General features: G+C 36.8%; 4 protein-coding genes and 3 long non-coding RNA genes across 10 annotated transcripts; 5 read left to right on the plus strand and 2 right to left on the minus strand.

The window, feature by feature from the left end:
• Positions 1 to 22215: 22215 nt before the first annotated feature.
• Positions 22216 to 24231, plus strand: LOC127241504 (uncharacterized). The gene is made up of 3 exons (XR_007836550.1): positions 22216 to 22331; positions 22411 to 22521; positions 24209 to 24231. It is a non-coding gene; the product is annotated as an uncharacterized LOC127241504 (long non-coding RNA).
• A 2971-nt stretch (positions 24232 to 27202) lies between these two features.
• Positions 27203 to 37714, minus strand: LOC127241254 (uncharacterized). Its single transcript, XM_051260182.1, has 3 exons — positions 37535 to 37714; positions 28700 to 28777; positions 27203 to 27338 (listed from the first exon to the last, which is right to left on the minus strand). Exons 1-3 carry the CDS (start codon positions 37712 to 37714, stop codon positions 27285 to 27287), a joined length of 312 nt encoding a protein of 103 aa, XP_051116139.1. The 3' UTR covers positions 27203 to 27284.
• An 807-nt stretch (positions 37715 to 38521) lies between these two features.
• Positions 38522 to 42715, plus strand: LOC127241501 (uncharacterized). 2 transcript variants are annotated; one of them, XR_007836547.1, is made up of 6 exons: positions 38522 to 38639; positions 38772 to 38838; positions 39445 to 39499; positions 42102 to 42200; positions 42299 to 42561; positions 42652 to 42715. It is a non-coding gene; the product is annotated as an uncharacterized LOC127241501 (long non-coding RNA). The 2 variants fall into 2 exon arrangements; XR_007836546.1 differs by having other exon boundaries at positions 42299 to 42709.
• A 134-nt stretch (positions 42716 to 42849) lies between these two features.
• On the plus strand, positions 42850 to 44046 carry LOC127241502 (uncharacterized). The gene is made up of 3 exons (XR_007836548.1): positions 42850 to 42900; positions 43701 to 43840; positions 43939 to 44046. It is a non-coding gene; the product is annotated as an uncharacterized LOC127241502 (long non-coding RNA).
• An 8315-nt stretch (positions 44047 to 52361) lies between these two features.
• On the plus strand, positions 52362 to 53357 carry LOC127241256 (uncharacterized mitochondrial protein AtMg00810-like). Its single transcript, XM_051260183.1, has one exon. It carries the CDS (start codon positions 52362 to 52364, stop codon positions 53355 to 53357), a length of 996 nt encoding a protein of 331 aa, XP_051116140.1.
• Positions 53358 to 61709: 8352 nt separating this feature from the next.
• On the minus strand, positions 61710 to 62966 carry LOC127241422 (uncharacterized). Of its 3 annotated transcripts, none has more exons than XM_051260461.1 (2): positions 62906 to 62966; positions 61710 to 62792 (listed from the first exon to the last, which is right to left on the minus strand). In XM_051260461.1, the coding sequence occupies exon 2, from the start codon at positions 62661 to 62663 to the stop codon at positions 61953 to 61955; it is 711 nt and encodes a 236-aa protein (XP_051116418.1). In that variant the 5' UTR covers positions 62664 to 62792; positions 62906 to 62966; the 3' UTR covers positions 61710 to 61952. The 3 variants fall into 3 exon arrangements, with proteins under 3 accessions (XP_051116418.1, XP_051116419.1, XP_051116421.1); XM_051260462.1 differs by having other exon boundaries at positions 61710 to 62785; positions 62852 to 62965; XM_051260464.1 differs by having other exon boundaries at positions 62901 to 62942.
• Positions 62967 to 99770: 36804 nt separating this feature from the next.
• Positions 99771 to 104099, plus strand: LOC127241446 (F-box protein SKIP14-like). Its single transcript, XM_051260498.1, has 2 exons — positions 99771 to 101602; positions 103364 to 104099. Exons 1-2 carry the CDS (start codon positions 100577 to 100579, stop codon positions 103844 to 103846), a joined length of 1509 nt encoding a protein of 502 aa, XP_051116455.1. The 5' UTR covers positions 99771 to 100576; the 3' UTR covers positions 103847 to 104099.
• Positions 104100 to 119634: the final 15535 nt, after the last annotated feature.

Here is a 119634-nt window from a genome sequence, read left to right on the forward strand (position 1 = left end):
TCAATGGAAATAAGTGTGCGATTGCGAAATTGCCCTTTGTTGTCCTCCGGCTTGTATTATGCCAAAATAAGTGTCATTGAACATTATGCGGTAGACCTGAAGTCTACACAATCAAATAATTTTTGCTTTGGCACGACCGTCTTGGGCATCCTGAAAATACCATAATGAGGTGAATAATTGAAAACTCCATTGGCCATTCACTGAAAGATCGAAAGATCTTGAATTCAAATGAATTCGCGTGTGCTGCATGCTCACAAGGCAAATTGATAATCAGGCTGTTACCAACCAAAGTTGGGACTGAATCCCCGACGTTCTTAGAAAGAATCCAGGGTGATATATGTGGACCTGTAGATCCACCATATGGGTCATTTAAATATTTTATGGTGCTCATTGATGAATCAATAAGGTGGTCATATGTGTGCTTGCTATCTATGTGTAATATAGCGTTTGCAAGGTTACTTGCACAGATAATTAAATTGTGAGCACAATTTCCTGATTACCCAATAAAGAAAATTCGTCTCGACAATGCTAGTGAATATTCGTCACAAGCATTCGACGATTATTGCATGACTTTGGGGATAACTATGGAACATCTCGTTCTTTATGTTCATACCCAAAATGGTCTGGCAGAATCCTTTATCAAGAGATTGCAATTAATTTCCAGACCATTAATGATGAAATCCAAACTCCCCGTTTTTGCCTCGGGACATGCAATATTACATGCAGCAGAACTTGTGCGAATAAGACCGACAAGCTATTAGAAATACTCCCCAACACAATTAGTGTTTGGAAAAGAGCCCAATATATCTCATCTGAGGATTTTTGGATGCGCAGTTTACGTGCCGATTGCACCACCTCAGCGTACAAAAATGGGCCCCCAACGCCGTTTGGGAATTTATGTCAGGTATGAATCACCGTCGATAATTAAATACCTCAATCCAATGACGGGTGATCTGTTTACTGTGATTCGCAGACTGTCATTTTGACGAAATAAATTTCCCGACATTAGGGGGAGAACAAAATCAACTGAAAAAGGAAATTTCTTGGAAAATATTAAAAAACTCAACTGAAAAAGGAAATTTATTGGAAAATACCTATGAATTTCCTGGATCCTCGTTCACGGCAGTGTGAATTAGAAGTACAAAGAATTATACACTTGCAACAAATTGCAAATCAATTACCGGATGCATTTAATGACTCCAGCAAAGGCACCAGGTCGTATATTCCTGCAGCAAATGCACCGGCAAAACTAAATGTCCCAGAAGGACAAATGAAAAGTGCTAATGAATCCTCTGTGCGCCTGAAGCGTGGCAGACCTGTAGGTTCCAAGGATAAAAATCCCCGAAAGAAAAAGATATTGAACAATGATTCAATCCCTCAAAAAATTTGTAGTGATATAGAACAAATACTTGAAGAGGATGCTCCTGAAAAGCGTACCTCAGAAGAAAATGAAGTTATTGAAAATTCAATTAACCTTACCACTACAAATAAGAGTTGGAACTGAAATGAAACAATAATTGATAATGCATTTGCATATAACGTGGCACTCGATATAATGGAAAATGAAGAGGATCCCGAGCCAACATCAGTTGATGCATGTCAGAAAAGAAACGATTGGCCAAAATGGAAAGATGCGATCCAGTCTGAATTAGACTTATTGGCCAAAAGAAATGTCTTTGGACCTATAATTCCAACACCGGAAGGTATTAAGCCAGTTGGGTGCAAATGGATATTTGTGAGAAGGAGAAATGAGGACAATAAAATTGTCTGATACAAAGCGAGACTTGTAGCCCAAGGATTCTCACAAAGACCTGCGATTGATTGTGATGAAACATATTCTCCAGTTATGGATGGTATCATATTGAGATACCTAGTAAGCTTAGCAGTGCACGGAAAACTTGATATGCGCTTTATGGACGTAGTCACTGCTTATCTGTACGGCTCATTGGAGAATGATATTTATATGAAAATCCCTGAACGATATGACATGCATGAAGCATGAAAATTAAATCCTAGAGAATTTTACTCCATCAAAGTACGAAAGTCTCTGTATGGACTTAAACAGTCTGGACGCATGCGGTATAACCGCCTCACTGAGTGTTTAACCAAAGAAGGTTACACGAACGACCCAATATGTCAATGTGTTTTCATAAAGAAAAATGGGTCACAGTTCGTGATCATTGTAGTGTATGTTGATGATCTCAATATTATTGGGACTCCTGAAGAGCTCCAATCAGCCGTGGAATATCTAAAAAAAGGAATTTGAAATCAAAGACTTTGGAAAGACAAAGTTCTGTCTTGGTCTGCAAATTGAATATGTGGATAATGGAATATTCATCCACCAAACTGCTTATACCCATAAGATATTAAAGCGATTTTATATGGATAAAGCACATTCATTGAGTACCCCAATGGTCGTTAGGTCACTTGATTTTAACAATGATCCATTTAGACCTAAAGAAGATGATGAAGAGATACTTGGTCCCGAAGTACCATATCTTAGTACATAGGTGCACTCATGTACCTAGCAAATAGCATAAGGCCAGATATTGCATTTGCAATAAATCTATTGACTATATTCAGTTCATCTCCTACTAAACGACATTGGAATGGGATTAAGCACGTTTTACGCTATCTTCAAGGGACGAGTGATCTCGGCCTATTCTATCTGAATAATTCTCGACATGATTTATTAGGCTATGCCGATGCTGGGTACTTGTGTGACCCGCATAAAGCAAAATCGCAAACCAGCTATATATTTACATGTGACGATACTGTGATCTCATGGAGATCCACGAAACAGACGATAACTGCCACATCATCAAATCATGCTGAAGTATTGGCTATTCATGAAGTCAGTCAAGAATGTGTTTGGTTGAGGTCAATGACCCATCACATTCGAAAGAATTGTGGGTTAATATCGGAAAGTGAAAATCCCCCAACAACTATATACGAAGACAATGCAGCTTGCATTGCTCAATTAAATGACGGATATATTAAAGGAGATAGGACAAAATATATTTCACCAAAATTTTTCTTTACCCATGACTTGCAAAAGAATGGTGAAATTGATGTGCATCAAATCCGATCATCTGATAATTTTGCAGATTTATTAACCAAAGCTCTACCGACAACAACATTCAACAAATTGGTGAAAGGAATTGGAATGCGTCGGCTTAAAGATCTCAAGTAAAGTCTAAATCAGGGGGAACAAATTAATACAAGAATGGTGTACTCTTTTCCCTTCACTATGATTTTTTCCCACAGGGTTTTTTTCATACTAAGGTTTTAACGAGACACATTCTTTATATAAAAGCATCCAAGGGGGAATTTTGTACAATACATAGACATAAAGTATACATATATATTACGTAGTATACTATGTGGATGGTACGTACATCACTATCATTTGCCTAATTAATGGTTGAATCCCATCCAAGCAATTAGGCGGTGTAAATCTCCTATATATATATGTGTTGATACCATAAATGAAAGACACGCCTTAACATTTACTTTATCATTCTCTCCCTGCATCTCTCCATCATTACTTCTTTTATTAATATTACAATATACATATACATATATATATAGCAACACCTAGCATACCTATACGTATTTATATATATATACACTTAAGTACGTATATACAATATCATACATATATTATAATACATTGATATATATATTTATATACAAAATAGTGATTAACAGTAGTGATAATTAATATTTCTATTTTTTATTCCTATAATATTAATATTTACAACACTTATTAAACTATTGAATAAATAGTTGGTTAAATTCGGTAAATCATCTATAGATACTAAAACCTTCTTCACAAAGTAAATTTCAAAACTTTTGATTAGTTGGAAATGGTCCCTCCCATATTCCATCCCATTTTGTTATAATAGAGAAAAACACAACCATATGATTAATATTACATTTGTAGGCCATTAAATTTGCAGGCCATTAAATACTGTTATGAGAAAACGAGAAAGAAAACAAATAAAGAACACAGATGTTTTATGTGGTTCGGTGACGGTGTGTCAACCTAGTCCACGGGCAGGAATCGGGGAGATTTTATTATACTAATTCAGAGAGTTACAATCATGTCATACGACTAGGAACCATAACTATCTATTTATAAGCACCCCAAAACACCCTAAACCCTAAGCCTATTTGTTATTAATTAGGATAAGCCCAAAAGGAACTCTGCCAATTGAAACAGCCTTTTCGCTTTGGTTTCGGGTTTGGTAGACTGCTAAATATAAGTCACGTTTCAACAATCTCCACCTTGACTTGGAGTTTCTTCAACCGCCAAAGGTTCGTCAGTATCTCTCAGTCGTCTCCTTCCTGCCAGATGCCCCGAGAGGACTTTACCTCTTGCGAATATTCACCAAGTTCAAGCAATGCTTGAACTTCTTCGTCGGTAGCGTCTTTGTCAATATATCAATTGGATTGTGTTCTGTAGCTATTTTCTGAATAGAAAACCCGTCTTCCTCCAAAACATCACGGATAAAATTCAACCTTACATCAATATGTTTGATTATCTCATGATACACCGGATTTTTAGCCGAACTCAAAGCACTTTGACTATCACAAAATAACACCGGAGTCTCCACCTTTAAACCCAAACTCTGCACGATACCATATAACCAGATACCCTCTTTAATATCTTCAGTTATTGACATGTATTCTGCCTCAGTCGTCGACAATGCAACCGTAGGTTGTAAAGTAGACTTCCAACTGACTGCACATCCAAACAAAGTGAAGATAAAGCAAGTCAGTTATCTTTGTTTCACCAAGTCACCCCCGTAATCAGAGTCTGCATAGCCAACCAAACCATCACCATGGCCTTTATCATCATATACCAGACAAATATCAGACGCTCCTTTCAAATATCGCAAGATCCACTTTACAACTCCCCAGTGAGTTTCACCCGGATTAGCCATAAACCTGCTCACCACATTAACCGCATAAATGAGATCCGGTCTCGTACATACCATCGCATACATAAGACTTCCAACTGCACTTGAATATAGAATCGTTTTCATGTAGCTAACCTCTTAATCTGTAGCCGATATAGTGCTTCGATCAAGTTTAAAGTGTGCCGCCAAAGGGGTACTTACCGGTTTGGACTGGTCAACAGAGAATGCCTGAAAAACTTTCTTAATATACTTTTCTTGAGAAACCCATAGCCGTCCTGCTTCTCTATCACACCAGATCTCTATACCCAGTATTTTTTTTGCCGCACCCAAATCATTCATCTCAAACTCGCTCTTTAGTAGAGCCTTCAAGTCATTAATTACAACCATATTTTTAGCTGCAATTAACATATCATTCGCATACAACAACAGATACACAAAGAAATTACTAGAAACTTTCTTCGAGTAAACACATTTATCAAACTGATTACGAGTATAGCCATTAGACATCATGAAAGAATCAAATCTCTTATACCACTGCCTCGGAGACTGTTTCAAGCCATATAGAGATTTCTTTAACAAGCATACCTGGTCCCCTTTAGAACTGTCGAACCCCTCTGGTTGAGACATGTAAATCCGTTCTTCTAGATTACCATGAAGGAATGTTGTTTTTACATCAAGCTGCTCCAGCTCCAGATCAAAAGTACCCACCATTGCCAAAAAAACTCGGATGGTTTTGTGTTTCATCACAAAAGAAAAGACTTCACGGTAATCGATTTTATCCTTTCGTGAGAACCCTTTTGCCACCAGTCTTGACTTAAACCTAGCAGGTTCAACACTAGGAATTCCCTCATTTCTTTTAAAGAGTCACTTGCATCCCACTGGCTTCACCCCTTTTGGTAGTGCAACAAGATCCCAAGTTATGTTCTTTTCAAGAGACTGCATTTCTTCATTCATTGCTATAATCCAAGTTTCTGCATCTTTACTCGCCACAACTTCTTTATATGTCTTTGGCTCATCAGATCCAAGATCATCACCAACCGCCAATGCATAAGCCACAGAATTCATGGCACATGTATTGACACATCCTTCAAACCTAGCTGGTTTCTGAATATTTCTCTTTCCCTTTCTTGCTACTATGGAATCTTCAACCCCAGTACCAACGTTATCAACTTCCTGCTCAACCGGTTTCCCTTGAGGTTTTGACTGATCTGGTTGATCGGATTGATCAATAGTATTATCCTGCTGCTCTTTCTCTATCATAATTCTGTCAGGAGTCTCAAACTCCACCCTCTGGTCAGCACCACAATCTTTTGTACCTGCAATACTTTCACAACCTCTACTCTGATCAAGCATAGCAGATTCATGAAAGGTTACATCTCTGCTAATAAGAAATTTACCGGGATTTTTACCTTCTGTACACCACAGTCGATAACCTTTAACTCTTGTTACATACCCTAGAAATATGCATTTTACCGCTCTCGGCTCCAACTTACCATCATTCACATGAGCGTATGCAGGGCATCCAAATATTCTTAGATTAGAGTAATCAGAGGGTTTACCGGACCATACCTCTTGAGGAGTCTTTAAGCCAATTGCAGTTGATGGATATCTATTAACCAGATACCTAGCAGTGTTAACTGCTTCAGCCCAGAATTGCTTAGATAAGCCAGCAAATATGCGCATACACCTAGCACGCGCCATGAGGGTTTGGTGTGCGTCGTACAATACGGTGCCTCACTATACCTTCTTTCTTACAGAAATCATAAAATGGAGCGTTGCAAAACTCCAACCCATTATCAGTTTTTAGAGTCTTGACCTGTTTACCCGTCCGTTTTTCAACCATGGTCTTCCACTCCTTGAACTTCTCAAACACCTCATCTTTAGTCTTCAGAAAGTACAACCAGACTTTTTTTGAATAATCATATATAAAAGTGACAAAGTAAGAACAACCGCCATGTGATTTCACCGGAGATGGACCCCGTAAATCTGAATGTACATACTTCAGAATTTCTTTTGAAGTGTGATGACCGGTACTAAACCTTACCCTGCATTGCTTCCCTTTTACACAAGCCTCACAGAATTAAATTTTATATGTCACATCCGAACCATATAAAATGCTTGCTCACCGTAGACAACCCCTACTCACTTATGTGACCCAATCAACGGTGCTACAAATTTGTCTTGTCATCATATTTATCTAATGACTGGGATACCGCCGTTGTTCCCATCACTGAACTGACCTGTAAAAAATAAATTCCATGCTGCAGTTTTCCCTTCATCATCACCAGAGCACATTTCAAGACATTTTTCATTTATTTATTTATTTATTTATTTTTTTATTTATTTTAGCACCTTTGAGGACTTTCACCCACTCACCTTCACCATGATATTTTAAACCATTCTTGGCTAAGGTGCCAAGAGAAATCAAACTCTTTCTGAGTTCAGGAATATACCAATAGTCAAATTTCCTGACAGTACCGTCATGCAATTTTATCTGCACTATCCCGCTCCCCTTTATGGCTAGAACGCCATCATCACCTAACTTCACCGTTCCATTCCACTCATTAAAAGAAGTGAGTAGATCACGAGAGAACGTCATATGGTGAGAAGCGCCGGTATCCATAATCCAGGAATCAGTAGTATTAGCACTACACGCTATCAGAACTTCACCAAAGTCTCCATCATCAGAACTGTCTTGTACCACAGCAGCACTACTGCCACTGTTACTGGAATAAACTTTTGTATTTCCCTTCTTATGTGGACAATCCTTTTTAATGTGCCCCTTCTTCTTGAAATGATAACACTTAACTTTGCTAGAGGATTTTGATTTTGAACGCGACCTCCCATTTCCAGTACCCCTCCCGTGTGGTCTTCCCCTACTTGCAAACAGACCTGAACTAGAACCCTCTTCCAGAGAAACCTTTCTTTTCAATTCTTTAGACATAAGGGCATCTTTCACATCATTGACAGAAATTGTAATTCTACCATATAACATAGTATCTACAAAATTCTAATATGAACCAGGTAGTGAACACAGTAAAATTAGGGCTTGATCTTTATCATCTATTTTAACCTCAACTCCTTGAAGATCAAGAATAATACAGTTAAAGGTATTAAGATGATCATTTACCTGAGTACTTTCGTGAGAGAGTTATTCTGGTACTTCTCACATTCCATAGCCCAAAAGCCGTCGTCTGATCTACAACCTCTTATAACACCTCATCAGTAACTGACAGCAAGATCGCGCAAGGAGCCCTTGCCAAAATCTCCGTATTTATCTCCTCATACGAGTATTTAGGAAACTTGTTTTCTCCCTCCAACGCAGCCGCATATCCTTGTTGAACTAGAAGTGCCCTCATCTTGACCTTCCAGATCATAAAATCATTCGACCCATTAAACTTCTTCAGATCAAACTTAGACGAGGACATCTTCAATCGATGAGATATGACTCTGATAGCACTTGTTATGAGAAAACGAGAAAGAAAGCAAATAAAGAATATAGATGTTTTACGTGGTTTGGTGACGGTGTGTCAACCTACGTTAACGGGCAGGAACCAGAGAGATTCTATTATACTGATTCAGAGAGTTACAATCATGTCATACGACTAGGAACCATAGCTATCTATTTATAAGCACCCCAAAACACCCTAAACCCTAAGCCTATTTGTTATTAATTAGGATAAGCCTAAAAGGAACCCTGCCAATTGAAAGAGTCTTTTCGCTTTAATTTCGGGTCGGATAGACCGCTAAATACAAGTCGCGGTTCAACAAATACATAATATTTGAAATTTCTAAAAGTCAATCACACTGGCTCTCAAAATTATATTCTTCATTATGTGTCGCAAGTAAAGAAAAACAGTGATAATATTGAAATTAATGTGTTGAATAATTGTAAAATAAATTCTCAGATTTGAATTTTTGAATTTAAAATCTTGAATTTGAAATTTTAAATTCAAATTAAAAATTTAATAATATGGTTATGAGGCTTTAATACGTGTCAGTTACGAACTTATGTAATCAATATTTAGACCTCAAATCTTTAGTGTAATTATTGATTTTTCGCATCATCTTGTTTAATAATAAAATTCATTCCATTATAATAAAAAAAAAATCTACAATAATCTTGCAAACCCATTTCCACAAAGCCCATTTCATAGGCTTGAAATACCAACAACCTTCTGAAACTCCGGTGCTATGAGCATTCTCAATCATAGTCATATAGAATAGATAATGTGAACCCCACGTTAGCCCAAACTCACAATATATATGATTCCTGGACAATTTTTTAATTTTAATAATTACAAAATTTATATTTTTGTTTGTAGATTACTTTTTTGAATTTCTGTTTTATGATTAAGTTTTGTTATATTTAGATTAATTTTATATTATGGTTTTTGATTTCGTGGTTCTCTAATATAAAATGATAATTTGCCATCGAAATTTTTTTAAATATCATTATTAGCACTTTCATTAAAATTTACCTTAATATGTAGTCGACACCAAATATCCTTTACCAGTTTTATATCTTGTGATAAATTAAACTTCATATCTATTTTTTAACTTTATTTATATTTTCACCAAATTAGATGTGTTCTAATAAAAATATTTTAATACGATTTTCGATTTATATTAAAAATATACAATATATATAGATTTATACAAAATATACAATCTCTACACTAAAAAATACAATAATTCAACATAAAATATTTTTATACTACCGTCACTCTTTCTCATATCCAATAAAAAAAAATACCTTAAACTAAAAATAAAAAATTAATACACTCAAATGAATTTAAATTATTAATTATTTAAAATATTATTAGTAATATAATTAAATATGAATAAAATTAATGATTATAAATTAATAAATGTATTTATATTACTCTCTCCGTCCCACTTAATTTGTCCAATGTTTCTATTTTCGTACGTTCGACATAGTTTATCATTTCTTTTTTTGAAAAAAAAATAATTCACTTTAATCACGTATTAAAATTTCTAATTTATAATTTTTTATTTTAATTAAATTATTTAGTCATCTTAATCTTAATATATAATTATTTTTACTAATACACTTCTTAATTACTTACTAATTATACAATACCTAAAACTCCGTACATAGACTAAAGTGAACAAATTAACTGAGACGGAGGAAGTAGTATATTTAAATAAAAATTTATATATATACAAATAATATTTAAAAAAGAGAAGAAAGAAATGATTTTTTTTTTTTTTTTTTTTTGTTGAATATGAGAGTACAATGATAAAATATGAAATACAATGAGAACGAGATTTTAAAGTAATAAAATTACTGAAAAATTATATAAATTTTAAAATTTCATTCACTTTAAATTTTATTATCTATTTTTAACCAAATATAAATTGATAGAGCTTTTAAAATTCAAATCCCATAAAATTTCATCAAATTGTTGAACCAAATAGCCTCTGAAATTTCACGATTTTACTATTAAGCCCCTCGAGCTTTATTTCATTCTCAGGCCCATTATATCTCTTGGGCCTTATGCCAAACTCTTTGGTAAGCTTTTCCGCATCCAATTACTTAAATTCATAATTTCAATTTTCATTGATTACAAAGATTAAACCCATCACCTAATTTTTGTTAGGGATGACAATGGGTCCGAGTAGCCTCGAGACCTGACCTATTTATTTGGGATTGGATTCATTATTCGAGTAACGAGTTCAGGTCCGAATCGGGTATTCTGTACCCTTATTAGGTCCAGTTCGGGTCTCGGGTTCACCTATCCGGATCTGGGTTTGAGTCCAAATTAAATTTTAAGAATTGTAAAAAAAAAAAATTCGGGTCAGTCGTGTCCATCGGGTCTTGTCGAATATTGTTCGGATCGGATTCGAGTATAATCAGGTCCAATTCGGATCTTAGGTCCAGCCATGTGTATTCGGGTCGGATCTGGCTTTAGAAATGCCAATAAGAGTCCTTCAGAGAACCCCTTTGTGATCATGAGGTCATGGGTTCAAACCTCCGACGTCTCAGGTCACTTGTCAGATATGGTTCGTCTAATGTGACTTTAGTGCCCACTTTCGGATAGCGGTTGTGGGTTCTCACGTCATTAAAAAAAAAAAAAAGGTGAGAAATATATGCAACTAGTTCAAAATTATTCTAAATCCTCAATTTAAGTTGAAGACAAACAAATTTTACGAGATCTGATAATCATTCGATGAATTTGGAAAGAACACAACAACAACCAAAACTAAGTCAACAAGCTCAAACTAAACAATTGATTGAATATATGAAATAATATTATTCCAACCAATCATTATAATATACACCCAAATGTAATAAATTGTAGTCAATCTTGTTTAAGATAGTAGATTATTCTTGTAATATAATGAAAAATATGCTTACAAATACAAGATAATCGGTCCAGAATGTTTTATATAATACTTCCTCCGTCTCACTATATTACGTCAATTTTTTTTTTGTCTGTCCTATTCAATTACACCACCTTTTATAGGTAAAAATTAAACAATTAAATATTAACTAATTAACTTAACTTATTTAGGGTGTAATTGTTTATTTTTTTAGTTTATAATATTTTTATATTAGGTATGTGAAATAGTGTCGGTAAAATAAATAATACTTTATATTGAATTATTTATCTTTTATGAGTGTGTAAAATAGATATTATATATTATGTGAATGTATTTTATATTGTATTGTAATTTTTATTATATTAATTGTGAAACATATTGAAAATTTTGTTGGGTGAAAACATCCTGTTTTTTTATCCATAATTATTTAAATGATTTATTTTTAATTAGAGGTAAAAAAAATATTGAATTGCAGAAATATAGTGCATATTATACCAAAAAATACCAAAAACTTAAAACTTTCAGTATTCTAAAAATATTGTACTGAGCTTTTCAATACGAAATCAATATATGGTTTGATACTATCGATATATATCAAAATACCGAAATTATTTCGGTAGACAACAAAAATATTATATATTGTGTTAATATTTTAATTTAATGTTTGATATATCGGTATATATCAATAATTAAGTATATTGATACAAAAATTATTATTTTTTATTTTTTCTATATTATAAAATTATATTTAATTTTGATATTTCAGTATGAAACAATAAATACATATACTTTCGGTATACCGAATTATCAATATGGTACGGTATATTTATTTGTTACCAAATTTTTAGTATACCGAGTTTAGTAGAATATCAGTATATTTTTTAATATAACAGAAGTTTCATAACGGTATACAATATGACTCGGATTTTTTATATGCCATACTGAATCATCCCTATTTTTAATTATATTTAATTAGAATAGACAAAAATATGTATGATCTGAAAATCCGATTCAAGTGGGGCTGGACTTAACTGAATTTTTTAAAAATTTAAAAATAATTTTAATATTTTCAACAATATTGTCGGATGTTGTTATTAAACTTGCACAAATGGGGATGGTGGAACTCGAACTCAAGACCTAGTTTAGGCTCTGATACCATGTCAGGTGCAGAATGACCTAGTGCCGCCGTCCTTATTTGCGGCATACGCATGTGCAAGTTTCGCATATTCCCACTTGTACATGAGGGGGTATGTCGGGGACTCCCGTTTGCGAAGATATATATATTTAATGACTGCATTTTTCTAAAAATTCAAACTTTTACATCCAAGAATATTAGAGCTTAAGCGAGGTCTCAAATTAGAGTCCCACGGTCTCCATTTGTAGGGCTCGGTCAAAATTTTATTTTGGGTTTGAATTTAGATCAGTAAATTTTTTAATTTGAATAATAATTTGATGTAATATATATATATATATATATAAATATTAATGTTCTGAATGTATGTATAATTTTATAATATAAACAAAATTTTGATTTGATATTATTTTGACGAAAAATTGGTGAATAGTGAAAATTTTAGGAAAAATCTAATCAAATATAAAAAATTTACTATATATTTTAAACATTTACAATAATAATTCATTAAAAATAATTTAAATTTAAATTTATATTTTTAAAATTTTAATATTGTTACAAACCTTACACCAATAATTTGTATAAATACAAAAATATTTACATTAAAATTTATTTATATCTATTTTATCCATAAAATATTAAACAAATAAAATATATCACAATATTACAACTAAGTTAAATTCAAAATAATTAATTTTGAAATGAGATTGAATGAGTAATTATTACTCCCTCCGTCCTATATCTATATATCCATTTACTTTTTACACGAAGTTTTAGAAATATTAATATTACAATAAGATAAAGTAGAAATAAAGGTAAAAAGACTAAATTAACCCTATTAGTATTGTATAATATAAAGATAATGACATATGTGTAATATATTGTAAATTGAAAGGTATTTGTAATATTATATAGATAGTACAATTACTAAAAAAAAAAATAGATGCTTTGTTACGGGACAGACCAAAATGAAAAAATAGATAAATTGTTATGAAACGGAGGCAGTATTATTATTATTATCTCTTTAACAGTAGATATCAATAATTTAATTTAATGTCATTCAAGTATTCTTCACATAGCAATAGGATTGTAGCAACATTTCCAATTTTTATAATTGAAAGTGGATTTATTATGTTTACCAAATATAAATATCAGAGAGTTTATATAAAGTGACAACATTTTCTATATAAAAAAGTGGACTTCACTCTGAAAGGAATTTGGTTTCTTTGTAATGAACTTCGCTTCATTAGTTTCGAAATATTTGCAATGGTTTCTTTAAGTTTATGTAATTCGCAATTTTATCCTGCAGGAACGATCTAAAACACATTTGGATTGAGGTATTTGATTATTATTATTATTATTATTATTATTATTATTATTATTATTAAAATTTTATGTTTATGGTGTGTTTGTTTGGGGGACTCATTCCATTTTTTTCCCCAAAAAACATCAAATCAAACACTTATTTTTTATTTTTTATATTATACTAAAAATCAATTTTATATTCAAAATATCACATCAACACCTATTTATATCACATCATAGAACTATTCAAATTCAAATTTTTTATTGTTCAAATCCCAACTCAAAATCCAAACCCCAAACAAACACATATTGATAGATTTTAGGTAATTTATAAATAACACAAACCCTTCTAAAAATGGACAATGGCAAAATAATCATATAATGCAAATAGTAGGTGGAGAAATGAGTAACTTTTTAAGGGTGTGTTTAACTTTAATTTCTTTTTATTTTTTTATTTAATTTTTTATAAACAATATTTTCTATAATTTTTGTGAAAAAAGAAATACATTTTATTTAAAAAATCGTTCGATATGAATAATAAAAACAATAAAAAAAGAGAAAAAATGAACGCTGAATCTACTTTGAGAATGCATATAAAATGGTTTGTTTAGGCCATCATTTCTATATGTTTCATGCAGCAGCCGATCGAGTTGAATCGATTAAACAACTCTAGGTTTCTTATACTATTGGACCATATATAATTTATGTGTTTCAGTGTTCATCAGATGGCTCAAAGATGGACAGATAATTCTTCGGAGGCATACATAGACGACGTGGAGCAAGGCGCAGCATACATAGACGATGTGGAGCAAGGCAATGCGCCGCTGCAAGAGTTGCCCCAAGGAAACCTGAGTGACCCTTTTGGATTCAGGTTTTCAAGCTAACATAAAATTCTATTGATTTTAGCCATCTTTCTTATTAATCACAAACATAAATTTGCTCGATCTCAAAGCATCAATAAATATATTGTTCGGCATATGATTTCTAAGCCAAATATTCTATTCGTTGATCATCCAAAAATAAAGATATGAGTGGATTAGAAGCTAAAAATTTGAAGCATATTTAGTGAACGAGATATATTTGCAGTAAAGGGAATAAATAATATCCATATGGATAGATGGAGTGGATGGTGAATAAGATAGTTTATTATGAAAATAATCAATCGTATCCCAATAAATGGTAATTTAATCAATAAGATTTTCATAGCTAGACTTATATTTCTCTTTTGTTTTGCGGATGGTATTTAGATCCTCAATCCTTTATGGAAAAAGAGGACGCACAGATCAATTATCATCTCAAATTTATCTTATCTTATCTTTCCTAGTAGTTTACCTATATTACCTTACCATCTGAACATCCTTTAGAATCAATTCTGAAAAGGTAATCTTTGGCCAACCATTTTTGTCTAGTGTGGGGGTTGGACGTGTGACATTGAGGTCATGGGTTCAAACCTCCGCCGCCTCAGGTCACCTACCACACATGGTTCGCCTAGTGTGACTTGTTTGTCGGACCTAGTTTGCAGGGTATTAGGTTTGGCCGGAGGTTTACCCAGTGCACACTTTCGGATAGCGGCTGCAAGTTCCCACATCGTAAAAATAAAAAAGAAATTCCCCAATAGTGTTCATATAATTTTTTGTATCATCCAAAGCTGTCGAATCTATCAATTTTCAGACCATTCTTTGTAAATAGGCCGATTTGAGTCGTGAGAGGACCTTTGAAATACTTTGTGGAACCAACATTGATGATAATCCCTTCCCAAATACATCATATATTTCGAAGAATCATATTCAAAACGGGATATTGAAGATTTGACAAAGCATATATCACACAATTGAAAATTTTGATAAAGGAAGGGGTACAAACTATCTACATAGAAGGCGACTCCCAACTTGTTTTAAAACACTTAAGTGGTGAGTACAAAATGCAAAGATCCAAAGTTAGCAGAATTACGGAGAGAAGAACTTAGTTTGCTGAGACATTTTGAGGATGCTACTATAACTTTTATTCAAAATGAGAAAACATGGAAGCCAGTTAATTGGCTTAAAAAGCATGGGGACACAAACCTTATGGTGCTAGAGGTAAAATGGAATTATATCATGTATCTTAAAAAATGGATTGAAGAATTGATATAATCAAGTACTTTGATAATGCAGCAACATAAGCACAAAATATCTTAGGAAAGAAGCATTAAAGAATGTTGTGATAAATGAAGAATTTCATCAATAAACTACTGAATGTATATTGCTCAAATTTTTAAATATGGGGGAATCTATGAAGGTGATGAAAGATGTTCGCAAAGGAATATATGGATCACAAAGGTTAAGTATCACGACGCATTAGGTTAAATGTAGATATTGAGAATTCTTGGCATCTATGATGGAAGATTGCATTCAATATGCAAAGGATGTGAAGCTTTTCAAAAGCACGAACCGACACATCGAGTCCCTGCAGAAGGATTGCATCCTATAGTAAAGCCATGGCCAATTAGGGGTTGGGCAATTGATAGCATAGGTAAAATCTATCCTCCATCTTGTAAAAAGTATTTGTTCATGATGGTAGCTATGCTTTCTTTTTTTACAAAATGGATCGAGAAAATACTATTGATCATATTACTACTATAGAAATCATCATATTTGCCAAGGAAAGCATTATTCATAGATTTAGAATTCTATAATCTTTCACAACGGATCAAAGGGATGATTATTACAAGTGATAACGTTTTAGATTTCTTGATTCAATACAAGATCAAGATTATCTATTCATTCCCATACTATGCTCAAGTTAATAGATATTCCAAGACTTTTAATAAGATCCTAATAGGGATAACAAAGAAAGATATAAAATATAATCCTCAAACGTGGAATGAAATATTTTGGAAAAGCCTTATGGATTTGTAGAAATTGTAAAGCAAAAGTTACATGATATGGCAAATTCTAGTTAGACTGTGGACAATATGTTGTGTTATCTTTGAAGATAACAGTTCCTTCATTGATGATTCTTCAACAAAATAATTTGTCTCCAAAGCATTACGATGTTGCTATACTATGGAGATTACATTCTATCCATGAAAATAAGGTGAATAAAGACAATATAGCCATACATTATAATAGAAAAAAATAAAACATAAAACTTTTTGAGTTAGATATTTGGTGTGCAAAGTAGTTCTTCTGGAATGAACGAAGGATCCAAGACTTGAGAATTATTCTCCAGCTTGGAAAGATCTTTTTCATTTTAGTTCAATTGGTTGGAATGAAGCATATAAATTGATCTATATTCATGAGAAAAAAAATGAAAACATACATAGATGCTAAATATTTGAATTAATACCACCATTTATTAGAGAAATGAGAAAAAAGTTTGAATAGGCCATAACCTTTGGAATGAAACACAATGCATAAGGGAAATAAATGACCACAAAACCGGTTATCTAATCAAAATCATTGAAGAACCATCAACATATAAAAATGATAAAATTTGAAAACCTACATAATTTATCACACATCATTATATTTTTGTTAGAATAGGGTGAAAAGACATCCCTACAAGAGTCCTGTGTACCTATGACAATGGGTTAATTTGTATCGTGTCTTTTATTTCCAGCATCAACAATGATGATCTCTTCACTCAAAGACGACATCCAAGGACCCGGTTTAGATCTCGAACCAAGGAGAGCAGTTTATAGAAATATGAATGATTAATAAGGGGAGAGAAGATGACTCTTTAATAGAAATTTCAGGATACGTCTCATCTGGAAGAATATCATCAACCAAATTTTCTACAACGGGAGGTGAAATATTAGAAATGTATTCTAAAGGAGGGACGGTTTTAAAATTTGATTGCTTCCTTTAATTCCAGCTAGAAGAAAAATCCAATCATTCCTGATCAAGTTCCTGAAGCCTCTTATTGGGTGGACCAGAACAAAATACCCACCCTCACTGGTGAAGAAACAATGCCTAAAGAGAAGATTTTTTATTTTTTTACTCTTACTCATAACTTTAATAGTTGGATCCATTTTCTGGATTATTTTTGTAACTCAACTTGCATTTTTATTTTTTGCTCTAATAAATCTATATTTTTTCTAAAAAAGAGTAACGTTGTTGTAATTGGCAAGTTTGTAGAATAGTCAATATCAGAAAATAATCTTTCCTTACTTGCTCAACAATTTTATTGGTGATCAATAAGAAGTTAATGAAAATATATTAATTCAAAAATGTTTAAACATGTTATAGCATGATCAAAGAAAAGAACAAAATACTGAAGATGTTTTTTATTTCTTGTGTTTGGACTTGGCCCGAACAATGGATAATGGTTTCTGAACAATACCTTCCTTGGATGATTTTTAACGAGCTACAGTGCGTAAAAAAAAGGTAGTTTAGTCATGCACCATGTTTAATAAAACATTTAACGCCAGAGTAAAGTATAGATGAATTTAATGCACTTGGAAAAAGTTGGAGAAAATATGTCGGTCATTTTCCTTTTTGAAAAAGTTGGGACATTATGTTAAGTACACCTTATGGTGGAATCTTTGGTTGAAGAATCATAAAGTTAAAAAGAAAGATTTAGAACATCTAGAAAAAGAGAAGTTTAAACATTAATCAAATATACTTGCTTTCAAGAGCTCCTGGGATCATGCTTTCTAAATCATCTACAGTTTCAGTATTATAATCTATTTGACTTCTTTCACCATATACAATAGGAGTAATTTTTCCAAGCAGATGGATTGAAGTTGATTGAATAAATAAGTAGATATGAAGGACTGGCTTGTCATATAATATGTTGTTGCAGTTGGTTCATAGAAACAGAAGGCGGGTGATTATAAAATAGGGACATATATTGTTTTCTATATCTTATGATGTTAAATTTCTTAGGCAAAATGAATAAAGATTTTCTTGATGAACAACGTACTTGGGGATGACCTGAGATAAATTAATGTAATATGAGGCTTGTGCATTGATCATCTGAGTTTGCAAAGTTTTGGCTTTCTCAACCCTAACAATGTGTTGCCGCATTTTAGTCCCACCTTTCTTGATGGTGCAAAGAACTTGAATTAGCTGTGGATCAATTGCAACAGTTGGCAGGCTTCTAAAAATCCATATGAAGTAGTGTTGTAAGCGCGGAATTAATAGTTTGGTTGTTGTTTCCCTGCATGGTCTTGATTATTTATATAGTTATTTCTCTAAACATACGTCTCTGAGTTCGAGAATGAGTGAAATTTGGTACACACTGAAAATATTTAACAATACCCCTATGAATATTGTACCACATCCAATTAAACGATTAGAAATTTAAATAATAAAGTAAGGCATAAAATTTTGTAAATAGAACTCAAGTATTTCTAAGAAATAATTCTTGATTTAAAACTATTAGAAATAGCACCAAAAATTTGATGAAGTATTGAGTTGACGGAAATTATATTGAATAGAACTTGTGATTGTGGCTTATAGTTGACGGTATAAAATAAAATGAAGTCGAAGTTGTAGTTACCTCATTTACATCAAAGATGATTTTATACTCTTTTTACTAATGAGTTTCCAAGTCGAAATCATAGATTTTTTAAATCGCGAAATAATTTTAAAATAATAATTACAGTGAGTTTGTGATTGCGATTGTGCAAAGTAAAATATATGAAAGAAAAAAAAAAGAACTCTAATTCTTATAAAGCAAATTAAAGCAAAATATAATGGGTGAATGTTGGGATATAATTAAGGTGGCGGATACTAGTGCATGAGATGTTAGCGAGTGAACTTGACGGATATATGATTATAATGAAGTTCGGGAAAGGTGGGAACTATGTACTTGTGTAATGTGGTTGAAATTTGATGAAAACATTGGGTAGAAGTGTTGGAGAAATTTTGAGTTTATATATTTATGATGGGAAGAGTGGCATGAGTTATTTGTGTTTAAGATTAGTTATGATAAGAAATGACTAGATTATCCTAGGTGAAATTTGCGAGGTGGTGTATTTATATTAGTTGCAATATACTTGTTGAGGAGAAAATTTCAACAAAAAATAGTGAAATTCGAACAAACTTCGAACTTGATGTTTTGTACTTGAGATTTGAAATATTTAAATACATGACTTAATTACATTAAAAAGTAAATGAAAATAGACTGTATTAGTGATGATCCTAAACGAAGTTATCTGAATTCTTATCGGTTGAAAATCCTTTAATCCTTCCCACTGAAGTCCTTTTATAAAAACAATAAAACTATCTTTGACTGTTTATCAATCAGTTACCTAGATTGAGCGCTTAACTGACGAGAGTTTCACACCCCACTTCTCAAACTACAATATAGACAGTAGTCTTTATCACCTTCTCAAAGTAATAATCACATTGTTTCACTGTCATATAAAGGTTTATAACAAACCCTTTTATGGATGCTTAAGATTTTTCTCACTTTCTCCTTTCAAATATACAAATTCCTTTGTATAAAATAATCTTTATCATCTTCTCTTTCTTACATCATCCCTTAATTTCTGGAAAATCACATTCCTTGTAATGGCACACCACATTCCTTCCCTTCCCTTTGATGGATCTAACCCGAACATTGATCTTGTTTTGTCAAGGGTTCTAATTCCAAACCTTCGCCCTTATTGCACAACCTCAGAAGATGCAAAGTGAGTGCAGGAGATACTAAGATCTCTTCCTTAGATCGTAAAATCCACCTTATCAATCCAAAAAATGCCTTTCGAACTTGGCACTCAAGATTGGACCCCACACTTTTAAGATAAATGGCAACGGAAAGGGCTTGATAAGGCTATCTTCCTCTCCACTAACGTTTTCCACCTTCACGAGAAGGTTTTGCTAGCTATTGAAGCATTATGAGATCACAAAGTCAACACCTTTTTACTGCCCGCAGGTCCCATCAGCCCAACGTTAATGGACGTAGCCATGATCGCCTACCTCCTAATTGTGGACGAGCATCCAGTGTTGGCACCCTCAATGGTCAAGAGCTCCCTTTTGACCATGCGAGCTAGGGTTTGACCGACATACATGATAAAAAGTGGACCAACATCGCACCTTGTACAGAGGTCTTCCTCACACCCATGCGACCAAGAAACACAAACCACTTTCCTTATATTTTCTTGCTCTATCGGTACGTCATTCTCTCTCTCTCCCTCTAAGTGTGTACTCCCTATTCATTTAGATTTCGAAATACACTTAACTTCCGATCATTTATTTTCAATTTGCACCTTCTTTCTGGCCAACCTTTTTAGGGTCTTTCTCAAGTCAACACCCGCTTACTTGATACTAAAAAATTAAATAATGTATGTTCAGGTTCTTTTTGGTTTCTTGAGCTATAGTTCATTTCTACTTTCCTGCCACTTTCTATGGTCGTCTGTCCTTTTACTGGATTCTGACCATTTCTTAGGCCTATCTTTATCCCGATTCTGCTATGATACATCCAACCTCAAACCCGCGAGAGACACTCTACGTAAGATTCTTTCTTCACCGAATCGATACCCACTACTATGCCCTCCAAATATAAGAAAATATTCCATAACTATTTTTGGCTTTGTTGTAATACCGACTACCCTATTCCTTATTTAGATCCTTTGCCTAATCTAACCTACCCATTTCCTGGGATTCAACCCTGAAGCCTAGATCTCTATTCTAGTAAGAGACTTGATAAAAAGGGCCGCAAATCATACTCCCACTTTCCATTACCAACCTCAATTCTTTGCACGCCAATTCGGCTATCGCCAGGGTCTACCTGTTCTAGTAGTCGCCAGCCGTCACCTTATCAACCAAAGCCCTAACGGTAGCGTTAAATCCTACTTTTATTCAACCTTACCTTACCCAACTCCTTAATACATTACTTTAAACTCGTATATCCCATTCAAACCTTCTGTCAAAATTGTTGACTCATTTCCCGAGTGGTGGTTGGTTACCTGGGCACAGGTTGGCCACCCGTGCAAAAAGCTGATAGGCCTTCTGGAGACTATTGTAACCATCGAGCCTCAACCGCCTCTGCCCTACCGCCGACCACTCCCCACAAACAGGCACATATGGTTGAAGCTGACCCTAGTGTTCCCAAAAAGAGGACCAAGACAAAGGTAGTTGCTTGAACAAAGCTCAGTGGCCCAACCATGGTACATTAACAAGCTATTAGTGAGTACCTAGCTTATCTACCCATAGATACCCATTGGCTGTCGACTAATCTCCCGCCTTAAGCTTTTTCCTAAAATCAGTAGTATTTCTTACTATTTCTCTCATACTCTGGTTTTTTTAGCTAATCCTACTAAAATGCCTTTCTTGTAGTTCATCCGATTTTACCGACCACTAGCGCCCCTGAACAAATTGCCATTCTGACTGACTTTCCTCAAGCCTTCAGACCAATTACTCAGGCCACCCCCATCGAATTGACTGCGCGCCTTAAATTGCCTCCACCAGTGATTTCCTTAATGATATTTTGTTTGTTTTCTTATTCTGAAGTTTACTTACATTTATGTGTTCTAGGCGCCCGTGCAACAGCCGTCTGAGACCCAACTTCCCAACCCACAAACAGACCAAACTCAACCAAGCTATACGTACCGTGTATGAAGAACCGCAGATAACCGGTCGGAAGAGGTACCGACCATGAGGCAAACCCCTGCAGCCGATTATTCTGTCTGAATGGTTTCTCTCCTTGATATGACTTTTTCCTTGAGGATTCGTATTTACCTTTCGTCTTCATCTGACTTGACACCTTTCCTAGGTACGTACTACCATTTATGAGGCTGCTGGCCAATCAGTTGGTGCAGCCGATCAACATATCGAGGACGTTAATCAACTGACTAGAATTGTCAACCAACCTTCGGGCGACCAGGTGAGGGAACCGCATGTACATTTAGAAGACATATCTTTCTCCAACTCTGGGAACCCCTCCATTAGTCAAGAGGTTGGGGGCTTGATCGAAGCCTAAGAGAAAATGGTGAGTTTAAAATGATTCCTTAGTTCGTGCCCCTATCTAAAAACCTCACTGCAATTTTCTTACATAATTCGGAATGTAATCCTTTCGGGCCCAACCCCCCACCCGCCGGTGAAGAGTCAGAAGTTGGGGTCTGGGCGCTCTATGGATCCCCCTTCACAACACCTCTCATTGCCCATTGCCCCATCTAACCTTACTGTCGTCCAGGGCCAGGTATCAACTTCTCCCTCCATTGACTGCACAAACAGTACCGTACTGAAACTTCACTTATATCATTTATGCTCACAGGGCCAAACTAACCTCACACCCTTAGCCAGTATTTCCATCACTCCCGAGGCTCGGCAAGTGATGACCAAATGTGCCTTAATTTCCTTTCGTGACCTGGACGATCAGACCTTCAAGCCTTCGCTCAGTTTCATGCTTCATTTGTTGGTTCATCCCTCTGTTGATCCTAGTGCCACTCTGCACCCACTTATGGAGCGGATCCTAAAGTACAAATTAACTTCTTTTTTTTTTTTTTTTAATGCGGATCTATCCAGCAAGACATTCTCAACTGTTTGCAACCGACTCGCTCTAGATTGAAAACTTCATCTCCAAGGCCGATGAAAATCTTAGGCAAGCTCATGATCCCCTTGAAGGCCTTCTCCACTCCGGATCCATTATGGCCGAGGACATCAACACCAAAAAAGTAGAGTCTGATCGTCTATCAAAAGAGCTGGATGGACTTCGGAGGGAGATGACCACCCTGGATGGTTGCATTTACGAAGAGAAGCAATTAATAGATGACTATCACTAGAGCCGAACTCAACTTCCTCATGAGCTGCAAACTTTAATTCAGTCGAGGCTTATGCATGAGCATTACGTCGCTTTTCATAATCACAAAAACGGCCAACTTGAGCTCAAATTTTTCGACATCCGAGTTGCACTAGATGCTTTTCTTGTAATAATTTTCAGTTATTTCCTATTTTGATCAAGTCATATTCTCCCTTTAACTAAGTGTATTTTAGCGGATCCAAACCTTCCAACCACACGCCATAACAAGAGATTGAATCTGAGATTTAAACTTAATCTATAAATAAGGAATACGTCATGATATCCCATTGCCTTTCCAAACTCCGCCTGATACATATCTACTACTTCTCCTTATCACCACTAAAAAATTCCTCCCCACGCATTTGAATCCTTAGCAGAGATTTGGGGAAACTCTCTAGAACTCTTCCTGGTTGGGTAATATCCTTTTTGGTGGTCACACACAGAAGTCATGATAGAAATACTAAAACAACTTGATTTCAAATTCAAATTTTCACAAAGTGGAAGGAGAACATACACCAACGCCGTGATCATGAACGTGTTTTGAGTGTGTATGAACCATTCCATGACATCCTTAGTTGAGTGCTCGTACTTGATCATCACATGGACCTACTAGAACATCATGTCATGGCCATTCTTCCAGAACTAAACTGGAACAAACTGTTTTCTCAACAAAGATCATCTTTTTTAAGACTTTGTATTCTCTTTGATCAAGAACGCCCAATCTTTGCTAGACATGAAGATTCATACCAAATAGGATTTGGATAAAATGCAGGAATAGTGGGAACGGTACCATCCTGATCTTGAAGACTTACTGGATGAAGAACTAGAACCGACCTCCAACCAGTGGGATGGAGATTTTGAATCAGAAAAAGAATATTCTTATATCACCCTTTTGGATGATGAGTGAACCCAACATAGGTTAGAACCCTCATGGGATTTTGAATAAACCCAATGAATAATGTTAGTTTTTGTTACTTAAAAAAGCATGATAACATATTTTCAAGTATTTAGCATTAATACTCCCATGTAGTAGTTCATCCTCTTGATCCATATTGATAATAAAAGTTCCATTTCCAATCTTTGTGGATATATTAGTCTTTCCCAATTTGTAGACCATTTCCCTAACTGATCAATTTCTTGTAGATAAAAAAGTATATTCTTCCATACCAGATCTCCTTCTTTAAAAGTCCGATACCAAACATTCTTACTATAGTACCTTGCTCGCGCTTTGTTCTGTTTGACCATTCGATCGATGACTGCTAATCAGATGGTATCCAATTGTTCCAATTTTGTATCATATTCTACTGGAATTCTTCACTGACATCCACTGTTGTGGCTGTTGTTCAGGCTGATGTAACCTGAAGTTCTGCGGGTAACACTGCGTGCTGTGTGAACGTAAGTTGATACAGTGAGAATCCTGTAGCCGAACTCCTACTATTCCGATGTGCCCAGAGAGCTTGTGGCAGTAACACATGCCATCTCTTTGGATTCGTTTCTATCATTTTGTTGATGATACCAATGAAAATTTTGTTCGCCCCCTCAGCGTGCTCATTAGCTTGTGGTAGAAGAAGGATGTTCACAATGTTTTTAAAACTCGTCAAGCTAACTCACCAGATATTTACAAACAAAAATAATAAAAAAGCCTTGGGTTCCTTGTCCAAAGGGTGGCCTTGACCTAAACCCTTGAAAGTTGGGATGGAAACAAGAATCCTATTTTCCAATGATACAACCCACAATCCAAAATCCTATTCTAGAAGCTGAAAAAGCTTGGCTCTTTTTTTTAGTGAAATTATACTCTGAATTGGAAGTCAAAAGAGGATTTGTGCTTCTTATCACAACCTCTTGCAACCTTCAGGAGTCCTTCGGAGATTTTCACAATGGAAAAAGTATTTTGTTTCCATCGATAGTTAGAATAATCACCGGAGTTTGGATGGTTAGAGGAAGTTGAAAAGAGTTTTCTATTCAAGAATTTCTTCTTAAAGAAAATGACGAGGATATGAACACATAATTTGAAAGAAAAAAAGAGAAAAAAGTTTTACGGGGAGAAGAATGTGATTTTTAGAATGGTTTAAAATATTGATTTTTGAAACCTTCTTGATTGATGGACATAAAAGATGAATACAAAAATTTGTTTATTATGAAAATAAGAATGATTATGGGAATATTATTTCAATCCATAAATGGTGTTTGTTTGGGGGATTGGATTTAATTTTCACTATTCATCCAATTTTTTTTCCCCAAAAATATCAATTCAAACACCTAATTTTTATTTTTTACATTATACTAAAAATCAATTTTACATTCAAAACATCACGTCAACATCTATTTATATCACATCATACAACTATTTAAATTCAAATTTTTTACTGTTCAAATCTCAACTCAAAATCCAAACCCCCTAACAAACACAAATAAATCATAGCTATGCTCATATTTCTATTTTGGGGATGGACATGGAAAGGGATACGAACATATTAATTATCATTTTTACTCTACCTTATGCTTATGTTATTTTCTAGCAGTTTATCTATATTTTGCTATTGTCTCAGCATTCTTTATCATAATGAGTTCTGGAAAGGTAATTTTTGGTTGTTCAAAATCATTTTTCTATTGGTCAAACAATATCCGAATATTTTTCATATAATTTAAAAAAAATTATGATATATCAAAAGTTGTAGAGTTCATTCATTTTAAGGCCATTATATGGAATAGACCAATTCTAGTCGTGAGAAATTCTCTAGAACACTCTTGGGACCTAACATTGGTGAGATATCCCTTAACCAAAATATCACCTTATTTTGGTGTAAAATTTTCAAAACGAGATATTGAAGATTCGACAAAAATCACATATATTATTTATAAACAAAACTTACTTTCGAAAAGTAATTAATTAAGAAATTTGCTCAATATTCATATACTAACCTTCGTTTGTCTAATAACAAGATTTCAGGCATCGGAAGCTGAAACCTCGACTGCTGCACAAGGTAGGGGAGCTATTGAAGTGGGAGAATTGGTAAGAAAGTAAATAATATATGTGCTAAACATATATGGTTCAATCTATATAAATATATATCTATATCTATAGATATTATTTTTTCTCAATGCAATGTGCCTGCCTTCTCAGTTTATTTTCATTAGCAACACTATTTATATCATAAGAAAATAAATAAAGTATTTTATTTAATTAATAGCAGCACACAGTTCCTCCGTACCATCTGGATAATGAAGATCTTTTTTCCGTATATTACAAGGCAGTTTCACATTCAAATGCTCCACCCCGGTAATTAAGTATTACTATAATACGATTTATGATAATATATATATGTGTGTGTTTTTTTAATAATAATAATAAATAAATGCATTAATTGCATTAGATCTGTTTTTGATTTTAGTATAATTGCATAAAATATTTTGCCTGAAACTCCTTGTGTTAAATTAAAATATGATGATGCTTTGTTGTAAACACTAACCTAATTATATATATGCAAATTTTATACAACCAAAATAGGTAAAATATCTTAAATAGCTTTACTTGAATAAATTAAAATAAATAAATAAATAATTGATTAAGTCTTCATCTTTATACCACTAAAATATTTTGTACATAGTTTATTTTGATACAAAGAATTTTACATAATAAATAAAATACACAATGGTATATTATATAATTTATCCATAATAATAATAATAATAAAACCAAACATTTTTATTTTGAAGCATATATATAATTATTGTTAAGAAATTATTAATTTCATGTTCTCAAAAAAGACACCAAGGAAACAATAATGATTCAACAAGGGAGAATCCCGTTGGAAGCAGCAGAGGCATCACTCCTTGTCCGAATATTACTACGCCTTCTCAACTTCGATCATTTCGGCCCCAAGAACAGCTGTTTGAAGTTTCTGTAAGTTGTCTAAGTATGCAGTCAACTAAAATGCAAAACATTGCAATAAAATTATAATATATGCAAATTGAACTCTTTATGTATTAACTCTTAAATTGAAATTTTGTTACTTGATCAAATAAAATTGTCAAATAAATAAATGTGTATTGTACATATGCAGACTGGAATGTTGCAGGATAATTCAAGTTCTTCTACTCAGGCTGTGCAGATAGATAGGAGTCCTATGACATTGGAGTTTCCACAACACAAAGGTATAATTGTTAAGAATAAACCCATAAAGAGTTACTCTAATTTTTATGCATACTACTTTTTCGAGTTCTTCGGTCCGTAATGCAGTTTTAATAACATACGTAGAGAAACTATGCATAAAATACTTTTCAAACATACGTTCTAATACTGTTATTATTAAGATATTCGAAAATAGAAATAATAGTTTGCTCTAATTTAAAATATAAGTAAATAATCAGGAAATTGCAATTTTATGTGTTTCTCAAGTCTCCTCAATTATGGAAGTCAATGTTAGGCATAATACATTGCCTTAAATCAGTCCAAAATCAAGTGTGACTGGCAATGGCTCGACTTGTATCAGATTGAATTTTTTAAACGGGTGAAACCACCAAACCCTAACTCAACTTGTTTATTTACCGTGTCAAATTTGTGTTGATCCATTTATATAATTGGATCTAAAATTTTGACACAAATCCTATTATTGTGTTTGATTGTTGTGTCATGCTAGTTTTTTTACAACTCTAGTATAATATGTATAGTGAATTAAGCTTAATAATTTAAGATTGAGCTTAATTTAAATTAATATATAGACAGATTATTAGATTAAAATTATTGTACATATATAATAAATTAATATTATTATATTATAATTAAGTTGTTTTGTGTAAGTTTCAAGTTGAGGGCATCAACTCTAATCCAATTCATTTATTAACATGTCGAGTTCGTATTGACCAATTATATAATTGTGGTAAACTTTTTAACTAAAATACAATTATTTCATATCGAGTTCGTTGTGTCATCTTAATATTTCCAGCTCTAACATCAAGACTAATTAACCAAAACACACACATTAGCAAATTCCAGCTTTTGTTTAGGAGTAATTTCCCTTATTTCTTTTCTTAGCCTATTTTAGGTGTATAAATAGGAGTTGCATGTTTTTATTTATTTTTTAAAAATTTGCATAAATTCAAGAAATTTTAAATACAAAGACTTCAGAGTTCCTCCAATCAACAATGTTTTGTTTATTTTGTTTATTCTTTTTTTTCCTTCAATATGATATAAAAATTGAGATCCCCGAAAAATAATATCATCGCTAATGGGTGACCATGACTAAAACGGTGAAAAACAAACCATGGACGAAGATGATGGTCCATCTTGCTGGCCATCCTTCATTTTGGCCGCACCATTGGTCGTGACAACATGGTGTTCCTAAAAATAGAATAAATAGTCAAGGGCATCTTATCCAAAACTTAAACACAATAATTACACAGATGAATCATTCATGATGAAATTTAGTACGGGGATGCAATTTAGTACTGGGATGTTGATCAGTAGAAAATTCGTGCAGCGTTAGAAGAACTTATCAAGGAGGTATCAAATGAGATGTGTGCAATGGCGTAAAAGTATGTGTAGATTGGATATAATCACATATATCGAGCAAAGTTATAGAAACTGCGTGCAAAGATTGAGACAATTATATTTATGAAAGACGGAGATCCAGAATATTTCACTCTTCTTTTAAGTCATTTGATTGGCCAACTTGCGGAGTATGTCAAGCTCGTCGATGAGTAGAGGGTTGTTAAGAGGTATTACTGCACCGTGCTGTCCAAGTTCAGCCATGTCATTTATACCATGGAGACAATGCATTACCTCTCTCTATTTTATCCAATAAAGAACTTATTGGCCATCTTAAAGGTGTCGAAGATTGATGTCTCTCACATTGAATGACACCAACTATAACCATAAAAAGCTAAGCTTTACTAATTGAGGATGAATAGTTGGCTTGCGACAAATACAAATAGAGCAACAAGAGAACACCGAGCAATAATGATGATCATATTCATCATCATATCAAAGGTGACCAACGAACACCTAAGATTAATGGTGGTTAGAAGAGTGGGCCGTGCGTGCAATGAAAGTAGGGAAAACTACTGTACTATAAGAAGATTGATAAGTGAGCTAGAATTGTTGGTAGCCACAATGCGAGTAGGCGTACCGCACCCCACCAAGGTAGATGATGATGAACCAACATTACTTATGGCGGAGGTATGCTCAATCACTAACAAAATTCATCTGCCACTTTCTAGATTTATCGAGCTCAATGAATCACGTGCCCAAGTTACTCTCGGGAATGAATAAAAAAAAAGTGTTGTAGTGACATACAATATCTAGATAATAGTGCTAAGAACCCTACGATTGGAAACAACGACTATTTTTTAGAATTGGCGATAAACATCACCACATTGGTGAAGTTCAATGATAGTTCAATTATTGGTATCTATAGATATTACATAGTGATGTTCCCAGATAAGAAAAGGGAACATCGTGCGATCACTAACATCAACTACATCCCAAGGCTAAAAAAAACATCGTAAGCATCGGGAACTAAATGAGAACAATTATGAGGTATAGATTTAGAAGGAGTATGGAGGATTTGCAATCAATAATGATGATTTTTAGGCAAAGTAATGCACACCAAAAACTGAATGTATATGTTAAAATTAATTAATGCAAAGCTAGGGTGTTTAATGGCACTAAAGGACAATGAGACATGATTATGGCATGTATGGCATGATTATCTAAACTTCGATTCTTTCTATATGATAGATAATGAGAACATGTTATTCAGGATCCCAATGACCATTAATCCTAGGAAAGTTACGAGTTCTATTTATTGGCAAACAAAGGCCTATTTCTTTTTCAATAGCTCAACACCATATAGACTACTCAATTTGGTGTATGCAGTGGTATCTCTAGCCAAACAAGGATCAAACACTAGCTACCATAAAAAAGTTTAAGGATAATGTCACTGTGGAAACATGACATTGTCTATAAGCCGTATAAATAATCAAAGGGGAATTGATCTAGCATGGGCAATACTACATAGATAAAGGGAATCCACAATAGCTCAAGGTACGTATTTGCCCCAATAAATAAAATGAACTAACCAAACCATAATCGGCATGACATGATCCCATAACGTATCTAGGCCTCTCAAGATGTGATATTCGATAAGAAGGCAATATGGATTGGGAAAATACTCATGATAAAAAGATGTGGCCAATATTGGAACTTCCTTCATTGAGCAAGTGATCATTATTTGAGGGGAGCCGCTTACACCTCATAATGAGGTCCTGACATCTCCAGACAAAGAATCTGTTGGGGACTCCCATTTGTGAATATATGATTAATGACTGAGTTTCTCTAATAGTTCGAGCTTTTAGGTGAGATGGCCATTGCGCATCCGACAGAATCACCATAGACATAGTGCAACATAGTTCAGATTCAACCCTAGATGATTAATTGTGTCGCTAAATATTGAGTCCTTTTATAATATCAATAATGATCACTTTAGAGATCCATGATGGTGGTTTAGGATGATAGGTGACATAGTTCAAGAACCTGTCATTAAAGATGTACACAAGCTGCGACCCATTCAGATGCCAAATGATGCTAAAACAAACGAACTCTATTGAAGAAAATAACACCTGGCAGCTAACCAAACTCCCTATTAGGCATGATAATTTGGTTGAAGTGGGTCTTCAAGATATATAGAGATGTGAATAGCTGCATCAAAAAACAAAAGGTGTGACTCGTTGTAAAAGAATATGCACAACACGAGGGGATCGACTTCAAGTAAGTCTTTGCTCCTGTATTAAGGAGATAGTCAATAAGACTTCTGCTGACTCTAGCACTATGTGAAGGTCGGTATGTACATCACCACTTGGATGTGAAGCTCGTATTTTTAATAAAGAATGTAGAGGAAGTCTACATACAACAACAACAACAACTGGGGTTTGACATCAAGAAGCAGGAGTACAAGGTTCTTAGATTCTGCAAAGTATTGTGTGGATTGCGCGAAAACCCGCGTGCTTGAAACACCAAGCATGATGATAGTCTCTTGGGTCTGCGCTTCTTTTGATGCATCGATGAGCACATATTATACACTTTACGAGGACATTATGAAGCACTAATCATCGGCACTACATCGATGAGGCAATCATTACTCAAACAGGTCAAGCCAAGATTGATTAGTTCAAATGTGAGATTATGTCCTTGTTTTGCATGAGCAACCTCGGCCTTCAAACCTACTCCTCGGCATCAGGTTCAACCATTATGAAGGTGGGATCACACTTTGTCAAAATGCCGATGTTGAGAAGCTTCATAAATAGGACGACATGGAAACTTGCAATCCTTGCCTAACTCCAATGGAAGAAAAGCTCAAGCCATCCAATATTTCGACAATTCCACACGTGAACTCTACCTCGTACCAAAGTATGGTAGGCAATCCATGCTATGGATATGTAAGTCGATTTATAGAGGATCCATAGGATGAACACCTCATTGCAGTCAAATGAATCATTCGATAGATCACTGAGGCACAATCTTTTGATGTCGCCTACCCCAAATAGAAAGGAGAAAGATTGCCATTGTCAAGTTTTAGTGACATCAACATGGATGGTGACTTAGATAGTGGGAATACACTGCTAGTACTTTTTTCTTCATTAAAAAGAGTCCGATCTCATGGTAGTCCCAGAAACAACATGTTATAGCTCCTTCTTCATGTGAAGTCGAGTACATTCCTAGTGCAACGTCAACCTGCTAGGACATTTGGCTTTATCGACTACTACAGAAAGTACTAAACAAAAATTTTATGCATCGTGTCGATGAAAAACTCACGTCATAAAAATTTGTATTTTTGTTTAGGAGAAAGTTTATTTGTTCCTTTTCATAGGCTATTTTTTGTTTATAAATAGGAGTTGCTTGTTTATATTGCATCCACTCCAAAAAATTGAAAATACAAGGGCTTCTAAGTTCATCTGATCAGCTGTGTTTTGTTTATTGTTTTGGTGTTTTGCCTTCAGTGATACAAATAATTTTCCAATCGGCCATGGAAGTAACTCTGGCACTACTCAGGGAATCTCATCGTTTTCTAGAGGCCAAGGATATAATAATGTCTCACAGCAAATGGTTAGTTTTCAAAATCACTTTTTTTTTTTTATTATAATTATAACTATTACTATTCTCATAATAAGAATTAGTAGCCGTTCTTGATGCTGCAAGCAATGAAATTATAAGTTTCGTCCAAAATTTTTCATGGTAAAGTTGTACATAGTATGCATATATATCATTTGTTCATTTCTGGATGAGTAGTCGTCTACATACAAATATTAGATTAAGAAACATCATTTTACACTGGTTGGCTGAAATATATACATGTTGCTTCCATAAACTAATCAATCTTAATACTTGAAGAGTACTGAACGTGATCGATCAATTAAACATAATTGTGCTCTAATATTGTGTAGTAAAAATTCGTGTTGTGTAACTTCCCATGTCCCATATCGGAAGTGTTATAAAAAGGCAGGGGCATTGACTCCTATAAATTGACCCATTTGGGTCCTATTTTAAAGCATGACAACAAACGTTTTTTCTTTAGTAACTAGAGATAGTGAAATTGAGATTTGGTGAGTTGTTGTGAGGCGTGTTTTACAATTTTGTCCGTGCAAGAATTGTAAAAACATTTTAGTGGATTATCCCGTTTTAGGATCGTGGATGTAGGCCTGTTGTGAGACCGAACCATGTTAAATTCTTGTGTCTTGTTATTTGGTTTTATCTCTTTTCCCTTGTGTGTGTTCCCAACAAGTGGTATCAAAGCGAGGTTATTTTTTAGCGAGGTCTTGGCAAAGGGAGGAGAGAAGAAGCAAGAGGTGTTTCGAGAGAAGTTGACGGCATGCCAGCAGTCAGGTTGCAATTCCGCAGCGGGGTTCTGGGAACACACCAGATTTCTGCCAGAAAGGTCGGTTCTGCCTGTGAGTGTCCTGGCTTTAATTGTTAGCCTCAGTTTATTTGGTTGTTGAAAGTGCTTTTTTATTGGAGAGTTATTAAACACTATGTCCATTACTATGAAATATGAGGTTCCATTCTTTGATGGAAAAAGTGATTTTACTATGTGGCAAAGCACAATTCAAGATTATTTGGTGCAACAAGGTCTTGATGTTGCCTTGGAAGATACAAGGCCAGAAGGTATGAAAGAAGGTGGATTGAAGTATGATTCGGAAAAAGGTTGTTAGCACGATTCGATTGGCACTCACCCCACAGATAAAGGTTACCGTGTTGAGGGAAACATTTCCGAATAGGTTGTGGGATACTTTGGAGAGTAAATTTTCCACGAAGACGTTGACTAACCGCCTGATTATGAAAATGGATCTATACTCTTTGAAGATGGAGGAATGAGGTAATATAATTGACCATATTAACAAGTTTAATGAGCTAGTATGTCGATTATTGAATGCAGGAGAGGAAATTAAAGAGGAAGAGCAAGCGTTGCTCTTGTTAGCTTCGTTGCCCAAATCCTACAAGCTGTTGGTGCAATTAATGTTAGTTGGAAAAACTACATTGAAATTGAATGAGACGATAACGGTTTTGAAGGAGAATGACAAGATAATGGGAAATGAAGACGCTTCAAAGAAGAGTCAAATACTAGCTGTGGGGGGTTCTGAAAGAGGGAGAAAAATGAAGAGTGACCGTGGTGTAAGCTTGAAATCCCGGCCTAGAGATTACAGCTCTATTGAGTGTCATTATTGTGGAGAGTTTGGTCACATTCAAAATCATTGTCGACTCTTTAAAGAATACTTGAGAAGTTTGAGAAATTTGAAGGATAAGTCGAAAGTTGAGAACTCTGCGAACGTGGTCAGTTATGAAGGTGATTTACTTCTTTTAAATACAAATCCTATTGAGAATTCTAATTGGGTGATGGATTCTGCTGCCGATGTCCATATATGTAAAGATCAAGCTTTATTTGATACTTTGCATACAAAGGGAGATTTTGGCTATATTAATGTGGGGAATAAGATGAAGTAGGGAATTGAAGGCATTGGAAGAGTTCGTTTGAAGCTCCACAATGGTAATTTCAAAACAATTTTAATGTGAGGTATGTGCCTACTTTTGGAGCTAATGTTATTTCATTGGGCGAGTTGGCTTCACATGAGTATAGATATATTGACACTAAAAATCTGTGCAAAGTGTACAAGAGTGACAGCTTGATTATGCAAGGGAGGAAGAAGAAACAAACAACATCTGTTATCTAGATGGATGCGCCTTGGGAGCAAATGTGGAGAGTAGCAATGATACGAAGAATCAGAAAATCGAGAAGAGAGTTCGCTTTTCTGACATGGTCGAAATATGTGAGACTATGGGAAGAGGGAGGAATTGTTGTGTAACTTCCCATGTCCCACATCGGAAATGTTATAAAAAGGTGGGGGCATTGACTCCTATAAATTGACCCATTTGGGTCCTATTTTAAAGTATGATAACAAACCTTTTTTTATTAGTACCTAGAGATAGTGAAATTGAGATTTGGTGAGTTGTTGTGAGGAGGGTTTTACAATTTTGTCCGTGCAAAAAATTGTAATAAATATTTTAGTGGATAATCCCATTTTGGGATCGTGGATGTAGGTCTCTTATGAGAACGAACCACGTTAAATTCTCGTGTTTTGTTATTAGGCTTTCTCTTTTTTTTCCCTTGTGTGTGTTCCCAACAGTTCGATATATCCAATTATATTAAAATTAGCAATATACTATGTTTTACCTCAAAGCTAAATGGTGAAAATTTACATTCATTTTCTTGAAGTTTTCTCAAGTTAAAGAACTTCATGTCTATTTCTTTATAATAGTTGTATTAATTATTTTAGTTTATTTAATTTGTTATTGGATCTTACTAACAATTTCATCTATCATTCAAACTGCTTACATCATCTGTAATGTACCAATTCTAAGGCAATGCGGGAATCTCATTCAGCATCTATACCTAATGTGATCTCTTCAAGGCTCCATCATGGACAAACCTCACAACCCTCTATGTCTTCCAGTCGAAGGTAATTGATATATATAAGTTACTTTTAACTATAAATAAATTGTAAGAATTAGAATTCAACAGTATTATTATACTTGTACTGCGTGCATGTACTTAAGAAAATCCTATTGAATTTTTACAGATTGTCATTATACGACAGAAGGTATCAAGAAATGGGTCTCCCTGTAGACCCTCATCTACGCATTTTTAATTCAGTGAACGGACAAGGTACATATTATTATTATTATTATTATTATGGTGAATTGCATAATACCTCTCTATGTTTTATTATAAATGGATAAAACACTTATGTTCTATTTTTTTGCGTAAAATCCTCTTTTAAGAACAAACTATATTTTTCATCCCAATAATGAATAATAACATGAAGAAATTTAGCACAATAAATAAAATACTAGATTTTTATTTTTTTTAATGCATTTACAATAAAAGAAAAATGGGTATTATGTAATTTACCTTTATTATATTATTATTGTTATTATTATTATTAGGAAATGACATAAGTCGTTATGTTAACATATTGCTACGGTTTCCAGGTGATGACCAGTCAACATGATAAAACACGTCAAAGCAAGGCATGGGTATAACTGTTAAGAGATAAATACTTTTTTTACAATTAATAATATTTTTATTACATTACTTACATTATTTTTATTTTTATTTTTATTTTATTTTTATCATTTTTTGTTCTCTTAATTCAGACAGTATGTAACGTTATGAGATATTGGGGACTGAAAACATACAATAATAATTTCTTCATTCATATGTATAATGTATGGAGTATGTTACGTTAAGAAGTGGTAATATAAGGATGCCCTCCCTATCGATAGTAGTGATGAGGACTCCGACTTAATTTGAATTTGATCACGTGTTGTTAATTATCTCAGTCACATCCACATTGTCAAAATGACCAAACACGATTCCAAAGTGGCAATAATTCAACAATTGTGAAGTTCTTGTTCACACAATATGATCCATTTGTTCTTAACATCACCTTGTAATCCAAAAAAAAACAAAAGAAACATCACCTTGTAATTGAAGGTTGGACACAAAATATCGAAATTGAATCATACTGACAACATTAATTAAAGTCGTCTGAGGCAATTGAAGGTTGCCATTGCCCAAAAACACCACTCATTGTACTGTAATTTCACTTTCTTTCTACTTGAAGGCCCCCGATTGGTGATTGCCCAAAAACCTTCTCAAGAAATTCGGATAATACTTTAGAAGATATGATGAAAACTATGACATCTAATATATTGCAATGTCAACAAAAAACTTGGACTTAGAATAGGAGCTTGGAGGAATAAACATTAACTATGGTACTATTTGTTGCATTTTCATGTCAACAAAGAAATAAAACAATATATATATATAAGAAATTAAAAAAAAAAAATTCTCAAAAATTACGACCATCTTATACACGAATACACCTCAATGGAACTACACTTCTCCGACACTTGGTTAAACATATATATAATCCTCCCAAATCCCCTTTCATGTCCACGCTCCCCACTCCCCATCATGGTTCGCAAAATCGGCTAACTCTATCCAAAATAGAGTTTTTTTTCATTTCGATCCTATATATAAACAAAGAAGGACAAGATGCAAATGATGGATTTAGGGTTTAGAAGACAGTGAAGGAAAGAGAAAAAATGAGAACGACGGGTCAAGGGTTTGGAGAGGAAAAAAATAAAATAAAAGAAGTTAGAGACAACTTGTTAGGATTTAGGAAAAGAAGAAGATGGAAACCGTGGGAGAAAGAAGAATACTTGGTGTAAGAAAACAATCTAGAACCAAAATCAAGGATTCGCCCAATAAATTAACAATTCTAATCCGAATCGATAACAAACAACACGATTCTATGAATTGCACATCATATACCTCAAATAAAACCAGTTTATTACAAATAAAGCTCAGGCCCTTCAGAAACCCAACAAAAAATGGTGACCAAGCCAAGAAACAAGGAACCAAACCCAAACTAGGCAGTCAACAACTCACACTCACCACAAATCCAAAATATTCACCGACGGGGCAAAAGAAAGAACACACGAATGCTTATTCGCGACTAAATCTTACTGCAAACAACTTACACTGCTTTGAAGAAAGCTCGTCGGACTAGGAAGGCACCGGTCAATGGAGGCACGCCGGAAAACCTCAAGGAATCGATTCACAGGTGAGCTCGTGAGAAATCGCGATGAAGGAGAAGAGAGATTAGGGCTGTTGTATCGCGTGAATGAATGATAATTCTCTCTTCTCAACCCACAACACATATATATATATATATATATCTAAGAAATCAATGATCCAGATTAACCCTAATTAAATGAACGGACTGGATCTAATTTGGGATAAATAGGTTGCAGGTCGAGTTACACATATTTGAGTTTGAGTTTCAGGGTATGGGTACCAAAAAACCAACACTTGGTTTATAATTAATGCATTAATGCTCTTATGGGATTGGATTATAATTGAAAGGGTTAATTTTTAAATTAGAAAATAATGAAATAATAGAATAATTTAAAATTTATTTATATATTATAATTTTTTATTACAAATTTTATAAAAAAAACATAAATCTAGATAAAAATATAATAAAATTTGTTATTAAAATAGTTTATGTTACTATGATATTAAAATAATATGCAAAAATATAAAATTGAATATATAAGTTGAATTGAGGTATAATAATTGTGTTAATACATATTTGTAACTTTTTTATATATAATTTACTTTCACTACAAAAAAAAAAAAGGTAATAACTACAGGTTGAGGGTTCGTAACAATAGCATCGTAACAAATAGGTATTTTAGTTACGATAAAATCTGTGACAAAAAAATTATTGTCCGGTCAACGCTTTAGGTACAGTAGTTTACGTAGAATTTTATGTAACAATTAGGAAAATGGTAAATTTTGGTCAAAATAATATTAGTTATCATAGATTTTCGTAACCACTGATATTAATTTCTTTTTTTCCATTTAAATTTAATATTTGAATTTTTTCTAAAAATATATATATATAAACGCGTATTTATAGTCTTCACCCAAAAATCATAACTACACAAATTAGGGCACACATTCTCCCCCTCACGCTGTTCTCCTCCCTCGCATATCGCTGTTCTCCCCCCTCCTTGCGCCGACATGACCATCATCGTCAAATTGGTTGGATTGACAAGCTATTCCGGCGCCGGCGTTCAGGTAAGGTGTTTACGTTTTGTCCACTAAGATTCAGTGTGGACCTACGGTTCTTCGTCCATTGCATTCGCAAACCGATATTGATTTGAGGAACACACAAAACTAGCTTGCATTAATCTTCCATTTCTTCTTTAGGTTCATACGGACTAGTAGATTTGGGGAGTGGCTTAGGGTATGGCATGATTGCTTTCTCTTTGTTCAGGTATGTGTCTAGAGCAAGCCATTGATGTCGATTTTTAAATTTTTTTTGTAGAAAGATTGTTCGTTGATGATATCTTGTAATTCGTTGATGATATCTTGTAAGACTCTAGGATTTCTCCAGTAATTGGTATGATATAATTGAACTAGTTTTAGAACGAGATTTCATAGTTGAAATTTACACAGTGGGCTGCCCTAGGTTTTGTGCAACTTTTTTTTATCTTAAATTTAATTGTATTATTAAAATTTTTCATCCTAATTGTTATGTTATATTTGACTAGATATATGCATATTTTAGAATAATTGAAATTGAAGGGTAACCCTTGTTTAACTATTTCTATAATTGAATATGTATACCGGAATGTGTGGCGTGTAACATCTATGATGCAGCCTGTTATATCAACTATTGGATCTTATTTTTTGCAACCTACGGATGCATGTAGATCTTGCTATGCTCATATAGTGTGATATTACATGATTGAAACCACTTTGTTTTGTTTTTTTTTCTAATCTCGTACTATAATCATCGAAATCAATTTGTAAAATTAATACCATTGCACTTATTAGTTGCAACAATATGTGAGTGCTCATATTCATTTTCTGTAAACAGTTCCTTGGGCTCCTGGTGGTTCTAAAGTTTTCCGAAACCCAGCACCACCTTCTGGGTTAGTGATTGACAACTTATATGGCTTATGTTCTATGAATATTTCATGATTCAATTTTCTTTAATTCTGGCTATTGACATCTCATTGTTTGTTTGATTTTGCATCTGCTGTTATGTAATTTGGATAAATTTCTTAAATGTATACTACCGTAGTCTCTAGTTTTTGTATCTTCTAGCTGTAAAAATTTATGAATACCTTGTAAAACTGGAAGTCATCTTATCTATGTCCTGCATGATTATGGGCTTCAAGTATCTCATTGTTCATTTGCAAACATCTAAATGGTTGAAAAAACTAACACTATGTTGTATAACGTATTTAATCGTTGTATCTTAGACTTAATTAGAGCCACGACCAGTTAGGATAGAGTTTAGATGACGAACACAATAATGATGATTTTAAACTTACAAAACACCTAAAATCAGGGTGGAAATAGATACATCAAATCTGATTGTGATCTTGAATCTAAAAAAACAGTTGGTATGACACCCGATACACATTTTATATAATAGTACATCCTTTCTGGTTTCATAAGAAAGATTTGTGACTATCGAAAAGTATTTGGCCGTGTTTTAGATATTTGTTACTCTTGTTAGGGAGGTAAACAACGTCGGTTTTCCCTTTATATTTTGAAGATTTTGTGTTCGTTATGAATACGCAATATGTGCCTTGCATAGGCATAAATGTCATTTGTTTCTAAACAATGTGAATAACCTCATTCTTCTTCTAAAACAAAGTATACCTGTGGAAATAATATGCATCATGCTTTTTGATTGTGTGTTAATTTCATATAGTGTCGAGATCCTAGAATTTATAGTGTCAACAACAGTCACTTATGATAAGTTAATGAATGAACTAATTCAAAGGCTTATCCTGCAGTTTCAGTCCCTTCATCAGCATATAATACTAAAAGTGATATATATATATGTACCAATTCAATCCTAAAATAAAGAATGGATATTGTGAACTAGTGGGTGTTTAACTTTTGTAGTAGTTTGTGCTTTATTTACTGAAAATTAGTGCATATTTTACAGGCTTATTTTTTTTATGGGATACTAAATTATGGAGACAAAGGCGTGCAGTGTGAATTCAGGATAAGCATACTTGAGTTTAAAGGAAAGTCTGATTTCTTTTTAATGCATTTCCACTGTGCAAAGCTTCTACGTGGTCTATGTTTTATCGGGTGGTGGTGTAGTTAAGTGTTGTATGCATTCCCACAAATCTGAAATATTCTTTGGACATCATATTTGAGGATTTTTTCATATTCGTACAAAAGGGTAAGGAAATATTTAGAATAGTTATAAATTTTCTTGACATAAGTAGGGTATGGATAATTCTTACTGCTCTAGTGTCTAGAGATGACGGATCATAATATTTGGCGGAGCGTAGAAATCACTCAATTCTCATTAAATTGCATCCATAAAAGGTTCTAAAGTGGAGAGGATGGCTGATTTTAAACCATGAGCCTTAATGTTGTGATGAATGTTATGTTTTACTTATAAGTGCATTACATGGACTTGTAGAGACAGATATGTGGTTTTTTTAAAGCCGATGCTATAACTTTATTCTTTTAAATTGAGGGTGCATGCCCGTATCAATACTTAAACATTAGGAGTTTGAATTTATGATATGTTGATGGAATTGCATGTATATTGCCTTTTTAGATGGATAGGAGTTGGATAGACGATGCGAACTATATCTTGGCTCAAATTTGGATAGGGTCAGGGCTTTCTTAGATTTTGCGTTCAAAGATAGGAACTCTGATGCTTCTATCTATGGTCCCTGTACGTCTTGTGGAGATCGCATAACAAAATCTCGTAGGGATATCTTGCTCCATTTGTATTCGCTATGGATTCGACCAATCCTACAAGGTCCGGACTTCTCATGGGAAAGGAGAGGCGAACTATGCGGCTATAGAAAACAATGTTCCAATGCATTGAGACGATGAACTAGAACTTTTGTTGTAAGAGTGCGCAACTACAGAGCACATTGGGCCGGGGCCCAGTAACACCGATGAGAAAGATGAAAATATACATTGTGGCAGTAAGGGATACAAAAAAGGTAAAGGTTAGAAGATGTAGAGAAAGAGCTTATACCACGGTGCAAGAAAATGAGCAGAATCTCATTTATCGCTCACCTTTTGCACTTGAAGTTTTTGTGCCACTGGGCTAATAAACCTATTGACTTGTTGTTAGAGTTGTTAAGGGATGCACTGCTAGACGATGTTGTCCTCCCGAAGAACTTCTACGAGGCTAACAAGATCACGAAGGACTTGGAGTTCATATGCAAGACTATCCATGCATGCATCAACAATAGAGACGAATAATAATTTGATTATTATATTTGCAGAGTCTTATTTGAGAACTAAATAATTCTTATATATGTAGTTTCAATCCAAGAAAAATGCATCTAACGTACAAAAAAAAAAACTTTCCACATCGTATTGGGTGGAAGTCCTTCACGACTCTCGCGGAGGATGTACCTTTTATTACAATTAAGTAATCAGTCCAAATTTCCTTTGTTTCTATGTTACGCTCCATCCCTATATTTTATTTTCGCATAGTTGATATGTATTTCAATGACGCAATGTCTTGTGTTGATGCAGATCAAGGCGAAGGGGAAGGACCCCGACAATTTAGAGATTTGGATATCCAGTTGGATACAAGCCAAGGGAGCAGACAATTAACAAACCGAAGATATATTGGTATAATAAATTTATTCCTTACGTTAATAAAATTTAGACATTAAGTGCCTCTATAACAATACGAGCAAGGTCGGCCTCACTTGATTCCTTTGTTGTAGACATATTTGCAGAATGAGCTAAACAAGATTCCCTCGGAAGGGCGGACTCCGGCTGTTCGAGAGACTCTTTACTGACGGGCTATTGGGGGAAAGAGCAAAAAGCGCTCAAAGGTTTACAGTGCCACGAGTTCAGCTCATCCCCGTAATGATGCAACTGATTTAACAAATAATGTAGCATTCCAGCAAGGGTGGGAAGAAATGTAGAGCGGATTTGCAGAGTTGAAGACAACGATGGCTGAGTTCAAAACCATCAAGGCTGATGTGTATGCATTCATGCACAAAAAATCCGGAGTAGTTAGTGGTCCATCTCTAAGTATTCTTAATATTCACTAGGATCTACTTATTCTTGATAGGCCACAGCTCGTGTTGATACGGTCTCTGAATTCTCAAGCCTGTGTCCGAATCACCTATGATGGTATGATTTTCTCAAACCCTAAAGTTAACTAAGTGTCAACTTTAGGCTAACCTTCTTCTCCAACCTGTATCCTTCCAACTCTTCTGCAATCTCTGTTGTAGGTTGGCACCCGTATGCTTATATTATCTCGTACCGAGAGAGAAGAAAGTTGTTGCTGAGGGACTTCTGCTCTGCCCCCCTGCACCAGGTTCGTAGCATTGTGCCTCAAATTTTTTCTTTTAAATCCTTCAATATGATGTTCATACCGCATTGTCGATGTTGTGACTGTACAGGTCTCATAGTGCAGTTGATTATGGTTTTATTGAGTATGGGCATATTTAATTTGACATATGTGGCAGTTAGAATATTATGTATATATAGGCTGTTAATGTAGGGACAGTGGCTATGTTGCTGTAATATCGATTTTGTACTGATCTTATATTTTTTATCGTTCACAATGACTGTTTATGGCTATGCTGTTATTATATTATTTAGGACCACACTACAGTCCTAAAGCTGATGAATGGTTGCTTTATTATTGATTATGTGTGTAGCCCCAACCTGCACACAATAGGTTTTTATGTGATGAGGATCACTAACATATAATTTGATTTATTAGTGGTCAATACTCTGAACTTGAACTCATCTGTGGGGGTCTGCTCATATTTAGTGCATAAATGATGATTAATCTCCAATGGCATGATACTACGACACATACATGGAGCAGTCCTATTTGGGGGTAACCAGAAGGAGTTATTAATTATTGAAATTATTATTTTAATATTGTACATGAACTGCTGTTTTACATAGGTTTTATTGTTGGATGGTTGGTTTATAGTTCGAGTTGCAAATGCATTGAAAATTAGAAAGTAGTGTAGTTTGGTGCCTAATTAATGGGTCAAATACCATGTATTGTACTACATGTCCGAATGTACATACTCGTGGTATATGAATTGGGAAATATATGGTGAACTACATACTTTTAAATTGCTCTTTTGAATGTTGTAGGTGACACACTTTCGTTGGTCAAGGTGTTCGTTACATCTGCCTCAGTACCGGACACACCCCTTATTTTGACGACAATTGCTGGGGCGACTACTTTTCGGGTGGTTGTCAGTGAAGATCCTATTGAGTGGAACTATAAGGACGTACGGATCTACTTTCTCATAACTTTCACATTTTGACTTCCAAAATTGAAAGAAATATTACTACTTAAAACTAAACCTTATTCTGTTGGTAATTGCAGCTCATGCACCACCCCTGAAGCATATCGACCGATTCCTTTATGTTTTGTCTCTGTTTGCCTTATCAATTGCATGTCGTAGATGTGCTTGGATGGTAGGTTTTAATGGCTATGTGAAATACATATGGAATATATGCATAGACATTTAGAGTTATTTTTGTGTGGTGAGAATTGTTGCTATGGATTGATAGATTTCCCCACTTGCTTATTACTAGGTTGGATGTTTGAAATGGTTGCATTTTGCGGAACATAATGTCGAAGCGGAGATGTTGCTAGGCTGTTTGATGGGTTACTTTATTTTGTTGCTTGGTGTTGGACATCGACTAGTAAATACTGTTACGTTAATAATGTTGGTATTCCCTTATAGTGTTTATTGTTTGCAATTATGGCCGATCGTAATATTTATAGCATGGTTGTATACAAATTTTCCTTTGGCATAAGAAAGATCACAACAGGTTAATTTGTTACACACAATTTCAACTGTACCCATAACTACTCTTTTTTATGAGACACTATTTTTCGTAACAAAAGGAAGAAATGGCGTAACAAAATGTTGTTTTGGATGTTTGTTTTTACGACCAGTTCTGCGACCTTAAGAATGGATAGTTTGTTAAGGGTTCAATGGCGTAACAAAAAAATTAAATGACATAACAAAAAAATGAAATGATGTAACAAAAAGAGGTTTTTGGACGTAACAAATATGAAAGGATAATTTTTTCACAGCGGGTTTTGTGACCATAGGAAAATATATTGTTTAACACGGCTTCATTGACGTAACAAAAAACGTACACTGACAAGCGGTCATTGTAAATATTTTGGTAACGAGAGGAACTTTTGTAACAAATATCGTGACTAAAAGTCCTGCCACACGCGTGGAAAGCTTGACTTTTCATTACGAGAGAATATTCATATCAAATATCATAACAAAAACCTTGCCAAAAGGAACGTTGACCGAGAGTAGTAGTTATGAAAATGTGTGTGGCAAAAAAAATTTGTGACGCGAGTACAGATTATAGATAAAAGTCGTCACTAAGGCGTAGAAAATATACAAATTGCACGAAAATTGGCTTTTTGTTACAAATTTTCGGCCCTAGCAGAAAACTGTTTTTACCAGGGTAAAATTTTCCCGTATCAATTCAAAGTATTTTCTTAAAACTTTTTTGTTTGTCTCATTCAAAAGCATCACTTCCTAATATAGTAAAAGTAGTTTATATATAAATACCAACATATCTTTACTTTTACACAAATTACAAAAACATAATTACTTTATTTGTACTTTTTAAGGGAAAAAAACGTAAAATTATCTTATACACTTCCACTAACCAATAAATACTATTATTTTTAATCCACTACAAAAAAAATAAATGACCCATTTAAAATGAGACGGAGGGAGTATAGTATTTATTAGTATCTAACAGAATTAAAAATTCATATAAATTCTTTTACATAGTTAATACTTAATTGAGATTAGCTCGATAAGTCGCGTCGATATACCAAGATGTGTCATGAATGGTTACGGCCAATCCACAACCGATGTCAGTGATTGTGAAACATGCTCTGATAGCAAAAAATAAACACAAATAAGAAAACGAACTACAAGACAAGGCTAGAAGAACTCAATAGACTTTATATTATTGAACTTGTTGTATATGCAAATCTATATTCTCAGTCTCACGAAAACTTGATGAAAATGATCGGAAAAACTGCGAAGGATTCTCTAGGACACTCTAGAAAGCCCCCAGATGATACTTTGTGTCTACAAAATTGGATCTTAGCAGAAAATCCATTGTTCGGAATGAAAAGAAAAGGGTTTGTAAATGAAATTTAATTAATACTAGGAAAAAATACAAGCAAAATAACAAGAAAACTATAAAAATAAAAAAAAAATGGATAATCTTGCAAAAAAAATAAATTGCAAGAAATAAAAAAAAAGAGAAAAATATTGATAAAAAGGGTAAAAATAAGGTTGAAAATGTGTTGGTTGGAGACCTTCTCTTCATCGCGAATCCTCCAGTTTATAGTTTTCCCAAACATTATAAACTCGCTTCAATCAATGTTTATTATTGCTCTCATTTATTTAAAGATCATGGCTCTTCATAAGCCCATGTAACCGATGTAACTTCATCACTCCTTGATGAATAATCGTTAAAAGGATAATTTATGAACCCCTAATCATCCCGTGAGATGAATAACGGTTGAAAAACCCTCAAACATCATTGAATCTATCATTACTTCACCTTCTTAATTGAAATCTTCATAACCCCCAGCTCTTTAATTTCTTATTCAAGCCGCATTTGTATCTCAATTACCACAATGAGTTCTAAAGTTATCGAATGTCCATCATATAACCCATGCGTTCACGGTATTCATCCATTTCCGCTGGACTTACTCAGCTTAGGCCTCACTCTTCAGTCACAGGTTGTTGCCTCCTTGTCAACTCTTCCTCCACTTTACGCTCAACTTATCACTTGGGCCTTTGGTAAATGGGGTCTCTTTTTCTTCTTGGTCTTTTCTCGACACTTACTTTTAGCACAAAATATGGCTTACTATTTCATTTATTTGGTCGGTGTCCACCCCCTTTGAGCTTCAACTAACTTGGATCATTACCCTCTTGCATTTGGACCATATAACATTTTTCTGAGGCCTGGATCCGCTATTTTAGTTCTCATTTCCACTAGTTTTATTCCTCTGAGATTCTTTTAAAATCTTGAAGATTTTTTGGTATAACAGATGTCCCATAAAAATATTTGTATGGTTCGCCTTCCGAAAACATCCAATATTATTGTAATTTCTCCTCCAAAGTGTTTCTCTTCAAATCACTTTTAGCGGAAAAATGAAGGGCCAAGAAACATTTTTGAGAGGAAGATTTCTTCTCTATCATTGCAGACTGATGCTAGCACTTTTCCACGGTTTTTTATTTTGAGGGAGTAGCTTTTGTACCCCTATACTTGATTCTGCCTGGTGCTCTCACATGCAACAGCACTGGATTGAATTTTTTTGGCAGTTGTCTATGAAGGCAGTAAGAATGATTGGTAGGCAACCAATGCTCCACCAAACTTTGAACCAACCTAGGCATCTCGTGATACTCCCAAGTGAAGTAGTCCCGAAACTCCCGAATCAGTGCAACTAACTTCTTCTTATGTTCTTGGACCAATAAAGTGCTAATTTTTTCATTTGAGTTCTATTCCATTTCTCAATTTGATATCGTCTAGCGATCTTGAGCATCAACTGATGGAACAATCCTCCGAATCGATAAAATAAACTTTCATCATCTAAATTGTTGTTGGCAGGTGAAATATCGTCAATTATTTCTTGCCCTAGCGATTTCACAATTTGCGCTTTATTTTGGTAAAGACAACTTCCACAACTGGTCCTCCCACTTTTCGACGATTTCGAGATCGTCAACCATCATATTCTTCCATAAAATCCAGCTTTGGATCGGCCTTCTTGTGGACTTCAAATTCCTAGATAGCGATGTTGCATTCCTCCCAATTTTCAGAATTCAGCACCATTATTGATAGAGGAAAACACATTCAAAGAATAATCACCATTATTGAAAGAGGAAACACATTCTAAGAATAATAAATGGCCTTCAAAGCATGGATCTCCAAAAGTGGATCCGCTTTTTCCTTCACCTTGTTCCTATTCCAAAACATAAGTTTATGGTAAAGAGTAGGAGACACACACTATAATGTGTAGATCCAACTGTGACTCAACATGGAAAAATATGTTGGTGTCCCTTATAAAGAATGCCATACGGTCCTTTTTGCTCCCAACAATGACATCCGTCACGCTACTCTAGCGTCCTTGTGGGCATTGCCCATAAAATTCATCATTTCATTGGAATCAACTCGTTCATAGTCTTTCCGATCTTCCTCAGTATGGAAAATGTCAGGATATTGACGGAAGCTCTGACATCCACTAACACCTTACTTACGATCCACCTATCAAAGAAGATGGTGAGGAACAATGGCTTAAGGTGTTGGGTTTCTTCTTCACCTATTTTTTTTTAACACCGATGTCTTTCTGCTTGATTTCTGTTGGGCTCTCTACATCATCAGCCCATAAAATTGAGCTTGAGCCATCTATAATCATGTCACCTTGCAGAAATTCTGGCTAAGAAGGTGGTGCATTGAACTACTCGGCATAATTCCAATCATACTGACTGCAAAGTCTCTATAATAGTTCATCGTTCTCTTTGTATCCTCATTCATCATGATGACTGTTAAACTGGTCTCGGACTCATCATCTTTTTCCATGAGAGCATCCTTTAGTGGATCATCTGACTGATCTTTTGTTAAGCTGCTAACAAAGGAATTTTTTAGTGTTTTCCTCTAGGTCCACGGGGAATGATATCTCCCACTAGAATGCACTTAGGCCGCCATTCCTTATCCGCAAGTGGTTCCACAAATCTTTTTGTGAAAAACTGTTGCAATTTTCACCAGGATCCTTACGTGTTGTCTTGCTGCCAATGTTTGGCTGCTAAATTGTTTTTTTTTTTTTTGCCTGATGTTGGCACTATATCCGCCACTTTTGCATTCTAGTTAAGGGTTTTTGCTGACTTTTCTACAGGTTCACCACCTATCTGCTAGTTACTGGAGGCTGTTCTAGGTGTTGTGTGGACTTCCTATTGATCACCATTTGGTTCACTGAAGTAACTCTCCAGACTCTTTCATCCTTGTAGAAATGAAGTTCCTCCACTATGTTATATGGTGAAAGTCTATTCAAAATAGAAATGCACTTTGGCAGCCTACTGGTCTACCCGACCCCCGTGCGTTTAGATAGTGTGGCCTTCCAAAGTGGCTTCCAAACCTCTTATAGTATGGATAAGGCCTGTGCCTTGGTTTGGCTCGGTTGTGTTCCAAAAGAATTAATGAATACCAGCTGAAGGTAACCCTTTTTGTTATCTTCTAGACCCGAGCCATCATCATCATATGGAATTTCTTGAGGATCTATAGAGATTTTGTTTCCCCCACCTTCTTCAGCTAAAGAAAGGCTTCTTTAGCTCTAATAGCCTTAGAAGTCAATATCCAGACATTGGTATACCATTTGAAGACAAGTTTCTTTCATAATTGACTATGCATCCTATTAATAGCAATGTCTAAAACTAAATCCTCTGGAAATTTTTTGAATTGTACCAACCCTATATCTTGCATAATCATTCCAAAGAGTCTTCTATGGGCTCATCTGACCTTTGCCGTGAGCTAAGAATGTCAGTGATAATCGTCTCGAGCAGCAAACTGTGGAAATGCTTATGAAATGTGATCTCCAACTAGATTCAACTATGTGATGTCCTAACTAAAATCTGGTCCAGTTACTGATAAAGAAAAGAGTTGCAATTTTTACCACTCATTGGTCCCAAACTCTCCACTGCATTGAGCCATAAATCAGCTTATGTGTTTGATGGTCGTTTCGGAATCCTCTTTCGAAAATAAAGTAAATTCGGGTATCCCTGCATTACGGAAAATAGGATCCTCTATAATCTGGTCAGGAAACGGCCGCTGATACTGCAGCTTGGTTGGCATCCGCAAAGGATCACCATACATGTTGCAAACAGCTTTCTCCAAAGCTTCACTTTGTTGACAATTTTTTGATGGAAAATTAAATTGAATTTTAATTAAATAATAATTGAATTGGTTAATTAAATATTATTAATGAATAATTTGAATTTGAATTTTGAATTTGTGAGTTAATTGTCATTGTGAATTATTTGAATTGGAGGTTAATGAGTGTAATTAATATATTTATGGTAGTAGTTTGAATTGTTTATATATATATATGATATGTAAGTAAATCGATATATATATATATTTTAGAGTGAATATTCTTGATTATCCCCATATATTTTTATATTCTCCTTTTATTTTATATTATTTGCCTTCAAATTGGTATCAGAGCTTCGGCTATGTCCAACAATCTAGTTTCTCTCATCCTCGATTCAATGGCAAATTTTGATTACTGGAGCAATCTCATGAAATTATGTCTTGAATCTTAAGACTTATGGAGTGTTGTGGAAGATGGTGTAGGTGCTCCAGAGGATGAATCCCGACTCACTGCTTCCGAAAGAAATTCTCTGAGGAACAGAAGGCAACAAGACAGAAAAGCTCTCTTTCAAATATATCAAGCAATTGAGATTCCAGTCTATGAAAGACTATCCAAGGCTAGAAGTGCACAAGAAGCATGGAACATCCTACAAACAACATACTCTCGGCTAGATCAAGTAAAAAAGGTTCGCTTGCAATCATTAAGGGCTGAATTTGAAAAAAATGGAGATGAAAGATAACGAAAAAATTGGAGATTATTTTACGAGAGCGAATTCTCTTGTGAATCAAATGGCATCAAATGGAGAAGTTGTTGAAACCCAACGGATAGTCGAGAAAATCTTGCGTAGCCTACCAAGTAATTCGACCATGTTGTGGTAGCAATTGAGGAGTCGCAAGATCTCTCGTCGATGGCGTTAGAAAGTTTGCAAGGAAGATTGGAGGCCCATGAAGTAAGAATACTTCAAAGGAATTCTCAAAGTTCCATTTCTCAAGATCACGCTTTGAAGTCCCAATTTATGGGAGGGCGTGGTTCTTTCGTGGACACGGGCGAGCACGAAATCAAGCTGGGGAGGAGGAAGGGGTGGCCAACCACCTACAGAAAATAAAGAGCGACGTGAAGATGAGAAATTACGATTTTCACCCCACGAGGAGACGTGGGGCGTCCGTGGTAATTATAAAGGTACAAAACCTTATGTAGAGTGCTATTATTGTCACAAACCTGGACATAAATTTCTGATTGTTGGAAAAATATTCAGAAAAGAAGCGTGAAAATGGTTTGTGCATGAGAAAGGAGTCGAAAATACAGAAACTTGATTGCTTTCAAATGGAATATTGGGGATATTCGGTATTTGGACAGCGGGGCAAGCAAACACATGACTGGAAATAAAAATTGTTTTTCCACTCTTCTCGAGCTAATCATGGGCAGGTTACAATGGAGATGCCAGGCATATAAGACGAAGGCGTTGGAGAAATCTCATTCAAGGCGACAAATGGGAGAGTTGAGAAAATGTCTGTGGTTATTTATGTTCCTGGATTACAAAGCAATTTGTTAAGTGTGGCCACTTAATGAAAAAGGGGATTGATATTCATTTTGTTGACAACTTTTGCACTATGGAGAAGAAAAATCAAATCATAGCAAAAATTGGTTTGGGAGCAAACAATTTGTTTGCTTTGAAGCTTGATATCTTAAATAATGCTGGAAATCTTGCTGTTAATGAGCAAATCTTCAAGCTGTGGCATGATAGGTTTGGGCACCTTAATTTTGGGAGCTTGCAGGAGTTGTCGAATAAATCGATTGTATATGGACTGCCCAAAATCGGAGAAGTACAAGAAGTTTGTGAAGAGTGCCAATTGGGAAAGCAACATCAAGAGTCTTTCCCATCAAAATCTGATTGGAAATAAAAAAATGCCTTTGGAACTGGTTCACACAGATTTATATGGGCCAATTAAAGTTCCATCGCTTGGAGGTAACCGATATTTCTTGTTGTTTATTGATGACTTCACAAGGAAGGTTTGGGTTTATTTGGTGAAAGAAAAATTTGATGCACTTCCTTGTTTCAAAGAATTTAAAGCTCAGGTTGAGAAATTTACTAGTTCTCACATAAAAATCCTGCGAAGTGATCGTGGAGGGGAATACATGTCCTTTATGTTTGAGGAATTCTGTCGGAACCATGAGATTCGACATGAATTGACAGCCCGATATTCACCACAACAAAATGGCATTGCCAAACGAAAAAATAGAACCATCATGGATATAGTTTGATGCATGCTGAAAAGAAAAAATATGCCAGCTGAATTTTGGGGAGAGGCAGTCTCATGTGCTGTCTATTTGATCAATCGATCGCCGACAAAGAGTTTGGAGAATTATACTCCGAATGAGGTGTGGTATGGGAAGAAACCGAATGTTAGCCACTTGAAAACATTTGGTAGTGCTGCCTATGCGTACATCCCAAATTCTTTGAGGAGTAAGCTTGATGATAAATCTGAAAAATGCATATTCATTGGGTATAGTGTGAGAACAAAAGCTTACAAGTTGTATAACCCAAAATCAAAGAAAATTGTGATCAGCAGGGATGTACGATTTGATGAGAATGTTTCCTATGATTTTTCAGATTTATCATCAGCATTCTCACATTGGCAGGTTCTTAATTTTGAAGATATTGATACTCAACAAATGCAGCAAAACATTGGTGAAGAAGAACCTGCTGAATTGTTCGAAAAGGCGAGGAACACAAAGTTTATAAACTCATAAAAGCTTATGGGTTGAAGCAGTCGCCTCGAGCATGGTACGGAAGGATTAATTAATTTTTCTTGAAGTTTGGCTTTGAGAGATGCCCACCCTAGCATACTCTCTATGTCAAAAAATGTTGCAATGGCGGTGTTATGATTGTGAGCCTTTATGTTGACGATCTTATCTTCACTGGAAATGATTTGAAGACGCTTGAGAATTTTAAAGCGGCTATAATGAAGGAATTTGAGATGAGTGATTTGGGAGAATTGCATAATTTTCTTGGGATCAAGGTTGAACAATCAAAATCTGGAATTTTCATTTCTCAAGAAAAATATGCAGTTGAGGTTCTAAGAAAATTCAATATGGAGCATGCCAATCCAGTAACAACCCCTTGCGTAACAGGTTTGAAGTTGAGCAAAAATGGAGAAGGAAAGATGGTTTACACAACAATGTTTCGCAGCCTAATCGGAAACTTGATGTACCTTACAGCCACTCGGCCTGACATCATGTTCGCTGTGAGCTTGGTTAGCAGATTCATGGAGAAGCCATTCTCGAATCATTGGGAGGCTGCCAAAAGAATGTTAAGGTACGTGAAAGGGACATTGGATTATGGCATATATTATGAAGCTAACGTTCCCATCAAACTTGTTGGCTATACAGATAGTGACTTGGGAGGAAGCTGTGATGATTCTCGAAGTACATTTGGCTATGTGTTTAATGTTGGAGGTGGAGTTGTTTCATGGAGTTCGAAAAAACAACCAACTGTGGCACATTCCACCACCGAATCAGAGTACATAGCGGCATCTTTGGCTGGGAGTCAAATTGTGTGGCTTAGAGGAATCCTTGAGAGTTTGAGCTTCAAGGAGCATGGTCCTACAACATTGTTCTGTGACAATAAATCGACTATCTCTGTTTCCAAAGATCCGGTCTTTCATGGAAGATCAAAACACATCCGTCTTCGCTTTCACTTCTTAAGGGATCTTGTTAATGAAGGTGACATTGACATTACATATTGCCCAAGTGAAGAGCTGTTGGCTGATATCTTCACGAAACCGTTTGGTGGACCCGCTTTCTCAAGAAATGTTGCTGCTTTGGGAGTCAAGAGAAAATTCAATTTACGGGAGGCATTTGATGGAAAATTAAATTGAATTTTAATTAAATGATAATTGAATTGGTTAATTAAATATTATTAATGAATAATTTGAATTTGAATTTTGAATTTGTGAGTTAATTGTCATTTGTGAATTATTTGAATTGGAGGTTAATGAGTGTAATTAATATATTTATGGTAGTAGTTTGAATTGTTTATATATATATATATGATATGTAAGTAAATCGATATATATATATATTTAGAGTGAATATTTCTTGATTGTCCCCATATATTTTATTATTCTCCTTTTATTTTATATTATTTGCCTTCATTTTTGCACAATGGAGAAGAAAAATAAAATCATAGCAAAAATTGGGTTAGGCGCAAATAATTTGTTTTCTTTGAAGCTGCATATCTTGAATAATGCTGGAAATCTTGCTGCTAATGAGAAAATCTTCATGTTGTGGCATGGCATATTTGGGCATCTTAATTTTGGGACCTTATAAGACTTGTCAAATAAAGTGATTGTATACGGGCTGCCCAAATTCCGTGGAGTAAAAGAAGTTTGTGAAAAGTGTCAATTAGGAAAGCAACATGAAAAGTCTTCCCATCAAAATCTGATTGGAAATCAAGAACACCTTTGAAACTAGTTCTCACTGATCTTTTTGGGCCAATTAATGTTCGATCTCTTGGAGGTAACTCATATTTCTTGTTTTTTCTTTAATCAATGACTTCACAAGGAAAATTTGGGTTTATTTAGTGACAGAAAAATCTGAAAAACTTCCTTGTTTCAGAGAATTTAAAGAACAAGTTGAGATATTTACAGATTCTCTCATTAAAGTCTCGTGAATTGATCATGGAGAATAATACATGTCCTCAATGTTTGAGGAACTTTCTTAGAACCATGGGATTCGGAATGAATTGACAGCCCGATATTCACCACTATAAAATGGCATTGTCGAATGGAAAAATAGAACCATCATGAATATGGTTCGATGCATGCTGAAAAGAAAAAATATTCTAGATGAATTTTGGGGAGAGATTGTCTCATCATTTGTTGTCCACTTGATCAATCGATCGCCGATAAAGATTTTGGAACATTATACTCCAAATGAGGTGTGGTATGGGAAGAAACCGAAGGTTAACCACTTAAAAACATTTGGTAGTCTTGGCTATGCACACGTCCCAAATTCTTTAAAGAATAAGCTTGATGATAAATTTTTAAAATACATCTTCAATGGTTATAGTGTGAGAAAAAAAGCTTACAAGTTATATAACCCAAAAACAAAGAAAATTGTGAATAGTGGGGATGTATAATTTTAGGAAAAGACATCCTATGATTTTTCAAAAACTTTCCAGAATTCTCACAATGGCATGCTCTTAATTTTGAAGATGTTGATACTCGAAAATTGCAGCAAAACAATGGTGAAGAAGAACCTGCTGAAAATTCTCCACCTCCAATGCTGAGAAGGACAAGGACTTCGAAAGAATTTTATGATAAAATAGAAAAGATCGATGGCACAAACCAAGTGCACTTTGCTTTCTTTGCAGGTGTCGATCATTCTGGTATGAAGAAGCAGGAAAAGAGGAGAAATAGGTGCAAGCCATGAAAGATGAGATTAACTCCATCGAGAAGAATGACTCTTGGGAGCTTACAAACTTGCTCCATAGAAATCTCCGATTGGTGTAAAATGGGTATTCAAGACAAAGACAAATCCTGATGGATAACTCAACAAATATAAGAGAAGATTGGTTTGCAAAGAGCTATAAGCAAAAAGAAGGAAAAAACTTTAATGAGGTATTTTCTCTTGTTTCCAGGCTAGATATAATTTGATTGATTGTTTCATTTGTAGCTCGAAATGATTGAAAATTATTCCAAATAGATGTGTAATCCGCCTTCTTAAGTGGATTTATTCAAAAAAAAAATTGAAAAACCTCATTGATTTGTTCGAAATGGTGAAGAACACAAAGTCTATAAACTCATAAAAGCTCTTTATGGGTTGAAACAATCACACTGAGTATGGTATGAAATAATCAATGACATTTTTCTTGAAGTTTTGCTTTGAGAGATGCCCACTAGAACATACTCTTAATGTCAAAAAATGTTGCAACGGTGGTGTTGTGAAGATGCTTGAAAATTTAAAAGTTGCTATAAAGAATGAGTTTTAGATGAGTGATTTGGGAGAATTCATCATTTTTCTTGGAAAAAAATGGTGAACGGAAGATGGTTGACACAATAATATTTTGTAGCCTAATCGGGAACTTAATGTATCAAAGCCACTCGGCCCAACATTATGTTCATTGTGAACTAGGTTAACAGATTCATGGAGAAACCATTCTCGAATCATTGGGAGGCTGGCAAAAGAATTGTAAGATATGTGAAAGGGACATTAGATTATGGCATATTTTAAGAAGCTCAAGTTCCCATCAAACTTGTTAGTTATTTGGTTATTAACTTAGGAGGAAGCTGTGATGATCGTCGAGGTACTCCTGGCTATGTGTTTAATCTTGGATGTGGTATTATTTCATAGATTTAAAAAAAAAAAAAAATTGTGGCATTTTCTACCACGGAATAAGAGTACATAGCAGGATATTTGGATGGGAGTCAAATTGTGTGGCTTAGAAGAACCTTGAGAGTTTTAGCTTCAAGAACATAGTCCTACAACAATATTTTGTGACAATAAAGTGACTGTCTTCGTTGCTAAAGATCCAGTCTTTCATGGAAGATCAAAACACACTCGTCTTTGCTTTTACTTCATGAGGGATCTTCTTAATGAAGGTAAGATTGAAATTGCGTATTGCCGTAGTGAAGAACAGTTGGTTGGTATCTTCACAGAACTGCTTGGAGAGTATCTTTCTCAAGAAATGTTGTTGCTTTGGGAGTCATGAGCTAATTCAATTTCCGGGAGCCATTTTTCTGGAAATTTGAATTGAATTCAAGTTTTGGTAATTGAATATTTGCATAAATATTATTAATTTGCTTAAATATAATTTGAACTTGCAACTTATAATCTATTTATAATGGTACTTTCAATTTTATTATAAATAGGTGCATGGATGGATAAGAAAATTGTGCAAGCCAAAAAAAAAATAGGCATTCCATGTGTGAAGTAATAAAAAAGTTCTTGGCATATATATATATATTCTTTTTATTCTCCTCATATATTTTTGTTATTATCCTTTTGTGTTATATTCTTTGCCTTCAACAACATGACGAAGAAGAAGAACAAGTTCGAGGTTAATGCATGCTCTTACAATGGCTTCGGTTTTAATATAATGGGTTAAATTTAAAATTAAAAAATTCAATTATATAATAGTTTAAAATTTATTGATATTATAATATTTTTTGTTATATATTTAATAAAATATATAAACCTAGATAGAAATTTAATAAATATTTGTTGTTAAAAAGGATTTATGTTATTATGATATTAAAATATAGTATGCAAAAATATAGATTTGAATATAAATTAGTCTAAAGTATAATAACTATGTTAATATATATATTAAATTTTTAAATATAAATCATCATAGATATATATTTTTTTGATTTTATCATATTAATTATATTTGAAATATTACATCAGCGGTCACTACAATATCTCTTACCATATGATCTTAGACAATAATGAATAATTTTATTCCACTGAAATAGGTTTGTCCATTAACGGTTTTCATCTCTTTTTTCATTGTTTAGGTTAAGAATGAAATCAAAATGATACATTGGACAGGGTGTGGGGACACTACAAAACAATAATATATTTGTAATGAATTTATGTGCCTAAAGTTCACGTAGCTAACATAATTTCATCTTAAATTTCGTTTCTAATGTCATTGGTAATGGAAAAAGTAGATTTATGGACTAAACAATTTCATTATAAAATGCTAGTTTCTTGTAGTGAGAAATATTTGTGTTGTGTTGTGCTATTGTTGGTGTTTGTGTTGCTGAAAGATTGTATTATCGTATGCAGGTGCTCTTCGCAGCATGTGGGTTGAAGACTTGTTCGGTAAGTTAAAAACATTAAACTGTGGATGGTATGAGATTTAGTTTATGGAAATTAATTTATTTTAGTTTAATTTACATTCTTCATTATGATTTTTTTGACCCACATACTTACGCGCTCCACGCAAATTGAACCATCAAACTCAAGAATGTCAATAAATGTTGAACCTTTTGAACTACACCTCCGGCACATTCTTCATTATGATTATAGACGTAGATCTAAATGTTGGTTTCATGATTTTGTCTTGGAAAAGTATAAGCAGCTAAGTTTCTATGCTACTTTATATAGAAAATTCGATTAATATTTCACTTCTACATTTTTAAATGAAGTAGTGGCATTTTCATTTTGTTTGGATAAGCTAGCTTCTATTTGGGTTGTTGTTAGAGGACAACAAAATAAGTGAAGAGGATTGTTATACCAAGGAAATCCTTTAGATTTTGGAGGACTTAAGACTGCAAAATGTAGTTAAATTGGCGTATCCAACCCAAGATGAATGTTAGATGGCCCATATGCAAGAGAAAAATAGCCTAAGAATATTGCTGGCAAGGGAGGATGGACTAAGGCCTAATGGAGAAGTAGTGAGTCATATGTTGTGCGAGAAAAAACAATTGGAGGAAAAAGCCCTAAAGTGACAAAGTGGGAGGAAAAGCCCAAGTCGACCAAGGCCCAATAAAGATGATGTTGGCCTAAGTGAAGTTTCAGAGCCCATTTCGTAGAGGAAGACATGGAAGCTGTCAGAATTTATCCAACATTGTATGAGTTTGGATATTACCAAGTAGTGGGGAGCATCATTAATGAGTTTGGGAGTTACTAAGTGGTGGAAAGCTATTAAATGATGCATCATAAGATATTTTGGGTGTTATGACCGTTATTAAAGATGATTTAAAGTTATACATATTATATGTTCATTGATAATCTTCAATAATGGTGGAAATTATGAACAATTAAGGTGAATGGAGTCAGAAGGTTGATGAAAGTATAAAAGCCAAAACAAAGAGGTGGAAGAGAGTTCCCTACCAAACACACAAATCCTAGAATTTTCTATTTTATTATATTTTCTTTTACTCTCTTTATGTTCTTCATTCTCTTGTCATTTATTTTTCCTGCCAGTTTTCCCCAGCCTTATTTCAATTATGTTTGTACATTTGTTTTCTTTACCAACTTTTAATAAAATTTCTATTTTAAAAGTTGAGTTCGACTTTAGTTTCTTTTGGTGAATTTTCTGCTATTCCCAGTTTTTGTAGACACAAAACCTTCTTCCTAGGCGCTTTTAGAGTATTCTAGAGAATCCTCACTCATTTTCCAATTGGTTTCCCAAGTTGTTGCAATAATTGAATATCCAATTTTCCAGAATGATATTTTTGTATCTCATTTCATTGTCATCAAATTTGAAGCATCATCCCCGTCCTACGAAAAATCAATTGCAATATGGATATGGTGCATTGGTGGGATTACCCAAGAGGGTTTATCCATTTAAGAAAGCCGGATCATATTTAAATATGGCTTTTCAAGCCTCTCTATCCACTTGGAATGAAAGCTTGCCATAAAATCCAGCCAGAGAAGCAAGTATTCCTCCTCTAGAAAAAGTCGGATCATCCATTGTCGCCGCCCCTCAAATCATCCAATCTGCTTAGAGGGCAAGTTGTCTTGGGAGAAAATACATCAACAGTTTTTCCCTCATGACCATGGGGAAATTGGATACCATTGATCCAACCATCAGTCATTCCACCATTTTATTATAGGGCTCCTTGAAAATCTTTTTCTACATTACCTCTGTCCCCATCCAGTATGGGGCATATGACCATAGATGGAGTGATGACTGCAATGGCTCTAATTGTACAAACCCTAGGGGTATCTTCATATGTTACTCTAGTGAGTGATCGAATTAATCCAAGGAAAAGGCTTATCAACTCAGGGTTAAAGATGAATCAATAAAATAGGATAATTACGTCATGCTAAAAAATTGGTTCAATGGGGGATAATATGTGGGAAATGAGTTATAAGGCCAACAAAGGGTAGTCCTAGTGCCTCATCATTTTAATCTCATCAATTCTTAATAAATGTGGAGTTAATAAGCATAAGCAAACATGTTCTAGGAGGTCAAATACAACATGTGTTCACACTCTCCAAATAAATTGAGCATGCTAGATATATTTTGTACTAAATTTGCTCAATTAGGCTCAAAGACTTACGTACGGGTTATTTATTAGACAACTAAGCATACCCATCATCTAACTTCATCAACTAACACAACAAGATCTTAATGAACTAAACAAAGCACAAACATCTCAGCTAGAAATAAAACAGAAAGACATTTTGACAAGTTCAAAAATATTCAATGTCAACTCCAATAGTCAGCTTGATGATAGAGATCCACATTGCACAACACCTTTGTCTCCACAGGCATGCTATAGTATCCAACTTGGTATATGCATGATATAGGGATAAATATAGATTTTCGATACGAGAATAGGGTCATTTTGTCTCATTCAAAGTGTTGTAATTCAAGGTGTTACTCATATAGTAAACTTCTTGTTCTTATCCCTTTGCATCGTCCTAAGCCAACAGACATAAAAGTCTATCATCATCCTGGGCCTCGGTCATTCTTTCCCTCTTTTGCCAATTTCATCATTTTTCTCCAATCCATTTTACGGTGCAACATTGATAAATTCTAGGTCGATGCAAGGGAAGAATTTATAACAAAATCCTATAAATATGCCCAAGAATGTATGTGAAAGAATCCAATTTTTTTGTGTCAAAAAACTTATTCAAGTTTCCAAAGGTTGCAAACTTAAAAAATTAAATGTCATTGGCTACATTTGACTAAGACCCTCAAATTGATACATAGAAAAGGATTTTGGTATTGGATTTAGGGTGTGTGTGCTTTTTCTTTTAGTACATCTTCTCAATCATTTTTTATGAGTGATAATGAATTTGGAATGATATCCATGTTAATTCGTTTTATTATGTAAAATATTGTGTATTTTCAATTTAGCCCAATTGAACTAAATTGCAATAAACAATTTAATCCAATGGGACCAAATTGAAAATAAAATATTTATTTATTCATAAAAAAATATAAATATTGTAAATTAGACACATAGTTGCTCAAATTTGAGCAGATGGATACTCATGTTAGTTTGGAGTTGTTCACCTTAGTTCCGGTATGGCCATATAATCCTATATGCCTGTTGTTTGGGTGTTGAAGGATAAGAATATGGATTAGTTAGGGTTGAATTATTGTTCTAAAATTACATATTTATTAAATAATATTCAAAATTGATAAAATAAACCCGATTGTACTATTAAAATTACAATTTCCCCCAAGAAAATCATTATATGGAAGGGAAGATTAGGAATATAAGCTGCAAAGCTTATTTTGGATAAAATTTATTTGAAATGCCTTGTATTGGAAGTAAGATACTATATGTAAAAAAAATATCATCTATACTTCAAAGAGATAACTTTGATTTGATTTGAGTAGGCATGTCAACGTGTCGGATCTGGTGTGGGTCCTGAAGTTCTGAATTTGGATCCGATCTCCCTTTACAGTTCCCGGATCCAAAACGAGATCCTCCAGAACTAAAAAATATTAACCGAATCTGGTCATATCGAACCGGTTTTTGGGTCAAATATTCAACAAATTATGTTTGGTTCTAGATTTGGATCAATGCATAAAATTTATTAATATTTAAAAAAAAATCAAACATATTTAATTAATGTATTTTTCCAATTGAAATATAAAAAACTAATTAACAATAATCTTATAATGCCAACAAGATAATTTAAACTATCTAACATTAAATACAAAGTATATACTCCCTCCGTCCATCTCTAAGGGTTTCATTTACTTTTTGCGTCATTGTACTTAACATTAAAAATATTCTTATATTTGTATATTTTTTGTACAAATGTCCTTCCATTAGTATTATAAGATACTAATGAAAGTAATTTTGCAATTCTTTTTTTAATTTAAACTACGTTTTGATATACTAGTTAAGTGAGACCCTTATAGCCGGACGGAAGTAGTATTTATATCTATATTAATAAATAATAGTATATATAAATATCCGGATCCGGATCGGAACTAGAAATACCATATCCATAATGATAGAAAATGGATCCGGGTCTGGAAATGGGCTTTGTATTTATATGAGGTTTAAGATCCAAGAATAATATACTAGATCCAGATCGAATCCAGTCTGGAACGGGTCCAATTGATAGCCCTAAATGTGAGGTAAAATATATACACTACAAAAAATAGTATATTTGTAACGAAATTCCGTTACTAAAGTTCACGTAGCTAACGTAATTCCATCTCTAATTCCGTCTCTAATATCATTAGTAACGGAAAAAGTGAATTTAGGAACGAAAAAAGTGAATTTAGGAACGAAAAACCCTCGTTACAAAATTGATAATTTCTTGTAGTTATATATATATATCTAGAAAGAAATACAAGAAAATAACAATAATTCAAGATTTCATATTCAAAGGAAGAAAATACAATAATTTAGGAGAATTATTTTTGTAAAACTAAAGTCATTTCCAATATTTGTACCTTGCATAGATATCACGAGCATCCCTACACGGCATCTCTTGGGGGTTTTCCTGCAGCTCCACAGGAATGTCATGGCTACTTGACTCCATCAATCCGAATCTTCATGGGGAGGTGGGGCATTCAAGTCGATATTAAATGGTCGACTAGGCTTACCATCATCTTCTTTCCTTCTTTTAACACCTCCTCCCATCTCAGCATTGCTTGCGGCTCTCCCAACATCTGATGATCCCTCGTGAGGATTTTCTTGTGTGAAGGAGGCCAATGGGAGCTGAGGATGGGCTCTAAACATCAAAGGGTTGGGATGATCACTTGCTTGGGAAGAAGGGTTCGCCTGAGATTTACTTGTTCTAGAGGTAGAGGCAGAGTGTGACCGTGGCCGAGATCGCTGCTTCTGGGGCTTTGGTTGATCCTCCCTCCGCATTCTACTCCACCATGGTAGAGGTGCCGGAGCCAATTTATTTAGGAGTGATGCGTCAATCTTTCTTGCCAGATACGGATTTGTACAATCACAACAAACGATATTTCGGTTCAAATATTTAGTATCAAACTCACGGTGGACGCGGCAATGTGGGCAGTAGGACCAAAATGAAAAGTCTTCTTCTTGAATAGCAGGTTGAATTTGATCAGCATAATTAGAAATGGCAGCTAGAGCTGGTGCAGGACCATCACCACAAGCAGGATGAGATGTCGGTGCGGAAGGAGCATTCGGCTCTTGAGCATGAGGAGGAGGAGGCAGTGGTACATGTGTTCTATCGCCCATGGACGTGCCCATAAAGTCATAAAACTGTTTTTCACCCATTAGATCTCTCGGCTGCACTACAGTAGATCGGATGCTTGGACTAGAGTTTTGAATTGTACAACACCCATTTCAAGCCGCATTTGTGCCCTTTCGCCTTGATAGATATCAAGTCCCAACCAAACCTAAATACTGAAAAACAATAAACAAAAGTTTTAAAAAATAATAAAAAATCCTTAAAAGAACCATACCTATAAAACAACCAAACGACTACAAAGGGCTCGTCGGATATTGGATAACCTCACCGGAGAAACACCGAGAACTCGAAAGCGATGAGAGGTAGCGGAATAAGCGGCTAGTGAGATGAGATTCAAAAATCATCCAAAAAGGTATTTATACATAAAATGGTTTATTAGAATTAAAACCCTAATAATCTAGCGGGCTTAAATTAGGTGAGTGGACTCGACCTGGCCACCTAGTAAACCAACATAATTGGGCTTGGGTATTATGTTTGGGCCTTAGGTCTAGATCTCATTTTCCAAAACTATCATATCAAACCTAAAGCGAATTTAATATTTTATTCAATATTCCAGGACCATAAATTAGGCAAAAAAAAAAAAAAAAAAACAAAGAAAAGAAAAATTATGTCAATCAATTCTTTAAGAAGTACAAAAAACTAACAATCCAACTTAAAAATACATTCACACACAATAAGTAAAAGTAATTAATTATAGCACTTTGGTTATTATATATGCTAATCATAGTTAATGAGTCCTTCGGATTAATTGTAATTCGCATGGAAGGTATAATTTTATATTATTTTGCAAATTTTATAGTTTCCCTCACATGATCCACAATGCAATATCCTCTTTCATTTCTTTTTTTCACCATATTTCAAACAAATTAAGAAGGGTTGAATTGTTTGTATTGATCAGAAACGATATGTACCCCATAGAAATTAAGAATGAGAGGTTCTTGAAGTTATTTGTATTGATATCTTGGCATTCGATATATCTTATTTGAAAAGATTATCGATTAGATAACCTCTGCTTAGGAACTTTTCAACACACATGCGCATCGGTCTTGCCCTTGATTTTGGGCCTTTTTTCACTAGCTACTTAGATGTCTGGGTTTGCTACAATAGTAATGATTTCCAAAAAACTTTGGCCTTTTTTTGTTTTGCCCTCATTAGCCTTAATTGAGTTTTCCTCATATTCGGAGAGATACCCGTTCCACTAAGTTGACCTTATAACCAAAAGGGTTCAAATTACAATTCACATTCCAGTTGTCTACTTCAAAGCAGAGTTTGACAATTGGATCATCAAGCGGCAAATATTTGCTTATGCTTGAGGTAGTTCTTAAAGTTCCCTTCATAGGCAAAAATTTTTTCTAACATCAATGCCATATTAAAGGTATCGGGGAATAACATTCTCTTGACTTGAATATTGTGCATCAAGATTTATAACTATTTCACCATTCTACAACCGATTGCTCATCAATCATACGGTCCGATGGATGTTTTGATACAACATATCTTTAGTACCAGTAATTTCAACTTTATATTTTTCTCTAGTTGTTGTCATTGCATTTTAGCAGTTTTAAAAATTGATACACAAAGTACATGGAGTCACATATAACATTTAAAATTAAATTCGAATATAAAATAATTTTCTTTGACTTTTTTCCTTGCACAATGCTTGTTGGGAGGGATAAACATCCCTCAGGCATTATTTGAGAGGTCTTTGATAGAATCGGAAATAGTAGGGGTGATGCCAGAAGAAAAAAAGGCATAGATAATTGTGATGGAAACATCGGTGGTTGTGATGGAAATGGTGATGGTGGCTTCTATGACGACTAGGTGACCTTTGATTGGAAGTTATCCTTGTCAACAAAAAGTTCAACATAAACATATTAGTTTTTATTTTCACATAATATTTCATTATGTGGTTGATGGAAATAAACGTGTGAAATAATGATGTACAATAAGATAAAAAAATTTAAATAAATAAAAATTAAGTTAAAGGAAAAGAAAAATAAGACGAGCCCATGAAGATGTTTTTCCAAAAAATAAAATACGGTTGATAGTGCTCTGGTGCTCTTATATCACTTTTAATAGTAAAACAATTTATATCCTCATAAAATAGCACCACTACTGAAAGACCTAACAAGAAGGACAAGAGTAAAAGAAAAAAAAAATCGGTATAAAGAAATTAAAAAGGGGGCGTCTTGGTTTTTGTGGGAGAAAATCTGAAGAAAAAAAAAATTGTTTCAAAGGTCTAGGGTTTAGGCCTATTTATAGGCTCTTACATTTAACCGAGTGGAGGAATTGTTCTTAGTTATGACCCATAAGCATATTTTCACGATCCAACACCTGATCCAAAAGTCAGCAGTTTGGTTCAGCATATTATTAAATAATATGATATATATAATAATATTTTACTAATTATCTTATCTAGTTCTCACTGACCGAAATTTAATTTTGAGAAAAAAAGACTATATATATCATTATCAATAATTAAATAATTACTTAAACATTTGATTTTCAAAATTCGTTCAAACAAGAAATCCAACATATAGGTTGTGTTTTTTTATGGGTTTTACTACAAATTTTTACTATTCAAATTCTTTCTCTTCAAAAATATCAAATCAAACAATTACTTTTATTTTTTTTATATTATACTGCTGTTACATACGAATTTTATAATTAGGTTAAAGGCCCAAGATATAGGGAAATTTGGGCCTGTAATCGAGTACGTTTGGCGGTTAAGGGATTTTTGGGGTGATTGGTTAGACCGGTTGTCCTTCCGAGCGGATAAGCGGGTCGGAAGGTCCGCGGTCGGATAAGCAGATCGAAAGGTCCACGGTCGGACAGACAGGTCAGTTGGTCCACGGTCGGATAAGCAAGTCGGAAGGTCCACGGTCGGACAGGTAGGTCGGTTGGTCCGCAGTCGAAAAAGCAAGTCGGAAGGTCCACGGTCGGATAGGCAGGTCGGTTGGTCCGTGGTCGGATAAGCAAGTCGGAAGGTCCGCGGTTGGACAGGTTGGTCCGCGGTCAGATAAGCAAGTCGGAAGGTCCGCGGTCGGACAGGCAGGTCAGTTGGTCCGCAGTCGGATAAGAAGGTCGGAAGGTCCGCGGTCGGACAGGCAGGTCGGTTGGTCCGCGGTCGGACAGACAGGTCGGTTGGTCCGCAGTTGGATGAGCAAGTCGGCTGTTGTGGAGGTCGGCTGCTGCAGAGATTGAGTGAGAGAACAATAGCTTGGTCGGTTGGGTTACGCGGATGGTAAGACGGTTGAAAACACGTGTCAACAAAAGAGGAATTAGTAAACGGTTGAGAGTAGGTGTTGTAACCGTTCGGGCGACGATTCCAGGTACCGTTTCTGAGGAATATTTAAGGATTGGGGTCAGCAACTGGTAGGACATCTTCAATCATCTTCAAACAACGGCAAAGCCAGTGATTCGGGGATCATCCTTTAATTTTCAGTCTGTAGCATTTATTTTCTAGTTTACTTATGTACCGTAGTGTTTAGAAATTCCTAATCTCAGGCACTAATTATATCAGATTCGGAGATAATTTCTTATTTTTGGATTTTACTTTTTATTGTTGAAAAAATTGCATCAACAAATTGGCGACCATAGTGGGAGAAAGGCACGATTGCTGATCCTACATCAACAGAGAATTTTATACGACTGAGGTCCGGCTGAATCATCAGAAAGATCAATATGGTAGGCTCACAACCTCAATCATCATCAGCACCGGTGGAAGAAAATATTTCACCACCTGCCATGCCAAATCTAGGGGAGGTTCCCCAACCACCCGATGATTGGGTGTCTTATGTTCAACAATTGAACAATCAGCAAACTTTGGCTATGCAGAATATGTTGAACGAGCAACAGAACATCATGTTGCGCGAGCAACAGAATCTCATGCAGAACATGTTAGATCAAGCTTTATCAAGGGTTACTCTTCAACCCACTCAGACGCCACCATGAATATGACCATCAAGAATGCAAGCAAATTTCGCAGGGCCATCATACGTTGACAGTACATTGCCAAGCGCCACAACGTTCAACTGAACAGATAGGGGAAAGACTCCTCTAACTTTTCCTAATAATGTTCCTTTGGGATCAAGAGTTGAAAATGTGCAGCCGAACACTGTAAGGGAAGAGAGGCAAGGAGCACATGTACAGGATCCCATCCTTATCCCTGATCATCAACACCCTCGTTTGGATCCTGAAGAGATTGCGCAAGTGTTGAGGGTTCATTTCGGTTTGAATCCTCAGGTGGCCAACCGTCCTGCTTATCAAAGACCTTTTCCTGAAAGGATCATTAATGACTACCACTTCCAAGGAATTATCGACCACCTGATTTTCATGCTTTTTCAGGGGAAGACGGATCCTCCACCATAGAGCATGTGGATCGTTTCACAGCACAGTTAAGGGAAGTTGGAAATAATCCTTTTTATAAACTGCAACTATTTGGATTGTCTCTTACCAGAACAACTTTTTCATGGTTTGTAAATCTGCCACCTGGGCAAATACAAACTTGTGAAGGTATGGAAATGGCGTTCCATGCTAGATTCTTCAATCCTTTACCAACTGTTTCTCTTACCGATTTGTTGGAATTGAAACAATATCCAGAAGAGTTAGCCTCACAGTTTATTGAAAGGGTGCGATTGATGAAAGGACGTTGTCCTACTATAATCAATGAAAAAGAAATGACCAATTTAGTGGTCAGAAATATGCATGGCCGCCTAAGAGAGACACTCACTGCTCATGATGTAGAAGATTTGGCAAGTCTCGCTGCCAAGGCTGGACGTTTAGAGTCTCTTTTCAGAGAAAAGGATCAGAATTTCAGACGTAATAAAGTTCAGCATATGGCGAATATGGAAACAGAAGTATACGACTTTGATTTTGATCAGACAAAAGAAATGGCATTCGAAATCATATCAGGAAAGCCTTATGTGTGCTCCAAATTAAAGCCAGTGCCAGGAACTGAAGGAAGAGAGCAACCCACATTTGACAATTCAAAGGCTGATGAAAATTTTGATATTTTGCTAACTGATGGCCAGATTCAAATTCCAGAAGGGCAAAGGTTGGCTACTAAGGAAGATATCAAAGGAAGACCGTATTGTAAGTGGCATAACTCCTTCACACACAATACAAGTCAATGCACTCATTTTCGAAATGAGATCCAAAAGGCCATTAAGGCAGGTCGGCTCAAATATATCACTTTGGTCAGCCACTGCTTGATGGGTTTCCTTTTCCCGATCTGGGACTTGCTTGTATATTAACCATTGCTGTGGTTACTTTTGGAAAAGGAAAACTCAAGGTTTATGAAAAACCAGTGACCGAAAAATGGGATAATCAAGATGGTTCTTTTAATGTGGAATTAAAGGAACAAGTATTGGTCCGGGACCACCCGACTAGAAGGACTAGGTTGGTCTGGAGCAAGTGGGCTTGAAATAAAAAACCTTTACCAGTTGATGTGGATCCTCGTTTTCCGGGTATGAATCGTACTCAAATTCGTAATGCCAAATGTAGGTATGCTGCGAGGTACAGGAATAAGGCCTCCTCATCAAAGCAGCCGAATGATATGCGAGGCGCTACTGATTATCCGGAAGGAGGTCGGCCCATAATGGTCTCCTCATCAAGGCAGCCGAATGATGCGCGAGACACTGCAGATTGCCTTGAAGGAGGTCGGTCCATAATGGTCTCCTCATCAAGGCAGTCGAATGATGTGCGAGGCGCTGCAGATTGCCTTGAAGGAGGTCGGTCCATAAAGGTCTCCTCATCAAGGCAGCCGAAGTATGTGCAAGGCGTTTTTTAGTACTCTGAAAGAGGTCGGTCCATACAAAAGAGGGGTAAAGGAGCATCATATGAGAGAATTGAAGGTTTCAGATGTCAGTATTGTGAACGGATTAACATCAATCCATCTTTTGAGGAATTTCGTTTAGAATCTCTGACAGCTCAACCTGAAAGTGAGACCAGAGAAGAAATTCTTACCTCGGAAACAGATTCAAGGTCTGTCAAATCTCGGCTAAGGCCACGAGTCCCCTGCTGAATGACAGGAATTAATTGGATTGAAGAAGAACCCCTGTGGGCAAGTCTGGTGGATGATATTATAGAAGAGCCAGAATGGGCAAAGATTTCAGATCCTGATTTTCAGTCAGAGGTTCCTCCGATAGTCTTCCCTCCCATTCCAGAAGGCACGGCGTCTCATTTAAAGCCTCTGTACGTTAATGCTAATATTTGCAGGAAACCAATCACAAAGGTTTTTATAGAAAATGAAGCCATCTTCAATGTGATGCCATTAAAGACTCTCAAGAAGTTAGGGAAGGGAATTCACGATTTGTCTCCAGTAAATTTTGAGATGACTAGCTTCACAGGGCAGCCGACCAGACCAGAAGGTATGACGGTCGCTACAATTGAAGTCGGTCCTAAAAATATTTCTTTTGTTTTCTTTGTAGTGGACGCAGACACTACATACTCAATCCTACTTGGGCGAGACTGGATTCATGCATCGCAATGTGTACCATCAACACTGCATAAACAATTAATGTTCTGGGAAGGCAATCAGGTCTTCAAAATGGAAGCAAATGACAACCCTTTCGGTGCATTAGAACAAGTTGAAGAATCAATTTTCTATTCCAGTCATTTACCCCCAATGTCTCAGTTGTTTATGGCTAGCGAATACCCAAAGAAGGGTTTTAAATTCATCAGCCAGAATTCAATGTTCTTCTAAAAAGAACAATTTTACTGTATGGCTCATAAGGAAACCACACCTATATGATAATATATTTGATATGGAAAGTACAAATGTAGAAGATTGTAGTTTACTTATTAATCAGTTTTATTTAAATTAGCTTTTAAAAAAGGCAGAAAAAAGTAAAAAGATTTTTTATGTTCATTCCCAAGAAAATGAACAATTTCATTGGCCCGACTTATTAGAGAAGACATAACCCACTTTTTTAGCACAAGACCCTTTGCTGGAATTCAATTTAGGAACCGACTTGGTTCCAAAAATAATCAGGATGAGTCGTTATTTATCTGAGGAGCAAAAAATATTGATGCTCGAGGTTATAAAAAACAATATTGATTGTTTAGCTTAGGATTATTCAGAAATGCCTGGTCTAGACGAAGTCTGATAGAGCATCGGTTGCCTATTAAAAAAGGTTTTAAACCCTACAAGCAACCTCCAAGGCGTATGAGTCCTGATTTGATGCCTCAAATCAAAGAGGAAATTCAGAAACTTCTTAAAGTAGGTTTCATCCGGCCATGCTGTTATGCAGATTGGTTGGCAAATATTGTACCAGTGGTTAAAAAGAATGGTAAGATCAAGATATGCATTGATTTCAGGGATCTTAATATGGCCACTCCTAAGGACGAATATGTTATGCCAATGGTCGATATGCTAATTGATTCAGCAGTAGGACACAAAATCCTCAGTTTGATGGATGGTTACGCAAGATATAACCAAATCTTTTTGGCAGAAGAAGACATTCATAAGACAACATTCAGATGTCCAGGAGCTTTAGGTATTTACGAGTGGACTGTTATGCCATTCGGTTTGAAGAATGTAGGGGCAACTTATCAAAGGGCCATGAATTCAATCTTTCATGATCTTATTGGCAAATCCATAGAAGTATATATTGATGATGTTATCGTCAAATCTTCCGGTTTTGAGGAACATTTGAGAGATCTTAAAGATGCCTTTGGACGGATGAAGAGGTACAAATTGAAGATGAATCCAACTAAATGTGCTTTCGGTATATCAGCCGGGAGTTTCTTGGGATTTTTGGTACATGTGAGGGGAATAGAGATCGATACTAATAAAGCCAAAGCAATTCTTGTCAGCCGACCACCCAAAACGGTTAAGGAAATACAAAGTCTTTTGGGGAAGGTAAATTATCGCAGACGGTTCATTTCCAATGCTGCTGGCAAGGTTAGACCAATTACTAAATTATTAAAAGCTGGAGGAAATGCTTTCGAGTGGGGACCAGATCAACAGACAGCTTTAGAAGCTATAAAGCAAGCATTGGCTCAACCACCTGTGTTGATGCCCCCCAAAGAAGGTCGGCCTCTCAAACTTTATTTGGCAAATACATATAAAGTGGTCAGTTGCTGATTAGCACAAGACGGGAATGATGGAAAGGAAAGGGCAATTTACTACTTAAGTAAGACCCTCACAATACAAGAATTAAATTATACTATGCCAGAAAAAATGTGTTACTCATTGGTGTTTGCATGCACCAAACTTGAACATTATATGTTGCCCAAGAGAATTGAGGTTATTTCAAGGATAGATCTCATCAAATTAATTTTGCAAAGACCTACCATGCAGGGCAGGCTTATGAAGTGGGCCATTAAATTGGCTCCTTTTGATTTATGTCATTCTCCTTTGAGGGCGGTGAAAGGCCAAGCAATAGCAGATTTTTTGACAGACTTTTCGGGTTATAAGCAAGAACCGACCGGATACATGTGTTATGTAAGTACCCGAAATTGGTTAATGTTTTTTGATGGTTCTACTTCAGGAAACAGATCGGGTGCAGGCATTTTGTTGAAAGGACCAGATGGTCAAAGGGTCAAGTTGCAGTTGCAATTGGAAGCCATGACCCATAATTCGGCAGAGTATGAAGCTTTAATCTTGGGATTGGAAGAATTAATAGCCAGGAATGTTCAGTCCGTGATCATAAGAGGGGATTCTCAATTGGTAATCAACCAGGTGAACAAACAATATGTTTGCAATTATCCTCATCTACGCAGATACAGAGATATTGTAAGTCGGTTGCTATAAAAAATTTCTGAAGTGATAATTGAGTTCATCCCTAGGAAAGAAAATCAATTTGCAGACGAGTTAGCTCAAAAAGCTTGTAAAGGAATCCCAAAAGATATATGTGCAGAGGCCGACTCTGAAACAGAAGCTGGAGCCGACTAGAGGACAGAAATTATCATGTATCTACAAAATCCAGGAGCGAATGTACCGATTGAAATACGGTTAAAAGCCTTGCGATTCCAATTGATAGAAGGAGTCTTATACAAAAGGACATTCGAAGGATTACTTTTGAAATGTTTGGGGTCCAAGCAGGCTTTGGAAGTCATGACAGAAGTACACAGTGGGATTTGTGGAGCTCATAGGGCAAGTTTGAATATGAGATGGGCTATTCATCGTTTGGGTTTCTTTTGGCCAAAGATTTTCGAAGATTGTATACAATTCGCTAAAGGTTGCCAAGAGTGTCAGAAGCATGGGCAGTTGAATCACTTGCCAGTCACTGAATTGCAAGCTATGGTAAAACCATGGTCCTTTAAATCTTAGGCTATGGATATCATTGGTAAAATTCATCCTCCATCATCCAAACATCATTGTTTTATTTTGGTTGCAATAGATTATTTCACCAAATGGGTCGAGGCGGTTGCTTTGAAAAATGTGGATCAAAAGGAAGTGATAGATTTTGTGCTGAATCAGATCATCTATAGGTATGGTATTCCTCAGTCAATAATGACCGACCAAGGTTTGGTCTTTACTGGGGAGAAGTTTTTAAACTTCTTGGCAGAGTTTGGTATTCGTTTGAACCATTCTTCGCCTTATTATCCCCAAGCTAATGGGCAGGCAGAGGTAGCCAATAAGATTATTATTGGAATTATAAAGAAGATGGTTGAAGGGAACCCAAGAGAGTGGCATTTGTTGTTATCTCGAGCTTTATGGGCACATAGGAATAACAGAAATTCTGCCACAGGGTTTTCACCATATCAACTCACCTTTGGGCAAGATGCTGTGTTACCAGCCGAAATTCAAGTGGCATCTGGACGTACGAGTTTTACTACTGACGAGTTCATTGAGGAATATCAACAAGTTATGTTGCAATAATTGGAGAGTTTGGATGTCAATCGACTCCATGCAATCGATCAGATTGTGAAGTAGAGTGAAATCAAGGCTAAGACTTATGGAAGGAAAGTCTTTTATAAGACGTTCCAAGAAGGAGACCTGGTTTGGAAAACCATTCTTCCTACATACAAGAAGATAGATCAATTAAGGAAGTGGTCTCCGAATTGGGAAGGGCCGTTTATCATTCAAAAGGAGATTGGAAATGGTGCTTTTATTATTATAAATCAAGAAGGTAAATGGTACATGATTGTATTAATGCTAGATATCTGAAGAGGTATTTTCCTGCCTTTTCAGATAACAAGAACGCATGAAACAAGAAAATTTTATTGCAGAACCCTACCATAGGGGTTCGGACCCAAAAAGGGTTCATTCATTAATCATATATTAAGTCATGCAGAAAACTCCCTTCTTCTGAATCAGAATCTTTATCCTAGTGATTAGGGATCAATTCTGGTTCTTCATCGACAAGGTCTTCTAAGTCGGGTCGGTACCTTTCCCATTGATCTTGCATCTTTTCTAGATTATAGTCGGTACGAGCCTTCATGTCTGCTACGGCTTGATGCTCACGATCAACAAGAGTGCGTAATCTCGAAAAGACTGCGCGTTGATTGGAAAATGTATGATCCCAGCCAAGGTCTGAGAGTATGGCTGTTACATGGTGTTCAATCACATCCATATGATGATCGATGTCAGGAAGGCGATTTTGTATATCCCGAAGGGTCTCATATCCTCCCAGCACGTTTTCCATCAAGCGAATAACACGATGAACAATTTTTCTACCTCGGTGCGAGAATCTGAATTTGAAATCCAATTGCTTGAGTATGCATAACAAGTCATCGGCATGGCCTCCAACTGGATGATTACCCACGAAGAAGGGTTGAATAACGCCTTGCCAGTTGCTTACAGGAACACGAGGACGTTTGTGTAACATTTTAATAAATATTTCAGGCGTGCCCGAGTTTCAAATTTGTGGTTGAGCGTTCGTTCATTGCTTTACAAGGGATTGCAGATGTCTATAAAGGAAATGAGTTTGATCTGTTCCCAGGAGGGTCAGAGTTTTGGAAAGTGATCCTTAACAATAGGAGAAAATAATTATTTACTAAGTCAAAGTGCCCAAAGTTTTACATAAGGGATCTCAAAGCAGTTTTGATCTGGGACCATTTATCTTCGGTCTTGGAAAGTCGTCGGTTGTTAGAAGCCGACTGGTATCGTTGGATAAGTTGAGATCGAGCTTGGATCTTTAATTCTTGGTCCAAGTCGGCTTCATTTTTCTTGTACCGCTCAATTAAGCGCTGTTCGTCGGCTAGGTGGCCTTGCAGGACAGATTTTTCTTGATAAAGTGCTCTCAATTCTGCCTCCTTCTTTTGGATTAATTCATCTATTTGTGTTTTGGCATTAGAGAGGCCGTCTAGTCTTCCAGTTGCTTGTTGAATTGATTCCCTGGTTTTTGTCATGGTAAGCAGAGGTGTTTCGACCGGCAGGAGTTGGGCGAATAGGACATCGTTTCGAAGTTCGGCTAGTCTCTCCATCAGCCGATGCAGAATGGGGGCAGCGGTTGATTCTGAAGGAATCTGAAATAAAATGCCACCGATTGCCTGAAGAAGACTGTCTGATAAGTCTGATCCCAGGTCGGAGAGAGGTCGGTCGATAACCTGCGCAATTATGGTTTGGATGTTTGCCGAAATTAGAACAGCCGACAGAGGAGCTAGATCAAGATGCCCCTAAGAGAATGGATTTTTGTTTGTTTAGATCATATGAAGCGCAGAAACAAGTATTAATTGTGACAACTTTACTTACTTCTGGGTAGATCGTGGTTCCAGAAGGTGCAAGGACTGTTGTAGGTCGGAAAGAAGGGACGACTGACATTGCAATGGCCAACTCGTCGGCTACTTCGAATGGACGCTGCGGTATTGACCTGGGTCCCTACAAAGTGAGATATAGAATATTCAATATGGGTTGAGATGTTGGTTTTTAGTAAGGAAAAGAAGTTTGAAAGGTTTTACCAGATTTACAGAGGTCTCCAAATCAGAAGAAGGAATCTCTTCTAGTTCCTGCAAGAGACCTCTTGGTTGGATGGCTGCGGGTTCTTCTTCCCGCCTGGCCTCCTCTGGAATAGGGTCTGGTACTCTTGGTTGGACAGCTACACCGAGTAGGTCGGGCGCGACTGGGACGGCTGCAGCGGGTTCGTTGGCTACAACTGAGACGGCCGCAGCGGTTTCGTCGGATGTGATTTGGGCAGCTGCGTTTGAGACATCCCTACCATTTGGAGCGTCTGTATCAGAAGCAACTCCAACTGAGATACCTGCAACAGAGGCGACCGCGGCAGAGGCGGACGCAGGTGTTGTGATCGGTTCTTCATTCGGGGAAGATGAGTCTGAAGCTACATATGGCATTCCGCCCATTTGAGAAGCAGTCGCCTCACTATGAAAGACAACCTTAGCTAAAGCCGGTACTCGAGAGGATTGCTTTTTGGTTGGAGCCTCTTCCCGACCACTCGTCGGTAGAGAAGGAGGGGACCGCCTCTTAGTCGGGTTCATCCTCCGACCGGCCATCAGAGAGGCAAGCATAGGTTCGGCTGGTGTTGAGTTAAGTGGAACAGTCGCCATGGCTGAGGTCGGGCCTGATAACAAGAACGATAAGTTAAAATCTAAGGAAAAATTAGATTAAGACGGGGCTTTGGAAAATACCTAAATGGGGTCGGGTCTTTACTGGAACTCAACCTGATGGAAGGTCTTTCGAAGTCTCCTGGTCTTTTTCAGGGGTCGAGGCTTTCTGAATTTGAGAAACTTTTCTTTTTCTTTTTTGGGGGCTCGACCCGGTGACTAGGGCGGCTACTTTTCTTCGGGTGTTAGACAATGGTGCCGTCCCTAGCACCAAAGTAGGTTGGGGCAAGAGAATGCTCAGCAACCGTTCTTTGTCAAGAGCAATCAGGGCCCACGCAACCGACCACCATCCACGGAAGGATTCCGCAGAGTCGAGAGAAGGATGGAAGGGGATGTAAGAATTGGAAGTTATGTAATTCGTGAGTTGGGAAATATAAGGAGAAATCAACTCAGGGATGACTCACCCATACGGGCTTTGAGGTATCAGGTGTGGATGGGCAAGGGGGCCAAGTAAGCCTTGACGGCAGCCGAATTGGCGTGCCAAAAATTGAGGTCGATAGCTGAAAGTATAAAACAATTTATGGCCCTTTTTATCAAGTTTCTTATTCACAAATAAAAACCTAGGTTTAAGGGCTGAATCCCAGGAAAAAGAGTAAGTTGGATGAGGAAGAGGGACAGGTTCGGCCATGGGTGAAGATACAGGGAAAGGCCAAAAAAGACCAGACATGTAGCCCGCGTATTTTCTATATACGTAAAAGCGAGAATTGCTACGGACATCGGTCAAGATAGTAGCAATGATGGAGTCGGATGATTGGAGTTTATTACGACCTAGGTAAAGACGGTTAAGGGCTATTCCCAACGACTTGTCGGATATTGGGGCAACAGGAGGGTGGCCATGTTGGTACACGTCGGGAAAATAAAGTCGGAACCAAAGTTCCAGAAACCAAAAGGGTCCCGACGCGGTGGTATCTAATTTCTTGCTATCTTTATCTGCAAGGCAGATACTAACCCTAGACAGACCTTCAAAGAGATTGGCTAGAAAGAAAGCACCAAGGGAAAAGAAGCGCCCTGATGCTATATGAATAGCCAGGTCGAGATAAGAAGAAAGGACACTTTTAGAAGGGGAGACAATGATATACCTGCAGAGCCAGGTCAGAGTCAGCATTTTCAAAGCCGCGAATGATACTTCTAGGGTGGTTCCGTCGAAAGGAAGTGCAGGTACATATTGATTCGCCATAACTTAAAATCGTAGCGAAACAGGGGAAAGTAGACACGGTAGGGAAGATTATAGATTGCGAACTTCCAAACGATGATTAAGGAGTGGCATTTGAAAGTCCGATGGCAGCGGGCAAGTTGTTACATACGAATTTTATAATTAGGTTAAAGGCCCAAGATATAGGGAAATTTGGGCCTGTAATCGAGTACGTTTGGCGGTTAAGGGATTTTTGGGGTGATTGGTTAGACCGGCTGTCCTTTCGAACTGATAAGCGGGTCGGAAGATCTGCAGTCGGATAAGCAGATCGGAAGGTCCGCGGTCGGACAGGCAGGTCGGTTGGTCCGCAGTTGGATGAGCAAGTCGGCTGTTGTGGAGGTCGGCTGCTGCGAAGATCGAGTGAGAGAACAGTAGCTTGGTCGGTTGGGTTACGCGGATGGTAAAACGGTTGAAAACACGTGTCAACAAAAGAGGAATTAGTAGACGGTTGAGAGTAGGTGTTGTAACCGTTCGGGCGACGATTCCAGGTGCCGTTTCTGAGGAATATTTAAGGATTGGGGTCAGCAACTGGCAGGACATCTTCAATCATCTTCAAACGACAGTAAAGTCAGTGATTCGGGGATCATCCTTTAATTTTCAGTCTGTAGCATTTATTTTCCAGTTTACTTATATACCGTACAGTGTTTAGAGATTCGTAATCTCAAGCACTAATTCTATCAGATTCGGAGATAATTTCTTATTTTCGGATTTTACTTTTTATTGTTGAAAAAATTGCATCAACAACTGCAAATCTATTTTACATTCAAAATATTACATCAATATCTTTTTTAAATTTTCAATGATCGTGGAAACAGATTGTGCATGAAGTCCCGCTCGTAATTCTTATTCTAACGATCAAGTGAAGAACCCAATGCATAAGGTATTCAAAATTTTTTTAATGTTTTTTTCTTTATATGTTTGTGTCTTATCACTTAAGCACACAAATTTTATCGCTACACACTTTTTTATTAGCTATTTTGGTGGTTTATGTAAAAATACTCAACACATGTGTATGTTTTTAATTTTATGACGAGTTATCAAATAGCACATTCAAAGTTTACCATCGGGATGCATGCATTTAACAATAAAGAGTAGTAATGATTTTGGTAAATAATTATAAAAAAATGAATAACTAGTGAATAAAACCTCATGCTATTTTCTAACAAAACATTAGTACATGTTACTAAGCGCATGATTTACGGGTGCTTTTAACTGAATGTTATTTCTTTGTTGATTTACGTTATATCACTGAAGCACACAATTTTCATTCGTGTAGCACTTTGTATGAACTACTTTAGTGATTTTTGTAAAAATATTTGTACGTTTATGCAATTTTTTATAAGATGTGTCATTACATAGCACATTCAAACTTTACTCTCAGCATGTTTGTAACACCCCGAAATGCAGATATGTCACACACCAACATTATAAAAATAGTGTGTATAGACACGAAATTCTAAAACACTAAGGCTTCACCAACATCACCTATTTTTTTTACACAATATAAAAAAAAAAAAAAAGTAGTCTGTAGTCGTTGATCGGACTGGTAACGGGCCTATAAGTTGATGATCCTTGTGGTGCAACAGGGACATTGCATACTTAAGTATGGGAGGATGTAATACTTCTAGAATTGGGCTGGTGCTAGGCCAACTTCCGTGGATGAGCCTGAGCCAGGCCATCCGAGATTAAATAGTAATTAAATTGATTAAATAGACTACTCATGTCAACAATGTGCACATTCCTTTTTGGGAGCCTTATTGAAAGAACTTTAGAGTTAAGCAGAAAGTCTCTTATGGTGCCACAATACTTTTTACGAGATACACATTTCTATTCCTCAAGGCTTTCACCCTCGTGTTGAAGATCTGAATAGGTTTCTCATCGTAGCTCAAGTCATCCTCTAACTTCACTCATCAAGTTGAAGTACTTTCGTCTCATCAGCTACACATCGCCTTAACTGGGATACATGAAACACATCATGCACTTTTCCCAACTCACTAGGCAACTTCAGTCAATATGCCAACTTCCCAATGCGATCCACAATCATGTAAGGACCAATGTAAAGAGGGTTTTAACTTCCCTCGAATGCCAAATCTTTTAATACCCTTCATAAGGGATACACGTAATAAGATGTGGTCCCCAACTTCAAATTCTATGGTCCTACAGCCCAAATCGGTATAACTTTTTTTCCGACTCTGATCCGCACGAATCCTATCATGGATTACACAGATATGTTGAGTGTTCTATCCTACTTATTTGGGTCCAATAGCACCCTATCACTCAGACCTTCCCAACACGGTGGGGTTCTACAACATCTCCCATACAGCACCTCAAAAAGTGCAACCTTAATGTTTGAGTTATAACGATTGTTATGTGAAAGTTTGATTAAGCTCAGACGATCAGCCCATGAAGTCTGAAATTGCAACACACAAGCCCTCAACATGTCTTCAAGAGTCTGAATGGTCCTCTCCATCTAACCATCAGTCATCGGGGGGAATGCAATACTGAAACTCAATTTTTTCCAAAATTCAGGTTGCATCTCTTTCCAAGAGTGGGACATAAACTAGGAATCTCTATCTGAAATGATACTAGTTGGCACACCAAAGTGTTTCACCATGTCATGCACATTGCAGTCTTTGACAATCTATCCACAACCACCCAAAGTAAATCAAACTGGTTCTTACTCACCGGTAATCCGTCACGAAATCCATCGCTATTGAGTCTCATTTTCAACGCGGAACCTCAAGTGGCTGTAGTAGATCCATCGGTCTACGATGCTTAATCTCCACCTTTAAAGACACAAGGAATTTTGAAATTTAATCATCCACGTCCTTTTTAGTACCAATCAACCAAAAATTCCTTTTTTTAAGTCTTTAAACATCTTATCACCCCCTGGATGAACCGAGTAAGGTGAAAAATTGGCTTCATCCATCAATCTCTCTTTCAAATCTCTAGCTGAGTCTTGTATGCCCCATCTCCCTAAAAAAAAAAGGCTATCATCGCTAGCCAACTCAAATCTAATTTTGTCCTCGGGCTTCCCTTTGCGTACTCGCTCTATAATCTTAGAGCATTCAAGATCTATTTTTTTCCTCTCTCGAATCTCATCATACAAGGTAGGTGCAGCCAAAAGTGCATCCAACATCACTTGTGTCGAGCCAGGAGTGACTAACTTTAATCTCAATCGATTCATCTTCTCAGATAACTTGTTCAAAATTTGAGAGCACCAACGTGATGAATCTTATGACTTAGAGCATCTTCTACGAAATTCTCGTTGCCTTCATGGTATAATATCTCTGTAATGTAATCCTTAACCAGTTCTAACCAACGTCTCTGTCTCAAGTTCAAGTCCTTCTGTGTGAACACATATTTTAAACTTCTATGATCTATCAAGATCCAACATTTACTCCCCAATAAATAATGCCTTCATATCTTCAAAGGATGCACAACTTCTGTCATTCCCAAATCATGAGTCGGATATCGCTCATCATGTGATTTTAATAATCTTGAAGGATATGCAATAACCCGACCATTCTACATCAAAACATAACCTAAACCATTCTGAGAGGCATTGGTGTAAATATTATAATCTTGCCCATCCTCGGGCAATGCCAACATGGGTGCAGAAGTGAATCTCGACATTGATTCCGAGAATGCTGCCACACATTTATCATTCCACTCGAGCTTCACTATTTTCTATCAAATTTCTCAACGGTCGACCTATCTTTGCGAAGTCCTTAATGAATAGTCAATAATAACCTGCTAAACCCAAAAATATTCTCACTTCCCCTATGTTGCACAGTGACTTCCAATTCGATATTGTCTCGAACTTCGAGGCATCCACGGTGACCCATTCAACATATATGATGTGTCCAAGAAAGTGCACACATGACAGCCAAAACTCGCATTTTGACAATTTTGCATACAATTTCTTTTTTCAAATTTTTTCCAATACCATTCCTAAGTGTCAGCCATGTGCATCAGGATCCTTCGAATATGTCAAGATTTCATTGATAAATATGACAAGAAAATTATCCAGCCACTGATCTAAGACCCTTTGCATTAGATCCATAAACATAGCTAGCACATTCGTGAATCCAAACAACATCACCGTGAATTCAAAGTGTCCATATCGTGTCCGAAAAGCCTTCTTTAAGATATCACTTTCTTTCACACGAATTTTATTATACTCCAATATCAAGTCCACTTCGGGAAAACTCGTGCCCTCTAATTGATCGAACAAGTCCTCGATCCTCGAAAGTGGATACTTGTTCTTTACTGACATTTGGTTGATTGATCGATAGTCAATACAAAGCCTCGTACACCTATATTTTTTCCATACAAAGAGCACAGGAGCTCCCCAAGGTGAGCTACTCGGCCGCATGTATCATTTCTTCAAAAGTTTATCCAATTGTTTCTTCAACTCTTTCATTTCAGTCGGAGCCAAACGATCAGGTACCTTCGATACCACTTATGCTCCCAATTTCAAGTTTGTTTCAAAACAAATCTCTTGTGCTAGAAGAAATCTTGGAATCTCATGGGGAAAAACAACAACAAAATCTTGACTACAAGAATGGTTTCCAAGATCGATTCCTTGAATCATGTGTCTCAAACCGAACACAAAAAGACTAGATACCATTTTTGAATCATCCAGGAGAGCGCTAAAGAGCTAACCACCATAGACTTTGACATCCTCGGCTGCTTGTAGTATGATGTCCTCACTCCATCTATCGTCCTAAGAGTTAGCTTGCCTAAGTAAAAATTCCATCGGGCTCGGTACTTCTCTAACCAATTGATTCCCAATATCAATTCAAACTCGCTCAACTCTAGCACCAAAAAATCAATGGTAGACAATAATTTATTAACTACCATAGACACAAAATGGATCATAGTATTGTAGATAAGATCCTAACCCGAAGACAAAGCTATACTCATAACAGTAGACTCAAACATAAGCCACATAACCGAGAAAAATATGCAGCAACGAAGGAACAAGAAGCACCCAAATCAAATAATGTAAATGCGGAGTGATAGGATACGAGAAGTATACCTGTCATCACATTGCCTCTCTTCTTTGTCTCAGATGCAGAGAGAATAGTCAATCGAGCACCTGTCTAATGTTGGGGATGTCCACGTCTTGCAAGTGTAATATGTGGATACTGCGGTGCTCCTAGTCAGGTCCTCCCACTTGTCCTCTCTCATCGCTCCTTGGTGCAGTGTAGTGAAACTGCATGTGCCTTGGTTGTCCATAGTTAAAGCATGATCTTGGAATCCTATTACAGTAATATCCATGATGATTCTTCAAACACTTCGCACATATACCCGATGCCTCTACCTTCTTCAGCTCTTGTCTTTCTCTATTTCTCAGGCCACCCCTTGGACCTGCCCCTTATGAAACAAGGGTCGTGGCCTCTTCCTTCTTAGCCTAAAACTCAATTTGGATTCATGCCTTTTAAAAGCTCTCACATGCTCACGGTCCCATAGTGCTCTCTCCATGTATGCTACTCAATTATATGCTTCAATGAGTGTGGGTGCCCTCCCACTCGCAAAGGCAGCACGAATCTTCCCATTGCACACATTCTCGAACTTCTCAACTTGTGCAGCCGAATCTTTAAGAATACCTAAATCAAATTTCATAAACTCATGGAATCAATTGTAGTACTTGGTAATCATCCTGGTCCCCTGAATAATCTAGTGGAACTCAAATTTTCTTCTCCGAACTTATATAGCTATGATAGAATGTTCTATTCATTTTGTCTGTTTGTGTCTCACAGGTATAGGCCTCAAGTGCCTTACCTTCAGGGTGAGTGTTATGCACCACTCATCTGCCCCACCAATCAGAACGTAGAAAGCAACGCCAACACGGTGGGTCTCAGGTTATCTTATAGCATGGAATATCTTATCGAAAAAAGAAAACTACGATTTTTAAATGGTGGAGTCCTCTTGGCCAGCATAGTGAGGAGGCCAATGTTTCTAGGCCTTCTCCAAATACTCATTTCGTAAAACCTTTGCATTCAATCTTTGATCCATCCTATCAGTCCCCCCTCGTGCTTGTTTATATGCAAGCTACTCTCTCATAAAAGCATTATGCTCTCTTAGAAGCTCAGAATGTTGCTGAAAAGTTTGTATCAAGGCCCTCTGCCATGCAGTCATCTCATTAGTACCCGGGGGTACATACTTCACCCGGAAGTCTCAGCCTTTCCAATGGTTGGTGTCGGTGGAGAAAGTCAATTTTCCTCAATCACAAGATCATCGGTAGACCCACCTGATCCATCAATAGGTCGTGTTGCACCGGGAGGTTGTGCAACATGTCGAACACATGGAGGTCGTCCACGTGGATCCATTTCTCACTTCGCTGCAATAAGAAGAACCCAAATCATAAGCAAGCTCTTAAAGATCAATCATAACAAGATGAGCATCAAGTGTATTTAGGCAAGCACACACACAACACATAGAAGCACAAAAGGTCAACAGGCTTAAACAACATATCCATCTAATCAAGTAACTCATAAAGTAGAACTAATAGGCAATAAAGTCACATCACACAACGTAGAGATGTATGCAATGCAAGCCCCCAAGTCCCAAAAATTGATTCCATAATGCATACACTGCAAAACTTTTCCAAAAATGGGTGTGGTGTTTTATTTTGAAATACCATGCTCTGATACCACTATATGTAATGTGTATAGACACGCCATGCTAGAACACTAAAGCTTCACCAACATCACCTTTTTTTTTTTACACACAATTTTTATTTAAAAACATAAAAATACATCACCATCACCCACAGTTGTTCTCAAACTCATGAAAAGAGTTAACCTAGAATATTACAAAATAGTGCCAAAAACGTGTGTGCCGTAATACAAAAGACACTTTCCCCAATGATATGTCAATCATCGACCCAAGAGTCCAACTATGAAGTCTGCAGGAGAAAAATGCAATTTCATCAGCAACACTAGCTGAATATGGAAATAAATACATAAATAGAAAGCGCAATCAACCTTAATCCAAAAGTCATGGCAATACTCATGACCATTTATCCCATCTTAATACATAGAAATTTACAAATACAACACAAACAATCTGAAAATGATAGCTCAATCTCGGCTATAATATAGTCCATGTCACATTGATAGCCCACTCCCGACTAAATGATAATCAATGCCATATCAATAGCCCACTCCCGGCTAAACGATAATCAATGCCACATCGATAACCCACTCCCGGCTAAGCGATAATTAATGCCACATCGTTAGTCCACTCTCGGCTAAACGATAATCAATGGCACAATAATCACACAAAGTACATAACCACATGAGAACATCATATCACGTATCTCACTTGATCAAACATATAGTCACCCCATCACAGTTACATCTAAGCACACAATCGAACATATAATCAATTGCTTATTCATTTTAGACATAGTTTGATGGCTATTCGGTTTACGATATTTACGTCCATACCTTAACCGCAGATAGAATTTACCAAGCAGCTATATGGACAACCCCCTCAAATGATCGGAATGATCTAAAATAACTATCAATCCCAAATCAAAACAGAAACATAATAATAACGTGAGCTACCTGCATATTCAAAATCTAATTTCTCTAACTTGCTAATTGGGTTTCAAACTTTTTCATTTGGTAAAATACCATATTCTTACTATAAATCCCTTCTGCCTCATAATATTTAAATCGCCAGATTATTAAAAAAAATCCTAAAAAATATGAACAAACAGTCAGATGCAATACATTTTTGTTTTCAATTTGACTTATATTGATACGAAATTCTCATAATATAATGCTAGGGCTGCGAATAGGGTATTTGTTAAAGAAATTCATCAATTAAATAGCTAAATAGCCAATTATAAATTTATGAAGGATTTTCTAATTTAATACACCAATGTCCAAATTCATTTTAAAAATTATAATTAAAAGCTATTCAGGACAAGGAACACTGTATCGAAGTTAAAATTGAAATCAGATGGTTAAATCTTTTTCTTTTTTTTTTCTTTTCTCCATTTTCTTCTTATTCTTCTTTCATGCATTTTTCCTCTGTCTGAAGGAATAACGGTTTGGTTGCTTTTGGTTTACATATATATATAAATTTATATTATATTATATTATATTATTATTATTTCATTTATATATATTATATTTCATATTTATTCATATTTATATTTATCCTTTTTAAAATATTTTCAAATATTACTAATATAAAAAATAAGAATATAATTTATTTCATGATATTAATTTATTCTTCCCACTAAAAAGTCTAAGCAAGTAATATATGGGGGTTAAGCAATGAATAGTTAATTGATAAGAAGTCATTATGCTCTCAGATATCACACACACTCCTTATATATATAGTTTAATTTTGCAAGTGAAATATAATGGGCACTGTTGAAACATTACTTGGATTTAGCTATCTACTCGACCTGGAACCAAAACAAAAATATGCTATTTCAATTGGTCGAGTTCTTTTGTGGCCCATCTTAATTAATAACAAATGGGCTTAGAGTTTAGGATGTTTTTGGGGGTGCTTATAAATAGCTAATTATGGTCCCTAGTCATATTGTATTATAACCCTATGAATAAGTATAATAAATTGTCTCTGGTTCTTGCCCGTGGATGTAGGTTGACAAACTGTCACAGAACCACGTAAACCTCCCTGTTCTTTATTTTCTTTCTTTTTATTCTCATAATAAGTGGTATCAGAGCCACATCTAGTTAATTGAAGATGTCTTCGTATAAGATTTATTTGGACAAGTTTAATTGGTCGAATGACTTCACGCTCTGGAAGGTCAAGATAAGGGCACTTCTAGTTCAACAAAGATGTGCGGCTACGTTGAAGGGAGAAGACAATTTCTCTAAAGACACGAAGGATGAGGTGAAGAATGAGATTTTGGCAAAGGCTCATTCCGCGATCTTGTTGTTAGTTACCGATGAGGTGTTACAAGAGGTTGTAGATCAGACGACGGCTTCTGGGTTATGGGATAAACTGTGTGAGAAGTACCAGAAAAACTCTCTTACGAACATGCTATATCAAAAGCAACGACTTTACACCCTCCGGATGTCTGAAAGTACTCAGTAAAGGATCATTTTGATACCTTTAACCGTATTATTCTTGATCTTCAAGGGGTTGAGGTTAAAATAGATGATGAAGATCAAGCCCTAATTTTACTTTGTTCACTACCTGGTTCACATGAGAATTTTGTGGATACTATGTTGTATGGTAGAACTACAATTTTCATTAATGATGTGAAAAATGCTCTTTTGTCTAAAGAATTAAAAAAACAAAGGTTTCTGGGGAAAAGGGTTCTGGTTCAAGTCTGTTTGCAGGTAGGGGAAGACCACAAGAAAGGGGCAATGGGAATGAGAGGTCACGTTCAAAATCAAAATAGTCTAGCAAAGTTAAGTGTTATCTTTGCAATGAGAAATGACCCATTAAAAGGGATTGCCCATAGAAGAAGGGAAATACAAAATTTGAGTCTAGTAACAGTCGTAGTGCTGCTATGGTACAAGACAGTTCTAAGGATGGGGACCTTGGGGAACTTCTGATAGTGTGTAGTGCTAGCGCTGCTGATACCTAGATATAGAGACTGGTGCTTCTCACCATATGGCGTTCTTTCGTTATCGATTAACTTCTCTCAATTAGTGAATGGAATGGTAAAGTTAGGTGGTTATGGGGTTCTGGCCACAAAGGGGAGCAGGATAGTGCAGATAAAGTTGCATGGCAGTACTCTTAGGAGATTTGATTGTTGGTATGTACTTGAACTTAGAAAAAATTTGATTTCTCTTAGCTCCTTAGCCAAGAATGGTTTAAAATATCATTTTGAAGGTGAATGGGTGAAAGTTCTTAAAGGTGCTTTGGTGTTGATAAAGGGAAAACTGCAGTATGAAATTTATTTTCTACAAGGAAGTTCAGTGATGGGAACGGTGGCAGTATCCCAGTCCTTGGATAACCACGATGACAGGACAAATATGTGGCACCGTCGATTGGATCATATGAGTGAGCATCGGATATTGTCAACCAGTAAACGCTGCCAAAATAACTGCCGACTCAAAGAAAATGTGAGAACTCATCTTTTCCTTCACTTTACAACAATAACATCTCAAAATAATATGGATCTCATAATGCCTAAGGATATTGTCAACCAGTAAACGCTGCCAAAATAATCTTCAAATCAAGACCAAAATCGTAGGGGTAAGTAGACGTGACCATATAGCAATGGATAGCCAACTTCTCACAAGCGCATCTCGGCAAAGCTCCCAAGCCGAAGATGTCAAGAACATGCCCGAACCTGAGGCCACCCAGGTCATCCTATCACCCAATAATCCATCTATTGGTACCTTCAAGACATGATGAACTAGAAACTCTGAGAGATATGCCAAAGAAACTCAAAATCCCAAGATCCGCTGCGCCCCATCTCCTGAACAAGTAAAGCCGGCGTCTATTATCCTCAATATTTACAAAGGGGCTGTTCCTAGCACCATATATCATACCAAAAATAACAGACACCCCGACCTAAGCTCCAATAAATCTGAGACAGCACCTCCGCACGCACTCTGCACAAATTTTTCCATGCCGGACTATTGTAATTTCTACACAGAGCAACCCCCAGAAAAATGCTGCAAAAGTATTTGTCTCATAGCATGCGTCCCCAAAGATGAGCCATCCCAGATCCTCCACCAAAGCTTATACAAAAAAGCCTTCACCATATCCGTCAATATACGAATGCCCAATCCACCTTCCTCCATTGGACTTGCGGCCTCCGCCTAAGAAATCCAATGCCACCAACGATGACCATGATAAGATTCCCAAATGAATCTCGCAAAAAATTGATCCATTGAATGGAGCACCGTCTACAGCGGCCTAAGGACCTGTAGTTGATAATGAGAAAGAGAATATAGTGTATTCCAGATGAACTAGGGGAGCCCTCTGTGCGAAAGAATGGATCTATCCCACTTTGTTAAAACCTCCGGAGCTTGGCACTGAGACCCTCATATAACATGTTCCCCCAATGTTCCAATCATTTTCAGAAGCCTCAAATATTTTTAAGTTGTTATGCGATCCGTTCTAGTTGCTTTTCCAGTGTTTTATTGTGGCAGCCATATTTTGTTGAAACTACATGCTATTTTACTTTTGCTTTTTCATCGTCTCCTCAAGAGCAGCAAGGGATTGCATGGATGAGTGAAGGGCTATTGCAAGTATTGAGGAGAATGTTATGAAAGTTGTTGATGTTGAGGTAGGTGTTGTTGATAATGAGGTTTCAGCATATAGGATCTTCCCTACGCATGCGATGGTTGCCCGGGATAGTTTGATTGTTGTGGATAATATTGCGGATGATTATGCTACTGGAAGTTCCGATGTTGAGGTCTTCTTTACTGAAAGGGAGGTTGCTGATTTGACATTCCCGCCTAGCACATAGTTTCCACTATTTGTTCACATTACAGTGATTGCTCGCTTTTTTCTTCTTCTGGTTGATCTTAGCTTGCCACTTCAAACACTTGGCCTTTCTTTGGATTCAGCTAACTTTTCTTTATCAATTTTTTTAGCGTTTTGATCTACATGCCAAGATTATCGAATATGGATTCATTAGCAATTGTGTTAGGTACCTTATATAATCCTTTCGCAGTTGGGCAATTTTCTTTAGACCAGTTGCTTCGGCTGGCACACATTTTCTCAATTATTTCTCATGTGTCCTCCCCACCTCTACTTCTTAGAAAATGGTCAGCAGCTGAGTCCAACACAAATTTGAGTTGAACATCCACCCTAGGATAAAAGTTTGTATTTGGAGGTGATTTGGTAGTTGATGGTGCGGGAATTTGCGGAAAATAGTCTTGAAATGCGACCAAGCCTAAGACATTGTCTCATATGGTCCTTGTTTGAATTGAGAAATTTCCAGCCTTTGTTGTGCGGTCTTGCTTGCAGGATGGAAACGGGACAAAAATTGTTAATTTTTTTTTGCAAAGGTAGGCGGCGTTGACACATAATTGATCCATTTACATGTTTCTCCATACAGAGAGAATGGAAATAAAGTGAGTTTGGCTTCATCATATGATACTCCATTAAATTTAAATGTTGAACATACTCTGAAAAAGATTTTAAGATGATCATACGGACTCTCATTATTCATTCCACTGAATGGGTCTTGGCTAACCAATGAGATCAGAGCTTGCTTGAATTCCAATTTTTGTGGATTTGAGGCACATTATTTAGAAATAGGGTTGCGTCAAGAAATTTGTTCCCTCATTGTCTCTTTGGTGTTTTTTCAGAATGTTAATGTTTTGTTTCTACAAGTACCTCCAAAGAGGCCAACTACTAAAACTCCATAGGTGGCTCCTCCTCCACCGGTCCAAGGTGCTCACAAAAGCAATACTGATTCATTAGTCGCGAGTGTCAAAGAGAACAGCTCGTAAGTCAAACAAACTATGTATCTAGAACTAGAACATCAGCACAATAACCAATGGCTAGTTTAGTTTTCCAAAGTACCTATAGATCAAATAGTCTCTAATTTGTGAAGTATGCAAGCAAGTAGATAATTCTTGTGTTCACTAGCACGCAGCACTCCCCCGCACGAAGTTTATACATATATCACCTTATCTACACGCGTATGAAGGATATTCTTTCCCTTTTCGCACAATAGTAATCGTATAAAAAGCAAGTCATTCTTTGCCTCGAGCGTATTAATTCATGTCGCAACTAAATTCTGTAATGAAGACTGCATAAATCTAACATGATTCATATACTCGAAAATATTTGTATTCATATTTTCCCTTGCACCAAGGTCCTGAGTTTGACCCAACATTCACTAGTTATCATGAGAAAATTTTATTATTTGATGAAAAAAAACGTCTGGGCTACAACGCAATGCATACAACCAAATTCTAAAATTTAAATCATCAAAATTTTAGCGTCGTTGTCGGGGCTTTGGTCTCAATGATGTATTTGAATGTAATAATGAGTTTATGATAATTATTGTTCTAGTTTTTAAATCAAGGTGCTGATCATGACTCGTTCATCTTGGCAGAGATCGTGATAAATAAAGTGCTTTGAGAATAAGTGTCCACACTCAAAGAAATTTTAAAAGGAACTTAAGAAAGCAAGAAATGGTAGAAAAGGCAAATGCAGATTTACCTAAGACGCTACATGTACCTTAGTTGGAGACTCTGCCTAGACTGCCTGAGATTAATGACATTCTTACCCAAACACTACCAACTATCCAACAAGGAATGCATGAACTAAGAACCATGTGCATAGGGTGGAACAAGCACAAGTGCTGTAGAACCAGGCATTTCAAAAAGGGTTAGCTCCGTTTGTAAATATTATCATAAATAATAATATGCCACCACCTATAAGAGCCAGAAACCCGCAAGCCCCACGTGATAATGTACCAATGGACGCGTATTATGAGGCATTGTTAGACGCAACCTTGGTTCTCAACGATGCACCACAAATCCGCAGTAATTTTGAATTCAAGCAAGCACTAATCTCTTTAGCCAGTCAGGACTCGTTCAGTGGGCTAAAGAATGAGAGCCCTTATGATCATTTGAAATGCTTCACCAGAGTGTGCTCAACTTTCAAATTTAATGGGTATCTAATAATGAAGCCAAACTCACTTTACTCCCATTCTCACTCCACGGTGAAGCCCGCAAGTGGATCAACTCAGTGCCAACACCAGTCACTTTTGCAGAAAAAATGCAGCAATTTTTGTCTTGCTTCCATCTTGTGAGCAAGAACACACAGTAGCGGCTGGAAATTTCACGATTCAAACAAGGGCAAGAAGAAACGCTGTCTCAGGCTTGGTCACGATTTATAACCATACTACGCAACTGCCCGCATCATGAACTGTCTGATCATCTCCAAATTTAGACTTTCTATATGGGGATTGATGTTTAGCTTAGAGCCATGCTAGACTCAGCCGCGGGCCACTCACTGATGAGCATAGGCGCTGCAGATGCATGGGAGATAATTGAGAAAATGACAGCCAACCGCAGCAATTGTCCAGAAGCAAATCGTCCCACAAGGAAAGGACTATACGAGGTACCAGAAATGATTGCTAGTGAAGCAAGATTTGAAAATCTTAGCATGCAAGTCAAGGAGTTAACAAAACTAATCAAGAAAAACCAACTCACACCAAAGAAAGATCAAGTGATGGAAGCATCAAACATAGAGCAAACCACAGAAGAGAAAGGTGAGCTTTCACACGAGCATGAACAGATCATGGAAACTATGTGCTATGCAAGGGCATCTAATAAACAACCACCTTTCCAAAAAAAAAAAAATACCCCATAATTAGAATTTCCAGAAGCAAATTCATCCTCAATACCATCCTTATCAAGGGCACAATTCGCACGCACAAGGAGGAATATACCCGCGAAATCACCAATATCAACCCCATCCACCATTACATCAAAAACCTTCATATCATTCTCCTCAACAGATGTCATATCATGCACAGTAGCCCTCCAATCCATCTGCTTAATCGCTAGCTGCTTTGGAAATGATGATGAGAAAACAAATGCAAGATAGCATGCAATTCCAACAGAACAACTCCGCCAGCACCAAACTACTAGAAGAGCAGTTGGGCCAAATAGGTGAATAATTAAAAGTGAAAATACCCTACTAGCTGCCCAGCATTGTGGATAAAAATAAAAAAGAGGCAAAGGTTATTAAGACAAGAAGTGGGCGGCAACTCCCTAATCGATATCAAGGTAAAAAGTTTTCTTCTAACTATAACACGATGATACACTCTTATCTTGCAGGGATGGGTAGCAAATTGACAAAAGAAATACCTCAAAGAGAAGAGAAAGATGATGGCGGAAATTCGCAACCGATTTCAAGAACAAATCCTCGAATTTTGTACCCCCAACCACTCAAACAAAAGGAAACAGATAAACAATTTATCAAATTTGTAAAAATTCTTCAACAGTTAAAAATCACAATTCCTTTTTTCCGGTGCATTATTGCAGATGCTAGCATACTCTAAATTTTGAAAAAATATATTGGCAAAGAGGCGCACTCTTCCTGAAGATGAGGCACCAATTTTATTAATAGAAACATATAGTGCAATCTTTAGGGGCGAGCTACCCACAAAAATAGGAGATCCGGGAAGCTTTATAATTGCATGTACATTAGGAAATTTAGAACCGAAAAAGGCATTGTGTGACTTATGAGCAAGTATCAACTTAATGCCATATATTGTGTACAAACAATTAGGGTTGTATAAATTGATGCATTGTAAAAATGTAATTCAATTGGCGGATAAATCTGTTAGAATTCTTGAAAGGATCATATTTGGCATCTTAATACAAGTGCATGAATTTATTTTTCTCGCTGATATATTATCATGGATATTATAGAGGATAATGATACTTCACTTATACTATGGAGACCTTGCAGCTTGGCAAGGACAATGTCAAATAATATCAATGTCGCCAAAGGCGAAGTGACATTGTAGCTTGGCGAGGACAATGTCAAATAATAATGCAAGATGCTATGCTACATCCACAGGATGGCAATAATGACTTTGATCCCGCTGAAATAAATTACATATCTACTCTCGATTGCAATTTAATAAATGATTCATTCCAGGAATCCGAACACAATCAACCTCAACCAAGTGATGAATTTGGGGCCTGTATGAATGATCACGATGCAGACTCTCGCAAGCACATCCCAAAAAATTTGGAAACTAGCGCTGTGAAGCCAAAATTTCACTTTTAAAAGCTGCTCGTTCACTTAAAGTATACATTTCTCAATGATGGAAATGAACATCCAATGGTTATCTCTAGCAACCTGCTTGGGGAGAGGAGGAACAGTTACTCGCGATTCTAAAAAAATAAGGAAGCCATAGCATGGTCAATAGGTGGCATCAAGGGAATTAGCCCTGCCATTTGTATGCACAACATTTACTAGGAGAAAGATGCCAAACTATATCGCCAGCCTCAGTGCAAACTAAATGAGAACATGCAAGAGGCTGTGAAAAATGAGATAACTAAACTTTTTCATATAAGGATTATTATAGTCATCTTAGACAGCAAATGGGTGAGCCCTACCCAGGTTGTGCCAAAAAATATAGGTTTTGTAGAAGAATTAAATCAAAAGGGAGAAATTTTCATGTCTAGGCCAGTAACTAGACGGCGCATTTGTATAGATTACCGAAAGTTGAATACGGTTATAGGGAAAGATCATTTTGCTCTACCTTTCTTGGACAAGTCATAAGTCATACTGCTTTTTAGATGGGTACTCTGGGTACCATCGAATTCCAATTAATCCTTCTGATGTTGAGAAAACCACTTTGGCATGCCCTTATGGAACCTTCGTGTATTGAAGAATGCCATTTGGATTATGTAATGCGCCTCCAACTTTTCAAAGGTGCATGTATCACTTCTTCAACAATTTATTAGATTCATGCATGGAAGTATACATGGATGATTTCTCGGTATATGGCAAAACATTCATTGTATGCCTCACGAATCTGGAGCAGATTCTCATTCATTGTGTCAAATCTAATTTGGTCTTAAATTGGGAGAAATTCCATTTTATGAACACAGAGGGAATCGTTATGGGCCATAAAGTCTCTATAACTGAAATAGAAGTAGATAAATCTAGATTTAGTATAATTGTGAATATGCCAGCTCTGAACTGTGAAAAAGTAGCGTGAAGTTTTCTAGGGCATGTTGGATTTTATCCATGATTTCTTAAGGATTTTAGTAAACTTTTGCAGCTTATCACCGTGTTTTTATGCAAGGATGTTCTTTATCTATGGAAAAACAAGTGTGATGAGGTGTTTCAGTGCTTTAAAGAAAAATTCATCTCCGCGCATATTGTCCAAGCACCATATTGGAGTCAGCCTTTTGAGCTTATGTGTGATGCCAGTGATAGCGCGGTCGGAGCTGTGTTGGGACAAAAATTGAAGCAGAAGCATCATGTTATTCATTATGCAAGTAAAACATTGGATGGTGCTCAGCACAATTATACCACTACAAAAAAAGGAACTTTTGGAAATTGTCTTTGCATTTGAAAAAGTTAGGCCTTATTTGGTTTGATCTAAAAAATAATTGTGCACACTAACCATGCAACACTCAGATATTTGATGGATTAGAAAGACTCCAAGCCACGTTTAATTCGGTGGGTGCTGCTATTACAAGAGTTTGATATTAAGATCCAAGATAGAAAATGGAGTGACAATCAAGTGGCCGATCATCTTAGTAGGCTACCATCCGAGGTGTTGCCATCATGTATCAATGAATGCTTCCCTGATGAAAATTTATATTTCTTTCAAGGTACTACACCCTGGTTCGCAGACTATGCTAATTTCCACGTCAGTAGTATTATGCCTTCACACTTGGATTTCAAAGAAAAGAAGCGGTTTCTAAACCTAGTCAACCATTATTTTAAGGAAAAGTCATATTTTTTTTCCATTTTGGCAAAGATGGAATCATCCGGCATTGCATATCCGATTCTGAGATACCGCGCATACTTCATGAGTGTCATGGCTCCTTCGTAGGAGGTCATTTTGCGACACAACGAACCGCTGCTAAAGTACTCATGTCAGGATTCTGTTGGCCAACAATACACTTAGATACCCAAACTTTTGTCAAGCAATGTGACACGTGCCAGTGACTGGGTACAATTACAAAACACGATGAGATGCCACATAAAGGAATCTTGGAAGTAGAACTGTTCGACGTGTGGGGAATTAATTTTTTGGGGCCATTCCCAAAGTCTCATGGGAACTTATACATACTGGTCACAGTGGATTACATAAGTAAATTGGTCGAGTCAGCTTCTCTCCCTACAAACGATGCAACACAGATAACAAATTTCTTTCAAAAATATATTTTATCAAGCTTTCGTGTTCCCAAGACTTTCATAAGCGATGCAGGCACATATTTTTTTAACAAGCAATTATCTGTACTTCTCGCAAAGTACAATGTTCACCACAGCCTCGTGACCCCTTTTCATCCGCAATCTATTGGCCAAGTCGAAGTAAGCAATCGTGAATTAAAGCACATATTGTAGACAACTATCAGCAAAATAGAAAAAGATTGGTCTTGAAATTGGATGATCCATTATGGGCATATCGCAGAGTGTTCAAAACCCCAATTGAGATGTCGCCATACATAGTTGTATATGGAAAGTCCTGTCATCTGCCTCTGGAGATTGAGCATCGCGCGTAGTGGGCGACTCAATTCTTAGATTTTGATAATCTGCCCGAGCAAAAGAAAAGAAAGGATTTTCAGATAGATTTGGATGAGTTTCAATTCCTCACATACGAGAATGCAAAAATCTGTAAGGAACACACTCAGTTCTATCACGACAAAATGATTTGGCACAAGCACTTCGAATAAGGGGACAAAGTGTTTCTATACAACTCACTCATGCATTTGTTCCCCGGAAATCTTAAATTGTGCAGGATTGGACCTTATATCGTGAAAGAAGTTCTGGCCAATAGAGTGGTGTGCATCTATAATCCAAATTTTGTAGATAATCATGATGGTTTCCTTGTAAATTGTATGCGATTGAAGAGATTTCTAAAAGGATTCAAGATGGTTAGCGAGTGCCAAAACTTGACATTTAAGCTGTGTGAGGACGCATAATTATTCAGTGTGAGCAGAGGAGGTTAACACTAATTAAAGTATATCCTTCCCAGTATCCTTGAAATTTTGAATTATTTTACCACATTTACGTTTGAGTCGCGTGCATTTTGATATCGCGTGTGAAGTATAGATTTACTGTTATTCTAGGACACGTTTATAGTTTAATAAGATAGACTCTCACAGCTTCATTGACGTCCAACGTGAGGCTATCCTCACGATGCGAGCATCTTTTTGAGACCCCTCAACTCTTTGGAAATTCTAAAATGACCCCCAAGTACCTTAAAACCCTTTATTTCTCTCAATCTATGACACAGACTGTTCATATTCTCTCATTGAAACTTCAATCGTACGATATCTCTCAAGACATCCAAAAAGCTTTGATTTCGAGTATTTTCTTTGTTTCCAATCCAAAACAACACTATATGTTTACAAAATAAGGTACGAACATTCGATTTCATAGATCGCATTTACATCAAATTGCCTATTTTTGATCCTAGGACTTCTCAAGTTAATAGAACAACTTTTCCTCGAACTTTGTGCTCAAAGTGCATTTTAGCTTCATATTATTGTCTTCTTCAAGTTAGACCTTTTAAGACTTATTTATTTTGCCCTAAGGAACTTCGTTCCATTTGGAGAGGATTTGATTCCCATACCTGGCAATTTCTCAAGTCCCGATAGGTGAACTGTTAAATTTGCAAGATCTCCTCACAATGAAGAAGCCCTAGCTAACTTGTTCTTTGCGCTTCGAAAAGGCGACAGTTGGTGTCCTAAGAAATGTAGAACTAGAGCCTTGGACCTAACCCCTCTCTTGCGTCCTTAAGACTTTAGTGCCACCCCCTAGGATCCATTGATAACATCAAAAAAATTTGTCGCGATTATTTTACAGGGTTGCATACATCAGATTTCATTGCAATAGAGAAACAAATCCAACAGCAACTATGCTATTTGCACGACCTACCAACCATGGTGTCTGCAAACGTGCGCGAGGACGTGCAGGACTTAAGGAGAGTTGTTACAATTTTTGAGGAAGAAAAAAGAAAGAAACTGCAGAAGGAATTTTCCAAACTTGATAAGGAGTTTGAGAAAAAAATTGGGAAGTTAGCAGACCCAATAGGACGCAAGAGGTATTGCCACGCATCCGACGCGGCTTTACTAGAACCCTTGCCACCAGCTGCATTCTACAAGAGGGGGAACTTTCTGCGTGTGAATCAAAACTGGTGGTGCTGGAAAGACTGTGTGCAGACACGTATCGCAAAAGGACTAGTAAATTCCCAAAGGATTTTCATCCTTGGGTAGAAATAGAATAAACTCAGGTGCCGTTTGCGCAGTGGTGGATATCGTCTGATCAGATAGTGCAGTATGGAGAGGAACAATTTGACTGCGTACAATCAGAGTACAGATTGTTAGGAAAGTGAGACTTAGAGTTAAAGGAGCATAGGGAGAGCTTATAAGGTGAAATTGAAATGGCAACAATGAATGGTGACCCAACAAAGGTAGATGCAAAAAAGGCGGCTAGATTAGCAGTGGAGGTAAATTCTTTTGACCCAACATGGTTCGTAAGCGTCACAGCATTCTCACAATATGAGCTTCTTTGCTCACGAAGACACATCGTTGAAAAGGGCTTCGACTCGAGATTCTTCAGTGATGAGCTTATCAGGTGGACGTCGGAAAAAGGGCTACTTCAGCTGCTGACGAATCTGATTGAATACGCCAACGTGACGATAGTAAGGGAGTTCTATGCCAATCTCCACACCGAAAAATGGATTTGATTGTGTATATGTCTGTGGCAAGAGGACTGATGCGAGCCCAAAGACCATCACAAAGCACTTATCACTGAGGGAGGACTTTCCATACAAAAGGTCCCTGGATTCTTGCGAGTCACTGGACTCTGCCACTTGTGACAGATTAATGCGATTATTCTTTGTTTTTCTAGGAATCCAATTGTAGGACCTAACAGGAAGCTCGCCTTAAAGAGCATCAATGAGGAGTACAAACCATTACTGAAGCGGGCTGCCACTAGAATCTACTGCACGTCTTACTTCATTGAGATTGGGGTGAATAACTTGTTCGCAGTGGTGAAAATTCTTTGCAATCAACATATCAATATTGGCAAGCTAATTTCCATGACATCTCTACGGGCTTGGAATCATTTTTGGTGGCCCCAGGACATATCCATCTTATTACAGAATTATTTCGTGCCGTGGGAGTTGAGATCCCAGTTGAAAAACCATTGGTTGATCTGCCAGTCCCATCGGCCCTAGAATTTGTCGCCGGTGGCTAAGCTCAATGAAATTTCCATCTATACCGAAAAGAAAAACTCCGGCTTCAGGACAAGCGGCACAACCAAGGCCAAAGAAAGCAAAGGCAGCAGAATCTCCCCTAGCTCTCCCCACTCCAGCGCAAAAATTGAGTAGTGAAGAGATAGGAGAAAGCTCAGAAGAAGGAACCGAAGAGGAAGTTGAGGTGGTTGATCGGCCCTCCTCATCGCAAGCAAGGGAAAAGGGAATGAAAAACTCGTTGAAGTCGTTACAGGCATAGCCAAATGTGAATTTTAAAATAGATTAAAATTAAGGTTACTATACAGTTTAATTAAAATAAAAAAAATTATATATTATGAATTTTAAAATATAATTAAAGTATTGCGCGCATCACCAAATGTGAATTTTAAAATAGATTAAGATTAAGATACTAAATAGTTTAATTAAAATTAATAAAAATTATATATTATGAATTTTAAAATGTAATTAAAGTGTATAATTATAGTTTTAAAAAAATAAATAATAAATTATGTGAGACAAACGAAATTAGAACAAATTAAGTGAAATTAAGAGAGTAATTCTGGATATTTTGGATTTGTTCAATTTATATTTTTCAGCTACACAATTTTTTATAAATAGTATATATAAAAATACAATACACATGCTCATTACCATAATATGTATTATAATATATATTTTATTATTCAACAAAAATAAATTATTTAATCTAAAATATGAATTTTTATATTACAAATATAATTTTTTATGTATTTTTTTTTACCATTTTCGTTTGTGTTATTTTTAAACTATCAATTTTCTATTTTAAAAAAAGTAATATACTAATAGCAAAATACATTTAACTTGTACTTCAATTACAAATATACTAGTAGTACATATACAATTATTTTATTCGTAAAGTTGAAATACAAAATTATCAAAATATTTGTTCCACTAAGTAATAAAATATTATTATTTTTTAATTTATTGTAAAATCTCAAAAACTTTTAATTTGACTATATATTTAAGGGGTATATTCAATTAGGATTTCAATGGATTGTTTTGGATTTTAAAAAGTCTGTAAATTTATTTTGAATTTTCTAAATTCATAGAGTCTACGTTGAGTTTGATGGTTTTTAATAATTGATTTAGATGGACTTTTACAGATTTGATTGAATTCGTTAGGGATTTATATGGATTTCGTAGGATTGAAGAATAATTTTTTTATTGATATATATAATTATATAATTTATATTAAACACAAGTTTATAAATATAATATATTTATAATTAAAGTGATTATATATTATTATACTTTTATAAAATAAAATTAATTAATAAATAATATATAATTATTGATAATGTAAAAATATATTATAACATATACTCCCTCCGTCCCTTAATAATCTATCTATTTTTCTATTTTGGTGCGTCCCATAACAAAGTATCCATTTTATTTTTTATTAATTGTACTATTTATCTAACACTGAAAATACCCTTTTAATTTACAATATATTACACAAATGTAGTTTAGTCTTTTTACCTTTATTTTTACTACATCTCAATATAATATTAATATTTCTAAAATAACGTACAAAAAGTAAATTGATAGATACATATAAGACGGATGGAGTATAACGCTACTATATTGTATATTAATATTTTTAACTTTATAGTTTTTAATATTATATTATCATTCAATATATCAAATTATTTATATATTTTTTATTAGTTATTATTATTATTTATATAATTTTTTTGCATAAAAATAAATATTATATAAGTAAAGTAAAAATCATAATTTACAATTTTTGAAAAAAAAATATTACAATAAAAAATTAAATAAATATAAACTAACAGTTCAACAAAAGGGAGAACCACATTAGAATGACAATATATTGTATTCGATAATTGAAAAATAATAATAATAATATATATTTATTATGATAATAATAATTTTTAAATATTATATTTATAATATAAATATAATTTTAAAAAAATTGATAATAATTCGTTAATATATTTTAATTTAAAATTATTATTTTTATTGAAAATTATAATATTAATAAATATTATTATATTCTTGATCATGTATCCAGTGTACAACAACAACAACAATAATAATAATAATAATAATAATAATAAATTTTAAAAACCATCAAAATCTCTACACAGATTTTATACTATATAAATTTTTTATGATTTTTTTATCAAAATCTAATAAAGTCTATGCATTATTAAATACATTACGATTTTAAAAAATAATACTTCTAAATTTTAAATGACAAACTTTTAAAAATCTAAATTTAATATATTCAAATTTTAAAAGTAGAACTAAAAAATCATGATCTAATACATCCTCTTTAAATTAAAAAAAAAAATGAACACAATCCAGTTGTTATTATTGTTATTATTACCGCTAGCCAAAAGTGCATCGGGTTTAAATTCATGAGGTTTGAACCCCGTAACTAAAAAAAAAAAAAAAAAAAAAACCGTAACTATTCGTTACGGACAAATGTCCTTTTGCCGTAAGGTATGCACGAAAACAATGTCCTCCCCACGTGTCTCACGCCCTTGGCGTTGGCGTTCGCCCAACCCAACACAAAATTTAGCCATATCCCCCCTCGCTGGATTCTCCGCTTCTTTCTCTCCCCTTAAACTCTCCTCTCCTCGGTTCGTTCGGTTCGGTTCGGCTACTTCCCTTCATCGCAACCAATTTCTATCGGTGGTTTTTCAATATTTTTTCCCCTTTCCGATTCGTTAGCAATCCCCATTCATGGTGGCGATGTGAACGGCGATCAGGGTCTCAATATCTCTGGATCAAGTTTTGGGTTTGCAAGAAACGGATGAGGTTTCTTGTTTTTGTTTCTTTGTTTTGGGTTTGTATATTGTCTCGATTAACCGGTAAGGATTACGATACGGGATTCTTTCTAACCCCTAAGTTGGGTAGTTTTGCTTTTGTTTTTCTTTTCGTCGTAGTGGGACTTCTTGGGTTCTTTTTCCCTATATAAAGGAGTCATTGGTTGATTCGGTAGCTGTTTAGCTGAGAAAAACAAAACAAAAAGATTGGTTTTTTTTCCCTCGTTCCTTACAAGAAAATCTCCGTGAAGTTTTTGGTGCTTTATTTTAGCCTGTCATTGAAAATTGAGAGTTTTCTTGATTGGATTTTTGCAGCAACAAAGTAGAACTTCTGTTCTTTTTCCTTTTTCCTTTTTGTTTGGAAAGAGCTGTAAAAAGCACAAAAAAAGGGAAAAAAAAAAAACGAAAGTTTTATATTGTTCTAGTTAGCAGTTTGCCTGTTTTCCCCGCTGGATTTCTTAGGAGGAAAAAGAAGCAATTAAGATATACTGATCTAGCGTTTGCTATAGAGAAATTGAGATGGCGTTGAACTATTCACATATGCCAATGTTTCAGCCGTATATCTCTGAAGATAATTTGGTATCACCTATGAGAATTGTGAATGGGTACCTTTTCGAGGGTGTTCCAGATATGAATGGGGAAGGTTGCTTAAGGCCATGGTACTTGGGCCAAGGAGATACCGAGGAGCATGATCTCTTTTGTAGGAGGGATAAAGCTGACTTTTGCAGCTTGCAGGATTCAACTTCTGTGGACATTGTTGACCGTTTACCCTCTGATCCATTTGGTATGGATATGCAATCTACTTTCACTGCCATAACTGGATGGCTAGAAGACTTGGAGGTTGATTATGAAGAATGTATGATGGCTGACAATGGGACAACTGGTCAGGGAGGGAATGTTTTGTTTGATGGATGGCATCTGCTTTGGGTTGATCCTGTATTGTTTCAACCATTTCGTAGCACTATTCCAGTGACCGAGCAAGGGAATAGAGATTTCCATTTCGCTGACATCCAGGCATGTGATCAATTGCACACATGCAACAATTACATGTCGAGCAGTGTTGAGCTGAGTGAGAAGCAAAACACAACCAGTAGAGTAGAGGAGGTTGGTATGGGGTTCGTTTTTGCTCCACACGACATCAGATTTGAGCAAGCATCCAATGTGGGGGATGTTGTTGACTTCAGCATTGGCACTGCTAGCTGCAGTTCTGAAATGGTAGCCGAAGAAAAAATAGGTAGTGCTGCCAGTGTTGAAGAGACACTTCACGAAGGCTTTTTCCTCGCTCTTAGCTATTTGGGCGTTAAGGACCTGCTATCTGTTGGGATGGCTTGCAAGTCCCTATTTTCCACTGTCCGTGGTGATCCCTTGTTGTGGAGAACCATCCATATTGATCTGCCTCTTAATGAAAGGATCACAGATGATGTTCTTGTGCAATTGGCTAGCAGGGCTCAAGGGAACCTACAATGCCTGAGCTTAGTAGAGTGCCTCAAGATAACTGAAGACGTTCTAAGGCACATACTCGAAATTAATGAGGGATTAACTAAGGTGAGTGTCTCCACCAGCTTTATTCATGATTCATAATATCTTATTTTCTTTTTGGATTGCTGGTGGGTTTCAATTTTTCATGGTTGGTTTAAATTTTGTGTTTTTTCCTTGGGAAGCATTGGTTGCTAGCATCAAATATTTTTCATTAAACAAGTGGTATATGCTTGTATATTTGCTCTTTGCTCTTTTTAGTATAGAATGCCAGTTTGGAACTGTCAGCCCTGCATTTTCACTTGTTTTGTATGTACAGACACAGATTTTCTTTGTTTTGGATTCGATGAAAAATGCAACTGGTGTAAATTTCATTTCATTTAAACAATCAACGCTGATTGAGATGGAGGAGTAGAATGTTAGCTTTCAAAATCAAAGTGTGGTTGATTATTAAGCTCTAAGTGTGGTTGATTTGGTGTTCCTTATTATGCATTGCTGCATGTAATGGAATGTGCTGGAAATTTTAAGTGAATTATTTTACTTCGTCTGTTTAATGTGAATTAATGCGCATGTTCATGTCAATTGAGACAAAGCTTTGTATATTTGTTTTGAGCATGACATGAAAACAAGCAAACTCTGAGTAATATCTATAAACAATCAAGTCTTAGTGGTTTATGTCCAGTGATAGTGCTCTTGTAGACATGCTTTCTTTCTTCCATAACCGCGAGTAAATCATGGAAAGAACAACCCTAATTTTGTGTTTCTTTTTAGGAGGAAAATAAGTCCCCAGGAAGAGGATGAAGTATACCTACTTTATATTGAAATGCAAAGTGACAGCATGACACTATTGTAAAGTTGGCTTTATCGACTATGCTATGTTAGCTTCTTTTATCTTGGTCAATTTCAAACACGTGCATAAGGGTTCAAGTTAAGATCAACATGGAGGATAATCGTAAACTAGACAAATGATTTTATTTGTTATAAGTAGCTCCACAAACATACATTTCATATGGATATGCTTAGAAGCCTGTAGGAATTGGTGCATAAAAACAAAGGTTTGGGGCCTAGACAGTATTCTGGTCCAAAACATTGTGCTTTCACATGTGGGCAATGCTTTCTATCTTTCCCCCCTTTTGAGTATATAAATATTTGCTCATCCTTGTGTCATACTTATGTGTAAGATCTATGTCCATATTCATTTGTGTTTGTACATGTTTGTTCCAGCCTTTTCTGTATGTATGGGAGGCGAGCATTGCTGCCTCCACTTAATTTTCTAGTTGGCTCTTATGAGCTTCGTATTACACTGAACCACTAGTAGAATATAGTTTTAATTACAAACTCTTTCAGATTGTTGACAGATATTGAATTCATTAAATCTAATGACAAATAATGTGTTCAACTGTTTATGCCTGTCATCCAGTCCATGTGCTAAGGTGGATTTATTTTGTAACAATAATATTGATTACCAATATTTAGTAATGCTTAGGATATAGTTTAAATCAAATTTAGTCGGTCTTTTACATGGACAATTTCTCAGTTTCAATTGAGGTCTTTGCTTTCTTTGTTTTTTTTTGATGCTGTCCAAAAATTATTCATTCTTGTGGTAGTCTTATGTTTGACTTATATTGTGATAGTGGAAAGTTTGTTTTGCGGCAACGATTGTAATTTATCAGAGCTAATGTTTGATGGTGTTCGAAGAATTCAGCATTTTTATCATGTACTGATCAATGTTAGTGATTACTGTTGGTGGCTATATTCCTAGCTTAGTATTTGTCTTGTCCATATAAAATAAAATATTGTGAAAGTTCTAATCATGCTATTATCATGCAGCTGCGCCTTTTCGGATGTACGAGGATAAGTATCGATTGGATAGTAAAAAATATCAGGGCATTCAACTCTAGTAAAAGTAATGGAGGTATAAAGCACCTTAGAATTGGTGGGATATTTGGAGTTGATCATGAGCATTTCCAAGAGTTAGAATTCCTACTTGGTGCCAATAAAAAGAAACTTGAAAGTGATCACAAAAAGTCGCATTTCTTTCGTCGAGACAATTTATATCTTCCATATGATGACGAACGAGTATTGGACTTGGAAATTTGTCCTCTGTGCAAGAAGGTCAGACTGGTTTATGATTGTCCAGTCGAGGGTTGTTCCAAGATTCTAGATGAGTCACTTGTTGTCTGTCGAGCTTGTAGTCTCTGCATTGCAAGGTGCACTGAATGTGGCAGGTGCATTGATGACGTCGAGTTTGAAGAAAATTTTTGTCTGGAATTGTTGTGTTCAGATTGTTATAAGTATTCTCAAAAGCAATGAGCTGGATAATAGAGGGTTGACCCACCCACCATTGTGAACCATATATGTTGTATGAGTTATAATTTTCTGTAGGTCTTAAAAAAAAAATAAAAAAAAGGAAAAGTCCGTAACAGAAAATTTAAAAATCAACTAGTTGGAATGGGAATATGTTTGTTTATCGGGGAACAGTGTTGTGTAATAGATGAAATATTGTTTGGTCATTTTTTTTTTTTCGAAAATTCATTGATGTGGATGAACTCCATGCGATTTTTGACGTTTGTATCCCGTTGTTATCATAATGATGTGTTTTTTTTTTGTTTGTATCCCGTTGTTATTATTATGATGGTGTGTTTTTTTTGTTGGTTATAAATGTTGCACAATATAATATAAATAATATATTTAAAATTTGTATAAAAGATTTTTATGTCGGTCCAATCATCTTCTTTTCAAAATTATGATTATTATTATTATAATAATAGTTTAGTGTTTTAGTTTAAAGTATGAAAATTGTCTTATAATATTGTCATATCTTTTACTAATTATGCATATTATATAAGAAGTGCCTATAACTATATATAAACTAGATAATATTGTCATATCTTAAAAAGTGCCTATAAGTATATATAAAGTAGCTGCACCTATTTATGCAAATTCATATAACAAACCACGATCGAGAACGGATTGGTTAAACATCAACGATTGTCCTCTAGGATATTTTAGGGTTTCTATTATATTCTACAAGATTCTAAAACAAGTGGTAGGATTAATGGAATAAACTGAATTTTTTAAATTATAATTAAGGTACAATGTTATATATATACAAAAGATATATTAGGTAGGGATATATATATCAAAGACAAACCCGGAGGGACCGGAGTAAAGGAGAAAAAGAGGAAAGCAAGGGAAATGTCTTTAAATATATATAATCTATATCAACATATATATCAACATTCCCCCTCAAACTCAAGGTGGGACGGTGGACTCAACTTGAGTTTGCTCAAGAATGACTGAAAACGGCTGGGAAGATGAGGCTTGGTGAAGCCGTCGGCAGTCTGATCAGCAGAAGAAATATGAGACAAGAAGATGTTGCCCTGAGCAACGTGATAACGTACAAGATGACAATCGATCTCAATGTGCTTCGTACGCTCACGGAAGACATCATTCGTCGAAATCTTCATGGCGCTCTGACTGTCGCAATGAATAATAGTGGCAGAGAACTGAGGCACACCGAGATCAGCCAGCAGCCAGCGAAGCCATAAAAGCTCGGCAATGGTGTCGGCAAGAGCTCTATATTCGGACTCTGCACTGGACTGGGAGAAAACCGTTTTGTTTCTTGTTGTGCTAAGAAATAAGCGAGTCGCCAAGGAAGAAGCAAAACCCGGTGATCGAGCAGCGATCAGAGGGATCTCCCGCCCAATCAGCGTCAGAATACCTAGTCAAAATTAAGGAGGAACGAGCTGAATAATGAGGCCCATGGAGGAGAGTACCTTTGATGTACCGGAGAATACGTAGAACAGCAGAATGATGAGTTGTCCGATGAGAAGATATAAACTAACTGACGATATGGACGGCATAGGCAATATCAAGTGGAGTGACAGTCAGGTAGATCAGACTTCCCACCAGCTGACGACACAGAGTAGGATTATCGAGGGGGACGCCGTCCATCAGAGTAAGACGAAAGTCAGAATCTAGAGGCATAGGAGCAGTCTTGGAGTCAGTGAGACCGGCATTAGACAGAAGGTCGGAGGCATACTTGGCTTGAGAGAGATAATATCCGTCAGAGGTGTCGGAGATCTCAAAACTTAGGAAGTACCGAAGAGGCCCTAAGCTCTTCATCTCAAAGTGGCGGTATAGATGAACCTGTAGCTCAGAGATACTGGAAGCATCATCTCCCATAATAATCATGTCATCCACATAAAGTAGCAGAACAGTAATTCCAGCTGACCCGCAACGAATGAAGATAGCCGAATCATGATCGCTGGAAGTAAAGCCAAGCTGGAGTAGAGCAGAGCTAAATTTCGAAAACCAAGCTCGAGGTTTCAAACCAAACAGAGCACGACGAAGTTTACATACCTTGGAAGACGTAGGAAAGCTAGGAGGATGAGACATATAGATGTCCTCGGATAGATCACCATGCAAGAACGCATTCTTGACATTTAGCTGATGTAGGGGCCACCGACGAGCGGCAGCGATAGTGATAAGACAACGGATGGAGGTGAGACGAGCAACTGGGGAAAATGTCTCCTCATAGTTTATACCATACTGCTGGGTGTAGCCTTTGGCTACCAAACGTGCCTTGTAGCGCTCGATCGATCCATCGGAGTGAGTTTTGATTTGGAATACCCATTTACAGCCGATAGGTTTCTTGCCAGAGGGAAGATCAACCATATCCCACGTATGAGTTTTCTCCAAAGCCTACAACTCCTTAGACATAGCCTGCCGCCACAACGGATCCACATACGCCTCACGAAAGGACCTGGGCTTATAGTGGGACAAAGTGGTAGAGAACCAATGATAATTGAGTAAGTGAGTAGGGAGGTGACTAACTCGAGTGGAACGGCGAGGGCCAGGATCAGGGTCTGAGGTTGAAGTAGTGTCAGGCTCTGGTAATGGTGATGCATCAGAGTCGAGAGTAGTAATAGGCTTGGGGATCAGCGTCGGTTTAGGAGGCGCAATCGGGACAGTGTCAGGAGCGGGGGACGGGGCCGCATCATCGGAAGGAAATAGAGGTGGAGAGGACAAGGTAAAGAATGGAGACGAACGATCAAAGGGGACTCGAAAGTAGGACAAGGTAGAGAACTTAGTATTCTCCCAGAAAGTGACATGACGAGAAATACGTAGCCTATTGGAAATGGGATCCCAACAACGATAACCCTTATGTTTTAACCCGTATCCCAGGAAACAACACAGGCACGCGCGAGGTTCCAACTTAGTGCGCTCATGAGGAGGGAGGACGACAAAACTAACACAACCGAAAGGGCGGAGAAGACTAAAATCAGGGGCTCGATTAAATAGTCTTTCAAATGGACTGACATAACCCATATAGTGTGGACAGTAGTGAGTGCTGCTTCCCCCCAAAAGCGATCCGGACAAGAGGCAGATAAGAAAAGAGTGCGGACTGTATCAAGGATATGACGGTGTTTACGTTCGGCGTGACCGTTTTGTGGAGAGGTGTATGGGCAGGAGCGTTGGACAATAGTACCCTGATCAGATAGCAAACGAAAAAAGGAAGAATCGGTATTCTCAAAAGCATTATCTGTGCGGAGAGTTTTTATGGTGGAGGAAAATTGGATATGTATCATTTTAGCAAAGTCCAGATAAATAGATGGGAGTTCAGAACGCTGCCGCATGAAGTAAATCTATGTAAAGCGAGAATATTCATCAATAAAATGTACAAAATAACGTGAACCATTCATAGAAACAACAGGTGAAGGTCCCCAAATATCATAATGAACTAATGAAAACGGTGTATCTACAATGGAAGTACTACGAGGAAATGACAAGGCAGGTTGTTTATTTTCCAACAAACAATCCACACAATTAAAAGACTCAAACTTGACAGAACCCAAATGACCCTGACTAATTAAAGACCTAAGTTTATTAGAGGACGCATGAGTGAGACGATGATGCCACTAAAGGCAGGATGGTGTAGAGGTGGTGGCAGCCAAAATAGAGGGATGAGGGAGCTGAAGTGACTCAAGTTCAAATAAGCGGTATGTCTTCCGGCTCTTTCCGAGGGTCCGCCCGGTTTATGCATCCTGAACCTGCACACCAGTAAAAGAGAAGATCACTGTGAGACCTTGATCAACTAATTGACCAACTAAAATCAGATTTAAGGTTAATTGGGGAATACAATATGTGTCAGGGAGGGATAAGGACGAGGTGGGTGTATGTCCAGTATGGGTGATGTGCATATGGGTACCATTTGCGGTAAGGATAGGGGGTAGGGATGGTGCGGTGGATGTAGAGGTCATAAGGCGTATATCAGAGGTCATATGATTACTGTAGGCAGAATCAAAATACCAAAGAGAGTTACCTGATGTGGTAGACATGGCGATATTGGAAGATATAACCTGTTTAATAAGAGCCTCCAAGTCTTGATCGTAGGAGGCGCAGGCGCAGGCGTGGCAGAGGCTGTGACAAATGAGGTACTAGACTGAGGAGGTCCACGAACATGCCGAGGCTTGAAATTACTGCTGCCAGAGTGAGACGGCCTAGTAGGGCAATACTGTGTAGTATGGCCTAAAACATTACAGTAGTGGCACTCCACCTTGGGGCAGTGACCGAAGTCATGATCAGAAGACTGACATCATATACAACGGAGGGGACGACTTTGAGTAGAAGTTATGGTGGTGACCGCAAGAGCAGAATCAAGCAAAGGAGCCTTGGCTAGGTGGAGATGAGTTTCCTAAAAAAGAATCTCCCGAATAGCTGCATCCAAGGTAGGAAGTGGGTGCCGATGTAACAAAAAGGCACGAACTGCCTTATACTCTGGACGCAAAGCCATCAAGACCTGAATGAGGCGAAGATGATTAGGACTGATCTCAGCCTAATCCAATCGATGCCAAAGGGGTTGCACTTGCTCAAGGAAGTCGTTGACAGATTGTCCTGGTTCCTGTTTGAGATCATGGAGAGTACTCCATAGCTGATAATAGTGCGCCAAACCAGTAGCACGGAAGCGGACTGCCAAGAAATCCCACGCTGCCATAGAAGTTTCAAATTGGACAAGCTGCACATGTATCGCCGGAGTGGAAGTATTGCGCAACCAAGTAAGAATCTGGTGGCTCTTACTGTCCCAATCCTCCAATTTTTCAATATAAGATTCAACAACTTTGGCGGTAGGCGCAACTTCTCCTATAGAAACCAGAGCTACAGGAGCAACTATATCCCCTGTAACAATCCGCCATAGCTTCCTTCCTATCATGAAGCTTTTCATCGATTGTGTCAACAAATTGTAATTATCTCCGGATAGGACAACACTTATTGGAATATGAACATCCATCTTTTCCATAAAAAACATTTCAAGTGTAGACAATATCTCAAGCCGAAAGCCGAAACGACAGAAACACAGACAAAATCAAATCGAACCCGGAACACCGAAAATCAGACGGATACATAAAACTGCTTGAACGGAACAAGTGAGTATACCATTGCAGAGGAAATTATATTCCGAATACGCCGGTGCAAAAATATCCGGCAACAGCCCGCCGTACGCGCCTCAACACGCCGGCGAGACGTTCGGCCAAAAACTTTGTTGGGCGCGTGTGAGGCTCACACGCCGCCGTTGGCCGAACTGTTCTAGATTCCGGCCGGTCTCGTGGCGGCAAACACGATGGTGGTGGCGGTGACGATCGGCGACAATCGGAAATGTGGGATCTGAGACGCACGGATTGTGTCGATTTGTTTGGGAAAAGTCATGGCTCTAATACAATGTTATGATTAATGGAATAAACTGAATTTCTCAAATTATAATTAGGTTACAATGTTATATATATACAAAAGATATATTAGGCAGGGATATATATATCTAAATATATACAATATATATCAACATATATATCAACATGTATAGCTCTAGTTTTATCTGCAAATATTCAAAAGGTTTCATGATGTTTTGCAATATTCTATTTTAGTTTCTAGATATTGACTCATTTTTGCGGCTACAAAATCCATTCGGAAGAGTGTGCATAGGCCTGAAATATTTAAAGTCATCAACAATACATAATCTTCATTAGAATTCTTGTTAAACAAATTGGCGACCACAATGGGAGCAAAGGAAAAATTGTTGACCATACGGCTGACGATAGTTTCATACGACTCCAATCCGGTTGGATTATCGACAGAAGCCAACTGACCGGTTTCTAACCACAAAATTCCAGCACTTTCGCTGGAATTACGACAATGACGCCCCTTGTACTCCCAACTATGAGAGGAACGGTGCAAATGGGGGTACGGTGCAAATACCCACTGAATGGGTGACATATGTTCAACAACTGAACAATCAGAAAACGACCACGATGCAGGCGATGTTACGTGATCAACAAAACCTAATGCAGAACATGTTAGATCAAGCTTTCAAGTCTATTACTGCGCCGTCAGGAATGTCTCTTTCATGGCTCCAAGCAAATTTTGTTGGGCCTTTCTACATTGAGACTACTTTTTCAAGCGTTACTATTCCAAGTAGGTTAGATAGAGAAATGTCCCCTCTGACCTACCCTAACAATGTCCCTTTGGACACAAGGTCAGAGCCTTCTCCACCCGGTTACCAGCGGAAAGAACGACTAGGGGGTCAGGCACATTACCCCATTACCATCCCTGACCAACCACATTACAGGTTGGATCCTAAGGAAGTAGCTCAAGTTTTAAGGGTGTACTTTGGCATGAATCCTCAAATGCCAAATTGACCAACGTATCAAACGTCTTTCCTTGAAAGAATTGTACACGAGCACCATGTTTTAAGGAATTATTAACCTTTCGATTTTTATGTATTTTTGGGAGATTATGGTTTTTCTACTATCGAGCACGTGGGTTGCTTCACAGCACAACTCGGTGAAATTGGCAATAATCCATACCACAAGTTACAATTGTTCGGTCTCTCCTTGACAAGGACAACATTTTCCTAGTTTGTCAATTTACCACCTGGGCAAATCCAAATCTGAGAAGGTCCGGAGGCATCTTTTTATGCCAGATTTTTTTAATTCGATCCCAACCGTCTTGTTAACCGATCTTTTGGAAACAAGGTAGTCGGTGAAGAAAGCGCGTCTCAGTTCATAGAGCGTATTCGGGTAATGAAATGAAAGTGTCCGATCGTCATTGATGAAGGGGAGATGACCAACTTTTTTATTAGTAATATGCATACTAGGTTGATAGAGGCTTTGACCGCCCATGATATTCGGGATTTAGCACAGCTTGTGTATCCAAAGCAGGTCGGTTGGAAGCTTTATTGAAAGAGAAGGATCAAAATTTCAGGAAAGGAAATTCCAACATATGGCCAGTGTAGGTGTGGAGATGTACGATCCCAACTTGGTTGACATAAGGGCAGCAGAAGATATGACAGCCAAAATTGTTAAATGAAAACCATACGTCTGCCGCAAGCTGAAACCCATACTTGGAACGGAACCAACTAAGGACCAACCAAAATTTGATACGTCCAAAGTTGATGACATTTTCGACATCTTGTTGGCCGATGGGCAAATCCAGATCCCAAAAGGGCAACGGCTGGCCACTAAAGAAGAGATCAAGAGCAACCATATTGTAAATGGCATAATTCGTTCACCCATAACACAAGCCAGTGCACTCATAAACATTGACCCTATGTTTCTAGGTATGAACCACACTCAAATTAGGAATGCCAAGAGAAGGTATGCAGTTTTTTAGGGAAGGTGGCCGAATAAGAGTGGTCGATGCAAGTAGGCCATAAATGAGGTACCCGAACAAAGTGTCATGATACTTAGGCGGGCTGAGGAGTTTAAAAATATGGAGCCTCATATAGGAAAGACGTAGTATTTTAAATGCTATTTCTATCACTGAATTAATATAAATCCAGGGTTGGGGAGTTCGGGGTTGGGGAGTGTCTCTAAATCTTAGGGGATAACGTTGGGACCTTTTCGCCAAATGAAATTCAGGATATGCTGCAGCTGCACCAAGTTTCGCCTGATCTAGGGATCCTTGCTAATTCTAAAGGAATCAGTGCATTGATACCCTTGCATTTATAGTAAGAATACTAAATGCCCGTCCATCAGAAGAAGAGCCAATATGAGCTCACTTCTTAGACGACATGTACTTGAAGAAAGATGGGCATCATTAGTTCCATATGAGCCACATGAAATTCGCCAATTTATCTTTTCTCCTATACCCGAACGGGTGACGCCACATCTGAAGCTGTCCTATGTTGACGCCCATATTTGTGGGAAGCCAATGAGTAAAGTTTTTATCGATAATGGCGCAATTTTTAACGTAATACCTTTGAAAACATTGCACAAATTGGGAAGGATAGTGGTCAATCTTATGCAGGTTGACATCTAGATGAAAATTTTCACGGGTAAACCAACCAAACCAAAAGGAATGATGGTCGCCCCATAGAGGTAGGGCTAAAAACTATTTCTGCAGTTTTCTTCGTAGTCGAAATGGATACGACGTATTCGGTTCTTTTGGGGAGAGATTGGATACACGCCTCCCATGGTGTACCGTCCTCACTCCTTCAACAGTTAACGTTCTGGAAAGGAACCAGAGTCCTTACCATGGAGGCTAGCAGAAACCCTTTTTCTTCTTCGGATGCTATTGAGAAACCTACTTTCTACTCAGGAAATTTCCCACATATTTCCCAAACAACCTCAAAAATTGAATACCCATGGAAAAGTTGTAAGCTTACTAATCAAGGGTATTTGTTCTTATAAAAGGGAACCCGTTCCCAGGTCAAAATGGCTATATAAAAGCCAAAAAATCTCGATTATTGTGAATTTGATGGATTTCTGGAATACTCTATAGTGTGAAGGTATTTACAATTTCTATTTTAAAATTTAATGTTTAAGTTAGAGAATTCTATGACAGGGCTTGATATTCAAAATAAAGATGACCAGTACAAGTGGCTAAATCTTTTGGAGAAGATAGAGCCATCTTTCTCGGCTCAAGATCCGTGGTAGATTTCAATTTGGGAATGGAGGAAGTCCCACGGGCGATTTATGTGAGTGGTCTATTGTCACCATCACAACTGGAGATTTTAGTAAGTTTGATTAGGAAACACATTAATTGCCTAACTTAGGATTATTCAAAAATGTCTGGTTTGGATCGGAGCTTAATTGAGCACCGACTTCCTATCAAGGCAGGCTTCAAGCCTTTCAAATAAGCCCCTCGTAGGGTTTCACCAGAATTAATGCCTCAGATTAAAGAAGAGATTGAAAAGATTTGGAAAGTCAACTTCATTCGGCCGGGCAGAAATGCCGAATGAAGATAAGAATCTTTATCCACTTTAGAGATTTAAATGTAGCCACCCCTGAAGATGACTATAGCATGCCGGTAGCCGACATGTTAATTAATTCGGCCATAGGCCACCATATTTTGAGTTTAATAGACAGATACGCAGGTTATAATCAGATTTTCTTGCCCAAAGAGGATGTTCACAAGACAGCTTTTAGGTGCCCCGGAGCTCTGGGGATTTATGAATGGACGGTCATGCCGTTCGTTTTGAAGAATGCAAGTGCCACTTATCAGAGAGCTATAAATGCAAATTTTCACAATTTAATCGAACAATCCATTGAGGTTTATATTAATTATGTCATGGTTAAGTCTTCTAAATTCAAGACACATTTGTCCGATCTTGGGAAAGAGTTCATCCAAATGAAGAAGTACAACCTCAAGATGAACCCTACAAAGTGTGTTTTCGGGGTTGCAGTTGCGAATTTTCTAGGTTTTTTTGTTCACAGGAAGGGGATTGAAGTAGATACTAATAAGGACAAATCCATACTGGATATTCGACAACCTAAAATGGTGAAAGAGGTTCAAAGCATGCTTGGAAAGATGAATTATTTGAGAAGGTTCATAGAGAATGCAGTGGGTTAGGTGAAACCAACTACTAAGCTTTTAAAAACTAAGACAACTCAAACCATAGTTTGGGGGGAAGAGCAACAGAAAGCCCTTGACGCTATTAAGTAGGCCCTCACCGAACCACCAGTCTTAGTGCTGTCTCGATATGGCCAACCACTCAAATTGTATTTGGCAAATACATTTGATATGGTGAGTTGTCTGGTGGTTCAGGAATGGGATTATGGTAAGGAGAGAGCAATTTTTTATCTCAGTAAAATGTTAGTTGAGCCAAAGTTGAATTACACCATGCCCAAAAAGATGTGCTATGCATTCATATACGCATTTACTAAATTGGAACATTATCTCTTGCTAAGGAAAATATAAGTAATCGCTAAGTTTGATATAGTGAAGTTAATTCTCCAAAGACCCAATATGCAGGGAAGGTTGATGAAATGGGCAATCAAATAAGCCCCTTTTGCTTTGACCTACAAGCCTATCAAGGCCATAAAGGGGTAAATAGTTGCTGATTTTTGGCAGAGTTTTCTGAAAGAGATCAACAGGAACCCAATGAAGGGGCTTATGTAGGGGTCCGACCTTGAGTGATGTTATTTGATGGTTCCAGCAACCGAGAGCGTTTGGGCACTAAGGTGATTTTGGAGGGCCCTGATCTTCAACGGGTCAAGCTTTGATTGCAATTAGAGGCTACGGCGCACAATTCTGCGGATTATGAGGCTTTGATTCTTGGGTTGGAAGCTCTTGTGAAAAAATGAATTCAATAAGTAATTATAAAAAAGGATTCTCAACTTGTAATCAACCAGGTGTTGGTTTTATATACTTACAATTTGCCTCACTTAAGGAGGTACAATGACATGGTAAGCAGACTACTATCTAAAATTGCTGAGGTTACAATCGAACACATCCCTGGGGCAAAAAACTGCTGGGCAGATAAGCTGGCAAAGAACGGTCATAAGACAAACAGAGAAATTGACCATGTAGCGGTGGAGCATCCCGATTATAAGGTAAGCAGCGTGAATTGGAGAACCGAGATAAAGAATTATCTGAAGAGACCGGATTCCTCGGTTGTGGTCAGTGTCCGATTGAAAGCTCTACGGTTTTGGTTAGTCCGTGAGTTACTATACAAAAAACACTTGATGATGTTCTTCTTTGGTGCTTGGGGCCCGAAGAGTCAGTAGCCATCATGCAGGTGGTCCATGGTGAAATTTACGGAGCCCACCTAGTGGGATTGAACATGAGGTGGGTCATTCATTGTTTGGGATATTTTTGGCCTAAGATGTTCGAAGATTGCATAAATTTTGCTATGGGATGTGAAGAATGCCAAAGACATGGGCCGTTGAATCATTTTTTGAACGTGGAATTGTAAGCAATGATCAAACAATGGCCGTCCAAAGCATGTGCTATGGATATCATTAGGAAAATTTACTCGTCATCTTCCAAACAACATTGTTTCATTTCTCTGGTAACAGATTATTTCACTAAGTGGGTGGAAGCCATTCCATTAATGCAACTCAAAAAGATGTTATGAATTTTGTTCGGGAGCATATTATTTTTCGCTATGGAATTCCGCACACTATTGTGACAGCTCAAGGGCTCATGTTTACTAGTGAAAGTTTTTTTGGAATTTTTGGCAGAATTTAATATTAAGTTGCATCATTATTCTCCGTATTATCCATAGGTGAATGGACAAGCTAAGGCTACAAACAAGATTGTTATCAATATTATCAAAAAGATGATCTTTAATGATAACCCGAGAAAGTGGCATGTGCTTTTGCCACAAGCTTTGTAAGCATATCGGAACTGTCGGAATTCAGCTACAGGGTTCTCACTGTATCAACTCACTTTCAAGCAAGATGCAGTCTTGCTGGCCGAAGTTAGGATACCGACCGCCCAAACAGCCTTGGCGGAGGTCGATGGCAAAAATGAGACAAATTAAAGAATGTTTCGGCATTTGGAAGAGTTGGATGTGTCTCGGATAGAGGACATTGATCATATATATCAGAAAAGCCAGATCCAAATGAGAAATTACAACAAGAAGGTTAGTATGAGGAAATTTAAGGAAGGTGACGTGGTTTGAAAAACTATTTTTCCAACCTATAAGAAAGTGGATCAACTTGGGAAATGGTCCCCCAACTTGGAGAGACCTTACATAATTCATAAAGAGATAGGTAAATGAGTCTTTGTTATTATTGATCAGGAAGGAAAATCGATACATGATTGTATTAATGCCAAATACTTGAAAAGGTATTACCCTATCTTTTTGAGACATGGGACCGACTGAACGGTCATTTTATTTCGAACCCAACAGAGGGTTCAGGATTGTTTGGGACCCGACTAGTCTTCTTCTAGGATAGTGATACATAGGGTATCACCATCATCGTGAGATTCTGGGGTCCAAGGGAAAACAACTATAGGTGGCTCTTCATCCAAAAGATCATCTAGTTTGGGGAGGTATCATTCCCACTGCTCTTGCATTTCTTCGAGGGTTCTTTCAGTCATTTTCTTTATATCATATAGGGTTTGACGTTCTCTGTCAAGGAGTACGTGTAGACAGGTGAAGGCTGCTCTTTGCCAAGAGAATTCGCTTACCAAACTGAGGTCTGGTAAGATAGCCATTACGTGGTGTTCTATCAGATCCATGTGGTGTTACAGGTCAAGAAAATGACTGAGCATGTCTTTTGAGGTCTCATAACTCTCAAATACCCTTTGCATTAAATGATTAGTTCGGTGTAAGGTACGACAACCTTTTTGAGAAAACTTAAATTTGAAATCAAGTTGCTTCAGAATCTACACGAAGTCTTCTTCATGGACGAAAACAGGGTGTTAACCAACTAAAAATGGTTGAAGAACACCTTCCCAGTTCCTGATCAGAAGATGAATGTGAGATTGTTGGGAGGACATATTGGGAGATGTTTCCAGAAAGTTGAAGGTTCGATTGACTATTTATTCAATTGGTTATCAATGTCTTTGCCTAGTTTAGAGGATCAAAATTATACATTAGCCAAGTATTTGCTGAAAATAAGGAAATTTGCAAAAGACAACATTTATAATTAGGTGGATATTTACAGAGTCTCTACAAAAGAGAGTTAATTGCAGCCAGGATGTCTGACCACTTCTGGTTCAGTCGTACCGTCCGCCTCTGGGCAATGGATGAGGTCTTCTCCACTCTCTGTTTGATCCGGCGGATGATCTTCTATTCACAAGCAAGTTCTTCCCAATGACTTAATTGTTTTTGCATGATCTGGTGTTCGTCGGATAGACACTTGTTCATTTCGTCGAGCTCCCTTTCTTGCCTCGTTAGTTCTTTCTGCAAACACTTAATTTCTCGTTTGTTTCTATCTATGTCTGCAGAAAATTGCTCTTTGGACGGTTGGAGGGTTTCCACTGGTTGTTGCGACCTGCCCAGAGCCGAATCCAGGTTAGCTACAGTTTGATCAATGGATTCGGTTGTGGGAGTGGAAGATCGGGGGTCTTAGGTCGCAGCCGATTGGAAGAATGGCAAGTCTAACTTCGGAGAGCCTTTCGAGGATCCGATCGACCACTGGAAATGCAGGAGAATCAGCTGGTTGGTTGCTCAGTGGACTGAGGAGGTTATCCATTAGTTTGTTCAATTCACCCTCAGTCAAACTAGCAAGGGTCCTTCCAGCAACTTTGGGAAATGACTGCTAGCTTTCGGTGGGAAGAGTCACAGCGGAGAGGGGAGTAAAAAAGCCCTGGTCCTGCAAAATGAACCATGGGTGAGTTTTCTGCAGATGTACTGGTGTTAAGAGAGAGGTGTGACATTTGGTCACCTGGCCTAAGGTGGCCAAAACTTCGGATGGGTTGAGCGGAGCCTGAGACCTTGGCGTAGCTATTAATATCGTGCCGAGTCTTCGGGTGAGAGGGCCACTACTTCTTCCTTGGTCAGGGATTGTGCGGGACCCCTTCAGTCAGCCCAATGGGATCTTCCTCAGGTATAGACCGGACAATTTCTTCAGATATAAAAGACACTTTGAGTTTTGGGGAGCAGATGGGCCGTATCGAATAAAAGTAACTTACAACACAAGATTTCTCGTCAGGAATTTCTTACATGGGAGATTGAGGTTGCGTAGGAACCCCTTCAGGTAATATCTACCGTTCGGTTGCTCCTGGCGATCCTTGCCTTCCGACCGGTGCTTCCACACCTTGGTTGTTCATTGGCTAATTGACTATCCTAGAACTTTCCTCTGAAATTTTGACTATCTGAAGAAAGATACGGAGTGAGAGTGAAATGCGATACAAGGTAGAAGTGGTAGTTGAAGGGGGATACCTGAGGAAGAATTTGGTTTCCAACTTCAGTAGGTATTGCTGGTTTTGGTTCTAGGTTACCAGCAGGTGGGGCTTGCCTCTCGACCCATGCCCCGACATTATGATTGGTCATTGACGGATCCTGGTTGGTTGCTTTCCCTCCGCACATCTTGTTCCTTGTGTTAAATCAGGTGTTACCATATTAAAATATTAATTGCAATGAATTCAAATGAATACCTCGGGAGCAGGGGCTTGTGTGATCAGAGGATTCGAGGCCAGCCTGGTGGCTATGGCAGGAAGTGGTTGTTGTTCTTCTGTTGCGGGGTTGGCTGAACCAGGAGTTGGAACAATTGGAGTGGTGGTCCGATTGATAGTTTGATTTACGGCAGCTGGTGCAAATACAATGTGAGATAAACATTGTTTGGGTCAGATGTTTGTCAGGGAGAAAGTAGGGTTACCTGTTAGAATTTGTTATGCAACAGTTCTTCGAAATTTGGAGAAAAAGGTCAGATCAACTGGTAGGGAGGCCAGGTATTCCTCCTTAGTTTTTCAGTGCTCTTTGGAATCCGTTGGTTGAGTGGCTACGATGGTCTTGGCCTTTTTTGGAGAAGAGCTGGCCCCGCTAACGTGAGTCCCCTTTTGTCGTTTTACTCTTAAGGGTCCCAGGGTGACTTTCCTTGTTAGGGGTTGAGGAAGTAGAAACATCTGGGACCCTGATTGGGCGGCTGGGTGGAAAAGGGTTTTCACACAGTCGGCGATAGGCCTCCCGACCACCACCCAAGCAAGGTCTGATCACGACCTTCGGAAAGCTCGGACAGTATTAGGGCAGTCACGGAATAGGGTGTATGTATGGTTGGTGAAGTAAAGAGTGAGGCGGTCGGTATACGGTTTGGTGGAATGTTCGGCGATGGTGTTTTGGGCATAAGTTAGGATGAGGTGGGGGTGAAAACCAAGTCTGGGATGCCTTGATGGCACCCGAATTGGTGAGCCAGGTAATGGGGATAATAGAGAAAGGTAGTATATCTTTTTTTTTTTCATTTTTTTCCAGTGAAAAAGGGACCAGGGTTTCATGGCCACGTCCCAGGAATGAGACAAGGTAGGATGTGGCAGAACAAATGGTAATGGGTGTGGAAATGAAATCGAATGAGGCAGATATAATAGTGGAATGGAAAAAGCTGATAAATGAAGGTAGGGGTAATAGTCGGGGTCAGAGAAGTGCATACTCAAAATGGCCCTGATGGCCGCTTCATAATCCTTGTGCCCTTTGAAGTCGGGACAAAGGAAAATAAGATATTGGCTGAAGAAGATTCCTGAGTCAAGAATGAGGGGGGTCAACCAAATAAGATGGTTGGAAAGTATAGTCGGAACCAAAGTTCTAAAAACCAAACAGGACCAGAAAATTGGTGTCCAGCTTGGCAGAACTAGAGAGTTTCGGGCTAGTCTTGGCAAGGCCCTCGAAAAGGGAGGCTAAGAAAAGGGTTCCGATTGACAGAAATCGGCCCTTGGCAAGGTGGATAGCAATGTCAGTATGACAATAGGTTAAGGATTTGGAAGACAAACAGAGAATGTACTTGTAGGGCCCATACATAATAAGTTATTTTCGAAGTTAGGTAATTCTAAGAGGAAAAAGGGAAGTGTACCTGCAGAGCCAGTACAAAAGGAAAACAACGTCTGGGTCCCAGAATAGAGTCATTCCCAGAATAATGGTATCCTAGATGTTGAAGGTTTGGATGGACATCAGAATGGCCTTGTCCAGTCCTTATTGTCGCCATTGTTGTCCAAAGCCTTTTTCTACATTCTTATACCAATTTCGGAAATCGTCTTTGGAATCTAGCGGGTTGGTTTTGATCCCGTCCCAAAAGTGTGTGCCGTTGAAAGCTCCATCATGAATGGCGAGGCGGCGGATGTGTTAAAGAAAGTTTAAAATAGGAGCTCCGCCTTCCACGGTGGCAGTGAAGAGGCGCAGGATGGATTAAAAGTAGGATATGGATCAGATACATCGAACG

Source organism: Andrographis paniculata, unplaced genomic scaffold, assembly GCF_009805555.1.
Source record: "Andrographis paniculata isolate CXL003 unplaced genomic scaffold, ASM980555v1 Contig82END, whole genome shotgun sequence".
NCBI lineage: Eukaryota > Viridiplantae > Streptophyta > Magnoliopsida > Lamiales > Acanthaceae > Andrographis > Andrographis paniculata.

Coding starts and splice junctions, on each gene's coding strand:
- LOC127241254 (XM_051260182.1), bottom strand. CDS start 37,714: ATGTGTTGTGGGTTGAGAAGAGAGAATTATCATTCATTCACGCGATAC. Junction 28,778..37,534: donor CGAGCTTTCTTCAAAGCAGT/GTAAGTTGTTTG, acceptor TTCTATTTTTAG/GAACACCATGTTGTCACGAC. Junction 27,339..28,699: donor GACCATCATCTTCGTCCATG/GTTTGTTTTTCA, acceptor GACAACTTACAG/AAACTTCAAACAGCTGTTCT.
- LOC127241256 (XM_051260183.1), top strand. CDS start 52,362: ATGATTGTGAGCCTTTATGTTGACGATCTTATCTTCACTGGAAATGAT.
- LOC127241422 (XM_051260461.1), bottom strand. CDS start 62,663: ATGGGTGAAAAACAGTTTTATGACTTTATGGGCACGTCCATGGGCGAT.
- LOC127241446 (XM_051260498.1), top strand. CDS start 100,577: ATGGCGTTGAACTATTCACATATGCCAATGTTTCAGCCGTATATCTCT. Junction 101,603..103,363: donor TTAATGAGGGATTAACTAAG/GTGAGTGTCTCC, acceptor ATTATCATGCAG/CTGCGCCTTTTCGGATGTAC.